At 38.9% G+C, this 121,896-nt stretch overlaps 5 protein-coding genes, 1 long non-coding RNA gene and 2 other non-coding genes across 8 annotated transcripts; 2 read left to right on the top strand and 6 right to left on the bottom strand.

Annotated features, from left to right (window-relative positions):
- Positions 1-5,284: 5,284 nt before the first annotated feature.
- On the bottom strand, positions 5,285-10,534 carry LOC110171137 (inositol hexakisphosphate kinase 2-like). Its single transcript, XM_020936826.2, has 5 exons — positions 9,930-10,534; positions 7,898-8,120; positions 7,097-7,281; positions 6,639-6,814; positions 5,285-6,560 (listed from the first exon to the last, which is right to left on the bottom strand). The coding sequence occupies exons 1-5, from the start codon at positions 10,189-10,191 to the stop codon at positions 6,012-6,014; spliced, it is 1,395 nt and encodes a 464-aa protein (XP_020792485.2). The 5' UTR covers positions 10,192-10,534; the 3' UTR covers positions 5,285-6,011.
- A 15,819-nt stretch (positions 10,535-26,353) lies between these two features.
- On the bottom strand, positions 26,354-26,426 carry trnaf-gaa (transfer RNA phenylalanine (anticodon GAA)). The gene has a single exon. It is a non-coding gene; the product is annotated as a tRNA-Phe (tRNA).
- Positions 26,427-27,217: 791 nt separating this feature from the next.
- mfsd4aa (major facilitator superfamily domain containing 4Aa) lies at positions 27,218-39,241 on the top strand. The gene is made up of 10 exons (XM_055160642.1): positions 27,218-27,571; positions 31,353-31,551; positions 31,668-31,919; positions 33,148-33,259; positions 33,800-33,924; positions 34,030-34,203; positions 35,217-35,364; positions 36,660-36,730; positions 36,847-36,976; positions 39,037-39,241. The coding sequence occupies exons 1-10, from the start codon at positions 27,339-27,341 to the stop codon at positions 39,090-39,092; spliced, it is 1,500 nt and encodes a 499-aa protein (XP_055016617.1). The 5' UTR covers positions 27,218-27,338; the 3' UTR covers positions 39,093-39,241.
- Positions 34,770-34,842, bottom strand: trnaf-gaa (transfer RNA phenylalanine (anticodon GAA)). The gene has a single exon. It is a non-coding gene; the product is annotated as a tRNA-Phe (tRNA).
- A 609-nt stretch (positions 39,242-39,850) lies between the features above and the next one.
- elk4 (ETS transcription factor ELK4) lies at positions 39,851-47,174 on the bottom strand. The gene is made up of 6 exons (XM_020936818.2): positions 46,984-47,174; positions 45,486-45,698; positions 43,820-44,596; positions 43,520-43,747; positions 42,722-42,841; positions 39,851-42,648 (listed from the first exon to the last, which is right to left on the bottom strand). The coding sequence occupies exons 2-6, from the start codon at positions 45,690-45,692 to the stop codon at positions 42,550-42,552; spliced, it is 1,431 nt and encodes a 476-aa protein (XP_020792477.1). The 5' UTR covers positions 45,693-45,698; positions 46,984-47,174; the 3' UTR covers positions 39,851-42,549.
- A 15,910-nt stretch (positions 47,175-63,084) lies between these two features.
- Positions 63,085-69,293, bottom strand: si:ch211-117k10.3 (Krueppel-like factor 15). Its single transcript, XM_020936892.2, has 4 exons — positions 69,147-69,293; positions 67,458-67,742; positions 66,058-66,883; positions 63,085-65,791 (listed from the first exon to the last, which is right to left on the bottom strand). Exons 2-4 carry the CDS (start codon positions 67,696-67,698, stop codon positions 65,623-65,625), a joined length of 1,236 nt encoding a protein of 411 aa, XP_020792551.1. The 5' UTR covers positions 67,699-67,742; positions 69,147-69,293; the 3' UTR covers positions 63,085-65,622.
- A 4,390-nt stretch (positions 69,294-73,683) lies between these two features.
- nucks1a (nuclear casein kinase and cyclin-dependent kinase substrate 1a) lies at positions 73,684-79,516 on the bottom strand. The gene is made up of 8 exons (XM_020936879.2): positions 79,256-79,516; positions 78,181-78,230; positions 77,906-77,996; positions 76,745-76,791; positions 76,511-76,669; positions 75,612-75,761; positions 75,385-75,537; positions 73,684-74,890 (listed from the first exon to the last, which is right to left on the bottom strand). Exons 1-8 carry the CDS (start codon positions 79,270-79,272, stop codon positions 74,628-74,630), a joined length of 930 nt encoding a protein of 309 aa, XP_020792538.1. The 5' UTR covers positions 79,273-79,516; the 3' UTR covers positions 73,684-74,627.
- A 214-nt stretch (positions 79,517-79,730) lies between these two features.
- Positions 79,731-96,170, top strand: LOC129410952 (uncharacterized). The gene is made up of 3 exons (XR_008633071.1): positions 79,731-79,946; positions 81,152-81,198; positions 96,102-96,170. It is a non-coding gene; the product is annotated as an uncharacterized LOC129410952 (long non-coding RNA).
- The last annotated feature ends 25,726 nt before the right edge of the window (positions 96,171-121,896 follow it).

Genomic DNA, 121,896 nt, shown 5'->3' with positions numbered 1-121,896 from the left:
TTGTTTCATTTTCGATGGCATCTACAAGTGGAAAAAAGTGATCCATGGTTTGGTATCACTTTGATCTAATTCCACCTAAAATGGTAAGCTATTTTCTTATTTACAGCAGCTATTTATGTTGCTCTTTACACATTATTTTAAATCATCCTTATTATTATTGTTGTTTGTTTACGGTGTTTGTTCTGCATTAACAGTACTTCATCTATGCTGAGACACCTGCGTGCGGTCAGTGTTTCTCCGAGGCCTCAGACACGTCGAACCATTTGAGACAATATCGCGACTAGGGATGGGCATGATTAGTCGATTAATCGATAATTGATCATTAAGAATTTCATCGATTACGTTAATTTTAATTGACAACCCAAATGTAGGTTACTGTGCGTAGCGTGACTAAACGGGTCTGTACATGTGTCTCTGCATCAGAAGGAGCGAGACACAAACAGTGGGTCAGTCTGCAACGTACCGAAGCACAAAGGTACATTTAACGATGAATTGTACAAGAAATCCTACACTTTCCGTTGCGTTCGGGACAAGTGTGAGTCCATGTGCACAGTGTACAAAGCAGCACAAATGTGTCGGTGTCCAGAGGGAAAAAGCTTTGCCAGGTGAGAGTCGCACAATGATGAGTCCCCACCTCCCACCCCCGTATTCCATTGAGTCATGTCTTTTAATCCAACAGAAGTTGAACCACATCAGCGACACAAGAGCTGTAGTTTTATCTTCGCTTAGTTTATGCAAATTAGAGATGTGGTTTTAAGTTTTGTTTCTGTGAGAGTTGCGCAAACTGAATTAAACACATTATAAGGTCAAACGGGCTGATGTGGCTCTAGAGCGGTCATAGTTTATATGTCGTAAAGTTGAATTTATTTATGCAGATTAGTAGTGCAGATAGTAATAATAATGATGATCATTTGAATATAAAAACGTTAATGATTTATCGATAATCGATCGTTAATTCTTCCGACGATCTATTAAGAAAATTTCATCGAATGCCCATCTCTAATTGCGACTGAGGTGTCAATGCTTCACGAGGCTCCATTCGCCCATCACTACTTCTTTGTTTTTTCCTGTTTTAATTAAGCAATTAGAATTCTACTTATCTACTATTTCTAACAGCGTAAACAAAAAAGCTATTTTGGCATATGAAAGTTGTATATCTATGAATACCTTTGTGCAGTGTAACAGTGGCACTGTTTCAGTTTTTTTTTTTTTTTCATTTATGTCTCCCCCTGGCATCCTATTTGTCATGTCATGTGTTCTGTATATTAACATATTAATAATATTTTTAAAAATGTAGTGTGTTGGCTACATGTTTAAAATGCCTAAACTTTTGTTGAACTATCAATTTGATTAAAACACAGTTAAAATCAGTATATTTAAGAATGTGCTGTCAGAGTAACTGTAAGTAAGTAATATAAATAAACTTAGGGGGCTATATTTCAAAAGCTGTATACTGTATTATGGTTTCAAAATAGCATTTAATATTGAATGATAAAACCATGCCGAAGCCACATGCTGAATCCAAGGACCAGTTACAGAGCTTACAGAGAGATGTGGCTCAGTGCAATCTGGGAGCACTTGTACTTTACTCAGAGCCAGGGGCAGACAGATTCAAAGCATGCTTGTTCACAAAATTGTATAACAGATAATGATTCTCAAAATACAAGAGGGCTACAAATAAAGTATTGTTCTGTTTCCAGGCCTAGACATTTATGCTGATTTGTTATCACTTAAAAGTGTACTGCTTCCACTTAAAGTTAGTAATATTTGCACAGTGAGAGTATAATCACAAGCTCATTTGTTAGAACCATTTTGAAATAAAATTGGCTCATGATTTTTTGTTACCTACCTTATTTGTCGAATGGGATTTTAATGCACACCTAAGACCATAAACATAACCATGACGATAAACAACAGAATAGATATCTGATATGAGGCATGGCATGAGCTTAAGCAGTGGTAGAACATAAAAAAGTAAAAGTAGTATAAAGTATAAACTTTAGGTGTCTGTATTTTACTTAAGTAGATTGGATAGTTTTTACTCTCACATTACATGTGGGAGCAGGTATCTGTACTTTCTACTTAACTACATTTTTGAACAGGACTGAAAAGTACAAGTATTTTTTTACTATAATTTGAGACCTGCTGAAAAGCCTGAGGGCCAGAATCAGGAAAAACTGTTTCTGTTGAATCGAATACTGTACGAATCTGTATCAGAACCACTACATTTGAATCTTTATTAGATACCAAAACCTGCACAAAATACTTTTTACTTTTGAAGAACATTTTTAAATGGGTACTTTAATACTTTTACTTTTTTGATGCGATACTTTTACTTGAGTATTTAGTATCTGTACTTTTACTTAAGTAACAAAATTGAGTACTTTTTCCACCACCTGACTTCAGCAACTCCCATTAAACACAACTGGTAGGAGCATGGAAGTTGGGCTCTAAGGGCTTTAGTTAAGATTAAAATGCATCTGGGTTATTGGCTAATATTCACTTGGGGACAGATACTCGCCAACAGTTAAGCCGTGGGATGCCAGGTGATGAGGGAATTTAAAAGAATGATTGGCCACAACAGTATATAACCATGAATATTTGGATGGTGGGGGCAAATTATGGGGGGTGGGGTATCTCAAGTGGCTCAGTACTCTACATGACATTTTAGTGCTGTTGCCATAGTGATTTGAACTGGTCTTGTGTAATGGTCCTTCATGAGGTAAAGGAGACAGCAAGGGCCCCAAAGAGCATGTTTATTTCATGTAGAACATTACATAGCCCTGCATTCATCACCTAAATTGGTGCTTTGATGGTTCTGATGATAATATAAATTTGTATTAGTTTATAATTTACAAAGTAAAAAAAATAGATGTAGGTATAAATGAGAGGCATTTGCAGAGTATCATTAAGGTTTATTGATGTTTAGTCTATGGTTCACAATTCAGTCATATGGAAACTGCACAGATTTATCATGCAAACAGAAATAAATAGACATACAAACATACAAAAAATTTGAAAGGAATCTTGATGTCCTATAAAGATAGCCATTAAAGTGCTTATGCAGAGACAGATTGCTTTGGTGACAGAATGGGATCATTGTGATGGTTAAAAGCAGACCACTGACCCTCAGGCTGTTGCGTAACATCAGTTCCCACCCCCCGCCACCTCCCAGTACAGCTTATCCTCTTCATCCTGCATCCATCCTGGTTTATATATAGGCACATCAGTAAATCTGAATATTTGACTGGCATTTCATAGATTTAGAAAGCAATGGATTACAGCCGTGCCATTCATGCTCTTATCATATATGAAAGATTTGAGAAGTCACCATTTTCACCATTACACCTTGGAAAACAGCTTTTCATATTCTACTGCATATATGGCACACTGTTCAGATCATCTTGAGAGGTCTAGGTTTTCACATACCCACACACTGACGTGTTTATGTTTGACTTGTTTAGGTAAGAATATTGTTGAAGGACTGTCTGTTTCTTTCAAATAAAGAGAGAAATAGGAACATTGTATCAAAAGAGAAAATGAAAAAAATGTTGTCAAATGTTTTTAGAGTGAAGTCATTTGTGGTGGTGAATCAGAACAGAAGAAGCCACAAGGGATTACAAAGACATATCTCAGGATATTTCCAGTTTCTTTGTACAGCTGCCAAGAAATATTCTTTCTGCCATAATCATAAATTGTATACTATGCCTCCACTACTACTGCTGGTTTGGTGTCTATGTGCTCAGTCAATGTTGGATTATGTTGACGTCAAGACATGGTTCACAGCACTCACTGGATGATGTGCTTATTGGGGCAGACTAGTGTACAGGACATAGGGAGGAGCTAATATATTGTCCCCATACCAACACTTCATAGGACTAAAACATTACAATTTGATTAAATTCTTTTTAGCATGAATTGAACGGTTTAGTGTTTTGAGCAGTGTTAGAGAAATTACTTTTAAAAAGTCGTGTTTGCTCGTTTTTCTTTAAAAAGGTAATCCCATACTTTACTTAGTTAGAAAGTAACTTTTTACGTTTCTTGTTACTTTGGTAGCTTGGTGGTAAACTCCATCTAGGCTAGGCCTAAATACCGGCAAGAGACCGATAGTCGACACCGTAAGGGAAAGTTGAAAAGAACTTTGAAGAGAGAGTTCAAGAAGAGAGGTAAACAATTCATTCAACTCGGCGGGCAAGGGATAACTGCTGGATGCGGGAGGATCTCCTCGAGGGACCTTTTCCCAGTTGTCGCCGTCAAGCGCACTTCCTCCGAGGCCGTGCAGTGCTCTAGGTTGGCCAGGAAAGGCTTGAAGTGAAGGTGGCGCGACACTCTGTGCGCCTTACACTGTTTTTACCCGAAAAAAGTAGTTACATCAGTGTAAGCCTTCACACCCAACACTGGTTTTGAGTAGTTTGGGTTGATATCAGCCAAATCTCTTAATCAGCCTAATCAGTTATGTGTATCTGATGAATCTACAGTGATTTTTGACTGGATAAGTAGGTCTAATACTTTCCTCTTGACTGAATAACAAGTACAGTTTTGTTATTGTATGTCATAGCAAACCAACTTCTACTGTTTCTTTTGGGGTTTTCAGTGTGATTTATGGCAAGATTGTTCTCAGTATTAGGAAGTCCTTGAAACTTGAGTTGTCTTTCTGGCCACAGTTTAGTTCTCATGTGACAGTCTGTCCTCATTAAAGCTCCTCTGTGTGCTGGATGGCTGACTGGGGAACACTTGATGAGATGATGTTATGTTCAGTTGTGCTGGAGAATGTAAACAGCAGGCCTTGGACTTGGCAAGTGCCCACAGCAGGTGCTCTGAGTGGGCTTCCATGCTGAGTCTTGCTTCCCCTTATATCATGTAATTCTTATTTCATCACAGGGTAATCTGTTAACTGGCACTGCACAGTCAAACCATCTGCACAAAGATCCTGAAGCTTTAAAACATCAAAATAATTGAAAATGAAAATACTATGAGTCTATGGGATGTAAGTGACAAAATAAGTCAATACTTGTACATTGTATGGTACACATTTCGCAGGAGGTACAGTTCATAGAATAAGATAAATATGTCGATAATTGGTTTTATTAATCATCTTCTGCCACATCCATATTCACCATAGAGAAACCCAGACAATGTCTGTTTGAAAGTAGCAGTTGTATTTTGTCTTTATTAGATTATCTTTATCATCATCTCATCACTTAATATTAGAAAAAATGAACACACAGGAAGTCAAAAATCATACAACCAAATCTTTATATATCCACCAACAAACTGTGGACAGCACAGATAAGATAGAGGTATCCAAACATGTCAAATAACAATATTTATTAATATCATTATTGTAACATTAATAACATGGAATGTAGTACGCTCCATTTGCTTCTTTTTCTCTTTTATTCTATTATGAATCATGTCAAATAAATAATGTATACATTTTATATTTCTATATCATTATATTCTCTATATGGACAGATGAATGAGCCACACCCAAACTTGCATCTTGTCACACAACATTGCAAATACAATTCTTGCTCCCTTAGAAAGCCCTGTTTAACACACACTCACCCTGAATGTGCTTTGTGCAAAATATGTAGGCTGCATCCACACTAATAACTTTAAAGCTGCACTGATTTTTGACAAATAAAAATCTTTCTATTAAGGCCAAGACTTGGTGCATTTCAAACCACTACAATGGGATACTCCACAGTGGATCTCGTTTTGTGAATTTCCCTTCACTATGCAGGACAATAAAGTGTATTAATGCGCACACAGCCATACCGTTTGATTAGATTCAGACACACAAAAAAGTATTTCTGCTGCATCCAGACCTTATCAGCAACAGGCATCAAACATTCTGACAACAACGAAACTGCTGCCTTATTGGCTTCATACATCCCAGAAATGCACAAATGAAAGAAATACACCAAGAACAGCTGCAAAGCTTTCCAACACCCAACCAGTCAGCTGCTTTTTAAAGTCTGGTCCTCCCTTTTGTGCCTTGGAAAGTCTCAGTCTTGGTTTGTGCTATGGTCCTCCAGTTCTGATATGATTGTTATTAGATTCTGGAGACCAAAAATGTAGCCACTATCTTGTCCCTCATGAACCACACTGTCTTCGCCGTAATGTTTACAAGTTGTGTGGGCAAAGTCTATCATCCTCACGTCTACATTGTGGCTAGTGCTGGAGGTTTCAGTAGACGCAAAGCTTAGCGCCCCGGCCTGCGCCTCTTTGTACTCCTCATTTTGAACATGCACCTCTTCGTCATCGTCCTCCTCCTCTGACAGTCTATCCTCAGTGCGTCTGTGCATCTGCTCCACGTGGGCTGCCCCATCGTAGATGATGAGCAGGGAGCTGGAGAAAAAGCGGTAGGATTCACAGTCTTCAAGAGTGGTCTTCATGTCACAGAGCCTCCGCAGCACAGGAGACAGCAGCTCATGCCTCAGACGCCGGCCACTGTAGAAGAACTGGAACAGGGCCTCTTTGAAGCTGCTCAGGGTAAGCTTGCGCCCATGGTATTTGTTCATAAACATTAGCTGACCAGTGTCAGGCTGGTATACCTGCAAACAGGGGCATATACAGTTAACCACTGAGGTGCACTGAGGATCTTAAAATATTGGGTGTCGCGTTTAGCCTACCTGCATACCACAGAGCCGGACCCCTATCAAGGCTGATGTACTTTGCTGACATTTGCGGATCTGCATAGCTTTCTTCTCCTCTGAAGCATCATCCCCGTGCTGCCTGGTGCCCATCTTCAAGTCCAACACACATGGAACTGTGTGCCTCCATGTTAGATTTTCTAACAAAATGAATTCTGAGAAACAGAGTCAAGGAAGAATGACAGAACCACACTGCATTCACACTGGTGTTTGTTTAACAGTTATTTTGACAAGTTTTCTTTTCCATAACAGAAAATTGCATGTCTTCTAAAGTGAAGTGATGATAAATTGGACATAATTGAATTCTATCTATTTCCATCTGTCTGACTTGAATTAATTCTACTCAGTTATAAAGACAAACACCGTCAAATGACAAAATAAAGTAGTAAAGAATACATGTACAAAGTGAAAGCTTTGACCCTGTGGTGAAAGGATACTGTACTGGTTGCGATGCTTGGCGTTCTCCTTCATCCTCTGCAGATGCTGCTGGTGGCACTTGAGGCTCCAGGGGTTGTGCTTTAGCTGTGGGGTCGCGTTAGTGTGGCTACACTCCAAACGATAGTGTAGCACCTCGGCCTGCTGAAGCCAGTCCCGCTCCACCTCCTCTTGTAGTTTATGGGCACTGAGGAAGACAAGGCAAACTACTATTTACTATAAGAAATATACTTTAATTATGACTCCTCAAAGAGTACTCCTTCACCATTGGTTGTGTGCTGAATGATTTAATCAACCAAATTTCCATTTTAACTGATCAAAATTAATTTAGTTTTTTCATGTCTTGCATTGAGATGGGCTGATGACTCATTTCATTTTTCCTGTAAGAGTTATATTTGTGTGTGTTTTCTGTGTATGTGTTCTACCCCCAACATGTCTTCAGTTTACTTCACTCACCCTGGGGACATAGAGATCACAAAAGATACTTCATAATACTTCATCTTCATATAGTGTACTATATATGTGCATGATTCTAGACATTACAAGGGTTTAGTGTGTGTGTGTGTGTTGTGTACAGGGTCAGTTACATAACTAAGACTGTGACCCATCCTCTGACAACCAAGCATCAGGATCAGTCTCTCGCAGTATTTAGAGTCTGTTTGCTTGAAGTTATAGGTTATATACAGATTTAGGCGTATGTGTAATCAATGTGTAGTCAACTCTTTCAAAGCATATATACGGTATTTGTTTATCAAACTAAGACAATCGACAGACACAACAGATTTTTGCTTGCTGTCTCTTACCTTTTTTCTTTATCTTTGCAAGTAGGACGGTGATCTTTGTAGTTTTCACTGTCCATAAGCAGCGAGGAAGCCATCTTTTTGCTCAGTTTAACTATTTTAGTCTTGGGCTCATTATCGGTCAAGGGGTCTTTGTTCTCTAGGTCGGTGGGGTCGCTGCGCAGGGGGTATGCAAAAAGACAGAGGTTCCCTTCATGATCCTCCTCAAAGCTCACAGACACCACACCTGAGGCACATACAAATCTCAAGTCACAACAGTGCAGCAGAGTGCAAATGAGACAAAACTATGGATTATTATTATTATTGTTGAAAAAGCTTTTTCCATCCCTTCAAAACAAACAAACACCCTAATATTGTTAAAGATGCATGATGGAACTTGGCACCACCAGACTCCATGGAGATGTTATTGTTTTGACTGGAATGTTCCACAGTTTGGCATTATCTGGCAATGTATCTATCTAGCATTTATTCAATTATGTGTTTTTGTGAAAAAACAAGTTTTCTTTAGGTGAGCAGGTTTGCTTCTATGCACATCGATAACTTGGTTGCATCAACAAGTGTCTCCATGAAGATTAAGGTATTCATTGCAATACTGTGGAACGTTTCAGGCAAAGGAATAACATCTTCATGTGTTAATAGTTTTCAACATACAAAATTCAATTTAGACACAAAAGACACAGAGCTTTAACAGTAAAGTATGTGTTTTATTACAAGCTTGGTTAATACGACATACCAAAATATTTGTAGCCTGTTTAATTATCACATAATTGTAAACAAAACTATAGAATTATCTACAGCATTATATATATATCACTTAAATAGAATGAAATGCAAAATAAAATGGCATAAGCATGTAATAAAATATGTTGATGTTTGTTTCTACAAGGTTTTAGTATTTCAGCTCAAGGGGAAGCTCTGTTTTGATGCAGACAACTTAGACATCTGTTTTAATGTAGACAACAAGTTGAGATGTGGGATATAAAACTTTAGTATCAATATTATTTTTAGAATAAACATTACAATTCACAAGTTTCTTCTACTATCATTGTCTAATACATTTATATCACTCTTACAAGTGACAAGATTTAGATAATCAAACTCACAACAACAATATCGTGATAAATAAAAATAACTTATTTTTCCTACTCTCATGATTTTGTCTCATGATTATATTGTAACCTGAATTATTGAGTTTATAAATTATCAAAACACTTCTTGTGCCTGAGGAACAAATAAAACACATTTTAAAATATCTGTAAAATCCAAATGTATTTTTTAATGGATGGTGCTATTGAAATCATTATACAGGATCAGATAAAACCTTTTGACTTTAAAGACACTACAATGAGGTATATCCACTGTCACTTCTATTTGGTTGCAATTTGGGAGAAAAGCAATCCTACTAATGCATACATTTCCACAGGTGAATATTTATTGAGAATTGATTTTTTTTAATAGTGTGTGGGCGTGCTGTTGGCTGTTGGTGTTTTTGGAACCTCCAGTAAAAAGATGGACTGTGGGTAGTGTAGCTTCATCAGGCTTCTGCTTTGTCTCACCTTTTACTTGTGATAGAGAAACAAAGGAAATGTGCCTACTGTATATAATATTATATAACTTTGTCAGAGGACATGTGGTTTGGCAGAGGAGATTTGGGAAGATATAGATGCCACCTCAAGTATTTGCCCAAATGTTTCAGTTTTTTTGATGGGTGTGGTGTGTATGCAACTTCCACTATGTGCTCAAGGCAACATTCTTTAGATTTCAAATATATCCTCAATGTACGCATCCTGGTTGATTAAAAACAAAACAAAACAATACACATTTCTACAGTAAGCTCTCTTGTAGTAACATTTGCTACAACATGCTAGTTTAAATTCCAAAAGAGAACAGTAGTGTGAAATGTGAAGAAAAAGCAAAGGAACAGAGCAATCCAAAAAAAAAAAAAAAAAAAAAAAAGGTCTCATCTCTTTGCAAAGTCACACACAACCATCCGTTTCATAGAAACACACCAAGCACACAAACACCTAGAGCTTACCTCTGTACTGTGGGGTGAACCTCCTCATGGCAGCAGGCAGGCTTTTGTAAAACTGGTGCTCACGTGGAATGAGGGGCTTGCAAATGGTCTGGTCCCCAAATCGCAGCACACAGGAGTGACCCCCCACCTGGTGTACGAAGGGCTCAAGCATCACCCCTTTCTCCATGTAGCTCTGGGCCTGTAACTGCTGCTGATGTTGCTGCTTTTTCTTCTTCTCTGCCTCTATGGCCTCCAGAGCCTGAGCCTCCCCGGCCGGACTCATCCTCCTCTGGTCCGGACCACTGTGTCACGGGCATTAGTCTAACTAGCTGCACACGACCTGCCCCAGCAATGCAGACTCACCAAGCAGTTCTGTGCACCAAGATCTCTTGAAGTCTCTTCTGGTCAAAGTGATGGTAGTCTCCTTCATGTGCTGCTCAAAAACAAAACAGGAGGGAGGAAACAATAAAACAGCCTCAGTTTGGTTTATAATACAGCTTCCTAGTCCTATGATTCACTTGGTGGCAGTAGACAAAATGCATATTTGTGCAAAGGCATTGTTAGAATGCAGTCAGGTGCAAGTGAAACAGAAACAGGTCTGACTTGTGTCTATGCCGCAGTCTGGGGCTAAGTGACAGCACAGAGCTGGCTCTCCACTGGTAAAGCGCTCTCTAAACCACAAACTTAGCCCGCCCCCTTCACAAGCGACTGGCCAATCAGCAGCTGTAAAATCAGGTTGTTGGGTGGTAACCCTCAAAGGCAAATGAGCAAGCAAACAAAGACATAGAGAGAGAGAGTGGAGAGAGTGGAGAGAGAAAACCTCGCTCAGCTGCTTTTTCAACTGACTCTTACCAAAGCAAAGGCATCACAACATTATGAGAATTTTATTACTTATTTATTTGTAGTAAGAATGACAGATTTGTAGTTTATTTGTAGTTTATTACAGTAAGTGCACTTATATTCAAGTGCACAGCTGAAGGGCACAAAAGGAGTAGGTAGAAGTTATGTATTTATACTCCATATTTCAGGATTTAGTAGTTAGCTACTTTGCGTGCTATGTCCTCAGTATTTAAACATGATTTAGAATATAGAATATTTGTACATGTGACAACAGCAATACAAGACTAGTATATAGTAAATGATTCACAAAAGCACAGAAATATACAATGCAACAATATTCAGTTCAATTAACTTGCCAATTTCTCATGATCTGCATATTTTTAACATAAATAATTTGAGTGTTCTTTTAAATTCCTTGAACTTACTGCAGGCTTTTACACTTTTGTCTGAAGCATTCGCGAGGTCAACACCACACCTTGAAATACAAATTTTCTTCATAGTTGTACGGATACACTTTAAAAAAATAAATAAATCAATACTTCTCTCAATGTATACCCTTCTCTGTTTCTAAACAAAGACTGGATGTTCTTAGGTAACATGTTTTGTCTTGCCTTGTACATGTAGGGTGTTTAATTTGGCCAAGTTCTCAAATTTGAACAATTTGGAATTTATGAAATGCGAGTTGTATGTTCTCCGTAGCCAGTATTGTTTAGGATTCTTAATGCCTTTTTTCTGTAATTTGAACAATGGCTCTATATTACTCCTGTTAAACAAAACCCCAAAACTTCCACACCATAACTAATGTATTAAATAATGAGGAAACAATATATAATGGACAGAGATTTGTTGTCTTGAAGAATGGATTTACCTGTAATTGCAATGCTGCTGGACATTTTCCATAGAACATTTGCAATGTGTTGTGCCCAGCTGATTTTGTGGTCAACTATATATATATGTTGATATATATCTCAATTTCCCCATTGTCAATTTTGTGTTGTGTTTGGGTTTCTACATCACTTATTCCAAAAATACTGCAACTTGTTTCATTTTTGTGACATTTTGTGACAATTTGTATCAAACCAATATTATATAAACCTACATATATAATTACTGTGTCATCACCAATATTTTAATTTTTTTATTAGATGTAAAGTGTTCAGTGATGTAAAATTTATCATGTGTATATATATATAGAGAGAGACCTACCACCGTGGAAGGTGAGAAACACATTTATTTATATATATATATATATATATATATATATATATATATATATATATATATATATATATATATATATATATATGTGTGTGTGTATGTTATATTTATCATGTGTATATATGTTATTAAGGCAACATGCTTTGTAAAATACCTGTAAAAGTAACAAAACACATCAAATTCAGAAAATTCAATAAATCATCATCAATCAAACAGTCAAATAACATGGATTTAAACAAAGATGCAAAAATAATGTCCAGAAAATTGTTCAGTCAACAAGAACATCAACAACACTTTGTTTTCCAGTTGCTGAGGTATGAGGTAGTTACAGTAGTTGTTGTGAATGCTGGGTGTGTGATGAGGTTTGGTGCAATAATCACTGAGGAGGATTCTGTAGCTACAGGGGATACTATAAATCTGATCTTGCACTGTCCCAGCCCTTCGTGACACGGATTAAATCTCTGTTATTGCAAATACAAACAAGCTTGATCACCAAACATGGTTTGACAGACAGCAAATTGGCCAGTGTATTATGATGACTATACAACATCATCTGCCAATAGTTCAGGAAACTTATGCCCTTAACATGTTACAAGTTAATGTTATAATATGTTGATCGAATAGTGTACAAAATTCTGTGATTTCCTTAATTTGTTTCTGACATGTAAATATATTTTTACACACAAGTAAGAATTAAGAAGCCTTGTTTTAAGCTTGCTTTGTTGGCTATGTGTATGTTGCATAATGTGAATTTTGAGATATATTTCATACACACATATTTCTCATGTGTTTCCATGTGCATGCTCACAGTTGGCAGCTAGCTATGGATAAATGCATTGAACACTGTCTGAAGCCTCACTCTAATCTCTCTAATCCTGTCTCTTGGAACACTACAGGAAAAATAGGCCATGACAAACAAGTAAAAATAGCCTTGCTTGCACTAAACCTATACCTGCATAACTTGTAAGTACCCTATGCTGCACATGCTTTGATACAAGATGGTATCATGATATATCTATATCAAATCTAATAATCACCTTTGGGCAATGACTGAAAGGACAAGAGTTTCCCTCACAAGATGGCTGGGCACTCCCTTAGAAATAGGCTGAGGACCTCAGTCACAGGGAAGAAGCTCAGAGTAGAGCTGCTGATGCTGGAACAGATGTCTCCTGGACAACTCCCTTAGGAGGGCATATCCCTATGGAGTAGGCCCAGGGAAGATCCAGGACACACTGGAAGAACGATGTCCCTTGTTTGTCTTGGCCAAAGGGAAGTCTGCAAGTCCCTGCTTAGACTGCTGCTCCAGCGACCCGGCCCCGGATAAGTGTAAGAAAATGGATGGATGGAATTTTAGTCATGTTTTGGGCCAGTGTTACCATACCAGTCTGGACCATGACTTACTATGATAATTATAGCTAATGAAAAAAGAAGAAGCAAATTTAGGACACTATTGACTGGGATGTTATAGACATCAGGAAGCCTATATGCCCCACCGTATATACCCCCAGCAGGTGAAAGAAACAAGGTGAATGTCTCTAGCTGCTAAACTAACAAGGGGAACTGATGGATCTATTATAAAATCAATGTATTAAAGCACTGTGTAACTTTTTTTTGAGGTGTCACCATCTAAAAAAATGTTTTTCACTGAATTATTTCTCTATCTTTTAATTGCAAACACACATAAAGTATCATGCTGCAAACAAAAGAGGAAGACATAGTAAAATGGAACCGAAAAGAGTAATCTCGGTATAAATAGCGTGCGGTCTTTGGCAGAGCTTTCACCTGCTGCTGGGGCCTCTGTCAGACACAAACAAACATGCTGTCATCTTAAACTTTTAAACACAACATGAGAGAGGAAGGACAAATGAGCAGCTAGCATCAGTAGCTAAGACATCAAAGCACTCCCAGCCTAGTTAAGGAACAGGCCTGATTTTAATCTACTAATAACAAGGTTCATCAAGAAAGCAGATTGACTAATTGTTTTTCTTCACCACTACTGTGAATGGTAAGTGTAGGTCAAGGTTCTTTACTTTTATAATCTCTATGCGTTTGCATTTTGCAAGCCTGTATGTTCAAATATTTGGTATTACTATTCATGGGCTACAGCTTCCTATTATAGGTTTAAATTATTTAAATTGTTAATTTCTCTTGAAACAGTATAACATTTTTCATCATTGGGAATCCCATGGATAACTACAAAATAACTATGATGAAAGTAGTATAACCTGATAATGTTTTCTCCCATGGCAAGCTCTTATCCTACAGTAATTAGTGAAGTGTCTCAACAAAGTGACAGAGATCAGAGGACGGTTCCACTGCAGGTGAAGTAAATAGACAGGGAGTTGGATGTCTCATTTAACTGTGTGCCGGCACCTCTGGAGGGCTTAGCAGCACGTTTAGCTATGCCACGCATGTGGCCAACTCATCTGACACTATTAAGAGAAACCTCCTGGAGCCTGGCCTGTGAGGGAGGGGACAGAGGGCAATAATGAGGGGCTAGCATCTCTCCTTGTGTGGGCATTTGGATTAGGGCAAGAAGATGTTTACATAGGGAGAATTTGAAGGGCAAAGAGAGGACAGACTTAGCCAAGTATAGGTGAGGTATTTAGTATACAAATTAGGTATATATTCGGGCAGGTCGATACAATATATGGCACACAATACAGACAATATCTCAATATGCCTATACCAAAATAACTGTCACATTTCACATTAAATGTATCAATATTTGTAATCAGCGTCTGTCCTGTTTAAGGCATTTCCACATCAACTTTAACAGCCCCAATACAGACCCTATTCATAAAAGTTGAAGCATGACATTATCTGGAGTGTCCCATTGCCAGTGCTGAAATTCCAGTTATTGTCCAAAGTGGGATGAGCTGGATCTTTTTGTGACTGAGAAAGCCTGGATAGAAATCATCAAACCAGTCCATTAATTGTTGAACATCCAGGTCGGCAAAAGTTCAAACACATATGAGCTCGTAAATACTGTATCCTCATTAACTCCAGATGAGATGCCCAAACGATGCCTGACTCCAGACAGACAGGTAGGAGCTCTGGCTAAACTCAGTGGAAAAACACTGGGTGCACCTGTGTACTATAGGCTTGCGTTCCACACTGATCACCTCACCTCAGACCAACCCAGAAACAAGATCCTCGTAGGTCACCCAGCTCTGACTAAAAATACCTGAGACAAGCCATTCATTCCATCAAGGAGATCATTTTAACCAAGGCTGGCTCTATGTTTAATTTGCAAGTCTAATAAAGATCATAGCAAAGACAAAAATCCATTGGCTTCTGTTGGAAAGCACCAACTCGCTGCCTGCATATGTCAAGACTTCATGAGTCATCTATACATGTGTAGCTTTTCGTGTGACCTCTTTGGTGTGTTATTGCACATTGATGCAAATTTCATTAATCCAAGTTATTGTGATATTGTGAATATGATTGGAGAATTTATCTGCAGGTTAAAAATTTAAGAAAGAACTTTCTGATCATAATTTATCTATGAAATCAACATTAAATCATGACAAGTTTTAGACACAAAACTGTATACATTAAGTCAAGTATAAAAGTCTCCATTGTGGAGCTGCTTCCTGTCTGACACTGGGGCTTACTGAACAGTGACGTACAGTACAACATTTCAGAACACAGAGGCACAGGAAACAGGGCATGACAGAGACCCATGAATGCTAGGAGTACAGAAGTGAGAGTGGATTCAGGTTAATATTAGGTATGAAAGAAAAAGAATTGTTGGGCTGAGTGGATCTTGAATGTTTCTCTACAGAGAGTTGAAAGTAATCAATCCAATCTAAAAGACTATGCCAAATAAAATACAAATGGGTGAGTTCTTTTGGCTAAATAAGGATACGTCGCTACTCCAGGTCAACACTTGTTGAGTGGAAATTGAATCACTGAATGAAGCCAGTACTAATGAGGCTTATAGTGGACAAGATCTAGAACTGTGGACGTCACACTTCTTGGCTTTTTGGCTCACCATGCACTTAAACTGTCGCTTCTCCTCACAATCAGATGGCTGCAGTCCATTAACACAAACCAGACAGGATTCACATGCTATTAGATCATAAACCCTTTATCAGATGATAGGGATCTATCGAGGCCTCTTCAGCTAATTGTGCTATTCTAGAAAACACTATTCATTAATGGATTGTTGTTTATATCATTGTTAAAACATTGAAAAAACATAGCCCAGATCTGATAATCAAGTAACCACCTTCTGTAACTAACTACCCAGCATCACATAAACATTTACAAGATGGCCAGCAGTCATATAAATGATAATGACTGAAAGGCACAGACAGGCCTTTGGCCCTGTATTATCAAACCTCTCTGATGTTTTGTCTGCATTTCTACGCTGCAGCTGAAGGGGCAAAGGGCCTTGTTTCGCACACAGAGTAGGCATGAGCTGATATTGAAATTTATATTTTGATTCTATCAATCACGATAATTTTTTTAATTGCTGACAATTTAAAAATGTTATGGATATGAATAGCTATAATTTTAATATTATCATTAATAGGTTTTATCACATCAACTTCTCAGAACAGACAAATGTGTTGGAACACTAAAAAAGCTAATGAAAAGAAACAAGTTACCAACATTTTTGGAGTTGTATTGAGGAAGCAGATGAAAACAGAAACATTTCCAGAAAAATGTATTAAGAGAAAAATGTGAATCCAACCTCTCTCTAAAACAATAAATTTAAAACATTGTATTTAGAAACTCTCTCCCATCATCTCTTAATTCTTGCTTAATCCTTGTTCTGTGGTCCATGTTGACTTATCAGTATCATGCGGTACCAGTCATACGCCTAACTATGTGATGGTGCCCAGTTCTATTAATACCATGTAGATAGGACCCTCAACATATCTGTATGTCAACAACACTCACAATCCTGGCCATGACTTTATAAGCACCACAACAGAATCTCCACTGGGACTGGGCCTCCTGTTTGTGGTTGAAAATAGAGGCATTTCTACTGTATCTGTGCAACATGTGTGTCCAGTCAAGCGGTAATGAAGGGAAACGGGCAGATTTTTGACATTCAAATGTCTCTTATTCAGAAACTAGAGGGACTAATGAAATAAGTAAAGTATCAGAATGTAGGAAAGAGTTACACTCCAACAGGGTCAAGTTAAACCTGTGATATTCTTTCAAGTTGTTGACAAAAAATTGAAAAACTCATGTCGGCAACAGAGGGAATGAAATATGCAGCACTTTTTGGGCAATAAATCCAAACAGTGATAACTCTTGGTTCTCACTTACATATCCTTAACAAACTGGTTTGAATATTTGCTTCATATAGTTTTCTACCATATGGTACAAGATTAGGTTGAAAAAAGTCTTACTTTTTGAGTAATGAGATTTTTTTATTAAGAAAGGTCATGGTAACGGAGGGAAAAGTAACGGAGCAAAAATTGTTCAAGCAAGTAGAAGGTGCATGATTTTACACAATTTGTCAGCTGTTTTCTTCCGAATACTTTAATATTACTTCAAAATGAAAGGAAAATATTTCTATAAAATATGCCAGTCCTTCCAAGCAAATTTTTATCATTTTAAATACTTTTTTTTACCTTCATCAACAGTTCAAAGATGGAATAACACAAGATATGATGAAATACATCCATTTATTGACATGATTTGCAGGTCTTTGAAATTTGGGAAATAATTTTTGTTCCATGTTTCATACATGGTCTGTTTAAAACGTATGTAACTTTAGAACCAAAAATGGTACAGAAAAAAGGTAAACAGTTTCATAAACTAGAGTACATGTATCTGTTCAATACATTTTTATATCAGATGCATTAACTTGAATTTTTGGCCTTGTTGTTTACTTCTGCTTGACCGGGCCCATGTATTTGTACTCTCACAGTGTTCAGTTTACATTCAACTCAGATGAGGAGATCTCATCTTAATAAATGGTCTGATCTAACTTCTCACTCACCTCAACCTTTCTGTTAATAAAGCATACTTACTAGTAACTTCAGCACATGCTGTGACAGTACTGTGCCCTGCATGTGTTTACACACAGATATACAGTATAAGGCTAAATATACACTCACCTCTTCATTCAACATTCTGCTTTCAGTCTTATCATATGCTATAGAGTGGTGCTCACATCAACACAACACCAGAACCTTGTATAGCTCCACTGAGACACAAGCTCTACAAGAGCATATTTCTGCCCCAGACTGACAGAAATGGGGCAAGCAATTTCATTCCCAAAAAGGACACTAAGTGGAGGGAGCATGCTTTTAGATCTTTCCTAAAGGGAAGTTCAGTACAAATACAGTCTTGTGCACGTGTTACCACTACAACTGGAACGTGTTTGTAATTTTGAGAAAAATAAGGCTCTTTGAGTTGTACTAAAACAGTATACTCTATTTGAGAGATTGGGTAAAGTTGAATGAACCACATAATAACCAGTAAATATAAAAAATATAAACAAGATTTTGTATTTCTAATCAATACTTAAAATGCACATGCATACTTATCTATATATATTTTTTAATAGTTAACTGTTAGCCTACCTTGGGCACATGTAGGCTACCAGAGTAGATCTTACAGATCCCTCTACTAGGTGAGGCACAGATGGGACCTTATAGAAGCCTTGGCATCAGATAGTGTGCCTATAGACCTAGGGAGATGCTGGCTGTTTATACAAGTATGGACTCTGCTAGAAGCCCAGTGCTTGTGTGCCACAGACAGATCTGCAGTGCAGTGCCAGTGAGTGCACGTGAGCAGGAAAGCACATGTCAGGGGATTACAGATGAGACCACCCCTCTAAAAATCTGAACCTTTTGGAGCTCTAATGCAGCCCTCGTTTTTAGTCTGTGTCAAGGCAACATTCAAGCCTCAATCTCGCCCCAAATAACAGCTCTTATCTGAAAAAACATGCACTTTATTCTGAAAATGTGCCCAGCAGCAACTGCACATATGCTGTATTAATGCTGTTCCTGCTCCACCATTTCACATATTGTATACTTTTCAATTACATTATAAAGGGATTCATTGCTAGATCATGCAAAAAGATGGATATAGTAAAAGTAATTGTTGAGTGACTCTTTTCATATTTGCTTTGTTTCTATTTACAGGGGCCATATTGTGCTATTATTTGATCTATGCTAGAATGTTTCCTCATCAAAAACATATCCAGAGTTTTTTGTTTCATTCACACATGTTTAACACACAACTCCTGGATATTTGGGCTGTGTTCTTCTCACAAACTGAAAACACTTCTCCTTATGATGCCATATGGTAATACAGGAAGTGCTCCACTCTTTTTAAACTTCATACACTAGAATCATGTAGATGATTTCAGCCCTGAAATTGCCAAGCTGTACTGAACAAAAGGTTAAAGGTGTTAGGAGTTAACTTGAAAATTACCGCTTCATGATCTCACAAAAGGAACAGGGTTGAGCTTGAAGAGACGAATAATAAAGGATTCCTCAAATATGTGTGGATGTAACAAAACAAAACTGCAGCATACAGCAGGTAACAGCATTCTAACATGGATAAGTGGTCATAAGAATCAATTCCGTCTAATATTTAAACATGCCTCCAAACAGTCTCATGCTGGAAGTGGCAGGTGTCTGTATCAGAGAGACAAAGAGGGCACTGCTGGGGTTCCAGAGTTGGACTTGATGAAGGACTTTGACAGGGTACTGATGGGTTTGGCCTGACTGTGGAACACCTGAGGCCACTGGGAGTAAGAGAGAGGGACAGAGGGATAAGTGGAAAAATACTTCAGCCTCTTGTGATGTGTTTCATAACCATATAAAAATCAAAAAATACATTTACTGCAATTTTGTGAAAGTCATTAGGATTACAACCACTCAACAAAGAGGCCATAGAGGTCAGGGTATATTAAACCTCGCTGCACTTGGAAATCTACTGAAAATATTTACTATGAATGAATTAATATTGAGTAAATAATAAAACTACTAATAAAATACCTCTTCGATACTCCTGGAAATTTTTCTAGCCAGTGAAACCACCCACTTAGTATGCACAGACACCACTTAAACAGTATACTATAGACGAGCTCATATGTCCAGTGCTTATGTAACTATGGTGACCTGGCCAAGGCACATCACACCTGCGCCAGTCAGACAGGGAGAAACGATTGCACAGGGTTAAGGAGAGAGACAGGATCATTTTCATGCAATATGGGGTATGAGATTGTGGGATTATTATGATTACTATAAATCCCTAGATCCAGATATTTAAAGTATTTGAAGGCCATACATATCACCAGTGAGCCTGAAACCAAAACAAAAACAAACACGCACAGTACTTCATTGTAAAAAGTCTTCAACTAATATCTACAAAGGGTGCACAACAAAAACATTACAATGCACATCTTTGCAAGTATTCTACCCAAAACCAGACAACTGATGGAATTTAGCACACTCGCTATAATCTTTACATGTATACTGGAACTGTTACAGGTGTTAATTAATATACACTTTCAAAATAAAATAATCAAATAATGCATCCCCATCTCTATAAAAGAAATAAAGATCCACAATGATCAAACACTACACACTATGCAAACTCCCAAAACAGACTTGGCTACCTTATTTTTATTCTGTAGCACTTTGAGATTTGGTATCAAATGTTAAGTGCAATGCCAATAAAATGATTATTATTATTTATGTCACTGACCTTTCCTCTGGCTTGTTTTCACATTAACCCAATTTGCTAAGTGCACCTCCCCAGTGGCCAAACCCCAAAAGCTGCACTCAGTCAAGCACAAATTAGAATTCCCTCAGCCTTGCACTCTTTAGGCCTATAGAAAGAGAACAGCATGTTCCTGACCATCAGTGAATGAATCAAGACACAAAATGTGTATGTACGTGCTATAAACAAGATGTGGCCAGCTATGCATGGACTGTATTCAGTAATCATTTTAAAGGTCATGTGTTGAATGCAGCAGATTTAAGCATAAAAGACATTTAATGTAAGCAAGACTGAACAAATCACACCTGTAGAGAGATGTGTTAGAAATATAGACACTGAATAAATCTGATTTGGGGAGTCAGATGGCAAACGCAGCCACTTGCAGTCCATTGATAGTGAGAGGAGTTAAATATAAACCCAGTAAGCCCCTGAACAAAGGAGTATTAGATGTGAGAAGGGAATGGGGACAAGGGCACACACTCACAGCAGGTAAACTACTCATCTATGGCTGCTCAATAACAAATGCCCCACTTACTCTGTGTCCTTTGTTTCTGGTCAGTGCCCACAGTAGCCCATAGACAGTAGTGATGTTTTGGTTTGGAGGTAACACTAGTACTTTCAAGACAACAGTTTGTCTAGGACTTTATAATAACATTTTATCATTTTTTAAATAATAATAATAATGAGAAATGTTGCTTTTGTAAGATATGTAGGCTATACAGAACTAATTATTTATTATTATTAACTAATTACTAATCATTTCACTATTTTCCATGCTTAACCTAGACACACTGTGAAAATCTCTGCAACATTGTCTCCCTCACTGTCAAATTCCACCACTTCTATGCAAGGCTAAGATACAGAAACACTCAGACATTCAGGGGAATAGATACATACCAGGCTTAGACAGCTCACCAAACCCCTCTCCTCTAAACAGGGCAACCAGCCACTCAGCCTAATAAGTAAGTGCTGAGGTGATTATTGTACGCCATCCCAGGATTAAACCTGTCACATTTTCCACGTCTGGGAGGCAGTGTGCTTCACGGGTAAACCCCTGACCCTCACAGTCCCCTCTGTTGGCTGGGACTACTACCTGAATTATTGAGAAGGTCATGGTAGAGCTTTTGGTACCAGGCCTGGATTAGCGCTTGATACTTCACACCAGACACTAGCACAGTGTAACTTTCTCTCCTCAACAGTTGCTCATTTGCATCCTCTTTACAGCCCATGTTGGCAGCCTTTCTCTTTTGGTTTTAAGAGGAAGGCCCCTGACCCTGAGTTCTGCACATAGATGAAGCATTAGAGCATTATGTACAGGGTCTGGCATTAGGTAGTTCATTCATCTTCAAAGAAAATTATTGACACCAAGCCAAGGACTTCCAGCCTGTCTAAAAGTAAATTATATGTGACAATGTCTTTGAACCAGCTGATATGTTTCTATTCTGATAAGATCCATGAAAGGAAAATAAGCAAGTGTTGAGAACATTCTAATATCCTCATACTGTTTTCAAACCATCTGAGAGTGCACCCTGCTAATAGCTCTATAATATCTCAGTATAAGGAGCAATGTGAAATTGGCAATAAACAGCATGTGCAATATGAGCTTTCAGATTAGAGGTTTAGGAGATTAGCAGGGTCTGAATGACAGATGGAAAAAAACATACCCCCTAGAGTAAGAGGCCATGGTAAAGAACATATTGATAGATAGATTTAAGATAGACAGATAAATAGATAGATATAGGACATAGATGAAATTTGTTGCATTATATTCTATTGAATGAACACAAACAATTTATTGTAAAAATCTTTTAAGGAAGAAGAAAGGGTATTTTGAAATACTGGTAGAATGCAAAACACGGGGAATAAATGTAGACTCAAGGTAAAAGTAAGCTCGAAGCTTGCGTCATACTATTGCTATGCCAGAGGGAATGTGCAACTAGAAAGAGATGAGAAACAGACACAGTGAGACCCAAATAAATCTGGAGTGAGAAGACAGGTTGTCATCATCCATGTGACAGCAAGGATTATGTTTCCAGTGGCACTATACTGGAAGCATGGGGGAAGCCAAGCAGGTCAGGAACCGGGCATGTGTGGGAATCCTCCATCTAATGTTATGTAAGAGCTAATGGCAGTGTGTGCAATGACTGTCACAAAACAACAGCAATCAGATTATTAGATATCTGTTACACTATGGCATTAACCTGAGAGTTTGAAGTATTAGCAAAAACAGACCAAAAACAAACAAAAAATTAATAAATCTCTCTGTTAGATACAAAAAAAAAAAAAAAAAAAAAAATATATATATATATATATATATATATATATATATATATATATATATATATATATATATATATATATATATATATATATCTATTTAAAACTTTGTAAAGAATATATGATTTGATGTTCCAGAATGAGAATATCTATTTGAACCATGACTGTTGTAGACATTTCTGTAACAGTCCACATAGGTGAACTTTTTGCATTAAAGGAATTCACAACTTGTTGTATAGATGTGAAAAGACTTGAGCAATTCCTGCAGCAGAAAAATGTAAAAAAACAGTGTTTAATTGACACAATGGGTATGTAGTACAAACCTGTAGAACAGTACTACATACTACTACATATAGTACTAACTTTATATTTGTTTGCAATATATTTGATATTTAGATATCATTGCATTTATGGAACAGCTTCTAATTCACTGAAACAGTAAGTCTCTAGCTATTTTAATACTGTGAAGCATTCCTATAAATACATTTTTTTATGTTATGGCCAAAGGAGTATAGAGATTATTGGATTTACATTTTACTACAGTTCAAAACATGGTGTTATATAACAAACCACATAGAGGATCCAAGTCTGAGAGCGAAAAATAAATCTTCTCTTTCACTAGTCTTGACTTTCAGACTCCACCAAACATTTTCTCACCATTTGTGACACACCAATAGAAAATTAATGATTTATACATTTACACATGAACTGTGACACTTGTTAAGAAAGGTGCAGATTCAACACCCACATGTTAGAAATATCAAACATATTTAACTACAGCTGTTTTCAGACACGTGTTGTGAGTGGTGCAGGTTAGGTAACTACTACATATACCCTCGGCCATGAGCCCAGTGACTCTGTTAGTCAGAGGAAAACCATATGATATGCAGAGCTCAACATAACTGGTGTGAGTAGTCAATGATGGGACATTTGGTAGAAGATTACGTTTCTAAATCTTTTCTTATACAAAAGCTGACACTGTTGGAAAGTATGTTCTATCTTTTTTTCAAATTTTGGTTTATTATAATCATAATTAACTGTTACGGATCCATAATCACTAACAATCTAAAAGAACATGTCTACATTCGCTTCCCGAAAATGATATACCATAACTATGTTTAAATTGTGAAGGTTCAGGTGTGGGATAGTTAGACACCTGTGTCCTGGGGAAATCTGGTTTGAGAAACAAGTAATTTTGGTCAATAGGCCAGCACAGCCCTGAAATGAAAGAGTACAGTAGTGAGAACAACTGGAGCGATGAGTTTCTTGGAAAAGAAAGAAAGGCTGATCATTTGCAAACTTTAGTCAATTCCAGCTTTGATTCTCTGACGCAGGCCAGCGCCCGGGCGTCAGCAAAGGTCAGAGCTGAACAGAGGAAGAACAACAGTAATGTAACCCTAGATTGGCCACAGCTCACACACTCACACAACATCTCCACTGTTCTGACTGTGGCCCAGGACCAGAGAGTGGGTCTACAATACACAGCCCGAGGAGCCACTGTCTTCAGTTTGTGCCATATAACAAAGGCACTTGTTTCCTCAGACAACCTCGTCTTGTCATTTAGCATCACGCTCAGTTATGTCACAACAGTGGCTTTATAAGAAAAATGCTGAGAAGCCTTTTCTGCTATTTGTGCTCCAATAAAGAATGTGTATTGGTTGTAAACATTAACAGCGTTTTAATTTTAACCACAGTTAGACACTTAACTACAGCTACTAGTGAAAATACAAGGTTATTTTGTATTGTAGTTGTAAGTACTCCAACAGCATCCACCATGGGGGTCAAAACTTTTACTCATCATTTAGATTGAACATGAAGTGAAACTGTTAAAAAAAAAGGTAATATGGACAAGTTTGCAAAAAAGGTTACTTAAGATTTCCATATGAAAAGAATGAAACCTCATACTAATGTGAGAATCTACTGAGTTTCTACTAAGGAAGTATTTTGAGCAGTTGGGTATTGGATGCAATGTAACTTCAGAGTTGTCAAAAAGTAAGTACAAACATAATAAACTAAAATGTATTCTCCAAATATATAGACTAGTTGGCAAAGGTCAGCCTGTTATACAAATACAACACAAAGTTTGCTGAATAGAAGTCATAGCTATTGTGGTGATTATATAAGTCTTTAAGCAGGACCAGCTTTAGGGCGTCTGTGGGAGCTGTTTGGAGTAGGAACTGGGCTGAAAAGGGTTTTGATTAATTAGAGGAAAACATCCTCTAGCTGCCCCTCCACCCGGGGGTCTGGACTGAAACACACCTGCAGAGCTTTGAGATTTGACTGACATCAATGAACAGTCCTGTTCAATGAACAGTCCTGTTCAACGCAGTGGGAACAAAGACACAAGGAAATCAACTATGCAGTGCATACAGAGCAGGTGATGAGATACTGTACTGAGATTCTCAATCACTGTGAATAGTTTTTATTAGAAATCCTGGCGAACTCCACACATTCCCTGCACGAGGTGTTTAAACCCCTCCCCTCAGGCAGGAGATACTCGGTGCACAGGTGTAAGACAAATAGACTCAAAAACTAATTTGTCCCCACCGTTATTGGTCTTTTACAAAAAAACTATAAAGGGAATGCCAATGTGCAATTGCACTTTTTAAACTTTTTATTTAACTTAAATGATCTTTTTTACCATGTTGTTTTTATTTCTGTGTCCTTGTCCATTATCATGAACTGTGTGGCTGTATGAATTGTTTGTTATCACTACAAAACAATTACCCCTCGGTAACCTAATAAAGTCTTGAAATTAAAATAGATCAATGCTCTCTCTCTGATACTCATACCAATATTGACACTGATGTACTTCTAAAAAACAATCAATAAACAGCCATGGCCAGTGCACCTGTGTCTATTGAAGCTAGTAGCAAACAATTACACATATTGCACTTTCTCTCCTACCACCTCCACAATTGCTTCCCTGCAACAGTATTGAACTGTGTGCAACTAATTACCACATCACTACAGAGACGGGCCATTCATGGAGCTTTCAATAGGAGTGACGCAAGTCCCTGACCTGGTGCTGGTTGTACTCCACAGTTCTACTGGCAGTAGGACAAGGTTAGCATCACAAGGCAGATCCCTGAGGTCATCTGTCTGAAGTTATCCCTGGTAGATTTGGCATCCAACCTATGAAGATGAGAGGTGTCAATTGTGATATATACTATAGCCTGCACTCGATTGTATCAGCCAATGATTTTAAACATCTATATTATATTTTAATAAATAAAACACAGAAATAACTATCTGACTAGTTTAAGGAATTGAAATGTTGTAGTCATCTTGATTCTATACTGGTCTGGGGAATATTGATTCTGCTATATAAAATATAAAATATAACAGTACTTATTGTAAGTTTTGTAACATGATACCAGTTCAGAAAAATATACTTTCACACAATCTGCCGAAACCCGGGATCGAACCAGGGACCTTTAGATCTTCAGTCTAACGCTCTCCCAACTGAGCTATTTCGGCGGATGAAACTGCAAAGGGTCAAAAAACAACTTTATATGAAAAGTTCACGGAAAGGTAAACGTATAAAAAGATGTTCTATGTTAAGTTAACCCCACCCCATGGAACTGTAATATAATCGTGGCTATGACAAACAAACCAAGCAGCGAGTCTGGCCCTGGCCTACTGAAGCGCCAATCACAAACCACTCAATAAACCATGCAGATTCTTTTCTTGACACACCGCGCCATCTAGTGCAACAGAAAAAAACTACATAGGCTATTTGTGAGAAAATAAGATAATTAATAGTACTCGCATGAAAAATGTGTCAGCCTTTACCAGGAAATGTCTCAGAATGTAAGTAAATTTACCAAAGTTGTAAACATTCAAGAAAATGCCAAGTCTTATAACATTTTGCAAATATTGGAGTTTTGCCCTCTTCATGACTGGGCCAGCCACTCACTTCCCAAGACCTATGTGGAACAGACGTAAGTACAGCCTGGATGTCTTGTACACGGACCCACCTCTGTCTGTTTTTAATCATAGTGGAAAATATAACTACTGTCTATTGGCAAGCCCATAAGAAAATGTAAAATTCTTAATTTTTATGTATGTGTGTATGTATGTGTGTATGTATGTGTGTATGTATGTATTTATTTATTTAGCCTATTCTGTAGGGTTCGCTCTGAACTGAGCCCAGATTATGTTGTTAAGAGTCTGGTGACTGTAAAAACTGGTGATGCAGATAGGGGGCGGGACTTAGTCCCAGGAACCAATCGGAGCCCAGTCCGCCAACAAGATAACTAGCAGTTAACTTGAGAGCACAATGACTGACTTCTGATGGCAAGTTTATCTCAGTTTGGCATTTACTTACCTTCTCCAGAGTAACAGAGCAGCAGTGTTGATGGAGCTCTACGGATCTCACAGAAAATCGAGATGACACTGTGGGACGACCGCGTCTGGGCTCTTTTCAGGAGTCAGTGGAAGCAGACGGTGATCTACTGGAGCGTCTTCTTTAGCTTCGGTCTGTGCATCGCCTTTCTGGGGCCCACCATTCTGGACCTGCGCTGCCAGACGCACTCCACGTTGCAGCAGATCACCTGGGTCTTCTTCTCGCAGCAGTTATTTCTACTCCTGGGCAGCAGCGTCGGGGGGATTTTCAAGAGGACGTAAGTCTCAAAAATAATACTCTCAAAAACAATAAAGAGACTAATAATGAATAGGCGCAAAAGTTCAACAGTGTTACAGCCTAAATACGTTCATGCCCTAAGTTTTATAATGGCTTATAAAGACTTTACCAAATGTGAAGTGGTAAAATATTGAAATGTACCTGTTTACAAAGGCTAATAGGTCAGATATGTTTAGGCTGACTTTTCTCTCTTGGGACCATACAGGATTTACCACACCTACAGAACTGAATGGAACCCTCTTCTAATCACTGTTTATTGTGAAAACTGAATCTAACTTGAAATACAGTATAGCGTATTCTGAGAAAATATGTCTGAGGTAATATATAAATCATATAAAAATAAAACATATATAGCCTATATGAAGCTTAGATTACAATAAAAAATCAAAAATTCCATAAAATTTATTGCAAAAAACAAAACAAAACATAGCACAATGACTTGAATGACTGAATCCAAATGAGGCAGACAATGAGGCAATTTGACTGGCAAATGATATGCAGTTAAAAGTCCATGTGTCTAAGCCCTCTAACATATTGTTTTTCACTGTCTGCATGCATAACAACACTGAGATGTATATGTTCCTGAATAAGAATATAAACCAACTCATTAGAGACAAGGTGAACATAAAGTAAATGTTACAAGTTAAGAACGATTAGATAAACATACCACTTTAAGTGGAGCATTGGATAACCTTTCTGTGACAACAAAAACGGTCTCAATAAGGTCACAACGTGCGCAGTGCCCATTCAGTAAAAATATTTACTTATACAGCTCCATTCAAATTTCTTACAATATGATACATTGAAGGGATTTTAAGAGCTCTGGAAGAAGCTGGATGGTTTTGCAATGCAAGTTTCACATATTTAATCCTCAAACGCCACACCTCAATCTAAAACCTATGTTAACATGAAATAAGCTCTGATGATTGTGACGCACGATCCTTGGCGTCATTTGGAGGAGAGGCCAAATGAACAGGCATTGTTGGGGAGTAACGAATTACATGTACCGCCGTTACGTAATCAGAGTACAAATTATGAGTAACTGTATTCAGTTACAGTTACTGTTTCAATGAGTGGTAATTGGATTACAGTTACTTTGCTGAAGTAAGTTACACGGCGGTATTTTCCTGTTTTCACATTTTGTGCTACATCCCATTTATTTATTTTTTTATTTCGGTAATTCCACTCATTGCCGGAAACCCAAACAGAACGCGCGCAGTAAGAGCGACGTAAACGTCATGGTAACGTTGGCGGCGTTGGTCACACAATGGACGAGGTCGAAGAGCCAGTAGAACAGAGGCAGCAGCGCACAGGTAAAAACACATCTGTGTCTTGGAAATTCTACTCCCGACGTGAGATATAAAAAAATAACAACTATAAAATCGCCAACAAGTTAAATGTCAAACCGGCACTGATGAAAACAACCTGCATAGGCTCATAAAATCTGCACTACTGTCCTATAGTGACCTGAGACACGAGGGGACGCACACAAACACACACACAAACACACGCAAACACACACACAAACACACACACAAACACACAAACACACACAAACACACACACAAACACACACACAAACACACAAACACACACAAACACACAAAAACACACACAAACACACACCTTCATCATCGTCATCGACCTGAGAACGCGCGGACACCGCTGTCCTCCCGTGAGCCGCGTGTGGACCGTGTTTTCTCACGTACGCTGCGTAGACGTAGACCGCGCCTCCTCCTGTGCACCTCTAAACCAGAACTAACACCAGCACTAAAACCGGGACTAACCCAGTCCAGGACTAAACTAGGACTAAACCAGGACTAAACCAGAACTAAACCAGGCCTAAAATCAGGACTAAACCAGGATTAAACCAGGTCTAAAATCAGGACTAAACCAGAACTAAACCAGGCCTAAAATCAGGACTAAACCAGGACTAAACCAGGTCTAAAATCAGGACTAAACCAGGACTAAAACCAGGACTAAACCAGGTCTAAACAATATGACACCTAACAGTAGGTTGGACATAATTTAAGGTGATCTCATATAAAAATAATTTCTTTATCAATAATATTTTTTAATATGGTTAAGGAAAGACTGAGCTTGTTATTGTCTTTTAGCTGACAACACATCTTATGTTAACATGCTAGTCCTAATCCTAACAGATCTTAGTCTTTGCTTCTCTACAGCAAACAGTTGCTTATTCATGGAGACTTTGGGTCAACAGGCAAAAAAACGTTCAAAAAAAAAGTTTTGAGTGAGGAAAAGGAAGGTTCAATTCTGGCTTTACTGGCAGAGGGATACAGTGAGCGTCAGGTTGCTTCCATCCTTAAAATTTCTAAGATGGCAGTTCATAACAACAAGGTCAAGTAGCAGACACTGGGAACAACAAAGCTACAGACCGGCAGGAAGCGGAAACGACTCTCTACTGACCGGAATGATCGTCAGCCCATTTGAATGTCACTCAGAAACCATAGGATGACATCAAGTGACCTACAAAAAGAATAGCAAATGGCAGCTGGGGTGAAGTGCATAGCAAGAACTGTTTGAAACAGGCTCCTAGGGGCAGGATTCAAGTCATGTAAAACTAGAAAAAAGCCCTTCATCAATGAGGAGCAAAGAAGAGCCAGGCTGAAGTTTGCAAAAAACCATAAGGATTGGACCATCGAGGACTGGAGTAAGGTCATCTTCTCTGATGAGTCCAATTTTCAGCTTTGACAGACACCTGGAGAGGCTTACAAGCCACAGTGTCTTGCACCTACTGTGAAATTTGGCAGAGGATCAGTGATGATCTGGGGGTGTTTCAGCAAGGCTGGAATTGTGCAGATTCGTCTTTGTGAAGAACGCATGAATCAAGCCACATACAAAGTTATCCTGGAAGAAAACTTGCTTCCTTCGGTTCTGACAATGTTCCCCAACTCTGAGGATTGTTTTTTTCCAGCAGGATAATGCTCCATGCCACACAGCTAGGTCAGTCAAGGTCTGGATGAAGGACCACCAGATCAAGACCCTGTCATGGCCAGCCCAATCTCCAGACCTGAACCCCACTGAAAACACACAAGCTATCAAACAAAGCTGGGCTACTTGAATTCTTGCTCCAGGAGTGGAATAAAGTCACTCAAGAACAATGTGAAAGACTGGTGGAGAGCATCCAAGACACATGAAAGCTGTGATTAAAAATCAGGGTTATTCAACCAAATATTGATTTTTGATCTCTTCCTAAGTTAAAACATTAGTATTGTGTTGTTTTAAAATGAATATGATCTTCTTTTCATTGCATTATTTGAGGTCTGAAAACATTGCATTTTTTTTGTTTTGTTATTTTGATCATTTGTCATTTTATTCAAATAAATGCTCTAAACAAAAATGGTCTTTATTTGGAATTTGGGAGAAATGTTGTCAGTAGTTTATAGAACAACTATATACTTTTTAAAAACTTTTTATTTTACTCAGACACATACCTATAAGTGGTAAAATCAGAGAAACTGATAATTTTGCAGTGGTCTCTTATTTTTTCCAGAGCTGTATGTATGTATCGGTATTACAGATTGACAGATGTTCAATCAATCCTCTGTTCATGGGTTTTTGCTTCCTACTGAACAGATATAATATATAGTTATAAAATAATAATTGCTGTGGCAGCAGTCTTAACTTTTCATCTTTCTGAAACCCTTGGATACTTTCTGCATTACATTTAGAAATCAGTTAATCTTGTGGGATGTTTGCTGTGTTGTTTATTATGTTCTTTTGTTTGTTGTTCTCAGGTTGCTGTTTTCCCTGGTGGCTCTCTTCACTTGTACCTTTATTATCTCACTAGTATTTCTCCTTATACCACTATGCTACAGTGTGATAATGCTGTCCATTGTGCTGGCCATTGCTGGTTTGGCCATGGGAGTGATTGACAATGTTGCCAACTTACAGCTGGTCAAACTTTACCAGAAAGACTCAGCCATTTTCCTTCAGGTAAAATCTTTAAATTTGCCTATTTGACAGATAATACAGTCAAATGAATTTAAAGGCACTTCTGACTTGTGCCTCTTGTTGTACACATTTGGGTGGTAACAGTATTTTCTTTGCAGGCATTGCACTTTTTCATTGGCTTGGGAGCACTGGTCAGTCCTCTAGTGGCTGATCCCTTCCTTTCAGATGATGCCTGCATTCTGGCAGCCAATGCTACAGTCTTCAACTCAAGCTTTAACCTTGAGCATATTCGTAACACTCTTGCAGGACCAGGCGCTGCGCTAACAAATATGTCCGAATATCCCCTGCACATACATGGCATGGCGCTCACACAGGTGTCATATGCTTTCTGGATCATGGCTCTTATCAGTGTAAGTTCCTCGAATGACATTAGCTAATAAATGAACTGCCAAACTGGAGTAGTTATGCAATGGAGCTATTTCAGTCATAGAATTATCTGTGGAAAATGTTGCACTACGCAACTTATCTGATGGTGGATGGAAGGTCCTCAAACCACTTTAATTCTTGGAGATGTATTAATTTGACTAAAATGACATGAAACTTCTCTCTCTTGCATTTATTCAAGTATAGGTGTTATTTTATTCTGGGCTGTCCTCTCTAACTCGTAACTCTCTTGTGCTAACAGAGATTCTTACAGGGAACTTTAATGCCCTACTGTGGAACATCCCAGACAAATCTTTATAGAGACAAATAGGTGCCAAACTCTCCACCAGAAAACCTACATAGTGCATCTTTAAGGGAGCACATTTGGGTGGTGTCATTATCACTTGTAATATGAGACCAAACCTGTTGCGGACTCTGTGTTTTCAAAGTTGTATTACATTCTTTTGAACATTGTATCTACATGGCTGCCTGTAATCATGTGCCTTTATTGTTTACCTATTGTTGTGGGAGGGATTAGAATCATGTTTTCTTGGCACAGGGTTGCAGAAACAAAACAAAACAATCAATCTTCCCAGGTTACACCCAAAATCCTGCCCTCTTACAGTCTCATCTAATGACTTAAATATAGCTAATATTTGCTTACTTAATTCTTCAGTTTATTACTAATGTTTTGATAAAGTTTTAATTATAGTTGCCTGAGATTGGGGTAGTCTAACATCCTTTTCCAGAAAAAAGATTTGGAAGGCACACTTTATGCCTTCTATTATGGTTTAAGCTGTATTTCTCTCACAACAATTATTACATATAACAAAGTTTTCATCTAACATTGAAGTGGGTATTTTAAAAGTCTAGTGGCATTGTAAAAGTCATTGTTATTGCAGTGCTATTGTTGATTCATTTAATCATGTGTCATCCTCACCACTCCTTTTTCTGTTTGCATACAACACTGGTATGCTTATTACGTAAATATTATGCCAGTTAAATTACCATGATGCATGACATTTCAAGTCTGAGGTGACCTGGTAGGTTTTCTTCACTTTGTGTGTCTGCAGCAGTAGCATTTCTCTGTGAAAATAAGAAGAGCAGAGATCACAAATTGAATCAGCTGACAGGATATGCTTCATGACATGAGAATGGCTTCTTTGTGTCTAAAATGACTGTTCTGTATATGTGTGTGTGTGTGTGTGTGTGCAGCTGCCTGTGCCCATAGCCGTACTTTACCTGATGTACCATGAAAGGCTGCTGCCCTGCTCCAGAACAAGCCCCCCTCTACTGGAACAGAACCCAAGTGGCGACACTGAACAAGGTATACCCCAAGTGAGAGCTGTCATGAATCATACAGAGGTTTCAAGTGTAGGACAATCCCGGATTACTCAGACATGCATAAATTCAAATACAGCTCAGAGTGAAAGATGAAGGGGTTCCGTTATAATGTGGTAAAAGCACTTAAAGGTGCACTATGTAACTTTTTGGTAGGGGTCTGTCATCTGCTTGTTTCTATAGAGATGTCATTGCTCTGCCTGGAATGATCCACAGTATGACATTAAACAGATCTACCTTACATTTATTCAATTACAAGTGGTTATTATAGCTGAAAAATAACTAGAAAAACAGGCATTCTGACTGTGATCAGGGTCGCCTCTCCACAGATTTGACATGTAATTTGGTCTGGTTTGGCCTCCATGGAGATAGGTTTAATGCCACACTGTGAAACATTCCAGACAAAGCAATAATATTTCCATAGAGAAAAGCATCTGACTGACCCTCCTCCAGAAAAGTTACACAATGGATCTTTAAAAGTAAATTTTGTGAAACTACAATTCAAATAATGATAATGTTTCTCTAGTTTCCCTAGCCCACAAGAATGTGTTCAGGTGCTGTAATCTGGATAAAGTCAGAGATCGTCCAGCCACTTTCTTTGTCCTCCAAATTGTAGGTGGAGCCATACTGTTTATCACTGATGGAATAATAGTAAGATCTCTCTTCCCAAATACAACGTACCTATGCAATTTGGTATACAGTGTAAAGTTTGATGAATTTGCTTCTTACAAATGTATTGTTCTGTTTTTGTTGTAGGGTTCGTATGCAGGCTTTGTGTACACCTATGCTGTGTCCCCTCCTTTGCTTATGGCACACAAGACTGCGGGATATCTGGACAGCATATTCTGGGCTGCCATTACTCTAAGCAGACTGGCGTTTATCTACTTGTCCTACAGATATCCTGCTCCAAAACTGCTCATCTTCAGTCTGGTAAAAACACACACATATGTAAATAGTGTTTCTAAGGTTTTCTGAGCATTGTCTTGGTCAGTCTGAGGTAGCTCTGGTTTAATTAAATCAAGCTTGTTTAATGTCAATGTAGGTTGTTTAACATTGTTTAAAGTCAAAAATCTGTGTACAAATCAATTATTGAGATGTGACACTATTATTCTTTCTAAAAGGATATGTATATTACAGTCCAATCTGTTCAAAAAGAGTATCTTTCTTTGTGCAGAACCTCTTTCAGTAAACAATGTGCAGCAAGTGCCAGCAACAAATGGGAAAGAGAAAACGAATGCCATCTGTCATGCTACTTTAACTCAAATATTTAAACAGGATATGTAGTGAGTGGAAGTTTTAAGCAATGTCTGTATGATTTGTTTTGTTGATATGAATGAAAACTATTACACATATTCCTACAAAAAACTTGTTTATTTTGTCAAAACATCCTAGAACTTATGGAGGATATATTTCATTAGTTACAGTTACAGTTATTTGTAGACCTTTCTGTGAGTACACCCATTATGAACTTCATAGTTAAAAGTTAACCCATCGTCTGCCGAAACCCGGGATCGAACCAGGGACCTTTAGATCTTCAGTCTAACGCTCTCCCAACTGAGCTATTTCGGCTCTGTGGGTTCAGCCTCCAGCAGTTCAACAACAGGAAGTGCAACTGCTGCAGGTCTAAAGTGTGGGGGAGGGATGAGGTTGAAGTTCATTATAATTCATTTTCCAAATCAGTCTTATTGTTCCTCAGATCAGACTCAAAATCACTGTGTTAGGGCTTACATTGTAACACTTCTAATATACTCTACAGGACAGTTACTTTTATTATTTATGGTAGAGCAGCACACAACGTTTGCTCTGTCTTTCACACCTGACATTTTGTATGAATTAAAGCTCCACTGTACTGTTCTTATTGTGGACTGTGACAATGACTAAATACAATACAAACAATAACCGCTTAATGTATTCATATTTACCTAACAGACTTGTGTTCTCAGATAGGGGTGGTCCTTATCCATGGGCTGCTGTTGCTTTTCTACACCAGTCAAATGTTCCTCTTCATTGGGACCACTATACTGGGCCTGTGCATAAGCAGTGTGTTCCCCTCCATGCTGGCCTTCACTGAGGATGCACTGGAGTACAAAGGCAGGCCACTCATTCATATCATACCAGATTGTTGTTTGTACTGTGTTACAGATCTTATATTACACAAAATTTACTCTTGTGAGCTTTAAGTCATGTTATAATTTAATCAGAAACATAGCTGGACTTGAGTTTTGTTCACACAGGTTGTAATCCTTTATTATTAGTCTGTCTACATCTCCAAAGCCCAAAATGTTCTGTTCCACCTTGTGATGTCACAAAGCAGTAGTTTTCAATTTAACAGCTACCTTTTACTTTTTGTTCAGTAGAGATTGGCCTTTCCATGGCTGAAAATATCTAAATTATTCTAGTGAAGGTGTATGAAATTTAAAAGTGAAGCACTTCCTGTATTAGCACATAACAGCACAAGGTGAAAGGTGAGTGTTTTCTGTTTGAGAGAAGAACTCAAAAAATTTGTGGGAATGAAACAATACGCAGCTCTTGGTGTTTGTGATGTGGAAACACTATAACAAAAGGCTTTATAAGGATCTTTTAAGTAGAGACATCAGCTCTATAATCTGTATGTGCTTTTCTTATCTAATATAAAAAAATAAAATAAAATAAAAACTTGAGTACCATAAATGTCTTTTGGAAGCTATGAACCTCCTCATGTAGAGACAGTTAATTTGAATACTACAGTTATTTAACTACAAAGCCACAATTATGGGTGAAGGTAAGCCTAGAAAGTTCCTAAAAGATTGTGCTTACAGATCTATTATTAGCACAGTGAGAACAATTGCCATGACAGGATGACTTGATTAAGTGGGTCAATAATTGTCTTTTACATAGGAGGAATAAATTGTGCCTTGCTCAAAAGCCATCCTTTAAGCTGCCAAAACCCAGGATTAAAACAAAGGACCTTTAGATCTTCAGTCTAACGCTGTCCCAACTGAGCTATTTCATCTCACTGAGACTCTACGATAGCAGTTCTACAGGTGCAACTATTGGCAGTGTTGCCAGGTTGGGAGTGTCAGTTTTGTCAGTGGGGGAGGGTAAACAACTTTGTTACATGAGTTCATGAACATGCAGTATTTTTGTTGCTCTATAGTTATTGTGGTAGTTGTTGTTATTGTAAAGTCAATATAATAGTAATAAAACACTGTAAACACACTGCGTTTTATGACGCTCAAAGACGCTTCACACAATTCAAAACAGACAAAACACAAAATATGAACATTTTAATTGTAACTAATATTCCAGCAGGAATATTAGTTTTAAGATTTTGTAGATTCTCATTGCAGATTATAGTGTTGTATTAAGCTACAATTAAAATGTTAGCTTTGATTTCTCTGCCACAGGTTGTGCAACAACTGTCCTGGTGACGAGTGCTAGCACTGGAGAAATGCTTATGCAGCTTTTAATTGGATCTGTAAGTTTAATTAACAATTTATTTCCAAACTATCAAAGAAATCTCATTGTATATTGCTTATCCTCTACAAGTTCTTTTGTATTTCCATCTGTACAAGATTGTCTAAATTCTTACAGGTGATTCAAGACTATGGCAGTTATGCCTTCATGCTGTGCTGCATGATAGCGTCCTTTCTTGGATTCTGTCTGTTTCTGCTGTTCCTCTATGTGCATCATCTCCACAAAAACAGCTACAGTCACAGCACAGGTAACTCAAAAACAAGGGGAAGGTCAAGCACATAATACTAGTGAGCAAAGGCTATGAGAGAATAAACACACAAGTCCATAGGGCTGAGACTGTTAAAGGCACAAGCAAAAGCAAAGATTAAAAGATTAAATTATCTTTAACAGACTTAAACACTAACTGCTTGTTATAAGGGAAGACAACTGGAGATTATTTGTGGCACATTGCTTGGAAAACATTAATCCTTTAAGAAAATTAAACTATTAACTTCGTACAAAATTATGAAAAAAAAAATGTTTGTTTGCATTATTCTATTTTTATTTGAGCGTAATTTGTTATCTCACAAAGAAACTGCTTTTCTTGGTATATAAGTAAAATAAAAAAAGTTAAGATAGTATTGATGGAAACTGATCAAAGACAAATAACAACTGGAATACTCATTGCCTGTTAAATCACAAAGTCTCTGATTCTATAACCATGGCTTTCAGTACCACCATATGTGTATAATTTTTGCACAAAAATATAACAAGAAGGCAGTAAAGTTAATGAGGAAAAATTAGATACTGACAAAAATGTTACCAAAATACAGTAATCTGCTCTGTTATTTGTTCAACAGCTAGAAATTACATTTTTAAAAATTCAGTGTGACAAACAACCTCAGCGGAAAATACCAACATACTGGAAAAATATGCCCATTTTGTTCCCTTTGCCACCTACATGTAGATCATCTGTGTTGGTATCTTGCACACTACGTGTTTCTAACAACTAATGAACTTCAGAAGTAATGTTTGGATCCTGTCATAATCTGCAGTGTTAAGGAGATAATTTTGTGCTCTTCTTCCCTGAATTTCTGGTACCTTAATACAACAGATTATGTGCTGAATTAGAACCCAGCATGGTTATGCCGATGTTCAGGAGGCCAGATGAGGGTTCTGTCGTCTCCATTCATGAAACTCACATAGACATCACCATGTTCATCTGAATGCTCTGAAATATTCCCAATGAACCACCTGATGTCATAATACATGCTCGGTATTGACCTGGCTGGTACAGAGAGAAATCTGACACAATCTCAGAAAAGTGTGAGATTTCTGTCAGAAATGGTCATTCTCTCAAATATTCAGGTCCAACAGTTAGCTTGCTTAGAGTAAATAGATCTTGGACCTCAAAAATTGACAAAAAAAAATTGAGTGGCAACCAAATGTGAGATTTTAGGGGCCTACAGCGCCCCCCTTAATAAAGTTACCCAATATTTGACAATAGATTCAAAATCTATGACCAAGAATCTACAATATCAGCTTCCTAGCTCTATTTTTTATGAAGTTATGGCCTCTCAAACATGCTTATAAATTAAGGCCTTCGAAAAGTGAGCATGGTTCCAAAATTTCGACAGGCCATAACTTATGAACGACTGAAGGGATTGAGCTAAAATTTTAGATTCTTTCATTTGGTCATTTTAGAAATTTTTGGAAATTTTTTCAGCCAAATCTGAGATGGCTCATAGGGGAGGGCTGCTGATTTCATATAGACTGGCCTTGTTACAATAATATACAGTAGTAGTTTGTAGAATGGATCACACATGCAGCAAAAACTGCCCCATTTAATGTTTATCTTACCTGCATATAGAAAATGAATGAAGGATTTTGGGGTCTCTTGGGGTCTTTGACTCTTGCCATGTGAATACTAATTTGATTACTATCCATTTTTAATATTCATAATAAAGCACATAGTAACTACAGCTGACAAAAAGCTCACGCCTAGATTACCTAGATGACCACAAAACAAAAGCAGTTTTTATAGTTAATTAAAAATACATATATTGCTGTGACTCTAGTGTTGACATATTTATGTAGCTACCTAAAAAGATGCCTTACACGTTATTAATGTGTAAGGCATCTACCCCTTGTGGATCAGTAAAGTTTGTCTAAGTCTAAGTCTATTAGCTGTAGATACAAATGTCAAATAAAACAAATCCTGCTTTGCCATCTCAACTTTCATGAGAAAAAAGCGATACATGCAGTGCCCTCCTCAGGTCACACAACTTATTACAGTTTTGCAATACTATTTTCTTATGTGTGTTTCAGATTGCACCAAGGACATGGATATGAAGAAAATACCGCCATCTCTAGCAGGATCTTGAATGAAGTGAATATAGCATTATGAATGCTGGACATTTATGCCTTGATCATTTACTGGATAATAATACATTGCATTTTATGAGAAATTATCTGTGTAGCTTGCCTGGCAACTCTAGAATGAGATCTCTCTTTGAGGGACAGATATCTGTATTTTATACAAATATCTGTCTGGCCCCCACCCCTACATTGTGTTTCAAGCTGTGATTGTGCAATCACATTAATTTTTTTTCAGTGGCGCAAGTGAAATGAAGGAGCTTCAAATAAAATCTAAATTGGCTCACATCATATTAACAGTTAAGTGCTGTGCTCATTGATTTTGTATTTTCCTTTATTTTTTCCAGTACGGACAGACCATGTCCTTGACTGACTACTCCCCTTGTCAATCACACCCATTTGAAATGGGTAGATTCACTGGTGACCAGATTCACATCTGTGTATGTGCATCATAAGCAACTGGCCACATTTTATTAGCCTTTCTAATGCGCAATACACTGTATGAAACACAGCAATGTCTTGTGTTTTTACATTAGTATTTTCTAGTCAACTTTTTAATGCATTATTCTGTCAGACTGACAAGACGTGAAATGTGACTACAAATCGGGAATTTAGCCCCTGCGATCATCAGTTACAGCTTGACAGCAAGTTAGTAGAATGCAAGACGGGAGCACTGTATTGCCCAAAGACACAATGGCATAATCTGGTTGTACTGCACCACAGTTGAGCCCCTGCTGCCCCATGACTCATGAAACGATGCTGTGAGTAGAGTTAGATATGTTTTATTGTTGGTCTCTTCTCCTACACCAAAATGCCACTTAAGACAAGCAGCATGTAAACATTTGGAAAAAGCATTAAACAGAGAACATTTTAAACCAAGCAACAAATAAGTTTTTACATGTCAAGATGAGGTCAAAGAGGAACAAGATACAAATGACAGAGGAAATGAGGAGCCCCTTACAAAGATTTAGTAATATTTCCCACTGTTCATATACTTGAACAAATTATGAATAAATCATGATGATTTTTAATATATATTTAACCACAACCTGTCCAACAGAAACTGTAGAAGACTGTTTGTTGCATTAAAAAGGCTATGGGTTCATTATTCCTATATTATTTCCTATAATACATTTTAAAATAATAAGAAAAAATAAGAGCTGCCAATTATATTGGACTCATCCTGAATAAACTTTGATTACTTTGCAGCATAGTGCCTGATTACAAAGTCTGTATGTTATTAAACACACACACAGGTTGAATATATATATATATATATATATATATATTTTTTTTTTTACAAAAAATACTAAGTGCTAGGCATTATCCCCCTTTGGGAAAATATACACACATTTTATCAAACATTTGAATTGCAAAAAGAGTGAATCAAATTGTTACAGGAACCCCAAAAGAGTGCAAACGTCATATCACAACATCTGCTTTTACAATATTGACACAGAATATCAAAACACATTACATACAAAACATAGATTCTGAATGTCCCATAAGGCTTTGATTTCCCACAGCGCAGCCACTCCTCAGAGAACTTGTCATAAAACAAACATGCACAACTAAAGCATGAGATCAGACAACCCAAAATAACTAACTAATCTAACTATATGTTCATTACAAAAATAGAAATTAATCTCAAAACTCTAATGGCATTACAAGAAAAGCATTACACATAAATGATTAAAAGATTATTATAGATATATTGATATTTATACACTTTATCACAAGTTATCACAAACATTTAGGAGCTGGCTGGAAAGAGACGTGGCTGCCACCTTTAAAGGTGAAACATTTTACATGCTGTGCATATTTCCCACAATGCCAAGTACAAAGTATGCAAATTGTCTGAACACCTAGGCACTAAAACATAATCAGACTTCCATCTAACAGAAATCTATTCAACGAACAGAGGAACAAAGACAGGCAACTGGCAATTATCAATCAGAACATTATGTATAGCGTTAACTATAGATGTACGATAGGTATGAGAACAAAAGATTAATGTGTCTAAGCAAATTATGTTTTAGTTCACTGGTGTTTGAAAAGACCTCCACAACTGTGGCGGTAAATGAAATATAGATTGCATCCCAAAGATGCACAGCACATACAGTGCACACTTTGAGGTTTTGCACCAAAGCATCAAAAGTGAATCAAGGATCATAGACCTTTGCAGAGATGCTGTTTACATGTAAATCACATTTTCTACTGATAGAGGTGGGCATGGCTATGGTAAGGCACAATGTACTGTGACTTTTGGCTCCAAAGGGGCAATGTCGTGGTTGATTAGCAATTGGCTGGTCATTCATCCCTGGGTAAGGACTTGGCATTACACTCCAAGTTTCATGTAAACATTAATTGGTATATTCTATAGCATAGATGCTGCAGCCTCCCTCTTATGGCTTCAAAAATCATTTCAAAAATCATCACAACTTTCCTGCTGATAGAAGGCTAATGAAAAAAACATCTGTCTATTACTTCTGTCACTAAACCGTTCTATAATTTTGTGTGCAAAACACATACATGGCTCTAAAAGGTCTATCATATTTTAAAAAGGTTGAAAGTTGACTGGCTTCTAAGGCCTGTCTCCATCAAGTGAAATTTTAAAAATAAGGTTTGATTCGTATTGGAATGTTTAAATGCATTTCTGTAAGTACTTGAGTACTGCACTAATGCAAAGTGACCTTATCATTTGAAGTTTACAGTAGTCTACTGACAGTCATGGTTACTGCATGTTTTGTTTATCTGAGGTCAATACTATTCTTCCGACTTAACCTATTACACAAGTCCACTTAGTGGAACTTGGGGTTGGATTGAAGCTTTAAATAAAGTACGTTAAACTTGACGATTCTTAGACTACATGTTGCCTGCAGATAAAAACTATGGCTTCTCTGTAATACATGCATTTACATTCCTCTGGTACAATGACAAATGCTTTCTGGTCTTTCCTACTCTTATCTAAAGATTGGGCTGAAATGATTGGCATAGGAGAAGCATGGTTCATGGCCATGTGTCACGATAAGACAGTTAAGGTTTGGTATGGCTATCGCCTTAAAGAGCAGCAGAGAAGGCTTAACGTAGGGGGCAGAAAGTAATTAAAAGGTCTATAGATAAGCATGCAGATCATAAGGGTGCATCTATACCCTTTAAATTAAAAAAGCACAAAAGTGGCTACGATTTTACAAGGTGTGTTTTTGGCAGCAACAGGAACAATATAAAAAGGAAAGATGCTTAATGTCCAGCAGTTGCCATAAAAATCCTCTCACATTGTTCTTTATTGTCTGGGTCTTCTGAAGTCCAGACATCGATCCACAGAAACTGTTCATACAGAAACTAGTAGCATCCAACTGTGAGATGTGTGCATTTGCAAAGATTCAGATAGTGTGTAGTGTGTAGAGCACCAGTGTCCCGTGGAATGAGGCGCACACAGCTCTGGTTTGGTTGGGTTAAGCTGGTTCATGTCTTCTGAGGGTCTGGAGAGATAGGGCCTGGAGTGTTGGTCCCATCCAGGCTGTGAACGGGGATCTGGAACGAAGGGGTGAGCACAGAGGGGAACTGAAAAGGTGGGGAAAATAAGAGTCAGAATCAGACATGAAAAACATTAAGTGGAAATAAGAGGAGGACTGACTTGGAATAGGTGGGCTCCTTGGCGCCGTGTGGCAGGACTCAAAGGAGCAACTGGACTGAGTGTGCTCCAGAAGTGAATGTTGGACAGAAGAGGGCTTGGGGTCAGCAGCAGGGTGGGAGTCTACAATATAGAAGATTGAGCATCAGCAGTTTCTAGAGCATTATCACATTATCACATTATCAAATGATGGCACAGTGAAATGATGACCTTTGATAATGTGAGACATACCACTTTACATCTCTAATAAGATGTTGTCTCTGTTTATCTCTGGATATGCAGAGATAAACATCACGTTAATACAATAAATGGAATTAATTTTTTAATTATTCAGCAGGATTATGTGATTATATGTTAACTGACAATCACATAAAATGTGACAGGTTCGTATCTTGTAATGGTGTAATGCCTGTAAAAACATCAATTTGAAATAACACAAGAAGAGCTTGTAAAAATGTGATCTTCAGTCTAGAGTCTTGTAATTTTATAATAAATATCAAATTGAAACATGATTCTCACACTGCATAGATAATATGATAAACAAATGTTGCTGTGTGAGAATTATAACATTTTTTGCATTGGTTTTATCTACGACCTTTACAACCTTTATCCTTCTGTATATGCAAAAAAATAATTAGATGTAATTTTAAATTTTAAGTGCTAATATTTTAGCACTGACCTGTTTCCTTTTTTTAAAAATTATTATTATTCTTGTATTGCTGGTTAATGAACAGCACTTTGGGGCAGTGCCTCTGTTTATAATAAACTTGACCTTTACCTTGACCTAATAAAGCACATTACCTGTAGCATTGCTGGTGTGAGCGATGCGGTGGGTAGAGAGGGGCTGCAGAGGTTCATAGGGGAGAAATCTGAGGCGGTAACGAGCAGAGTGGGCGGGCTTATTTGCAAGATTTTGGGTGGCTTCCGGGCCTTTCCTGAGCTCTGAGTGGCAACTGTGCTGATGCTGCTCACTGAGTCTATTTCTACTGGGATGTGCTCATCTGTGCTCTCAGCTCCGCTGTTGTCCACCTGAAAACACAATTCACACATGTAAACAACAGCTGCTTACAAATCCAGCTGACTCATATGCATATTGCTTGCCTTCTCTGCCTGGTTTATGGTGCACTCCAAGGACTGGGAGTCTGCCTGGTGGGAGGACCCTGAATCTATGTCCGTGTCGATGACCAGCTCTTGAGAGGACTCCACCACCAGGTTGGGAGAGGGGCTTGTTGTGCTCAGGTCGGGGATGTTAAACTGAGGGTCCGCTGGTCGCATCTGTTCAAATGTATAGACAGGCTGTTGGGGCATGGAGGAGTGTACGCTGATGTCCTCCTGTCTGGGCAGTGGAACCTGGAGTGGGTCCATTTGGGTGGACATCAGGGTTGTCTCTATGGCAACCTCAGGGGGTGGTCCTGGTGACTGCTTTGGTGGCGTGTTTCCAAACTTGATGACAGAGGGCAAGACAGGGGTGTGTTGCTGTGGTGGGGATAAGGCATCCTGGCAGGGGGATGCTGTGCTCTGTCCCCTCTTCTCTGACATTTTCTCGGCCGGATTCTCTATTTTGATGGACTTAAAAAGCTGGCAACGATTTTGCAGTGAGTTGAGAGTAAAGGATGTGTACAGGCCTGAGTGAATATAGTCATTACGGTTTGACTGCTTGGTGCTTGAGGCCAGAGCACTAGAGCCCACCGATGCCTTGTTTCTGTCAGTTATGTCGACCTCCTGTGCAGTGCTATCGTTCTTTTTGGAAAGTGATGTGATGCTCCCCACAGCTGTGTCCGCTCCTTCTGTTCTCATGGCACCATCACCTTTAAGGATGTCAGGATATGATACAAAGCGATAAACAAACTTCTGACCATTCACCTTCTTTATGATGTTCTGTAGAAAAATAAAGCACAAATAAAAGCATGTTACATTTTACTATCCATGCAATAAACTCAGAGTCACTGGATAAGTTTAAGCTATGTAACTTTTGTGTCTGACTTTGTATACCATACATTTAAAAAAGTTTGCACTGTTGTTCTACTCCAGTAAATTTTTTAAAATCCAATTCAGAAGAATTTACAGGAACTAGAGGAATGTCATTGCACTTTACTTCATCCCAAGATTTAAAACTAAAAATAAATCTCACAGAATGTGTGGCGAAACTGTCTGCTGAATATAGAATCAAAGTAAAAGTGAAAAGACAGTGGTGTCTTTAATAAGGAAGCTCAGAAAAGTCGAGAGTGTGGGGGACCACTCTGTTTTCCTGTCTGAGCCAAAGTAGTTGTTGATGGTGAAGCCAAACATACCAAAGCAGCGCCCACAGGGTCAGACTCAGCCCATGTCAAACCACAAGCTGAGTGGGAGACCAGACAGCTTTAACTCTCTGCTCTGTGCTACTGTGAGCAACACTATTTACTTGTCAGGATCCAGCTGCCTACAGATGTACATAATGCACAAATACCTGGCTAAAATATGTATTTTCATTATTATTTTATACAAATGTGGTCATTGTACCTTTAACAGCACTGACTGCCACCTGTGTATGATTGATTGATTATGAGAACACTACCTCACAACAACACCAAGAAGAATTAAATGAATCTCTTAGCCGAATAATTCTGCCAAAACCATGGCTTCTGCAGAATGTGGACAAGTTTGAGTAATTAAGCTCTAACATCTCAACATCACATGAATGACATCTAAGCACATCAGGCAGGAGGTTGTACTGAAATGGGTTGATTTCACAGAATGCCCCTTATATCTGAAGAATTAAGTTCTTTACCTTATCGTAATAGTATCGGAGGGCTCTGCTGAGTTTGTCATAATTCATATTTGGCTTGTTTTTACGCGCTCCCCACAGCCGGGCCACCTCCTCGGCCTGCAGCAGTTTGAACTCCCCTTCCTCATTGGTCCAGCAGATGAGTTGCTCATTGTTGGAATCCAGTAGAAGCTGAAGGAGGAACTGCCACAGAGTGACAGAGTTGTCCATGTCTCACTGGGGAACATACAGCAAGAAAAGGCATGTGAAATCATTGCTTAAAACACTTACAATTGTTTTGTTTTTATTTGGGAAAGACCTACAGTTAACCATAAAAGTGCCACTGAGATTTCAGACCCTCTTTTACAGGGGAATCCTTTTTAGTGGCAGGGGAAACTGGAGCAACATCAAGATCCTTTACAGTAAAAGTGTCATCCAGTCCAGGCAGTCCAGACTCAATGGCTTTCAGTGAGGTGAGGCCAGAGAAGATTAGGTTTAGAATCAGACAATATTGACAAACATTAGATATAATTTTTATGTCAATAATGAGACTAAAATAAAGGAATTCTATCAGAAATGTGCTAAACCATGCCTCTAAATGTCTTGGTTCAAGTATTGCAAAAATGTAAAATAGATTTAAAGAAACTATTCACAAAACACTTGTAATTAAACTTTATAATACATCTCACATCTTTCAGTTAGGGCACACAAAACAGGCACACTGTGACTAGTGGCTATGACAAATAGACACCTTAAAATACAAACCTTTAAACTTTAACATTCTGCATTTACATGTCATATGCATTAGTGTCAGCTTTCTCAGAAAATACGAACTAATGCAGAATAGAGACTTTATAAGAAACATCTCATCGTAATAATATTATTATTAGAGGTGTCATCTAATGAAAGGCAAATACAGTGAACAGTCCCAGTTCACTTGCATGTGTGTTTCTGTGTTTCTGCCTAAGCCTCTTATCTGAGGGATGAGTAAATCTGAGTTGAATCATCGTCAAATCTGCTAAAGCTGCAGACACACCCCCCACATGCAATCTGTCCCACGCTCGCTCGTTAATATCGACGCAAAAAATAGGACACTGCTAAAATGTGGCCAGTAAAAAGCGTACATTTGCGTGTTATGCAAGACGTGACATTAAGAGCAGACGACAAGGACATATCATAATAAAGCAAGCTTGGTCGTAAAGGACTCAAAGTTGTATAATGGCCTCTACCAGACCGATTCAGCAGTTGTCATTTGATCTTTTGATAGATTTCTCCTGTCAGTCAACAAGCAGCCCCAACTATAAACAAAATGTAAGACCACTTGTTGATGAAGAGCCTCATATCTGTTAAGATTTAGAAATGCCACTAGTCACGTTACAATTTTATCCACGGAAGAACATATATATCCATGCTGTGCAAAAACAACAAAGAGACCAACAAGTTCACGCGATGACGTTAGTTTGCCAAGTGAAGGTAGCTGTGGCCATAGCTCACGTTAGCTTGTTTGCTAATATTAACCTACCTCGTTCACAGAGCCCGCTGAATTTCTTCGAAATCGTCCAGCAGTTTCAGTATATTCCCCACACATTGTTGGAATGCCGTTTTACCATGCCATAGTCCATAAAAGAAGTTTGAAATTCTCATCTAAAGCCATATACCTGAGGAGGACAGATTATAAACTGTCTACTATGGCTTCTGTGGACGATAAATCCTTTCAACAGGAAACTATGCTGCGTTCACTGTACCTCGTTCATATCTCTCACATTGTTTCTTGAATGTTTTGATTTGACTTTTTATCCAACAATACTGGTGTATACAATGTACCCCAAAAGTTTGTCATTACTCATAAAGTTGCATTATCGTTTTTTACGTAGATTTCAACGGTGATTTAATTTCTGACAAAAAGTACTGTGTGTTTAACTTCGACGTGAATCAACTTTCATCCACCAGAAATCTAAATTTCTGCAGGAGCATGAATGTTGACACCCAACACTGAAAATACTGTGAAGGAGGGCAAGGCAAATCCTGCGTGAACACCAAACAAATAAGCGCTAAAAAGAAGTTCGAGAAATGGATGCCGCATTGAATTGTAACTTTCTAAAATAACCACATGACGGCAGTATAGGCCAATGGCATATGAGTTGGATAGGCTAACTTAGCAGTGCACAATATATTATATATATATATATATATATATATATATATATATATATATATATATATATATATATATATATATATATATATATATATATATATATATATATATATATATATATATATATATATATTTTTATTTTATTTTTTTATATTATTATTTTCTTTTTTAATACTATGAACCGGTTATCATGTGTTCTTAATAAAGATTGAACTGAATGCATATTAATGAACATACAATGTAAATATGTAAGAATTAACCCGATGGCTATTGTCCATCTGAAGTCCCTGGCAGGACAAGAGACAACATTTAGCGCTGTACAGACATTCAGTAACATGAATAGTGGTCGCCCGGTGTCATTGTGGGGACTGAAATCAATTAATTCAATTAGGCCTCATTGAGATTACAGTTCTACATTCTACAGTCTATGCGATCTATAGGTTTAAACCCTCAGCCACGTAACTACAGTGCAGTTGGCTTATATGCTTGGCTTGAATGCTATCCAATAATGAGAAATTGATCTTTGTCAGATTTTGTTTCGTGTGGTTTAGTACTGTACCTACAGAGAAAAAAAAATATATCTGCAAAGGGAAGTTCACTTAAACATAGAATTCTGAAGTTACCTCCACCTTAATTAAAATGAGCAGTGGGGGAATGTTGTGACCTTGAAGTAGCCTGTGAAATCGTGTAAACTGAACTTTCAGAAGACATCACACTATTTAGATCAATAACAGGCATACAGATGTGGGCAGCTAAAATTAAATTGGAAGTTCTGAGGTCTAAAGTCTATAGAAATAATCTGAGGCAACATTCATTTGTGGATTTTTTTTTTTTTTTTTTTAATTAAGAGAAGATGTTATCATTAGAGTGAACAGACTCTTGCCCTTCATCTAAGACAGTGACATGGCATCATATTCTCTAAAGCAGGGGTCTCAAACTCAAATTACCTGGGGGCCATTAGATAAAGTCTGAGTGAGGCTGGGCCACATTGAGTATTCGATAAATAGCGGTTGCACGGAAAAAAAGAGAGAGAATGAACAACACGCAACACACTTTCTTAATCTATAATAACAGTTCAGACCATGAAAATGTATTCAGAACGTAAGTTTAAACTAATACGTCTACTCTTCTTCTTTTGTCTACTTCTTGCTGGTTGAAACCTGGCTACGCTTCATCTTGCACAGCTGAGAGATATTTGGCTTGCAGGAGGAAGCATATGAGAACCTCAGGATAGATTGAAGATGCTCATCAGTGAGCCTTGACTTGTATTAGGTGCTTTAGCTACATGCTGCCATTAGGCCAGTTAATAATAACATGTCCTACCACAATTATGCAGACGACACTCAGATCTACGTCTCTCTGGCAGCAGGAGACTATGGACCAGTGGACTCACTTGGTCACTGCATCCAACAGATCAGTGTGTGGATGCAAAACAACTTTCTCCAGCTAAACTCTGACAAGACTGAAGTCATAGTGTTTGGTCCACAGAAACAAAGGGACAGTGTCAGCAGTCACCTCCAGTCTCTTTCTCTAAAACCTTCAAATCAGGCAAGAAATCTAGGGGTAATAATGGACTCAGACTTGAACTTTAACAGCCACATCAAATCAATAACATCTGCAGCCTTTTATCTAAAAAACATCAAAGTTCAAATCAAAGGTTTACTGTCTAAATCAGACTTGGAGAAACTTATCCATGCGTTTGTCTCCAGTAGGTTAGATACTGTAATGGTCTGCTCACTGGTCTCTCCAAACGAGCTGTGAGACGCTGCAGAACATCCAGAACGCTGCAGCTTGGGTCCTTACTCGAACTAGGAAGTACAAGCACATAAGTCCTGTGCTCAGGTCTCTGCACTGGCTTCCTGTGCCTCAGAGACTTTAAAGCAGCTCTGCTTGTGTACAAGTCTCTCCATGGCCGAGCACCAAAGTACATCTGTGATATGTTAGTGTCATATGAACCATCTCACACTCTGAGGAGCTCAGGGACCCACCTCCTGCTGGTGCCCAGAGTCACGACTAAACAAGGGGAGTCAGAGTTTCAGGTTCATGCAGCTAAAACCTGGAACAGTCTGAACATGTGAGACAGACTCTTCTGTGACGCTGTTTAAATCCAGGCTCAAAACATTTCTGTTTAACTGTGCAAATAACTGAAAGGTTTTCATTCCGCACTCTTCTCTCCAATTTATGTCTCTCTTTTTTCATTTTAATCTTCATGATTATTTATGTTTTGGTTTGTTTTTATTATGATTTTAATGTATTTCTTATTCTGTAAAGCACTTTGAATTATTTTGTGTACGAATTGTGCTGTACAAATAAACTTACCTTGCCTTGCCTTGCCTTTCAAGCCGACAGTATTTGTTGCACCAAACGGTCCATTCGAACCAAAAGTGGTTAGTTCGGTTTGTTTGCGTTGGTGTGAAAGCGTCAATCGGACTCTGACCCGGACCAACTCAAGCAGACCGAGACCTCAAAAAAGAAGTGGTCTCGGTTCGCTTGAATCCGCACCAAATGACCAACTTTGGTGCGGTTCTTCTGGTGTGAACGCGAACCCGGGTCCAAACCATAGACAGCAGGTCCAAACGAACTATTCGAAATGCATCATGGGAGAAACGCGTCTCCTTTGCCTGAAATAACGCGCTGTATGATTCCAGCGCAGTAACAGATTGTTGTCCAGACGCAGCCGCGATTCATTTTCGATTATTTTACCAACAATGGCCAATACAGAGAATGTAACACACGAAGATCAGACCAAGTACGTGCGAACGTGGCTCCAGAGTGAGTCAAAATTGGGGGTGTGTACGTCTGTTCAGGACCTGCACAGAGGTCCCGGTGTTCCCCATGTAGGAACCAGCATTTGTTATTTTAGGCTTTAATTAACCAAATAATTTAATGGCAATCGCCATTTCGGCGACACATATGTGGAGTTTGGTCATCGGGTTGCCAGCAAGTTACACACCAAGTGTTGAGCAGGTAAACAGACTGTCAAAGTCTTTTTATTTCTTATTAGCCCCTCCAATAATGGTCCCATACTTATGAACAGGGGAATTCTGTCAGCACCTCCTCTGTGCTCTGATACTGTTGTTGTGGGAGCATAAAGTGAAGTGTGCACACGTGTACCACCATGTGTGGTTTGTTTTGGTTCTTAGGTGACGCCGTATGTGCACTGTACTCCTATTAACAGATCCACTTAGACTCATTGCTTCACAACTGCTGTAAGTTGAGTTTTGGGATATAAACTGCGTTAATAATCTGTTGTTGTGAATCCGATTGCAGCTGCATCTGTCAGTGCAGCCCGCAGTAGGGGGGGTGGGATTGTGCGTACATCTACCGCGGGCCACACTGACATTATTCTTTGGAATTAAGTGGAGGGCCACAAAAAATCCTTCCGAGGGCCGCGAGTCTGAGACCCCTGATCTAAATCCACTGAATTCTTCACCCTCCCTGTCACTTCTGAGAGACTCTGCAACATCCAGAGGTAAATTATTTTAATAGATCCATGAGTAAACAGAGCGCCGCTTCCTCTTCTGTGTAGCTGCCATCAGACTCAGCACCAGTTCCAGTTAGAATTATTCCAGCCTTTCTGAATCCCGACAGGATGGTTTCGGTTGTCAGTGAAGTTCAGGCGTTATCGATCCATCCAATGACTTCCAGGAAAGTTGCACGGTGCATCCTCCGGGTTGCCGAGAAGCTGTGTTCTCCATCCCCGCCTTTAGCCAGTCCCTCACAAGTTTCTCTTCACTCCAAACTTTCTTTCTGCTGCTCAGTTACTGTTTTAAATGTTCAGTGGGGCAGAAGTATTGGTGCGATCTACTGACATGATCCAGACAGAAGAGCAGCTCTGCAGAGACAAGCGCAGTGACAGTGGGACAGGACGAACGGGAGCAGAGCGCCTTAGCTTAGCTTTGCTAAAGTAGCCATCTAGCTAGTGTATTTATCTATCTAGTAGTGTATTTAGTACTTTGCGCATACTGTTCTATGTGGATTCACTACATTTTTGTTAGAAGTTTTAAGTTTGGACATACACCTTGACTTCTGGTAAGTGGATCTTTTGAGTTTGTAATTGAGTAGAAGAAGAAGCACGCACTGCACAGATGTACATAAGCGTTGTACGTAAGCGTTGTGCCGTCAGCACGCACGGCGCTGCTGTTGCCAAGTGCATCTTTTGACTGATACACGCTGCTGTTGCCAAGTGCATCTTTTGACTGATGCGCGCTCTCTTGCAAACTTTGCAAACCTTGGCTGTGATCGAAAATTTGTATCTGAACTTAAATCGACGATTTCTGAAAAGAAGAGGCACAAGTCCGACAGATTTTCACCCAGACTTTGGCTGACAACCTTCTGCATCGGACTACGAGACGTTTCTGAGGAACACGTGAGGTTTGTCACTTTCCTGGTTCATAGGCCTTACGGGTTTTCATCGTGTTACTGAAAAAGCAATCATTAGCTCAGCAGATGCCCCTTTATCAATGTCTAGGTCATGTTTATGGTATATGTATTCCAAGAAATGTGAGCTCTTGTGCTTCTAATCTCCTAAATATCTGCTGTAGTGTCATGGTTTTTCTACTGACTCCACCTAGAATGAGTTAGGTTCCAGCGGTCACTTAACTGACCATTGACTCCAACTAGAGTCTAATAATAGGGTGACTATAGTGAGACGATACATGTAGAAAAGCAACCTTAGCAAATAAAACATGTATTGAGGTACTAGAGGAAGACTCCTGCTCCTTTTATTGGAACATTATAGTGAAGCATGCAGGCCTTTTCCCAAATGGTTCAGGCTAAAATTCTTTTTTAAAGATACACCTGATTTTCTTGGACTCTGACAAAATAAGATTACACATCACCTTGCAATCCCTACAGTCCACTGTATTGTTCAATTAAAATCTGCCCATACCCAGAATTTAGATCCCAAATCCTACTAAGTGTACTGACAAGTCTTGAATTTTCAATAGAATTTCCTTCACAGGTTGACAGTATAAATGGTATAACTTACATGACAAGTTCCACATGTCAAATGAAAGCATATGTTGAAGCTAAATTAAAGATGCACCATTTCTTGAATAGTCCCCAAATGAATGGGTATGTTCATAGATTGGTTTAAGTGATCTTCAATCAGTTGGGGTCTTAGAAGTTGTCTATACAACAAACAAAAAAGAGCTTAAAGTCATATTTACCTAAGTTTAATCATAATATAGTCTACTACTTTTAATACTTTATTACTAATACTTTTAATACTTTTTATTTATAACGAAGTACAGTTGTTTAAATATGTAAATATAAGTTGTTTTAACTGTCAGCAGCTTGAATAATTATCATGATATAATCATTAATCACAGTTATTTTCGCCATAATAATTGCAACACCAAATTTGAATATGGCCCCATGTCGAGTGTTAATTGAACTCTTTATGTTCTCAACTCTGGTTTTAAGAAGTGAGCTCTGGTAGCACTGGTGTTTGACACATTCTATTCCTCTCCACAGATCCGTGTGGTCCTTGGCCCGGTGATCCATCAGGCGTCCAGACGTCCTGCACAGGACCCCGGCTCTTGCTCTGAGTCCTCACACACACGCACACACACACACACACACACACACACAGACACACAAACATTACAAACTCCTGCCTCCACAATGCCTCCTCCTACTCCTCAGCTCAGCTTTTCTGTCCTGCCTTCTTCCTTTGTTTTTAGTGACCCTGTGTTACCCCCTAGGTCTGTGCCTGCTGCTCCCGCTGCTGCCGTGCGCCCTACGCCCACCGCTGCTGCCCGCCCCCCTGCGCCCGCCGCCGCTGCTGCCCGCTGCCCTGCGCCCGCCACTGCCTGCCGCCCTGCACCCGCCGCCGCTGCCCGCTGCCCTGCGCCCACCGCTGCCCGCCGCCCTGCGCCCGCCGCTGCCCGCCTCCCTGCACCCGCCGCCGCTGCCCGCCGCCCTGCGCCCGCCGCCGCTGCCCGCCGCCCTGTGCCCACCGCCGCTGCCCGCCGCCCTGTGCCCGCTGCTGCCGACCGCCCTGTGCCCGCTGCTGCCGTCAGGGGCCTTCAGATAATCCCTCGCCCTGACGCTGTGCTTTCTGGTTTCAGGCGTCCTCACTGTGCTCCTCTGCCTCGGAAGCGCCCCGATCGTGCCGAGCCCGCTCGCCCCGCGAAGGTTCCGAGGCTTTCCTCCTCTTCTCCTGCCCCTGCCCCTCTTCTCCCGCTGCTGGAGCTGGACGCTGCCCGCCTGTTCCCTGGACCTAGGCCGGACTGGGTGGTGCAGATGGAGGACTACCTGCAGGAGCGCAAGAAGGACTGGAAGGACAGGACAAGGTCAAGTGAGCCACAGGGGCCATTTACTGCTCAAAGACACAAGTACTCCTTTTATTTTAAGAACTGATCCTCTTTCTGTTTGTGTTTCAGTCACAGAAGAGGATCTGGAGTCTTGCTGTTAAGGGTGACGCATCACTTGTTAACCAGCAAATGCAAACAACAAAACAAAAAAACATTATTATTATGCTGTAAATAGTTTGGTGTGAACAATTTTTAAATAGGTTTGTGTGGTGTGATTTCTATGTTGTAAATAGTTTGCTGTGTGTTTTAATGTGAACATTTTTAGATAGGTTTTGTGTGGTGTGATTTTTATGTTGTAAATAGTTTGCTGTGTGTTTTAGTGTGAACATTTTTAGATAGGTTTTGTGTGTTGTAATTTTTATGTTGTAAATAGTTTGCTGTGTGTTTTAGTGTGAACTGTGTGTTTTAGTTTTATTGTGAACATTTTTAGATTTCATTTTAAGCTCCTTAGCTAGGCTCTTGCCCCTTCTCCATGGATAAAGGAAAAACAAACAGTGGGAAAACGTGAAAAGGGATGAGGAAAATGTTGGAGTGATAAAAACAATATACAGTACAGGTAAGTTTTTATAATGATAGTATTAAATTATTGAAGTACATTACATTTATTTTTCTGTTTTTCTTCCAGTGAGATGGGCCTTTACAGTGCAGACTGTGGAGAGGAGGAGTGGAGGAGGAGGCTTAAATCCATATTGTCATACAGAATACAGGTACACTGGAGACGACTATGAATTGTATTTGTCCCTCCTCCGACTATATTGTACGTTTGCGTTTGGTTTTCATAGGGACGGAAATGGGAGACATGTCAAAGCAAAGAAGCCAATGTGAAAAGAACACAAGATCATACAGTATGTCTGGCTCTTTTGGACATTTGAGGATTCAATGGGAAATCAAGATATGCACAGGGCCTCTTGTTCCAGAGTCCTCCCCCAGGTCCGGGCTCGGTCAGGAGGGCTGCTGAGGTCCTGAGGTGGGACTGTCGCGTGTCCAGCTCAAGAGACAAAGCACCATGGCCTGTGTTCTCTCCATGCTTCTCCGTGACGACCCGTGTGCTGTCCACCAACCTGCAGGAAACACCTCTGATGTCCCCTGTATCCCCGAGTAACAGCCCCTCAAAGTGGCAAACAAAAAATATACAGTACAGGTAAGTTTTTATATAAATTTACAGTATGAAGTTGTTGAAGTACAATACATTTATTTCTTGTTTTTTTTCTTACAGTGAGATGGAACTTTAGACTGCAGGCTGTGGAAAGGAGGAGTAGAGGAGGAGGCTTCTATCCATGTTATACAAAATACAGGTACATTGTCGACAACAATGAATTGCATTTGTCTCTCTAAGTATATTAAATATTTGTGTTTTGTTTTTTTGTTTTTTTCTGTGTTCCCAGAGTCTGCCTGAGGTCCAGGCTCAGGTCCTGAGGTGGGACGGTTGTGTGTCCAGCTCAAGAGACAAAGCACCATGGCCTATGTGCTCTATATTCTGCATGAGGACCTGTGTGCTGAACCAAAGCAACACGTCTGGCAACTGAATGACACCACACATTTTTCCTGTTGTTTGGGACTTAAATACAGGAGTATATGACAAATATATTGGACAGAATGGTGAGTATTGATTCATTATTACCACATTACTTTACAGAAAAATAATACTTATTTCTTTTCTTTTGAGCTTCCAACATCAGGCAGGTGCGATCCTGCAGAAAGAGAGGAGGAGGGGAAAACACTGAAGGTAACAAAAGCAAAGAATATATAGTACAGGTAAGTTTTTTGTTTATAGTATTGAATTACAATTACTTGTCTTTTATTTCTTACAGTGAGATGGAACTTTACAGAGAGAGCTGTGGAGAGGAGGAGTGAAGGGAGGAGGCTTATTTCCATGTTGTCATACAAAATACAGGTACACTTGAGAGTTCTATGGATTGTATTTGTCCCTCCAAGTATATTGAATATTTGTGTTTTTTGCACAAGGTCCAGGCAGGGTCAGGAGGGCTGCTGATGTCCTGAGATGGGACTGCCATGTCACTAACTCACAACAGGTAAGCTTTTTATATTTCTAGTATAAATTATTGAAGTACATTTGTTTGTGTGTTTTTCTTCTTGTGAGATAGAACTGTGGAGAGGAGGACAGAAATGGAAGGCTGCTGCCAAACGTGTCAGTGATATTCGTGCTTTATCGGTGCCTCTGTCTTGTATGCGATTCAGACCTGATAATCTCAGAGTAATCCTGCACCCCAATTCGGTCTTTATTCCAGAATTGGTTGATGCCTTTACCCAAGTGGATGTGGACACTTTTCAGCCCACACTTCTGCTGAGCAACAGCGTTCATACAGGTTGTGCCCTGTCCAAGCGGCGCATGGCATCCGTTACCAACACCGTAATGCTACACAACACAGTGAACACAAGGCCCTGGGAAACCTGAACATTTTCCTTAAACACTAAAACGTAAGCACTATAATGCACTGTTCTTACACACATTTCATTTTTAAGTGCATTCATGGTGGACAACAAATGTATTCTATTTAATTGTCTTCTGGTCTGTTGTCTTCTTAGATTCAGGAGTAGGACCACGCCTCAACCTCCGCCTGCTCCTCTCCAGTGATCCAAGCTCAGCTCAACCGTACCTTCAGTTACCCAGAAGCCCTATTTATACAGGCCTATCGCAACAACACCGTCTGTCTCTGCTCTCTCGACCCCCTCCCTCTCACCCCGTACCTCTCGTTCATCCTTCAGCCTGAAGACCTCATCATCTACAAAGGGTGGGTCCTGAATCGGTCCGGCTGACCACCTGAGACAGAGCCCCCATCCAGAGTATCCTCCCAGCCATCACATCTCTCCATCGTCAATAAATATCTTTATTGTATTCCATTGTTGTGGCATGGTCCTTGCTAATGAAATACTACTGTGTGTCTGAAGATGAAGAGTTTCTGTCCGATATTAAGACACGTGTCAACTGCCCAAGCTGCTAAGAACATTAGCAGCCAACAGCATAAGCAATGTTTACGTTTGAACGTCGTATTTGAATAGCCCCCTATTTATTCTATTTAACTTGCCTTCAAATACTCCATTTGTATTTTTTTATTTTTTTTATTTTAATTCTAGCTGAAGACAGTGTTGTGCATGAACGAGTTCAAAAGAACGCGTTCATTGAACACGTTCATTTTTCAGTGAACTTTGAACTGAACGCAACACTTTTGTAAATCAAGAACTTGAATGTGAATTTGTTCAAATTATGTGTGATGAACGACGTACGTCACTGTTGGGGTTCAGTTAAACGTCGGAATTTGACGAGTGACGATCTGCTCGCGCTTCACCTCGCGAAACCACAGCCGCGTGTCAACGCGAAGGCGACTCCACCGGCAGCTTTAACGGAACATACAGGCTCTTGTGTCTCTCAATGGAAAGTCAATCAAACTTGACTGGGCGCGTTTAGCTGCTTGTATTTACCTTCTGTACAGGCTGACCACGGCAAACGCAAGGATTTCAAAAGTAAATTTCAAAGCACTAATTAACAGTGTATGTGGATCTGGGCTCTTTCACATGATACACAACTGCCCAGGGAGCACAATGTGCTGATGGTAAATGCACAAATACAACAATAGATACATGCTCTCTGTGTATTTTGACGGGGATACGCGCCTACGCTCGTGTAGAGCGTCAAAAAATAGGATGGATCCTATTTTCTGAAATCTACACGCACAGGACGTGCTGCTCCGCGCGCGTATTATTTTACTTGGTACATATGTCAGTAACGCGCGTCACAGTGCTTTTTTAACCTGGATTGAAATGGTGGGTTTTTCGTTTTTCTTCATACAAATTTGCTAAAATCACCGCGATATCAGCAGCGGTGAAACGCCGGAGGTTCGCCCGCGTAGACCGTGATCCTGAGCGAAAGGACCGACGCAGAACTCCGAGCTCCACCGAGATAAACTGGTTTAGTCTTGGTTTAGTCCTGGTTTAGTCCTGGTTCAGTTCTGGTTCAGTCCTGGTTTAGTCCTGGTTCAGTCCTGGTTCAGTCCTGGTTTAGACCTGGTTCAATTCTGGTTCAGTCCTGGTTTAGTCTTGGTTTATTCCTGGTTTAGACCTGGTTCAGTTCTGGTTTAGACCTGGTTTAGTCCTGGTTTAGACCTGGTTCAGTTCTGGTTTAGTCCTGGTTCAGTTCTGGTTTAGTCCTGGTTCAGTTCTGGTATAGACCTGGTTTAGTCCTGGTTTAGACCTGGTTCAGTTCTGGTTCAGTCCTGGTTTAGACCTGGTTTAGTCCTGGTAGGACCTGGTTCAGTTCTGGTTCAGTCCTGGTTTAGACCTGGTTCAATTCTGGTTTAGTCCTGGTTCAGTTCTGGTATAGACCTGGTTTAGTCCTGGTTTAGACCTGGTTCAGTTCTGGTTTAGTCCTGGTTTAGACCTGGTTTAGTCCTGGTTTGGACCTGGTTCAGTTCTGGTTTAGTCCTGGTTTAGACCTGGTTTAGTCCTGGTTCAGTTCTGGTATAGACCTGGTTTAGTCCTGGTTTAGACCTGGTTTATTCCTGGTTTGGACCTGGTTCAGTTCTGGTTTAGTCCTGGTTTAGTCCTGGTTCAGTCCTGGTTTAGTCCATATACGGCGCAAAAGTTCAGCATCTTAACAGTTCTTTTGGTGAGAGTAAATTAAAAGTGCTGCAATAGTCGTGTAATGTTTTACATTTTAAATACAGTAATATTGTAATGTAACAAATGACTTTGAAATGACAGTAACAAGTCATAAATCACACATTACAGTTTTAAAGTCACTTGTCCAACAGTGGATCTTGTAAAGTTGTTGTAAACTAGAAGTCAGTTTGAAAAATAAAAGCAGCCTTTCATTTACAGATCTCATCTAAATATAAAATGAACTGAACTTTGAACTAGTTCAAAATTAAAATTGTGAACTATGAACGTGAACTATTCACTTTGAACAAGTGTGAACTGAACTTTGAACTAGTTCATGAAAAGTGTGAACTTGCACAACACTGGCTGAAGATAATAAATCTTTTTGCATGCATAATCTAGTTGTTTTTGCATTTCTACCACCAAATGCCACTAAAGATATTCAAACTCTAATAAATGTAATAGCTGCAAGATTCTGATTCTTATCAAAGGCCTACTGATCCTGAATCAAGATACTGATTTCCTCCTCCACAGCCATAATAAAGCTGTTCTCCTGAGTGCGGGGCGTCTCTCAGGTGTGCTGAAGCAAGTATAGAGCAGTGGTTTCAACACACAAACCCTACATATTTAGGCTGAGTTACTCCATTGTGTTTTTAAACTCCATACACCTTCACTTGAATCATTTGGATAATTTCAGCTCTGGGAATGCCTTTCTCCAGTGAACTAAAGGTAAAAGGTAGCCGTTAACGTGAAAACTATAACTTCATGACATCACAAGGTGGAACAGAGCAGTTTGAGCTTTGGAGATGTAGACAGACGTAATAATAAAGGATTACTCAGACATGTAAATGAAACAAAACACAATTCCAAGCATGTTTTTGAGGAGCAACATTCATTTAACATGATTTAAAGCTCACAAGAGTCAGTTTTACGCAATATAGGACCTTTAATATGTTTCAAATTATATATCCATCTTGTTATCGGTGTATGATAACTAATTTGGATGTAAAATGGTATATTCTTTGAGATATAAAGCAATGATTAGCCTAATTTAAACAATTTAAAAACATACTCTTATTACAGCAGAAAAAAAAATATAGGCTAGCAGGTATGTTGGTTAACAATGCTCAAATCACAACTGCCTTCAAATCTCTAATAACATTTTTGCCGATAAAGATGATAAAATGTTTTTTGGAGTTTATATCATTAAGTTAGTTACATCTGTAGAAATGTGTGATTATGTACAATTTGTCTTTCACTTTTCATTTGAATACATGGATTGGGTTTGCGACATTCTCTGGTTGCATAATGGGTGTGTGAAATGTACTGAAATAAAAACATAAGCTGCGTGGCTATTGTCAACATGATGTAAACAATAGATGCATTGTGGTAAAAGCAATCAGAAGAATGATTAAAGTGAGTCTGGTGAAGATGTAAGTACTTAAAGTTAACTGAGTAACTTTTCTGCTGGAGGGCACGCCATATGCTCATCTCTATGGAGATGCTATTGCTTTGCCTTGAATGTTCCACAATATGGCATAGGATATATCTATCTCTGTGGAGACAAGCAGGTGATGCACCAGAACAGGCTGCAGTTCATATCTCTGAAGAGAAAACTGCAGAAAAAAATGCATGTTTATGGAAGTATTGTTGACTAGTAAATGCCAGCTAGACACAAACATTTAATGCATTACTGTAGAACCTTCAAGGCAAAGCAATGACATCTCCATGAATAGAGTTCCTCCACCAGAAGAGTGGCACAGTGCACCTTCAAAATTGCATTAATACAACAAAAATTTACTCCAGTTATACAGTATGTTTAGCATCAAACATTGTAATTTTATAACCAAAAAAATTAATTCATGCTCATTTATTAAGGTGCACTGTGTAACTTTGGTTGATGGTCATGTATGAGTATGACATTAGTAATGACCTGTAACTTGGTCTGGTTTGGTCTCCATGAAGATAGAAAGGTTTAATACCATACTGTGAGACATTCCAGACAAAGCAATAAGATCTCCATGGAGACAAATAGTTGGTGGACCCTCCACCAGAAAAGTTACACAGTGCACCTTTCAAACGTAGAACTTGTACCTGTAAATTCTCCTAGTGTCCTTAGTCGTCTTTTCTTCTTATACAGACTAGAGAAAATGACGAGCATCACTAGAATTGTATGTGAAGCCAGAAGAGAAGGGTATATATATATATATATATATATATATATATATATATATATATATATATATATATATATATATATATATATATATAGTTCATATCCATAGCAGCTAAAAGAAAAAATACAAAATCTGTAAAAGTCATGTCTGTAGATCATTTGTAACTCAAATAGAACAAGAAAAGGTCATGAGATTTAAACAAAGTCCAAATGCACTCTGCGCTGTAAAAAAATAACATGAGTTTAAATTCAAAATAGAAAAAAATTATTCATATATTTATTTTAATAAGGTATAATGATCTATGTTATGATGTTGTTTCATCGTCATAAACATACCTGGAGTTGTTTTGTTTCATTCACACTCGGCATTTAAGAACATTTTAAAGAGATACTTTTTACTTTTACTGTACTACATTTGAGAATATGTATTTGTGCTTTCTACTCCACTACATTTTTGAACTAACTGAAAAGTTTATTATTATTATTATTATTCTTTGAAACCTGCTGAAAGGCCTGAGGGTTTTTTTTGTTTTGTTTTTTAACACATTTGTAGTGTGAACAAATACAAATATACAGAAAAAACTGCAAATGCAACAGTTTTTATTGAATTAGTCAGCACAAATCAGTATCAAATCACTACATTGGAATAGATTACAGTTTGTTTGTTTTTTGCTGTGCTTTTTGGATGTTTCTGTATCCAAAAAAAAAAAAAGCTAAATGAAGAAGAAAAAACATATAAGTCGCACCAGACTATAAGTTGCACTTTTGGGGGGAAATGTATTTTATAAAATCAGAGAGCAAGAACACACATTTTATCTTGAAAGGCAAGTTATAGTAATAACAATAGAATAGAGAATAAACAGATTATTCAGATAGCTGTAGCATAAACAACATAACATAACAAGTTTATCTAAAGAATCTAAAAACCAAAGGGAGAAATCACTATTCCTTTTCTCTTTCCTCAGTGTGTAAGCTATAAAGTGTGTGATTGTGTATGTTTTCTTGTTGGAGCATATATAACCAACATAAGTCATTGTAAAGCTATTTAATGTTAAATTGAACTGTTTCTCATTGTCATATTTGGAGAAACCAAAGGAAAAAGAACAGTGTTCACCCCAGGTATCCCCCCTGACTGTGTGAGCAAGAAACTGGTGCATCTATTTTCCCATAATGGCATAATGAAAACACAGGGGCACATAGAGCTGTGGAAAAAAAGAGCTGACCGCAGAGAAATGGGAATTAGCATGAATTGATAAAACTCACTTCCAGCTTTCAGATCAATAATATAGGGGGATAGCCATCTCCCCTCAATGGGTCTGAGTCCACTCATTTGTGATCTCTTGGTCAAGACAGCAAAGCATCTTAGTGTTTGTTCATCATTTCCAAACTGGGACTAGACCAGGACTAAACCCAAAAGTAAACGTGGACTATCAGGATTAAACAAGCACTAAAACAAACCAAGCCCACATCAGAATTAAAATCAATGTAGGACCAAATAAAGACAAGTGTGAACACATGAGCCTGTTGGTGCCCTGTTACAGGCAATATTTGAAATATGTTAATTTTGGCAAACATTTCTAAAAATTTGTCTTGTGACTAGACTCAAAGTATTTGTAGTTCATGTCAAGATCTGGTCAAATAAATGTGTTTTGTTTTAGTAAACCAAAATATTGTGCTAATCTAATTGGGTAAATCTATAAGGTATTTAGTGAACTATACTATTTCACTAAAATCTTGAATGCTTCTTGGGACATGTACAGACTATATGGGAGCTTGGCTTCTGTACTTTTAGTCACAGTCATCATGGATTCACTTTTTCTTATATTTAGTCAGAAAAAATATGACTTTGACAAAAATAGGACTAAATATAATAGCTGAACAAATGAACAATGAAGTCCTGGTCATTGTGTACTCACAGTTCTTGTGACTAGTTCTTTCCTGAAGAGGAAGTACAGAGTAGGGGGGGTTTCCTTTCACTAATAAGATATGGCCGTGGACAGTAATCTAATGAGAGTGACCCACAACAGCAGGGGTTACAATAGGACATCTCAGTTTAGTGATTTTAAACAAAACAGTGCTGCACATGCAACATTTCTCCTAGTCAGGAAGTGAAATTGAACTTGATACACTAATTTAAATAGCATAACTACTATACTTGCACACATGATTTGCAAACATGATTTGCAATATGAATATAAAGTATGCTCATGTGGCATCCTTGAATCTTTCAATTTCACTTTTCTCAGATCTTGTGCAGGGAAAAAACAAGACAAAAAAAAAACAAGCCTCCATGTGTTCTGACAAATCCCCATCAAACTTATGTAACATTGACACATAGAAACAAAATAGCAGATATCATTTTTAGTATTTTTTATTCATTTTTACAAATAGGAAAATAGCATTTATTGTATTCCAAAAGAAAAAAACAGCCTGTGTTGGGCAGACTGACAGAGGGCCAAGAGAGATGATTAGTGAATGCGGTCTGGATGTAGGTCAGTGGAAGCAGCCTGGAAGGCTCAGACAGATAAACATGTCTACTGTCTGTCTGCTGTGAGCCAACAAACTCAACAAGCACAGATGCAGTACAGTTCCAAACGTAATGCTAATAGATATAAATTCACTGTTGTATGTTGCTACATGCACGAGTCCTTTTCAAAGCACCAAAACCACCCACGAGGATACAGTTAAAATCAAGTGTCTATAGTAAGTAGCTAGTTCTATAGACACATACCAGTTCTGTGAAGCACTGAAGAATGAGCACCATAATTGTCGTTAAAACCACAAGAGCTGTAAGTGTTGCCAAACCTTCTGTTGAATTCCTTTTTTTTTTTTGGCATTTTTGTTTCTGATACATTTAGCAAGACTGTCATATGGGCACAACTGATTCTCTTTTTCACTAACACAAGTGCACTTGAGACCAGCAGACCAAGCTTAATGCATCATGAATGGGTAGAATGGGAATCTAAATCCCAGACTGTATTCTGTTTGACATTCCACACATTGATCACGCTACAATCAAACCCATGTAAGTGACCGTCGGCCTCTGGAGCAACACCACTGAATAGCTTAATGCACTGATTGAAGTTAGATAAAAACATCTATATAAAGGCTACAAGCTTTGTACATGTTATTTCTGTCCTTATTGTTCATTACATTTATATTGAGTATGTTACAATACACATGATTGAGTAGTATTTAGCTGCCTGTCCAGCTCTTGACCAAGTTAGCTTCTCTTGCTTCTAAAACCAGCAGAATGCATACAGTAGCAGCTACTGTAAAGTGTACTGAAAATGAACGGGCAGTACTTCACATCACATTTGCACCATTGAGCATAAGTTGAACACATAGGCCAAGAAGAACCAGGCCACCGATTCGTCAGCACATTAAGAGACTTTCATAGAAGAATGAGCTTATAACCCTGTCATGTAGCAAGTGTGTCCATGCTGTCTCAGATCCAAAATAGGGATATCTGTTCTGGCATCCCCACTTCAGAATCACAGTTAGATTACAAAAGTTAAATGACAACAAAAACAGGACCAAGTGATGTTTTTTGTTTTGTGAGATGGACAAAGGCATTTGCTTGAGATTAGGACTGTGAAAGGCAAACAGGTCAGGGGTGAAGGGGAGCTTGACAAGGCAATAAAGGCCAATACTGGATGCACTTTATGTTATGCATAAGAGCTTTTAAAAGAGCCAACTACAAAGCTAAATATCTGTTTGGTTGTGACTGAGTGCTTTAATCAGGATTTTACCCTACAAAACTGGTCTTGAATCATAAATCTGGCCATGTGAACAATTATCTTTGAAGCCTCATGATCATAGCACATGGCAGACATATAACACTAAATAAACAGGAATAAAGTACAAAATGTTGGAAGATTAGTTTTGTGGACCCTGAAGGCTGGCTTGGTGGAACTAAATAGGGATGCACCAATTCCTACAGTCCGCCCATCAAAATCTCATTAGCAATCTTTTCTAATCCATTGATCTATTGAGTTAGCAGCTTATAATATTTTAAAGTATATTCAAAAGAAGAAGTAAGTGATAAAAACATCAGAAACCAAGACTTCCTTTTTAGAAAAAAAAAAAGCATTAATCTGTCTTATTTTTTTAGATCAGAAAGCCATGTAACAAATAGTAGTTTTTTTTCCAGGATTCATACCATTCATACCAAGTAGCAGCAGCTCCAGGGCAGTATTGAACTACAGAGTAACCCACATAAATGTTAGCTCATTGGTTTCTATGATGATAGTCTTCTCTGAGGTACATTTGAGGAAAAACCTTCAAAATACAAAGTCAAAAATGGTCTGAAATCACTTACTTCTCATTAATCTTAATCATTTAGAATGAATCAAAATATACCAAATTTATGTTTTCATTTACTATAAAAATAGCAATAGTATAGAGCATTAGCAGCAATGTGAAACCGCATTCTGAAATATACAAAAGGAATTTGAGTGAATTGCTCTTTGAGCAAGTCCCATTCTGTGACAGATCATGGTTTTCAGTCTTTTTCTGAACCATAATATAATATTGGATTGGTGCATCCCTAGGACAGTTGGAGAGCATAGTAGTGACAACAGAGCACCGGTTGCTTCTAACAACAGAAGTACTGTGAGATAGGTCTCTGCAGAATAACTCCTGTTGTGTTTTGGGTTGAAGGCCAGGAAATCCATTTGGAAAGTTTTTTCCTGAGGTGACATAGTGCTTGTTGCACTTATATGGGCAACTCACTAGGGCCAGTTCAAAGTAAAAAGCAGTGGTAAAAAGAAAGAAAGAGAAAAAAGAAAAAGGGCAGCAGCCAGCTCTTAGAATCCACTAAAAGTTCAGGATGACGCAGCTGTGAAGACTGTGCCTCAGGCCGTGGTCGGGGCTTTAGCCTAGCAGTAAGTGTCACATGGTGGTTCGGATAATCCGACTGGGTCTGGAGCTGCGATGCACCTTGGTGTGTTTTGAAAGATGGTCACTGCGGGCAAACTTCTTCTCACACAATGAGCACTCATAGGGTTTGATGCCCGAGTGGGAGCGCCGGTGACGAGACAGCTCATCTGAACGGGAGAACCTGGGTACAACAGAGTCCATCAACAACAGGGAGTGTAAGGCATTAAAGCACCTCAGGTTACATGCTATGTATGAAAAACACTTTATAAATAACATCTGATTGATTAGTGAATTGGGTTTCAGTAGAAAGAGGAGCATCTAAACAATCTAATATAATATACAATCTAATGAAAAAAAAAAAGAACCTGCCAGTCAGTGGGCATATTGTAGTCTTAGAACATGACACGAAATTTCTAATGAGGGGGAGTAAAAGTTTACTGAACATACCTCCATCCACAGTCAGGCCAGCTACATGTGTAAGGTTTTTCTCCTGTGTGTCGACGGAAGTGCGCCTTCAGGTGGCTGCTCTTGGTATACATCTTCCCACAGCCGGGGTGGGAGCACTTATGGACCCTCTCTGTGGTGGGAACTCTGGACATGCGGGGGGCTACTGCTTTCAGGACACCGTTCCCCTGGCCCCCTACTCCAGTGACACCTGTAATCTCAACAGTCCTCATTGTGATGGGTAAAGGGGCAATCTTTACATACTTCTGGTCGGTTGTCTTGGCGTCTCCGTTGTTTAGAGATACCAGTGTGGCTGTGGATGTGGCAGCGGAGGGAACTTGAGGTGCCAGCAGAGTGACATTCTGTCCAGTAGCCCCTTGGAGGCCCATTACCAGGTGGGTGAGCCATATGCCACTGGGGGTACCAGGGGAAGTTGCTGCTGGAGTTTGGGGCTGGGCAAGAGGTACGGGCTGTATCTGCAAGACCAAAGGAGTCCCCAGGAGCATAGGGGGGCTCACGGTGGGACAGGGGGTCACTAAGGAGGCAGGTTGTGATAAACTGGTGTGCTCTTTCTTTGGGGTGAGTGAAGTGCATTGTGGGGGGCTAGTCTCAGGCTCACTGCCTGTCTCTGTGGGACTTGGAGGATCTGCAGTAGATGTGCATGGCAGAGGGGAGGCCTCCTCTTTTGGGGTAAGCAGCCCATCTTGGACAACATCCATCTTTTCCTTGAGGAACTCCTCAATGTCCTCCAGTGTAGGGGAGAAAGGGGACGGCAGATGAAAGGGGAACTCTGGAAGTGTGGATTCCTGATTTGAAGCCTCATCCTCTCCTACAATTTCCCCAAAAAATACAATTTAGGCATGTGAGTCTTTAAAGTGCCTTATTAGTTTTATGGGCTAAAGAAATATCATGAGTAAGGACCACTACTATATCACTAAATCATTATTTAACCTGCCACTAGGTCAAATACTGCTTGAGCAAAATGCATGAACAAAACAGAGACCCAAGTATTTTTGAATACAGTCTCTCGGTGCAACTAATAGCTTTATCCATTTTGTATTAAACAAAATTATAATTTTATTAACTGGAAGATCACTTCAAATATAGATTTTTTTCCCCCTAAAAACAAAACTCTAAATGTTATCTTAAGACTTAAGTCAAAATTATAGTGAATCACTAGTTTTAAGGTTTCATTAAGGTTTTAGTGAAAAATACCAGTTCCTCAACAGGTATTACAGACTGTGTTCAAGTTTGAATATCTCTTTTGATACAGTAATGTCTGCTAAATCAAAATGTTTAGGATTTGTTGAACTATATAATAATCAGTGTAGTTGAAAATTCAAACACTGTTCCTTTGATGCAGAAAAATTGAAAAACATAAACATAAAACAATTGTTCCTCACCTGGGGCACCTAAAAAAATATGCAGCTGTGCTCCCTCGTCTTCATCCTCCTCCTCCTCATCTTCATCTGGGGCGGAGCTCGAGCTGTGCATGGCACCCAGGTCCCCCACCTCAGGACTGTCACAGGATGCTGAGCTGCCCCCCTCGCTGCTGGCTCCATCTCCCACACCCAGAGAGAACAGGCTGCTGTCCCTGAACAGGTCATTCTCCAAACTCAGCGTTCTGCTGCTGAGAGACACCATTGATCCAGGCCGATCACAGCCGCTGAAACCCTATCCAAGAAATACTGTAAAGGAGAAGGGAAAGTGTTTGTTAGTCACTTTGAGCAGTGCTGAGGCAGCACTGTGAATTATACAGGATCTTTGTCCATTTTGTTGATATGAGAGATGGACATAATGGTTTAATCTGGTCTTGTGGACAGAGCCTTTTTTTTCCAGAGTATCCCATAGTTTTGGTAGCTACATCCTAATCTATTCAGACATATTCACAGAGTTCCTAGTGGAATATGTAAAGAGGAATAACTAGTGTTTGCTGTGAATCTGCCATCTTAAATTCTGTCAAAACGTTAAAGCTTTGAACTTCATTCATTAGCTTGAGTAGTATATACTATGTCATGGTAAGTGTAATTTCCCCTTTCCCCCCTGCATATTACATATTACAGTAGCATACAGTCTTCAGGTAAACAACCACCAAAATTAATCCCATGGACATAATATCAAATATCATGTAATAATATCACACTGATATTAAATCCATAGAGAATAGTCACCTTCAAGAGTAATATATCTGTAGCACTGAACTATGCACTGATGAAAATGAAATACATAATGTTGGCATATGCAAAAATGTAGTGCCAGTGTATGTAGGCACCCTATAAATTCTACAGATGTGTTCACATATTATTGTGAAGAATAACTATAAAGATTCTGCTATAAAAGGTTAAAGGTTAAAATATATAACCTATAACATATAAGATCAAAATAACTTGATTTGTATCTTGTTTTTCCACAAAGAGCTTTACAAGGCCCGAACCACGTGGTGCATGCTCAAACACTTCACTACATGTTTACATCCTTGAGTTAAGTCATTCATCCATTCAATCTTATTGTTATAACCTTATTTTGCAAAACATATGACCCTGTCACTGAGCAGGAATTTAGTTCATCTGCAAGTAACCTGATTTTAAGATATCTATGCTGTTAAATAAAAGCATAATAACGCGGCTCGCCTTCCAAACACTCGTTACGTAACGTGTTTATGAACTGGGGCAGTGTGTTAGCGTAAAGTGCTCGTGCTGGAGACGCATGGCCGATCACTGGAGCTCTATTTTCACCGACGTGGACAGTGAGCTCGTGCGTACTGCGTCTTGGTCTCCATTCTCACATCATTAGGCTATTTGCTGTCACACCTCGACTAAGCACATGTTGCAGCAGGGCCTCTCTCCACAGCTCTAGTGGGTAAACATGGGCCGCACTGACGCGCCCCTGCACGCACGCACGCACACACACACTCACTCAGACTCAAATATAGGTTATGCTTCGTGCGCTAAGAGTCACCACGGTGTTCTATAGACTTGGGCCCACGCTAAAATGGCACCCTCTGCACTGGAATGCTCCGCTCTCGAGTTCGGCCCGGACAAAACTGCTCTGCACCAAGTGCGCGACTACGATCCACAATAAACTCGACCTACCTTGCGTGAGACAAACTCCTCGATGAATATGCACGCTGCGACGTCGACTGGAGTTCGAAAGACGCTGTTTTGGGGGCTTTTCTCCGTCGTATTATTGTCGTAGCACACTCACATCCCGTCCTTGCCACGGGTCCATGTTGGCATTCCTTTTCCCAGCGTCACGTGATTGCATCGCTGCACAACTCGGAGGCACGGGTCCAATTCTGTGGCTCTGATTGGCTGCTCGTTGCGGAGGCTCGCCCTAAAAGAAGCGCTGCGATTGGTCCCTGCTCGATAAATTCTGACTGCCATGTGTTGATGAAGTGTAGCCTGAGCCTCACTCAAAAAGACACAGTAGCCTATTGATACAAGAAGAATTTTAAACCGCAGACCCAATATAGGCCTACAAAAATAACAAACGAAATATACAGTAGAACCAGATGATTCTATAAAGCACAGCCAGACTTATAATAACCCAGATTCAAATGCGCCAAGTCAAAGTAGCCAGTCTGAAGTGACTGAATAGGCACTAGAACCTGTACACTTTACAGTTCGTGTCCTTCTTCATATTGATGGGCCAAGTGACATGGAAACTATGTTTCTGAGAGTCTACTGCATAGAACACGTGGACCTGGCTAGTGTATGAGCTGCCTTGTGTGTCATGGTATTTAACAATTAAACACATTTCCTAAATTGGGGGAATTTAAAAACACAAATGGAAACATGCCATTAACATCTGTTAAACAATAGGCTATATAGGCCTAGGTCTATTTAGTGAGAAAGATACAGGGAAGTAGGTTCCTTATATTTTTAAGAAACTTTAAACCGATTTAAGATGCAGTGTTTTTGAGACAGTTCAATGTAGTCAGCTATATGTAAAAGAGTAACAACCAACTTATCCTGTGTTTTCTCGACTATTATGTCATATGTGAGAACCAACCCCATGAGAATGTGACAGCCAACTTGCTTACACATAGGCTGACTTCTACAAGCTTAGACATGAAAATGTGTCCTTGTAGCTCTAACTTCCCCTTTTTAAACGCACTGATGATTTTAAGATTTGAACTTTTATCTGGAAAAAATTCACTTGTCCCCCCAAATTCCCTTTTCATGTAATGTTTATGTCCTCTCACCATGATGCTGAACAAACTTCTACCGAAATATTAAAATATTTAGATGAATTTGTATAGTGTTTCTGAATGTTACTTTTTAAATGAAACTTTCAGTTGCAATTAATTATTAATTAATCACAGTAATAGATAAAGACATAAGATCGAGCAAAACATCTAGGCCTAATGCATGCGCATTTCTTATATTCAAGCTGCAAAATCTGAGAAAAAAATAGCAAAAAAAAAAACAAACAAAAAAAAAAAAAAAAAAAAAAAAAAAAAAAAAAAAAACTTATCTGGCCAGATCTTCATAAACAACATCTGAAAAGAGATTAACAAGATTCCCCCAAACTGTAGAATGCCCTGCCCTTGGTAAATGCTAGTACTACATCCATGGATGGCTACATCTCAATGGACTTTTACAATTAAAAATTCCAGTACCAGATTGGTATCAGATTATATATCTGCATTGATATACATTAGTCTTGCGCCGACAACTTGCCTCTTGGAGATCATTTGCTGCCCTCTGGTGTTTCAGTAGGGAAACTGTGCGCTCTTTGCAGCAAATAATTTGTCCATTATATTTTCCCATCTGGGAGCTGGTATCTAGTATCAGCTCCGATCCCAGTTAATGTATCCTCCACTACTGAATCGAATATTGGCCAAGGATTGGCCAATCAACTCAATGGCATACCGACTGTTGTTGGCTCGCTCACAGGCTCAGAACATCTCAGGGACTTAAAGCTATTATTGCCTTTGAGTGATGAGAATTGCATAGTCCTTTAATAGGTTCATCTACTGATGATTTCCACCTGCATCTCTATAGATGAACACAAGGCAGGCTGCAGCAAAGACCTATTGCTACATGCACATGGCAGATGTGGGAGCTCATGCAGGTCTCATAGCAACAGTACACAGCAGGATGTAGCCTCCCTCCAGCATACAACTCAGGACAAATAATCTGTTTTTGAGATAAAATATGAGGTTAATTCCTTAAATTTGTGGGAGTACACAAAGTACTCTTGCAAACTGAAATTATGAATAAAATGTCTCTCTGAAATTCTGTAGTTTGATTTGAAAGGCGCACTATGGAACTTTGTTGATCTGCCACTTGCATGTGTCCATAGAGATTTTATTGCTTTGCCTGAACTGTTCTGAAGTATGTCTTAATTTTATCTATAGTACATTAATTAAATTACAGGTGTTTGGCCTGAAAACATACTGTGAGTAGGCTCGCCTCCTCACAGATTTAACATGTAACTCCACATACTGGTATCATCACCTGCTTGTGGAACTTTCTAGGCAGTAAATAATAGAGGCAAACGGGTAGTTGGAAATCCATCAGAAAAGTTACATAGTACATCTTTAAAAAGTTTGTCTAAATGTTTGTCTAATGGGTGTGTGTCCAATTCTTAAAGGTATTCACATTTTCAGAGGCTGAATACAGCAACACTGTAGCTTACAACACCTAAAACTGAAAGGATGTTGATCAAGTTTACATCTTTCTCAACAAATATAATCCTAGATACTGATATTACACTTTCACTTTTGATCGCAACCTAGTTCACACATACAAAAAATCAGATTGCATCAGACTGTAATTCAGTCCATATTGGATCAGCCAATCTGCACCATAGACCCCTTGAACTTAGTTACACACCATCAAACATGACAAATTGTCTTGCCCATGAATACAACAGCAATATGCACTGCTAGACTACAGCTCCTGTTATTAATCCTAACCTACCTTGCTTCTGGGATTTCAAAAATATTTTTAATGATCCTTCCTCTTCTGAATCCCAGTCTCAATAGTCTTACAAATCATCAGTAACCAATGCAGATTTGTAGCTGCATAGTGTCTTGATTTTCCATGTAGACCTATCGCTTTCCTCATGAGATATTTGCTACTTTATTGCCAGTGGCATTTCCTATTACACAAAACATGAATTCTGGACAAATTATTTAAATTCTGTTACTGTAAAAACTTCTATGTCAATAGCATCTCTGAAATATTTTTTTGCTGAAACTCACAACTATCTTTTATATATTGTATCTTTTATACTACAAATAATCACTCTGCTCTGACCAGGAGTCAGTTTAAAAATTAGGGTGTTAGGGTAGTTTTTCAATGGGATGTCTCTGTGTTTTCCATCATATAAGTGCTATCCATTTCTAAACAGTAGGCTTATAAACCCCTCTCTTCTCATACCAATTTAATTTAATTATGTATGTATTAAGCTATTTACAGCGCAAATATTTGATTTACGGACCTGGAGGCGTTATTGGCCCACCTATGTGCAATGCCTTAAACGACTTCACTGGCAGCATCAAACTGAAAAATGTTGTTGACCTTGGTGTATTAGTTCTTTTCCAATTAAATGACCTAAAGACACGTACAAGTAGTACAATAACTGACTAGATACCACAACACCCAAATTTAAATTGTGCATTTCTTGTAGTGGTCAATGGATAAAACAAACTTATCTGTATAAAAAGTAGGTTGCCTTTATTAGAAGCTGGGAAACCAAAAACATTATCAACATCATCAATACGGTTTTGAAAGACCACAATATTGCCATTACCAGCATCATAATCATCATTGCTTCGCACCATTTCCACGACATGCAAGTGTATTCAAGAGTTCCTTATTCAAATGAATTACAGAGAACTCGGCTGTGTCTCCTGCAGGAATCACAAGGCTTACAAATACAATGCCAGTACAATGAAGGTACATAGAAAACAAAGCAAAAATCAAAATGGATGAGTGGAGATCCTTTCAGTGAATGAAGTCACCAATGCTCATCTCTATCCAGTCACTGAAGACAAAAATATAAGTACTTGGTTGTGAATTTCCAGACCATAAAATTTTGATACTAAATTGGCTGGTACCAACAAGAGGCAGAAAACAATCAAATGTGCTTGTGAACCAAGGAGTTGCCTCATGTTTGTTCTGTACATGACCCAGTCAGTTGCATCTACAGTATTGAATCTTGGGACTGCAGAGGCTATGAACATTCTTTCAAATTACTTTGCCCAAGATCACAATATCCAAGTATGTTTTTTTGCTTTGACATCAGACATCACATAGAGACCTGGTCTCCAAATCACTAGTTTTGAGATCCTTTTATGGCTTCAGGAGTTTTAAAGTGATTTGTTTAGGTTAATTATGACCAGAAACAGGACATGTGACATTCTTTAGGCCTCCACACACAATAGCAGAGCCACTACAAAAGCAAAATTATTCAAGTCATGATTAGAAAAATGCCTATAGCTGGCTTTTGGGTTGAAAGAAGATGGCCGTCAAACCCTACTCTACTATTGAATTGTGTGAACTATGCCTAAATGGAATTACTGGACATGGGCAAGAGAATAGTATTGTACAGAGAGAGGAAAGTAGAGGGGCCCAGTCCCCTCCACGCAAAGGTCATTGGAAAAGATTGGATAGGGTCTTCTTTTTCTTTAAAATCAAGATACATTTTATTTCTTTTCTTAAAAAACAAACATTACAAAAAAAATCTGAATAGAGAATTAGAACAATGAACAGGAGAAAATGACAATCATTTTGGACTAAAAAAAACAAAAAATAAAATAAAAGAAAGTCACATCTCTTACTTGCACTTACCAAAATAGGTAAAAAGAAAAAAAAAAGAAAGGAAAAAAAAAAAAAAGAAAAAAAAGGGTCACCTGGCACAACGAGTTGATTGCTAAGATGCCACATGAGATGAAGGGTGATTACAGTAGCCTGATACATCGTTTAAAAGCCCAGTATAAGCTTACGTTAGTTCAAAAGGCCAAAACTTGAACCGTTTTACAAAGAGCAGCTACATAAGTTTTAAAGAAGCACATAAACGAGTGAAGGTTAGTTGTTTAAGTATGAACACACCTTCCCAATAGAATACATCTTGAAACATTTCGTATGTGGTACACCCATGGAACAAGAACACACATGATGATTATTTAAAAGGAGGGCAAAAACACAAACTCAAATAGTTTGAAAGATAAGTTTTTCTGTTAAAACGTGATGTTAAGTTAAAAACAGAAATAGAAAAATAGCATGCAGTGCTGTGGGCTTCGCTAATCACAAATAACCAGTTTAACAAGTAAAAACTTGATTAGATGAAATAACAGGACGGATGCTCACTTATTAGACTTGGGGGAAAAATTTAAATGTAGTGTCTCCTCACCTCAGGGTATGAGCACGTTTCTGAAGGATCCTGAATGATCCCTGGCTGGGCAACTGTGGTGCACTGACAACAAGCTGACAAACAAAAAAGTAAGAAGTCCAAACCATTGCGCCAGGCCACCAGCAGAAGAAAAAAAAACAAAACAAACAAAAACAAAATAAAACTCTAAATGCAGAGCAACAGAAGAGAAAGTGGAGAAGACGCATGTTCTAGTCTTCTCCAGAGGGTGCCTCCTCCTCTGAGCCATCCTCCTCCTCCTCTCCCTCCCCTTCCTCTTCCTCCTCCTCCTCTCCTCCAGTGGTCTCCTTCGTCTTCTTGGGAGCAGGGGAGCTTTCCTTCTTCTCTGCTTCTTCCTCCTCCTCCTCCACTGGGCTTTCAGGCTCCTCCTCTTCCTCCTCTTTGGGCGAGCTCTTCTCTAGAGCCTTGGTGCTTGGACGACCCTTTCCCTTGCCTTTAGCTGGACTCGGGGTCACTGTGTGGGGGGAAAAAAATAAAATAAAAAATCATGTTTACATTGAGTCATGTCAAGGTAACTACATTAAAAACTACATTCAATATCCATAATCTGATAAAATAAGAAGCTTATGGAAAACAGTTTATGTGTCCAGACATTGTTTTCCCAAATGTGACTATGTGAAATAACTGGTTACAGTGGACGCCTATCTTTTCTGGGTGGCATCAATATACCACTGAGGGCAGATTGTGTGAGAAATGGGGATGAAGAGTGGGGATGAAGAGTGGGGATGAAGAGTGGGGATGAAGAGTGGGGATAAATTGCTGAAGTTGGGAATCAAGCTCATGACAATGATATGTGCTGCAGCCTAAAAGATCACTAGGTAAGTACAGTTTTTAGGCTTGTTATTCGATTTAAATTCATAAATGAGTATTGGTGAAAATAACAGAATGGGCTCAATTCAAACTGCATATTCCATCTGGTTTCTGGTTCTCAGTGGTGAAAATCCTTACCTGTTGCCTTTAGCCTGGGTTTGGGGGATTTCTTTTCCTTTCTGTTTGTCCGTCCCTGTCGAATGACCTTCTTGCCCTTCTTTTTTGAGTGACCATAGTCGCTGTCATCATCATCCTCCACCATAAAGTCTTCATCACTGCCCGACTCATCCTCTGCATCACAAAGCACTTGTGAGTTTAACAATAAACTGTAGACAGTGGGTCATTCTCTTTATGCTGGTACTCACGGTCCAGATAAGATTCCTCTTGTTCTTCATGCTCCTCGTCCTCACTGCCGCCATCTCCCAGGAGGATCTCCCTCTGTTTTGACACTGCCTTGGAGGCGGCCTGGCGCACTGTACGCTTTCGACTCACATCCCGGTCATCGTCACTGTCATCTGAGTACACACAGATCACACATAACATTAACAGCTACATAAAACCTCGCAATACCAATATCTGGCCTCATTCTAGCTGCCCCAACTTAATAGATGAAACTTTAAAGATGCAGCACACTTTTTCTCTGGGGGTCACTGGCTTGTTTCTATGGATGCCATCGTTTCTCCGGAATGGTTTTAATACTAGAAAAACAGGCATTTTGACAATGAGCAGGGTTGCCTGTCCACAGATCTGACCTGTAACTTGGTCTGGTCCACATAAAGGTACAAACGTACCATACTGTGAATTATTTCAGACAAAAATACCATCTCCATGGAGAAAAGTATTTGACTGACACTCCTACAGACAAGTTACACAACAAACATTTAAGTTTATAAGACAGAATTGTATATGGTGTACGCTGATACCATGGCCACTAGGAATGTGAATTTGCAAAATTCTTACACAATCCTTTATAAAAAAGATCACAGATCTTCAGTTAGGGTGTCCTGAGCAACCCTAGCTAAAGAACTATTGTGCATGTTTTTGATGGTTGAAACTGTAGTAGCTGAAGAACATCCACATGAAGAACAAGCAAAGTCCATGATAATGATGGTCACAAAGATCGTATTCATTTACATACACTTAGAACATGTTAACCTTTTTAGAGATAACAGGTACCAATATTTATCATGCAGAAGAAAGCTATGTTTCTGACATTATGTGTATGGTACATAATTCGGCAATTATAGTGCAAAAAGTAGATTACCTGCGGCGGCTCGTTTCCTCTTAGGGGTCCTCTTGCTGACTTTCTCCGGTTTTGGTTTCTTCCCCTTTTTCCCTTTTTTTTCTTCATAGTCACTTCCTCCATCCTCATCCTCCTCTTCCTCTCCAAAGTCGTTATCTTCCTCCTCGCTGCCAAAATCCTCTGTAATATAGCCAGATTTATTAAACTGTGCCAACAGGTTTGTTAGCAAACTAGATCGCTAGTTGTCATACTTACCGGCAGAATCATTTTTGTCTTTGGAAAGCTTATCGTCAGAATCCTCACTGGTAATTAGAATTCAGATTAGACTCTCCTGCAGAATTACTACAGCACTGGTGAATAACATGCACACTTTATTTAAATCTGAACTGCCCATAAACCGGGCAGATCACCTGTGACCCAATTCACATGGTGGCCAAAAAGAATGGAAGAGGGTGTAGGCAAAAAGACACTCATTCAAATAATTTAGCATAACTTGATAACTAATAAATGCTGCTAACTTAGCTGTTGCTATATTGTGGCTAAAAAATATATAAGCAACTACTAAGTTCCTCTATAAGGGTACAATTAGCATGTAACTTTCTGGGGGTGGCAATCATCATAATGTGATCACCTGCATGATTCTGTGGAAATAGAGTTAAAAGAAGATAAAATAGTTTTTATAACAGCAGCATAGAGACCATTATTTGTGACACAGGTCTAAAATTTGCGAGTCCGCTTCATTACAATGTCTAAAATACTCCTGGCTGTTTCTTGTTAATTGCTGATGAATGTTTAGCATTTGTATGCCAATAACAAACCTTGCCACTGCAGTTCCATAATAACATTTAGAAAATTCAGCATTTAATTTTCAGATTTTTACTCATATTCTACAATTTTCAACAGTCTGAATGTAAAGGATGTTCTACCACATCATTTGTCCTTGATTACACAACAAATACAGAACAGCAAAAACCTTTCCATTGTTCTAAATTCAGTTGTGTAATGTGGCCGGATCGCTGGCGATAATTGCGATAAAAATAGAATTGTGAACTCCTTCCAGTGACAATCTGCTTTTCCGGTTATATCGTCATATTGCAATATCACAATGTCTCTTAATAGAGCTCTGTTCAGACACTTCTTCCTCCCCCACTCCTCCTATTGGTTAGGCTCTGTAAGGGTCTGAGTGAGTGGCAGCTTTCAGAAGAAGCCAATGACCTTACCTGGATTTTTTTTTATTTGAAGGCAAAAAAAAAATCTAAACTGTACATGAATAACAATGTGATTGAAACACCCCAAGAAAATATTATTATATAATATATATATATATATATATTTAACTTATATATTTTTGTTGCACATCCCTAATTTGTAATCACTGTCGCATTCCCGTGTTGTGCATCAGAGTTCATGTCTCACCTTTCTTCCTGTGAGTTCTTTGAGCGCTTGTGCTTGGGCTCCCGTGGGGCTGAGCGCACCTTCTTAGGCTTGTCACCGCCATATTCCTCATCTATGGAAATAGACACAGTTCAATAGACACAATTCATCAAAAAGACTGAGGAGTCTCCCCTAAAATAAATTGAGTTAAAAGCATTAAAACCACACAAAACAGAATTACAAAGACTATACTAATTACCCTTTTTATATTTATTTATACATTTATTGTCACATATGGCACATCTCCTGACCCTTACCTTCACCGTCAGACTCATTGAATTGTGAGTAGTTCACCACTTTTCTGTTCCTGCAACAACAAAAACATTTATTTTTAGATATTGCAAGTACAAAAAAAAGAACATACAACCCTAGTGAAAAAAGCATGTAGTTACACAACCCTTTAAGTAATGTTAGTTAGTAAATAAAGGTTACATCCTAACATAAGTTACAGAAGAAACACTGCTCTTTATTGACCAACTTTTGAGTATCATGAGCATTTTGAGTATCCATGTGATGCTCAGGCGTGTTGAATGGCCACATGTAAGTTTGCTTATTAATTTGGACACAGACTGTAGTTTGTCTAATATTTGTATCTACAGGCAGCAGACGCCTCCCGTACGAATCACAGCGGGGCTTTTCGAGGGGGGTGTGGTCACTAGCGTGGCTCTCCGCCTTCCTCTGACATCAACCGCTAACGCTAATTTATTACCAGCAGTGAAAATCTACACCCGCTCGCCCCAGTTACCCGCTGGAGCGTTTTCAAACTACACTACGTTTACTAAGATGTGCTTTGCCCAAATACACGTTCAAAAGCATTCAAACCAGCGTAATATAAGCTACAAGTCTGCCATGCTCAGTCTGCGCGGCAACAAGATCAAACGCCAGGGCCGACCGCCACCTCCTCGTCTTTTTTTTGGCTGGAGCATTAGCATTTTGAGCTGGATGAATGGGTAGCCATATTCTCATTCTCAGCGAGAGGGAAACATAGTGAAGGGAACTGTTAGCGAGCCACATAAAGCAGCTGGGTAAATTCACACCAACTAATTTTCCGCTTGGCCTACATAACAGCTCACGTTGGAGAGAAAACAGAAGGCACGGAGTAGCGGCGGGCATGAGACATGGCGAACAGTCCACACCGCTGCCTGGGATCCATGTTAGAGAAATAGCTATCAGACAGGGCTCATGCACACACTTGCATTATTTTTTCATGAAATAAACACGCTCACTGGGTTCAATTTAAGCACGATCGAGTCGTGCACGCAGAGCATGAGGCTACCAGCACTGTGTCGCTGTTTAGTCGGGCACGGTGGAGCACGCGTTTAGCACACCTACCTCACTGGTCTTGACATTTTGCAGGAATACTGTAGAGGTTGGGGATGTAAGAAAGAAGAAAAAGCACGAGAAAGCAAATAAATTTCCGTTCTGCAAAACACCGAGGGGAGTGAGGGCGACGTCCTACTCCAGCGTCCGGGCTTGCGGCTGAAAACAAAACAGCGACTTGCTCTCCAATTTTTCTTATTTTTTACCTTCAGCTACTCAAAATGGTGAATAAAACAAACTGAAACTGCAGCCTGCGTGCAACCAAACCCCGCGGCCTTGAGGAGGGTGGATCCCTGCACGGAAACTCCGCCCCCTGCTGAGCCATGAGAGGAGAACCGTGTCGCTGCACGGATCCTATTCGCTGGTTTGAACGACGGAAATGAGCCTGATTGGAAAACACTTGTGCTCGTCAAAACATTTTTCATCATATCATCCTCCTCCTCCATTAGCAGGCTCGGTTGAAACATAGCTGTTAAGAAAACAAAAAGAGGCCCTCAGGTTGGATGCGAACATTCATTCAAAGGACTCCCCCGTGATCAGAACGCAACACTGCAATTGTAGGGAAGGCAAAAGCACATACACATGTGTATATTTCATAAAATAATGTCATACTGAAGACGAGGTATAAGCGGTTTGGCTAACAAGCATGCTGTTTCACCTGGCAGAGTACTGCAGCAGATGCAGGTAGCAGGCAGACTGTGAGGTAAGCCTAGTAAGATCAGTGATAAACATGCAATTAGCAAAAACGTAGGCTGAGGCGGATCAATCTATTGGCTTTTTGTTGTCCAAAATTTAAGGCATCAGGCAGTTTAGCATTGATTCAAATAACCAAATTCAAATTAATCATCCAGCTCAAATTCCACAGATTAACCCTTCATAATTTCTGTTTAGTAGTTCATGAGCAATGTAGCCTCTCTCCAGCATTCAGACAAGGGAGTATGGTGTTATTATGTTTAAGGAACAGTGTATCAGATTACTGTAAAAATATTGGTAGGTCTAATTAAATAAAAATATTAAAATACTCAGTTACTTTCAACACCAACATCAGTGCTTGGGAGGGCAACATTCCTCTCCAGGCACATGTCTTGACACCTCAAATAAATAGCCTAGTGAAAAACCTTCAGACATGACTTATGCTGTTTTCTGCTGTTAGGTGTAAGCTAAGCAGCATTTAATTCTTCAATAAAACATAAAAACACTTATTAAATTAATTTCTATTATATTATTACAAATAAAATAATCCCCAAGTAATGCAACTTTCATTCTTGAGGCAGTTGCTAAATAATGCAATAGGCCTATATTACATTTTTAACAAGTCACTAACTATGTGTGATTAATTACTCCTCAACATCCTCAACACTGGCTGTTTACATGCACACCAAAATCGATTGTTATTATCTAATTTCTTGACCTGAATAGCATTATTTATATGACATGCAAACTGAAAAATCTGATGTGAGTAATCATGATCAGAAAAAAAATATTTATGGAGATGGCGATATGACTTGACATTGCCAGAATCGATATGCATATGTTTATTTGAACTCAGAAGGCAGGACACCACATTTTTTCAGTAAAGTAGCTCTAGTCTGGGGTCATAGTTTAAAATAAAAAGTTTAAAGTTTTACTGCTATCCAGATAACAACAGCAGATATCAAAATACAGTTGTGAGTATTTTAATAGTTGATTAGTCACGATTATTATGATAAATCATTGCAGCCCTACTTTCCTTAAAAGTTAGCATACAGTCACTTAGCATTGAGGGTATGCAATGTTAAGATACAAGTGTCTTGTCCCTGTGTTCAGGACTTTTGTGAAAAGCAGCAGGTATGTTGCTATGGTAACCCAGGCAGTGACGCTCACCTTTCTTGAGCTGCAGTTGCTGATGTTCATGTATTCTGTATTCAGGTATTCAGGAGATCTTCAGACTACAGCGCTGGACATATTTCAGGAAGGTACAGAATCCAATGGCCTTAAGGTCTTCAAGTTAACTGGTTTTGGAAACATTTGACTGAATATAAAGTGCATAATTTCTAACATGAAAGCACCTTTTTGAGTTCAGACAAAACATCTCTTAAATCCAAGTTGCAGCAATAACCCTTGGTAATGGCCAGAAATTTAATGTTAAGCAATTTCTTAATACCACTAGAGGGAACCATACAACCATGAAAGAATATGGTTGGGCTCTGAACATTTTAGAATTGATTTCTCCCTTCATTATAAAAATACACCGAAACACTCAGCAACAGCCCTTCCTGTTTTTGGAAGGGAATCCATTAAGCTTTATTGCTTAATTGCTTAATTGCTTAAGCATTATTGAGGTGTGTCAGCAATGGGGTAGGTCCTAATATAACCTATAATTTTCTCCTTGAAACTTGAACCATAAAAATATAAATAGTCTTTTGTAATCTTGTTATTTATGGGAATCTATGAGAAATTGAACGTAAAGCAACTTGATTAACAAAGCTTCTGAAAGAACAGTGCCACCAGTTAGCTTCACTGCCACTTCTGATGTCACATCTGCAGCCCATGCCCAACAAAGTAAAATTATAAACATCAGCAAAATGGTCTAATATAGGAAATGATTGAAACTCTCAAATCTAATGATGGCAAAATTTCAGTCAAATCCAGAATGATACCTGTCTGCATTTTTTATAACGATCGGTTTGACCCATACCTCCTCAGGCCTTGAACCAAATCAGATTAATTTTTTTCAGTGATGCATGTGAAACAAAGGAACTCATTGGTCATCTGTCATTTACAAACAAAATTACATTTCTCTTACCTCAGATTAACAAAGTTTCAAGTTTCAAAGCCTCTTTATTATCCATGTGGGGCAATTTGTCTGCAACAGCATTAACACAAAACAGGCATACACAACAAACATAACAGATGTACAGCAAAGTGTTAGAAATAAGTATTTAGAAAATTAATTGCATTTGGGATGAGGGACTTTTTGAACGTGTTGGTTTTGCACTGTGGTTTTAGTGCATTGTTCATTGATTTTGCACAACTCCCTCATTTTTCCCTGTAAGCAGCAATATTTGTTCTGATATGGATGGACAATGTGTGCTCTTGATTGGCTAATCCACTTGTCAATCACACCCATCTAAAAACAGGGAGACTGACTGGGACCAGACTCATATCTTTGTAAAGTATTACAGAAGTGTATATTCCCAGGATCCCAAGCAAGACGGTAACTATCTTTTAGTGAAATGAGTAGTCTAACCCTATAGTTTTTATGATTTCACTGGGTTCCCAGATGATATGGAGAAAATGTCTAGTGTTAAACGTACAGCACATTATACCAAATGCAGTGGTACAATAGATACCAAAGTAGTATATTTTATGACCTAAAATAAACTAAACATTAGACAAAAGGCTACTTTATCATTTTGGTTGCCTTGTTTTTTATGTTTTGTGTTTGTGATTGGAAAGGGTTGAGAACATTCAAGGTAGAAGCTCTTCTGGAGTCTGGAAGTCCTATTGGCAAATTTTGATGTTATAGTGCCTCTTTTATAGTCTGATCTATAAAGCTTGGCATAGTAAGTAAATGCATATGTTAACTTTGGCAGGTTTGCAGACAGTAGAAGGGCCAGCAGTTTTGAACTTCAACTCAATGGACCCTGTTTAAATTGAATATTTGTAAATAATTAAATGTAAATCAAATTTAGTTTTAAATGTTTTTAGACATTTTTAGACTTACAACCAATTACTATGACTTGATTTGTAATTTAAACAGATTGACATGTGTCTGCCTACTACGATGGGGTTCATGAGATTCATAGGAACTTTTAAATAGTAATCTTCAACCCCTGTCCAGTGTTAATATTATTATTATTATTATTATTATTATTATTATTATTATTATTATTAGTAGTAGTAGTAGTAGTAGTAGTAGTAGTTATTTGTTGATGCTATCTCACATTCCCCTAATATTATGACATGACAATGCATTGGATATGTACAGAACAAGATCACTAGGCAGTCCCTTCAAAGTGTTTGGTTTTGGCTGATTACCAAAGTGCTTAATATTGGAATTCTGCTTACAACACTGTCATTCCCAGTGTGTCCTGAGGATGGCACTGCAGGACCAAATGTGGAGCTTTGCTGAAGATTATAAGTATTCACGTGGAGGTGGGTGCATGTTTTACTGAGTCTGCACTGCAGTAGTGTGAAGGGGGATTCAGATGTCTCCTGACCTGGCGGTGACACTCTCTTTGCAAACTCTTTGTGCCAAAATCCCACTGATGTTGTGAATTGTCAAACGCACAGAGAAAAAAGGCGCTGGGGTTAAGAACTTTCAGAAATGATGCTCTCTATTCAAAAGGCTTATCTCTGCCTCCTGGAGCAATGATTGTTCTTACATATCAACCTCCTCCACTTTGGACGTTCATTCCTTTCCTTTTCTGAGCGGTGTTTTCAGATGAGTAGCTGGGGGCGACGCACTAGATAAGTAGAGCAACAAATACTGCGTGTGAGGAAAAGATAGAAGGCAGTACTGCAACCCTCAACCTGGTGATTTATGTAAAATAAGAGCCTAATGCGGCCACAAACAGCCCTGCGGTGTGCCACTTAAATGTCAATCTGAGGTGGGCTCACAGCAGTCCCTCAAACCTTTAAGCTCAAATCACATACATTTTCCTGTAATCACAGAATTTTTAGGCTGCTTTTGCACTGATAGTCTCATATAAAAACTTAAAACGCTCACCTGTTGTTGTTTTTTTCCTTCTTTTTTGAAATGGGCTTAACTGGTTAGTAGTAATTTCATAAATGCAAAAATCTGAATTTAGAATTCAGTTATTCTTTATGGCCTCTAAAAGGAAAAAACTAACACTTTTAAGTTGATTGTTTTTTTATGTTTTAACCTTACCATTTCCCAAAAATGTTCACAATGACGTTACTATTAACAATATATATTCATTAACCTTATTCGGGCTATTTGAGACTGGAATTGAAATAAACCTGTGCATGTTATGGAGCGAAATATGTTAAGTGATGTATGATAGAAGGCAATACTGCAACCCTCAACCTGGTGATTTACGTAAAATAAGGACCTAATGTGGCCACAAACAGTCTTGCAGTGTGCTGCTTAAATGTGGTGGGGGCACAGCAGTCCCTCAAACATTTAAGCTCAAATCCCATACATTTTCCTGTAATCACAGCATTTTGCACTGATAGTCTCATATAAAAACTATTTTAGGCTGCTTCTGTACAGAAAAAATCTAAAACCTAAGCTAAACTCAAGCAGAATTTGTAATGAGATGAAACAAGCATCCAAAAAGTTATGAGCACTTCAGTCCCTGAGAAATATTTTGTTATTTGCATGTTACATATTCCTTTCTCTCTCTCTCTCTCTCTTTTTTTTTTTTTCCCCTTATTATAGATCCATACGATGCATCCCATAAAACACCATCTGACACAGTGATTTTTGGTAAACATGGCACTGCATGATGTAAATGTGAATGTTTTGCATTTTGATGTTAGTGCTTCTTATCATTTAAAATACATTAAGTTGCATTTATTACATACATTTATGACATATTTTACATAATCACAAATATATTTGTCCTATTTTAAACAGAAGTTTGAGTGTTCTGCTGACTGCTGATGTACTGTCTTTAGCTATAATTTAAATATATGAAATAATTATTATAAATTATTATTTATTTACTGTGGCAGCTATGGGGCTTTCCCCATAACAAATCTTCTTCCTTGACAATTAAAGAAACAAACATGTAAACTCCACACAGAAAAACTCTAAGCTGTCCAGATTAATCCATCCTTCTTTGTGTGAGGCTGAAGTGATAACTGCTGCGCCACCATGCTGCCCTTACATGTCTGATATTGCATAAAATGTCAACTCACTTCTTTACTTTTACCACAACATGTCTACCAACCCATTATTTTTTTCACATCTTATTGTTTGTGAAGATGACTTTATTTGTCTTTCTCACTTCTTCTAGGTAATTGCAAGGCCTAATTCCTAACATCAAGTCGAGCCTTGAGAGACACCTACTTGTTAAGTAAGCATCAAGTACTTGCCTTATGGCTGCCTAGTATTGGTTTTGCACTTCTTCAAGTGACAAAGCTGTATGTCCATTCTGCCGCTCCTTACTGCTAACTGTGGGCTCCAAACAAAATCAACAGAATGAAAAAAAAAATTGTTTTCATTGGAGAGAAATGCTGTGAACAGGGACTTGTAAACAAAATGAAAGATGAAATGCAGTCCCCACTTTTAACTGGCGTTTCATTAACAGTTTTTTCTTGAGATCCTAACTGTGTGTCATGGGTTGAAAGGTTGGCATAAAACTACGAGTGATTCTGTGTGTTCTTGACAATTCCCCGCTCTCCTCCCGAAATGAGATGTGCTGACAGTGGTGCGGCTTGAAATGTAAATAGGTGTAGCATTAGTATTCAGCTAGCACACCATATTCACGTTTGGTCTGGGTGGATATATGTGTATGGGTGTAGAGCAAGGTGGGGGTAGGGGGGTGCTGGGGTAACTGTGGGGAATTGCAGTATTTGATTAGGCTCCCCCTGGTTTAGTGTGAATCTCAGTAGCAAGGGTTCATCCACAGGACACCTACAATGCTGAGCACGCCAAGTTCGTTCCGCTGTTTTTGGGGCTCTGTGCGTACAGATGGTTTAGCTTGAGAGGAAAAAATTGTTAATAGCAAAAATGATATTATATTGTGTTCATGCTCTTTTCTTGACCTGAAAAGTGACTCTATTGACTAACTGTATTGGAGAACCATTAATAGATTGGTGATAGATAATTAGATAGATAATAAACTTATGAACTGACGCTACAAACCTGACATCCATTTATTTGTTGAAATTTGTAGTATAGGATGTGATATAGTGACATATATGTGTTTTAGACAAACTAGCCTATATTAACATCATGAATGTGATTTTTGTACTTTTCAATATGGTGAGGTAAAATAATCACAGTACTTGTAGATTTTGTCATTTACAAAAACACAATAAAATGTATTTTGGCACTGGTGGAGGTCAAGTCAAATTAATATAGCTATGAGGAGTATAGGAGTATTTGTGAGAGCAAGCGAGAGAAACTATTTCTGGCTCTGGCAATAATAGTTCAAACTCATCTACCTCCCATTGTTATTGATTTGAAAATCTGTAAAGGGGCTTTAACAACAAAAGTCAGATTCTCTCTAAATATGGAATTTTTACAGATGTATGCCAACATCTACTAAATTACAATTCGGGGTGGACAATTTTATAATTTTACCAGAACTTTTCAATATTTTTTCCACGATTCATAAACACAAAGTCTTACCAGCTCGGTTGACTAAGTATGGGTCAACCGGTCTCAAAAAAGTGTGTCTCAAAAATATGAAACGCAGAACATATTTATCTGAAGAAAAAAAAACTTTATGCATTCTGATCATCCTAATTATTCCCTGTGATGACTGTATAAGATATACAGAATATAGAATATATACTTGTCAGATCTTTTAGAAACGAGAGCAGAGTTTACCAACACGGTAAAGTCTGCAATAATTAGCACGGATTTTTTCTCAAATATATGGGGATAATGTGGGTACAGGCTCTGTAAGCTTTTGCACTGAATCACAATCAGTGATGATTTTACCAAAATAGTATAGTAGATTTTTATTGCCACATCTCCGAGCCCTAATTACATTGACACACTCACATTAAGCCATGCCACACCTCTGCTCCCAACTTGTCTTATCAGGAGCCCTGGCAGTCACATTCAGTTGTGAGTGAACTCTTGTCCCTGAAAAAAAAAAAAAACACACACACCTCAACACACAACACAACAAAGTGAACAAACAAGTATCTGCTTCTGTCAGCCATGAACTCAACAATTATCCACGCTCACACATACAACACAGTGCAATGCATATATGCCACAGTGCTAATCCGGCACCTTTCATGCTGATTGTTGGCAGGGACTATAGAAGATATAGAAAGAGAGGGTGGGTGGGTAAGTGATGAAACAAGTGACAGTGTATGTGATTTAGAATCATGTGAATCCTTTAAAACTCCTCAAATGAATATAACGTGCAGCAGCCCGAGCATTATTCACAGTCTTAATGCCGTATTTAAAGGCAGAGATTTTGTTCATCTTTATGCTCAAGACAGAAGTCGTGCACACTTGCAGTTTTATTAATATTTTTTATTATTTAAGTAAATGCTCCGCCAATGTAATCAACCCTTCTTGTTTGATAAATTCCAAAATACAGTGAAATACAAAAATAGGTCCATATGCTTGATTTTCTTTGGCCTTATTTATGCACAAATTGACTTTTGTGCTCGTATGCGTTTCTGACCTCTGCTTTCACTAACAGACAGAAAATGAAGAACCTCCTCATTCTTCAAAAAGTGTACAAATAATTTTAAAATGACTAAAACTGCACAGTTGTAATTATTCTTGCTAATCATAAGATGTGTTTTCTGTGTTTTCCTTTGGGAGTTTTCTCATTGTCATCTGCACACACTTGTTTTCATCATCGGTGATTCCTACAGACCTATCATGGTTATTTGTTACTTATATGTATATTTAATAATAATAATAAATTTAAATTTTAACAATTCATTTAATCCCTAAATTAATAACAAGTCACATGATAGACAAAGCTGACATATGCTGACACACATGTTTTCTTAGCAACATAAAAAACAATGTAAATAGTATATGATTTTGATATCAACTAACAAAGCATTTGGGATAATCTTATCAACAATCATTTTTAGAGTTGTAAATCACATAAATAAACCTTTACAATTCCAAAAAAGTAAATCTATAAAGTATATGTCTAGAAACCTAGAAATATTCTCTCAAACAGTGACAGAAACATACGCACATCATATATCATCAGGTAACTTCTACTGTATATTTTATGTTTTGTCTGTCAAATAGCTTCAAAAATATTTTCACTTTTACTTATCTTGGACTATTATAGTTTTAAATTGTAAAATCATTTATCAAATACCTAAAGTTTGTTGTAAGATTTATGTGGAAAGTGCAAAAAGGCCAAGGAGAGCCACCTGACTGTGTATCTGTTTGTGTATAAAGACACATCAGGATCCTCCACACTTGTTGAGAAGCTGTCACCCTCTCTCACTCTCCCGCTCCTCCAGCTCAGCGACTGCAGGGGCGGATCAAAGCCGCGTGGAGGTGGGGGTAGTGGTGGGGGTGTCGGATGAGTATTTCTGTATTTTGGGGTGAAACAGAGGACAGCCTGTCTCTGTGACACACATAGATAATCCTGTAGCTATAAGGAGCACTGAGCTGCTGCCACGGCAACCCACTCACATCAGCAGCACACAAGTTTAGGGCTCCGCTTAGACAAGGCATTTGGATGCATTTTACTGACTCTGTTTATCTGTAGTTAAGGTGGCCATAGTTCAATACACTTGCATTAAAATATTAATACATCTGAGATAGTTTAATAAGCTTACAAATGAGTAGATAGCGCTAACATACAGAATACTTCAAACTGAATTCTAATTAAGCTACACACAGACAATGAATAAAATGATGTGCACTGATTGACGATGGATTCAACACCTTGTGAGCTGTACCAGAGAGCTGCCACATCAGTTAAAGCACAACATTTTATACCTATTGTTTTTATTTATTTATTTTAAATAAACTTTTAACTGTTCTGACTCCCTCTCTCTCTCTCTGCAAAGTTTACTGACCTGGTCTCATTCCTAAGGAAAACACTTTGCATCTCTTTTTAACACAAGCTAAACAAAACATCCAACCATCTATAATTTATGGTTGCTGAATAAAACGTGTAACTTTTCTTTCAAACAAATTATTTGCATGATAAAACTACAGTTACGCCTGACAAATAATAGAACCTATTGTCTGTAGAGTGGGCCAAAAGGAGGGACTTTGTAATTTTATCTTTAAAAAATATCTTAAGTCACCTTTCGTGGGTTGTGCAACATACTGTAGGGCACCTTTGATGCAGTGCCCAGTAGTGGCCACATGAGGGCACCCTCATCTGACCTGACCACACAATCTGAACGTCCTATTTGAAAGTGAAAACTTTGCTGTATATGAGACAATGATTCGTTTTGATTGAAAATTTGCTCTGAGATATCACGTTCAGTGTATAAAGTACAGCAGAGTGGAGAGCAGACTTCATGAATAAACAGCATGTGCCTCCAATGTGTGAAATCTGCTCAGCTCTGATCTGTAACTACCCCTGTGGCATCACATACTTGTCTCCATGGAAGTAGATACATTTAATGGCATACTGTTCAACATTCCATGTAAAGTAACAACATTAAGCTGGAGGTGGACCCTCCATCTCAAAAGCTTCAAAGTGCACCTTTAATGCAGAAAGGTTGAGAATGAATGCAGTGAATATTTTACATAGTTTGACCCATAGTTTATTAACAGTGTTCTAGTCAAGACTAACATAAAATAATATGTCAAAAAAGAACTGGACAGCAAAAAATTTATTTTTAAACGCATATATGTTAGAAACCAATAGTATCACAGTCATGCTTGTATCTGCCTGGACTCCTCTCAGAACGGAAAACCAAAGTTTATGTGGAACAGAGCGGGCCATAACAGCAGAGTGGAGAGCGTTAGCCTGCAGCTAACTCCAGGCGTCCTGTGACTGCAGCCTGTCTCACATAGGCACCCTGCTATAGAACTGTCACGCTCTGACAGCCAGACTGCTGCTTGTGCGTGTCAAAAGTGCACTGCAGCAGTAAACAGTGAATCAGACCAGAGGAGGGGTAAACTGAAAAGAGGCACTAGGAAAATATTGGTTTAATGAATAAAGTCACAACTAAACCTTTTTAAAGGTTAGTCTAAAGGTTAGCCTAAAGTCTTATTCACGCTCAGTCACAAAAAAGGCAGAAATTCTGGAAACATATGAATCCATTTCAGGTTACCTTGTTGGCATGCATATGGGCACCAAATATGTCACTGGATAACTTGTTTTTATTTTTTGAGATATTGGCCAGTCCAAGGATCAATTCCCACTTGGAACGAGTTCTGTCATTGTGTCCATAGGCAAGACACTTCACCCACCTAGTATGCCTAGTATGAATGAGGTGTGTGTTGGTGGTCAGAGGGGCTGATGGTGCAGACTGGCAGCCTTGCTTTCATAGGTTTATCCCAGGGCAGCTGTGGCTACAGTATAGCTTATCACCACTGAGTGTGTAGTGAATGAATAAATCACTGTAAAGTTCTTTGGGTGTCTTGAAAGGTGCTATATAAATCTAATTGATTATTATTATTACATGCTTCTCTGAGATGTTAGCAATCCATTGTATTGATAAGTTATTAACAATATAAACATTAAAGGTGCATTGTGTAACTTTTCTGGTGGAGAGTCTGCCACCTGATTGTTTCTATGAATATGTCATTCCTCTGCTTTGATATACTGCCCACAGTATAACATTATTATTATTATTGTTTTTTATAGCTCAAAAATACCTAGAAAAACAGACATTCTGACTGTGAGTGGGGTTGCCTCTCCACAGATCTGACCTGTACCTTGGTATGGTCTGGTCTCTGTGAACAAAAAGGTTTATTGCCATATTGTGAAACATTCCAGACAAATCAATAACATTTCCATAGAGAAAAGCATCTGACGGTCCCTCCACCAGAAAAGTTTCACACTGCACCTTTAAAGTCTTCTTAGAAGCAAGACTTGTGCGCTGTCCCTGTCTCAAATAAATAAATAAATAAATGAAATAAAAGGTGTTAGGCTGAACGGTGATGACATGCACATGTTTAATATCCAAACCTCAGTATGGGATGTTACCGCTCTAACAAGGACAGTGAATGGTCTGTTTTATCCATTTGCTTCTTTTATCTCGTACACAGCTTACATGCATCTCCAGTGGCCCCCGGTGGGAAAGGCTTTATTAAAATGTGATTACGTGATTGCTTTGAATGCTGATTGTGGTTTTGCATGTCGAGGATGCACCGTAAGTTTGTTTTAGGTCGTCTATGGCAGAGGCGGACTGTGTCATGTAGGGAAGCTAATTATAAATGACCTCTTCTACGAAAAAGTAGATATTTTTACTGTCTGTGTGTGTGTGTATGTGTGTATTTGTGTGTATTTGTGTGTAACTGTGCGTTATGTGATGGGAGCACGAGAGCTAGGTCAAGGTTAAAAATGAAGAGGACATTAATGTGTGTTTGCAGTCACCATCTGCCCTTGTTTCCATAAAGACTATTATCATCTCACTAAAGGGAAGGGTTAGCCCTGCTGCCTGAGTCTTAACTCAAGCTTAATGATGGTTCTAGAGCTATCTCAAAGCCCCCACAACAGCAAGTCTGACACAACAAGGACTCCAGCTGAAACAAATGAGGGTCATTTAGGCCTAATTTAATAATGTGTTTGATTAAATAAGTGTGTGGTGTTTGTCAGCTTTATCATATGCACTGAAATGTTGTATTAAGCTAAAAACAATTAATCAGTTAGACTACATTTTCTGCTTATTTTTAATATAAGCTTGTCTGGATGGTAGACCTATTTTGGTCCTGTTCTAGCCCCTGGTTTAGTCCTGGTTTAGTACAGGTTTATTTCTTAAATTTTTTACAGTTTAGTCCCAATTTTATGTATGTCTGTGTACAAGTGTGAGTTGACTAATGGAGTGGAGTACATAGTTTGATGTCAAATGTGGTATAGCTCTACTATTAAACTATTACTAAACTACTACTAAAGTATTTGTGGTGTACTAAACACCCTTTCTTTAATTTTCTTGAGACTATTCTTACTATTGAAGTTCTGGTAAAAAAACAAAAACAAAACCAACAAACAAACAAATAAATGTACTCTTTAGGTATGCAGACTGGGTTTGAGTCACTGACCCGTGGCCCCCTCTTCAGCCATTAGGATTCTTGAGTGCAGCCAAGCAGAAGACATATACAAATAACAAAAAATATGCTAAATATTGAATAAATATTTAAGAAATTAAAGGTAACATACTTTGCATGTTGTCTGTTGAGAAAGAGGGATATTCTAGTCAGCCCAATCAGCCAGGATCACCTTTATTTCAAAATCTGTATTATAAAATCTATCATAGCAGAAGTTCCAAAAGACTGAAGCCTTTTGTCTGCAGGTCTGCAAACGTCCAGAGGAAAACATAAATAAATGAGAAACGTTACCCCGTTAGTCTATGCCAGCAGTTTGCCTGGCTAGCAAAATGATTTCCTCATCATATTCTTCAAAGAAAAAATCTGATGCAGTGCGAATTCGGAAAAACAAAATACAAATATTGCGTTTGCGATTACATTTGCACTATATGTTTAAATAGGATTTTGTTCAAAGTGCATATTGTGAACAACTCTATGATAATTAATATTTGAGAGAAAAATTAAATATGAACGGATAAACTAATGCAAGAATCCTCTGAACTATGTGTAGATATGTAGTGAGAGTGCATATTTTGTTCTCTCTGCAGAGTACACAGCCTTTGATGTTTGATAATTGCGTCAACTGAAACTTTTTCACATTGACCGGAAGTGCTGTGATGTAGGGTAAACGTCACTTATGTTAATGCTTTTCTATGGCAAAATATCTGTGAAAATGTTCCAACAAGGTCCACAAAGGACATACTCTGTCCATGAAGTATTTATCCACAACTATCAAGGTAAGAAAGACAAAAATATAAAGGCTAACAATAGCTATCATTAGTGAACTACTCCAAAGCAAAATTAATGTTATGGTCGTGAATAAAACATAAGTAATAAGTAATTCGCTAATAAATAACTTGTTAACGCTGACTGATTCTAGAATTTAATTAATTAATTAATTAAATTATTGCTACAGATGTTCACAGATTACATATCTAGCATTTAAACTGCACAAATCTCTCTGTCTATGCTAATTTATACATCATGAAATCGATTTTAAATTTTCATTGTAGAATCAGTCTGAGTTAACAAGTCACTTATGTTTTATTCATGACCATAATGTTAGTTTTGCTCACAAGTAGTTCCCTAATGCTAGTCGTTGTTAGCCTTTATGTTTTCGTCTTTCTTACCTTGATAGTTGCGAATAAATTCTTATACGTTCATTGGTATAAGAATTAGAGCCCAGCCGATTTATCGGTTGGCCGATATTATCAGCCGATATGGGCTCCTGGAGACATATCGGCTATCAGCTGATATGTTTGCTGATATGGGCCGATATTTCACGTGGGCATGTTATATCTCGTTATAAAGCTTAGACTCTACATTCTGTTCATTTAATCCAATTTACAGACAGATAAATGTCCTAATATGTGGCTCCACATCAGTATTTATCTGCGGAGTCATTTGTCTGTGTGTGTAAGTACTGTCCCTGAACACACCTCCAGAGTCACGTCATTCGTGTTTGTTTACACCCGCAGCCGTGCGCAATTTTATGGACAATCAGTTTGAGTCTGGATTAAAAGGACTTTTATTAGTGCAGACTTGTGATGTGGGAGGAGCCTGTGTGAGCGCTGAGTGTTGGAAATATGACGACTTTGAAGCTAGTTTTGGTTAGCGATTAGCTGCTGTAGCTCCCACAGATAAACAGGCTGTTTTGTATTGGCCTATTGTAAATTCATTACATTGGTCGTATATTTGTTACTGGACCTGCGTTGATATGTAAATGAGCTTTGGATAGAGGTGTGAATGATCCACATTTATGCATATAATTAATTACCGCGGTGCATTTACAGCTAAAGGCTAACAGCAGTAGTTTCTTTACTAGCTAGTAGTGATGGGCTCTTAGAGTCGGCTCTTTGAAGCGAACGACGGGAGCCTGATCCTTATTGGGAGCCGTGTTTTCTCTTTCGCTCACTTTTTTTCTCTTCACACCGCGTGGTAGTTTGACAGTGGGCAGCGGCTGAAAATGAAACTTTCAGAAATATGCGTGTGCATAGGATAGAAAAAAAACGTGCATGTTTGGCTGTAGTTCAGCATAAAATAAACAAACCAGGACTAATCTTGGGGTCGAGAGAGGGAGAGAGATAGAGACCGAGTCCTGACACTCAGTCCTGGTTCAGTTCTGTTTAGTCCTGTTTTACACATGGTTTAGATCTGTTTTAGTCCTGGTTTAGTCCTTTTTCAGTCCTGGTTTAGACCTGGTTCAGTTCTGGTTTAGTTCTGCTTACAACAAAACAATCGGAAGAATCGCTTAGGAGCTGAAAGAGCCAGCTGCTTTTAGTGAGCCGAGCCAAAAGAGCCTGTTCTCTAAAAAGAACTGGAATACCCATCACTATCACATCACATCACTGGGGCGGCAGTAGCTCAGTTGGTAGAGCATTCGCCCACTGATCTGCAGGTTGGTGGTTTGAATCCAGCTCTCGACATAAAAACATCGCAGGTTGAGTGGTCAGATCCACTGACCCGCAGGTTGGCTGGTGTGATTCCAGCTCCCACAGATGAATGCTGCCGTTGTGTCCTTGGGCAAGACACTTAACCCACCTTGCCCACAGTGTCTGCGTACACTGGTGTGTGAATGGGTGAGTGGTTCCTTGTTGTAAAGTGCCTTGAAGGTGGAAAAGCGCTATAGAAAAATGTGACCATTTACCACTAGTAGCTAGAATGTGATGCAAAAATGCATTTAGTCCAACCTACTGTCTGTAAATATGATGTAAAGAGGCAGAAGAACAATAAATGTTGCCTAAATAAACCCAATTTAAAATCCACTAGAGCCAAATCTAAGTTTTTAAACAATTTAAGATTTACAGTCATTTTATACATCACTAAATATACCGGAGATTATATCGGCTATCGGCAGCTCCAACTCCCATTTTATCGGTTTCATATCGGCCACAACAAAATCCATATCGGTTGGGCCCTAATAAGAATGCATGGCACACTGCATTCAGGTGTTGTGAACTGCCTGTAAAGCATTATATACTGCATGCCCAAATTAAACCATTATTACAAATTTCAAAGCACATAATGGACTCGATCTTGCCCCTGATCTTAGCACTATTGCAAGTGTGGGACATGGAGCTCTAAACAAGAGGTAGGGGGAGAGTGGAGCAGACTGAGGGTGTGGTGTGGCAGGTTCAGTGAATTGCCAGAATCGTAAAAATAAATATCAAACTAGTTCACTGAAACAACATGTAACATGCTCAAGACTTCTTTTATTTGGAAATATATTAGGATGATAAATGCTTAACATTCATAACATGTTCGTGTGTCGTGCAGTATGTTCGTATGCCACTCAGATGCCCTCCCGCAGCAGAGCACAGCCCTTCACCCACTTCCTTTATCAACTTAGCACTGCACTGGTTTGATCTGGATCTGTGCAAAAGCTGCTCATTCACATGCGGCTGTTTACAGCGCTGTCCTAAAGTGTGCTTTCATACCTTGTCTGTGGTCCTAATGCTGTGATGTGAGATTTCTTCACATTCTCGTGTCCTTTTTGTCATCAGCTCCATTTAATTTTATGACCAAATTATTCCCATTGTGCCGCTTTGGTTGGTTTATAAAGTTAGTCGCCAGTAGGCAGGCTACCATCAGAACCGTAGACAATTGTGCAGGGAGCCATGGAGCGGTCAGACTTTTGACAGGGATAAGTGCGCACATTTACTGACAGCTCAGGGCTGTGACAGTGGAGCAAACACACATCTCATATGTGCTTCTCTCTTGGCAGCAGCGGTCAGCAGAGCTTTGTATAGCGGCTCAAGATACGTATAATGCAAATGAACACTGCTCTGTACAGACACCTGCGCATGCTGCTTTGTGCACTCATGGTGCATATCAGTCATTTGTGCAGAGCAAATGCAGGTCGTGCTGTCACCTTCCTCATGTGTTAATGGTTTAATCCATGTCTGTGTGCAAACAGGTAACATTAGAAACATTTATATGACAATAAATGTATTCCATAATCCGCAGGCCATCCACCTATGTGGGACCAAATGCAGTGGACACGCGTGAGATAAAAATGTGAGCAGTAAGCAGTAGCAGTGGTGGACACTCGTACCTCAGGTGAGAGATGCTGAAACGGACTGCCAGGACAGGTGAGAGTGGCTGTGACCATGAGTAGAACAGTGGTCAGCGGGTCTGCTGTGGTATGGGGAGTGCATGAGCTAGATACTGGTCTGTTGCGTAATTAGAGGCAAATGAAATCAGGTGTGTAAAAGGGGCACACGAACACGCAGAGTGTTCAGAACACAAATGCAGCCAGCATTTACAGCATTTAAAATCACTGCCTGTTTAGATGCCATCACCATATATGTACTGTACCGTTCCACTTCAGCCTCCTGCAGCAAAATATGCCCCGACCTGGACACGCCCCCTCCTTAAACACTAGCTAGCACTAGTGCTAGCTAGTGCTAAGAATTTACCCAGTTTCAATTGAATGAATATCACAATGTGTAGTTGGTGAGAAGAGGACTTCAGAGGTTGGCAGATGTCAGTGCAGTGCTCTTTTCCTTGTTGACCCTGTCAGGACCCTTCTGTCCCACCCCAGACCCTCACACATTCACACACTGCTCCATCTGACATGTTTTCAGGGGCAGGGTCACGCATCAACCTCAAGGACAAAGCCAATGGGATGCCCTGACTCAATGCTCTCTATGCAGTTCTGTGATTATAGGGTTCTTTACAGCTTTCAAAATGCATGTCAAACTCCACAATTATTAAAATTGACTTAAAGGTAAAATGTGACACACAGATTAAATTTGATGGGGCTGTACCAGACATAAATGTAGCTTTTTCCCACATTAAACAAATGTATAAGCCGCACTTTGTATCAAAATCAGACCTCTGCTCTATTTTTTGTTTGCAAACAAAGAAGGAACAGCCATTAGTATAGCTAGGGTAGCTAGGCTGTCCACCCCTGTGTCATTTGACCGTCTGAAAAAGCAATTATGAAGCTTTACATGCGTCCAGATATTCACGCTAAAGGGTTTGATTAGAGATGGGAATTAGATTTAAATACCTGTTTCTCAGAACAGTGGATTCAAAACTGGAAAATACAAAAACAGAATAGATTGTGACTGTGGATGTTTCTACATAGGTCACACAAAAAGAAAACAAAAAGACAGAAAGGACTGCAAATGCGCCATCCAATCACAAAACATGGACTATCCAATTGTAAAGCACTTCAAAGCAGTTGGACATACCGACCCAAACAATCTTAAAGTCATGGTCATTGAAACAATCCCAAGGCATCCCACCATTATACCTGATCGATCACTGGTCCTTTTATCTATGATGTCACTGTCCATGTTACAATAAAGGACTTTTATTCTTACAAGGTAAAAAAGTTTCTCAGACCTATTTTTGACCGCTGTTTGCACTAGTATGTTCGCCTTTAATGGGTAATACAGCTTTAGTTATACAGTTAGTAGAGTCCGCCGGCTGATGTTTATTTATTGTTGGATGAAAATGCTTAGATTGGTGTTACCAAACCCAAAGTATTATAGTGTGAACTGTTTGTTGCAGGCTCTTATTTTCCTGTAAAATATAAAATTCTATTAGAATTCAAGATTCAATCAATGGGGTTGTCTGTATTGCATCACTTGCGGTCCATTTTAACACCTCTAGTTTGGCAAATTACACAATGCTGAAGTTTTCTACAGCAATGTGGTAGAGTCAATAGGTAGTAATAATGTGGGGAAAATGCCTGTGTTATTCTGCTGCTGTTAACCCTGTGTATTTGAGAAGTTCATGATGCCATTGTTCGCCTCGGGCTTCTCCACAGCAGACACATCAATCACAGCAGTCAGCACTATACCCACCACCTGCTTCTTCTCAGACTTCTGGTCCTAGTATAAAACATATACTTATATAAATGGTCTGATTTCAATTATGTTTATGTTGACAAACTGATAGGAAGACTCTCAGTGGCTTTGGTGGGCATTCAGACCTTTCTCATTTTGTAATTTTAGTTTGAGCTTGAAATACCAGTTTCCATCTCGAGAAAGAATATTAACAAACGTGGATATTGCATTATGTAGCATTAATGTGGTATTGGATAGTTGTGTTAGCTGGGAGGCAGAGACGATGCCAGTGTGCAGTGGGTGCATACATGCACATGTTTGGAGAGTGATATATTGAGCCAATCACAGAATGACGTCTCATACATCACATTTATTGCTGCTGTTTTGGCCCTAACCTTCTCCCTTCCTGTGTTGCTCCATCTTCCCTTCTCCATTTTGGGCACAAAAGTTGCTGAAGAAGATAAATAAAGTTTTCATGAGACTTCCCGGAGACAAAGAGGTGTTGCCAGAGCGCTGAGAGATGGTGTTTATCCATTTGACAAGATTTAGTGTGTCAAACTTAACATGCTGCCCGACTTTAGCCTCCTGACCTCCCAGATCTGTCTACAAGAGGAGCATTATTCATCCACGCTGTGTTTTTAACAAAGCTAAACAGAAGCTTTCATAAATAATAACAGAGATCAGCACCTTAGCATTAGCCTGAATACTAATATGGCTTATTTTCCAGAAGAGAAAAAATATTTACATTTTACAACAATGAGCATTTCTTTTCCTCTGTCTTTTTCAACTTTATAATCCAACCTTACACATCTCTAATATTTCATATTCCCATCACTAATAGGTTTCAATGGACTGCCTTGTCTGCCTAGCCCACAGTATTTGTCTCAAGCTCTGGCTTCATCATGCTGAATAAACAGCTTCTTTGTTATTGCTAATGTCATGGAATAAAAGCTCCATTTCACTGCTAATTGTTCTCTCTGTAATCTCTTCATCTAATTGTTTTTATCCTCAGAATCACTTTTGGTTTGCAGCGTACCAACAGTGTGCAGTGGTTACTCATTTGAATACTAAAGATTCCCTGGCGGACTACCAGTGCCTTCCTGCCTTCACTTGCATGTAGCATTAGGCCTGTCACGATAATTACTCTATCAACATATTGTTAACAATATATGAAAGCTGCAACAATATTTTTTCGGATCAATATTTATAATTTCTACATTTTCTTTGCACTACTGGGAAATTCTTGTTTTTTTGTATATTTTGTATAATAACATTTAAGCTGTAAAGGGTTGAATCAATAATTTCTCTGACTCATTACACATGTGAACAAAGTACTAGTGTTTCATCCTGCCATTTATTTATTTCAGCTCATGATTTTTCAACAATATTTCACATTAAGAATAGTTTTTGTGGTATAAATCTGGTGCATAATTATTAGGCACGTTGTATTTATGAGAATTAAATTTATAATTGAACAACTATAGTGCTCTTGGTCAAACCAAAATGTTAATGAACGTCGAACATGAATATTTAACTAGGTAAAAGTGAAGTTTTGGCTTTGTTAGGAGAAAATCTATGTGTGCACAATTATTGAGCAACTATTACTGTGCAAAATTATTACACAGCTAAATGAAAAATGAACATTTTCCATTTTCACTTGTTTATTTTCGCCTGGCATAATAGTAAACAACTCAAAATTTACAACTAACATTTTTTACATTTCAAAAATAAAAAAATCAGTGACCAATCTTCCCAAAAAGTCTGTCAAGTTTCTCGATCTGTTGATGATCAACTTTTTGTGCAGCAGCAACCAAAGCCTCCCAGACACTGTTCATAGAGGTGTACTGTTTTCTGTCAAAGTAAATCTCTCGTTTAAGAAGGACTCACATGTTCTCAATAGGGTTTAGGTCAGGTGAGGAAGGGTTGGCATGTCATTATTTTTCAACTTTAAGTCCTTTACTGGTGAGCCACGAAGTGGAATACTTCGATGAATGTGATGGAGCATTGTCCTGCATAAAAATCATGGTCCTCTTGAAAGATGCAGACTTTTTCCTGTTTTTCTCTGCTTGAAGAAAGTGTCTTGTAAAAACTGAGAGTAGGTTTTGGAGTTAGTTTTGAGTCCATCTTCCACCCAAAAAGGTCCAACAAGCTCATCTTTAATAATACCAGCCCATACCAGTACCCCACCTTCACTTTGCTGGTGTCTGAGTCAAAGTGGAGCTCTGTGCTCATTACTGATCCAGCCACAGGCCCATCCATCTGGTCCATCACGAGTCACTCTCATCTCATCAGTCCATAAAACCTTTGAAAGATCTGTCTTCAGATATTTCTTGTCTCAGCATTGATGTTTCAGCTTATGTTTCTTGTTCAATATTCAGGTTTTGAGGTTTGAGGTTTGAGGTTTATTAACATTTTGGATTGACCGAGAGCACTGTAGTTGTTCAATTACAGTATAAAATTAATCCTCATGAACACAACTTGCCTAATAATTATGCACACAGTGTATTATTATTATTTTTTTTATTATTATTTTTATTATTATTATTATTATTATTATTATTATTATTACTGTGTTTGTATTTACTTAAAAATCATCGTATATTGTAAATCATCGTATATCGTACGTTGTATATACTAATGTTGAATACTGATTTGTAGGTATGCTGCAACATAATTCTAAATGATAAATTATGTTATATCTTTTTTAAATCTTATTTTACATTTGACCTATTTCACACTAGCTGTACAAACATATGCTATTTTCCTTCACAAAGTTGCATTCATGTGAACAAGGATCCTGCTACACACACACATATGCTGGCATGCCTAGCCTATCTCTTCACAGTTGGTCTCACTTAGGTTTTGTGCTACACCAGCAATAACAAGCATTCATGCAAAACACAGTGCTGCACGAGCCAAGCTGGCAACCCTTGTTGCAGACAGACAGCACTTGAGATGTCAAACAGCCAGTCAACACACTCAGGCATGGGCTGATCTCTTTGTAGCAAATGTCTCTCTTCCTATAAGCTTTGTATGCGATTGGATAACACGAAACCATGAATTATTTGGTATGTCTAGTGTAAGCCTATGTTGTGTGTACTGATGAGTGTACTGTTGTTAGAGTTTACTGATTATTTCAGTCAAACACAACTCAATATGTAATCAAAGGAACATTGCGTAAACAATTATACAAGTCATTGTTGTTCATAATTGTTATATTGCAGAAATATTTTCATATTTGTTCACATGATGTTAAACATTTGGTGTGTGGATAGGCTAATCAGTTTGGAATGGACATTTGAATGACTATCAAGCAGACCACATGGTAATAAAGAAACTACTAATGCTTTGTGTTAAAAATGACATTCCATTGTCTAAAATATAATGTTTTTATCACTGTGTTGAAATCAGTATCGAGTACTGAGCCTTTTTCCTTGATGTTGAAATTGAGTTTGACACTATTTTGACAAGCCATGTGTTCAGGACTCTCTATAGAGCTATAACAGTTTGGCCTTAACTTAACCTTAACTTAACCTTAACTTAACCTTAACCTTAACTTCATTAGTTCTGAGTTATGGTGTCACAATACCAACATTTCATGCTTGATTCAATACTAAGAAGCAGATTTGATTTTCAGTACTGATTCTGATACTACATGATATGATATTTAAAACACTCTTTCTTTAGAATTTGATTTTTAACATTTAATAATAATTCTTTCTTTTATATTACCATGTGGCTTTATATCTGTGCAAATCCTCAATTATCCAGCTAGGTTCCATAGTGGGCCATGGGCGTATATAGTCTATATTGGTCTTTTGTTCCTTATTCAATCAGTTTGTCCGTGCCAAAATAAAAATCTGTATATAACTTTATATCTTCGATCTCTTGTTTGAAACCCCACATTGTCCATGATACACCAGGTCTTTTTTCCCTTGGAGAGAAAGAAGAGCTGCATTAAAACAGTTCATAGAGGAACTTCAGGTTAGGACAGGTCAGGAGGGTTGGGAAATAACACTAGCTATAGCAACGGGAAAAAACAAACTTGATCAAATAAAATGATGAATGAGACACAAGTTGTTGTTGAGGACTAACTCTTTGGAGATGCTGCTGTTTTTGTCCTTCTGATTTGATTTCACACTCTGCAGACCCTACGAGACGCAGCCTAGTGGTGTGTAGAAAAAACTCCTCTATTCCCGGTTCCTAAAAGGCTTAGTGTGGACACATGGAAAAAAATGCAATACAAAAACAACTGAGTGAAGCACATTCCATAAAAATAAAAAAAATATAATAACATAACATAAAATTTTAGTTTAAGTTGCTAAACAGAATAGTATAGGGTTAAATGTAGGCCTGTCATGATATATACAATAACGACTTATCGTTCAGTATCTGAAAGCTGGAACAATATATTTTGGGACAATATTTATTGTGTGTAATTTTATTTTATTTTTTTTGCAATAGTGTGAGGATTTTAGCCATTTTTATGTATTATGATAACGTATCTGTTGAATAAATAACGTGGATGGATACATATTGGTTCAGTTTATGGGATTATTCTGCTTTGTGTGAGTAGCATAAACTAGTTTCAGTATTTATCGTTTATTTATATTTCTCTGTACCAATAAATTGTGCTTCAAAATTTGTTACTGTGACAGGCCAAATGATTTGGGGAAAATATCATCTTGTGATTTTTCTGAAAAGCATTGTAATTGTGTTTGCAACTGGATTTTTAAATAATTGTTCAATCTGTTCAGAGTTCCTACTTTAAACGCATCCATTGACAAAAAAGACTGAAATAGGTCTATGAATGAAAATAATACAAACTAATACAGTAATCACATGTACTTGAGAACATGGTTATACAGATCTGAATTCCAGGGTTAGCTGTTTTAATGCAGAAAAAGCTATTCTGTTGTTTGTACAGGTAATTATGGTATTGCTGCCTTCACGATTTGCTACTTGTGTCCCTTCAAATTACAATTTCAATTATGTTACGATTAACCTTTCAACCATACTGAATAGTTTGAAATACAAGCTTAGTCATGTGATTTTATGATGTGATTTTTGATAAGATGAAACAAGTACAGAACGATATTAATTCGTTGAGGAGATGACAAATGAACACTACCCTGTGTTTTAATATTCAAATAAAATGTAAAATAAAAGCATTCGACATTCACAACATATCTTTTTGTTTGCAACACATAATGAAACTCATTAATTAAGTTTGCAGGTTCTTACGAGCTGTTTATGCCATGACAGATTTGTGTGCTTTTATTTAACAGCTTCACATTGACATTTAATTAACATCTAATCCAGGTCATGTGGAGTTGTCTAATTTCGCCCAGCAGATGTGATGGCACGCTACTCCAAATGCCTCTGTCCGGCGGTAAATATCAGAGGACATGACAAAAGAGCAATGGAAGCTTCATCATCGTGCTGTCCCCGAAAATGTCCCCTGAGTTTGTTGTTAAGCACTTAAAGCAATTAGAGTAGCGTCCACAGCCAGCTGAGCCATTGATTACTGTTATTTAGAAAAGCTGACAGCCCCCTGATGAGAAAACAAAACTCTCTCCTTTCATCTTCACAGCGTCTCACCTCTGCTCACCTGTGCATGCCCTAAATAGTGGAAGACCAACAGTTTTAAAGTCACATTTTGCTCCTATCCCAAAATACAGTGATTATTTTGTACATTGCTCAAGAAGTTCAAGACTAATACAGAGACTGCAGGCATCAAATGATTTTCTCTTTAGAAACCAGTGAGAGAAGGACTCTAGTGAAGAAACGCCACAGGAGCATTGTAGATCTCTCTGCTAACAGCTCTGGTACTGTGTGTTACTGTGGACATGTGTACTTAAACTACCAATAATATTATGAAGCAATGGATTTTCCCTTACAGAGCATTATTATCCCATGTATCCTTTTACAAATACAAATAGATGTGGGAAAATAGGCCACACAGATCCTGCTTAAAAGGAAATCAGGAGCGGTAAGCCGAGCTGCAGATTCCTTCCCGAAACAAAGAAAAATGTATTTGTGTTTGTATCCGATAAGCCAATACTCCCTCAGGTGTGGTCTTGGGCTGGCTACAGTGTGGGACAAAGCAGAGCACACAGCCCCTCACACAGGCGGGACATTCTTGAGAGATTGTCTTGCACATAAGGAAGGCTGGATGACTGGCACACACTGGGAACAGAGGCCATACTGCTGGGCTCTGGGCCTGTAGACTGCAACAACAGACCCATTATGGCCAGGTGCTGGCTCAGGGGCAATGGTGGATCTGTATCTGAGCTATGCACTGTGTATACCTTAAGCCAAGGCCAGTGGATAGCTGTGAGACGCCGCTACAAGAAAGGATGTATATAGAATTTCAGGATATGAACAAGTTACAAGGAGGAAAAGCACAACACCTGCAGTTTTACAGCTGCATTTCAACTTACTTAGATAAATACAGGTTTATTTATCATAAATCTTATCTTAACCAGCAAAGATCCTGTGAGATTCAACATTCCATTCATAACTACAGCAGAGGATGCTCAAAAAAATCCATCGCCTGGTGCACTGAGTAAATCTGGCTTAAAGCAGGAGCTGCCACAGAAAGCACCCTTTAGAGAGCTCTAAAATTCGTACTTTATGGACTTTGGAAAAGCCAAAACCATGTGTAACACTTTGCTACACATTACTCTTGATTGCTTAAACTTCAAAAAACAATTCTTCTCAAATCCTGACATGACAAACATGAATCACTCTTCATCCTAATATTTCAAAGTGAGCTGGCTTCAGAAGTGGGGTGAGACAGCAGGGCTGTACAGCGGCGCTCTCGCTCTTGTCACCATCAAAGGTCACAATGATAGATCTTACATTTGTGCAGCTCTTCTTCTCCGGTGCTGTCTTCTTTCTAGCGTGGCTCCCCTGTGTGCACCAGCAGAAAGTGTAGAAAACTTTGCTGTGTGTGTGTATAAAGATGAGAGGGGAAGTCTAGAAGCTGCTGCAGAGTGGGGAGACAGGAGGGGGCTGCGAGCTGTCATATTTGAGCTGAGATGTGGGTTCACGCCAAGGTTAGACTTTTCTCAGGGGTTTGGGAACCTGCTGAACGGGAGATCAAAAAGCTAAAGACAGGAGGTGAATGGTGAAATTAACACTGCCCATACTATTGCACCTGTACATCGAGGGCTTTATGAGGCCTGTGGGTCAGGCCAATGGTGTTGATCAATACATTTACATGCAGGTAGATACATCAAATCTACAATATGTGGTAGATGTAATTGTGAATGTTATAACTATTCACCTGTCTGTGCTCATAGTATTGTTGTTTTTCAGGCACATTTCTGGTGCATTGTTGCATCTAGGAGGGTCTAAGAACTGGAGCCGCCTGCCTGGGACAGTTATCTACTTATTTGTGTCCTGTCAGTGTTGTTTAATCTGCTTGTTTTTTATTGGCCAATGATGTTTTTATTGTTTGATTTTCCAACTTTAGGATAACTTTAGCCTTTATTGTCTCCAAATGGATACATTTGTCTTGGACATCAGGGGCACAATGAAAGGAATTTGTGGTTTGGGTATTGCATCATACATCCATCCATAGCAAAAGAAAATTGAATTCTGCCAACTGGACAAAAGGTGACAGAATTACATTTTGCTAAAAGTCTGCTATATAGTTATCATATAGTCATCATTAAATTGCACTATTCATCTAAAACAGTTTAATAATAGAAACAAATCTGCTGCCTTTTGCATTAGTAAACAACTGGGAGCTAATGTCGCCATAAACGTCACCACATAAAAGTCCCATGAAGCTTTCGGCACCTCCAGTGGATAGCAGCAGATCATGGTAGCGAGCAGCAGATTTTTTTTCCCAAAAAATTTTGGTCATTTACCAAAATGACCACTCAACACTGCCAAAGAAATTTAAATTGGAGAACGAAGTCAGTAGAGAGCAGTGGGCATATACCGGTGAAGGTGAAAATGGGTCAAAAAATTAAAAATTGCTCAGATATGTATGAATCACTCCAGATACAACTTTGAGTGGGTAAATGAAAAGGTGATACACTTGTAACAAGTTGATTTTGCATAATAGCTCTCCTTAAAGTGCTTTTACCTGCCATCTTCTGTTCTAGTTTTTCTACCTGTTGGAATTCTTTGGTGCATAATTAGTTTGTAGTTCTTCAAAGAGATGCATTAGGTCATTCTACCAAGCGCCCCTTTTCAAAATTAGACTAATAGTTTGGCTTTGTGGCAGTGGTCACCATGTTATGAGGTGACCCTTCCCTCCACATAAGTGAATTTATGTACATTTCTCATCAGACATGGTGGCTTCTGGAATAGGCAGGCGGGTTCTGTCATATTTTTTAATTTTTAAAATCCGCAGAGCTCGCCTCTCGATAAAAGATTTCCATCTGACATTTGTTGGTGTTGACAGGTGGATAACAATATCCTGTGTTTTCATCTAGGGGAAGTTTTGAGGTCTTGGTTTGTCTTTCAAATTTCTTCACACGCAGACATAGAAAGTTGACTATCCTTTTTCAAGGGGATTTCACTGTTTCACTGGTTCACTGGAAAAATCTGAACTATTGTCTTTTTTGTCTTCTTTGAGCACCTGGTAAAAAAGGGCACAAACCTCTGCCATCTCGAGAGCTTGTGTTTTCTGCTGCAACACTTTCAGAAGGTGGTAGATATGCTGTAGGAGTCTTCCGGATAATAGAGGTCATCAGGACAAAATGGAATGACCAGCTGGTTTCCTTCCTCCATTTCTAGTTCTGTGTCTATGATGTCTTCAATTACAACACAACACAGACCAATGGCATTGATGGAAGGGGCAACACTTTTTGTCTGAAGACTCTGAGTTCCAAATAATATGCTTTCTTGCCCTGGATGTGTGCTCTTTAATGTCCGTCCTTCTTCTAAAGGGGATCTGTGTGTTTGGTTGTTTGATGCGAAAGTGACAGCATCTTGCGCTGCACATGCCCTGTTGTTAAGCAGCCTCTGCAAGTTGAGATTTTCTTGATGCAGTCTCTCAATTTGCTGCTCCAGAATGGTGATTGTCTCACTAAGACTTGCATTATCTTGCTCCAGTTTTTGGGCTTGTTGTACTGTTATGTTATTCAGTTTACAGACAGTCTTGTTCAAGCCTATCTGGGTGTGATAGGCCTCGTTCAAAGCCCGATAGGCCTGGCTGTTGATTGAAGTCATTGTTTATAAGCAGATGAACTGTCACTCACTCAGTTAATGTCACTACACTAACTGAGTGAATTATATACTTTTTGCTTGCTACACAGAAATGACAACAGTGGTGATGCCACATAATCAGATGGGTGATTTCATTAACAAAACCAAGGAAAGGAAGCAAGGGAGTTTCCATGACAACAAATGTGATGACGTCATACTCCCAGCTGGGGGGCAAGAGACAGATTTTCCTATTGATTACATTGCCCTGAAATAAAGTAAACTGTTTTATTAGTGATTATGCCCAAGGACTCACTGTGTTACAACAAAAATTTAAATTTTACCAGTATTAATTTTAAATAATATTGGCCTATAAAGTGTTGTGGTGTCATCTGAAACCCAACATTATGCTGGTGGTGGTTACCATAGTGACACAAAGTGCACATTAGCAAATACTGCCAAAAAGTTTATCTGAAAATTCAATACATTTTTTTTTTATGCATTTAAACAGATTTTCAAGAGCCTGTGAACAATACTCGTGGTCCTGTTTAAGGTGTTTAAATTTTCAGCAAAAAATGTGAGAGTGACTAACTGAAAAACAGCTAGCTAATGCTAGCTAGCTTGTGGCTTTAATTTTATTTGTGAGGGACTTGTTTAACAGCACAAATCATCTCACCCAGTAGTAGTTGTCCATCCATCCATCCATCCATTTTCGTCCGCTTATCCGGGGCCGGGTCGCGGGGGGAGCAGCCTAAGCAGGGACTCCCAGACTTCCTTCACCCCAGACACGTCCTCCAGCTCCTCCGGGGGGGGACCCCGAGGCGTTCCCAGGCCAGCCGAGAGACATAGTCCCTCCAGCGTGTCCTGGGTCTTCCCCGGGACCTCCTCCCGGCGGGACATGCCCGGAACACCTCCCGAGGGAGGCGCCCAGGAGGCATCCGGAACAGATGCCCGAGCCACCTCAACTGGCTCCTCTCGACGTGGAGGAGCAGCGGCTCTACTCCGAGCTCCTCCCGTGTGACTGAGCTCCTCACCCTATCTCTAAGGGAGCGCCCAGCCACCCTACGGAGGAAACTCATTTCGAGCGCTTGTATCCGCGATCTCGTCCTTTCGGTCACTACCCAGAGCTCATGACCATAGGTGAGAGTAGGAACGAAGACTGACCGGTAAATCGAGAGCTTCGCCTTTCGACTCAGCTCCCTCTTCACCACAACGGTCCGATACAGCGACCGCATCACTGCCGAAGCTGCACCGATCCGCCTGTCAATCTCACGTTCCGTCCTTCCCTCACTCGTGAACAAGACCCCGAGATACTTGAACTCCTCCACTTGAGGCAAAGACTCCCCACCCACCCGGAGTAGTAGTTGTAGTTCCAGCAAAATCAGTTCTTTCTAGTCAGATTGTGTTAAAACAAAGCTCAGATTATCCTCTAACAAGCCTCTGACAGAGCAGTGCATAGAGTTACCGTCACACCCTTGAGAAATGTTGATTAAATCAGCTGCAAAGTATCAATATTCTTTTTAATGCAATTTCAAATTTGTGTGACAAAAAAGGTTTTCTCATCTTAATAGTACAAGAAGAGTCAGGTCTCTTGTTCCCCTGGAACCCACTTTGTTTCAAAATGCACTGTCTGTTTTTATTATTCATTATTTCAAAGCTTGTATGCCAACATTGCTGTTTCTCCCAAGTGATGAGACATTGATTGAAACAAGTGGCATGCTGGGAGATTTGCGAGACAAAGAGCTTTGAGTAAAAGTGCGGAAACAATGCTGGTGAGAGAGTTTCCATCAGGATGTAGCCAGAATAAACCCCTGGTCTAAAGAGCTTTTCTATCATACAAAAGCATACATGTTTATATTTAGCCCAAGTCTATGTTCAACAACAGTAAGACATAAAAGTCACTGCAATAGCTGCTGGGTTAAAAGAACTCATTTAGTTGTAACTTTTCTTATTTTCCCCCCCTATTTCATTGAATCTACTTTAGTTAAAATGAAAGAATAATTCATTGTGTTCTGGAAAATAGACAAAGCGAATTTCTTCATCTTTTTTGTTTCTCTGACAAAGACACAAGCCCTTGAGTGTTGAAAATGAATTTGAATGTCACACTTTGGACTGGCATTGGGCTTATCATTGGAGTGACTAAGCGCTATAAATTTTCACAAATTTTCACAAAATTGCAGTCGAAAATTGTTGGTTGGGGCATGTACAAAGAGTCACATAAACAGTTTGACCATTAAATAAGTTTAATGTCCTTGAGTTGTTTGGCACACACACATAAATAAAGTGCACACTTACTGGGGGCCATACTACCTTAGCTAATACCTTCTCCCAAAACTCTTTTAGTACTGGTCTGTACTGTTTTGACACGTTTTCTGGAAGTAGCAATGTAAAATCATATATCATGGGTTTGGCCTATCTGCGAAACTTATTAAACAGGCCAATTGCTACTTTATAAAAAACAAAACAAATAAAAAAGCCTGCTATTATATAAAAATGAGCTTCCAATTAGCAACCAACAAAACTAACACGACCTGTCACAGTGGATTATCGCACCCCACCAGGCCCCCCTCCCCTCCCATCTCCACCATATCACAAGCTGGTTTGCTCCGGCGGCCCATTTACATTTTTATTGGCCAATTATCTTGCTCTCTTACCAGTGCGTCTGGGAGTGTTCTGCTCCGTAATAGGGGGATTGTCAGCCTTTCACTAATTGAAAGACTTTCGGGGGGGATTAGGAAGAGGTCAGAAATAAAGTTGTTTTCAGAAATCATAAACATAAGCCTTTTCTTGTGCTCACTCAAGGAATATTATTTTTGCTCCAGCAGCTGTTTATCATATTTGTTTTTTTCTATCAATGCACACAGCTTATCTAACTCTTCCCCTACATACAGAGACAGACAGAAGGGCAATGGGGTGAATTAGCCTTGCATGTACTGTTTTCTATTCAATATTTTATGCATCACGTCATGTTGTAATGTAAAGCTTTGACAGGGCGGAGACACGGAAGCCAGAATCAAATATGCTCCAGTGTTATCCCACAATATCCTGCCCCATGTGAATTGAGCAGTGGACTCACAGCTTTGCTCATGGCTCTCTATTCTTAAAACTGCCATAGTAAAGTGCAGGGGGTCCCAAAGGAGTTGTAAGCTACTGTGTTGGGGTTCATGAGATGATCCCATGATATAATTGAAAAAAAATATGACATGACAATATGATAAAATATGTCATGCAGTATTTTTGCTGCATTGTCATTATTTCGAAACACTTTTAACCCTCTCCAGGCAGGCGTTGCAGATTTACAACAGCTAAATGCCAATTACCTACTTACTCCAAATCCATATTGAGCTTTTTTTACTCAGGAGCCTTTTTTCCCATTCATGCTGATAAACGTGGACGATGCAGACTGTGTAAGAATGACTACACACAAACGACCTGCCAGAAGTGCAAAGTACTTTTGTTGTTTATAAAGGATAAAAATTGTTTCTTGGAGAACCACATGAAAAAGTGATGTTGTTCTGCCACTGTAAAGCTGTTACACTCTGCTTTATGTTTTCATTGTTATGAAAAGTGGTTTACACATAAAGTTAGTGTTAATTTACCACACCGGACCAATGCTGCAAATCTGCAACATCCCAGAACACACTGGATGTGAAGGTCTCTCTCAAACAAAAGTCAGGATTGTATATTACTACCCCATATGATCATTTTCCCCAAATATCAGATTTTTTCCTGTTACTAAAATTTAATTTGAGCCTGAGAGGGTTAAAATGGCCATTCCATCAGTAAAAGGGATTTTTATTTTTTTTTCCATATCTCCACTGGTTTCATGGATGCTGCGTTCTAGTTGTCCTCCGAGGTCTTTTTGGAAAAGTGGGTAACATTTCAGAACCCTGAGCTGTACCCTGTGAATTGATATTGAAGTTTGATATCCAACAGTTAAATAATTGATCATATTTGTGTTATTTTCAATTTAGACGGTCTGTACTTTTACCTGCTTCTGTTAACCTGCTTCTCCAAACTCTGAGCTTCTGCATTATAAATCTGCTGCTATGTCTCTGTTATGATAATGATGAATACACAGAGCTAATGAGAACAAACAAAAAAGTGATTTGATTTGAAAGTAACAAATGTAATATCTATGTACTGGTCAGAAAATGTGAGAAAACGTTACTCCAGGGTCCGAGCTCCAGGCATAAATGGAACGCAGCATGAACACACGAGCATCTTTTGAAACCTTGGCAGTGACAACATTTTTGGAACAGAAAAACAAATGCCTCTGAAATTAGGAAGCAGAATGCCCATATAATTAATGGAGAAAACCTCACATACCTAAATACAGTGGACACCCAAGACACCACCATTCACAGCATTCAGGTGATTCTTCTAAAGGCTCCCAGTTTCTATGTAAACTGTATACCGATACGAGGGAAATTCATATTTTAATCCCTTTCTAATGTGAAGTCTGTGTTGTTAAGTAGCTACCAGTGAACTCTTAATCCACAAACTCTGGCTGTTTAGGTCAAAGGATGGACAGAAGCCGTACAGGTGTCCTCTCAGTTCAAATGTAGAGCATAAATCAGGCTTTGGGAGTCAGTACAAACTTGTTGAGGTAAAGTTAAACAACATTCTCCTAGTGCTCGCTATTGCAAAAAGTACATACTCAAAGATTAAAGACCTCTTAATCCTAACCTAGAAACCTCCCATTGTTGGAGATTAACAACTCTGGAATTTACTGAATTTATAGTGCGTATGACAGGCTTTGATGATTCTCTAATTTTGACTTAATTTGGTGGGATAAAACCTGTTGAAAATATAAAAGATAAGTTTTACACCAATCAAGAAGCAATTTGTAAAGAAAAATATGTTGTAAATACAGGAAGTAAAAAGTTCTATTTTGGAGAGCTCTACATTGTTGTCATAACGCTAGGGAGAATTCTGTCCAAAACTTGAAACACTTGAAACATCATTTCAACAAAATAAAGGTGTTTCTTGTAATTTTTTTATGTCAACTAATAGGCCTAATGTACTGTAATGTACAAGATGGTTGATCGGTAGCAGTTATGGAATTCCCTACCGTGATGTTATTTCCAACTAGGAAGTACAATTTGAAACCTAAAAGATGGCCAAACTGGAAAAAAGGTTTAGTAAAATCCTAAATATAATAATTAGTGATGGGCAAATGAGACGGAGTTCCGGAGCTCGTCTCGTTCTTTTTGAAACAAATCTCTCTGAAGCACTGCCTCGGAGCTCGTCTCGCAGCAGCCGCTCACGTGACCAAAGTGTGGAAGTGTCGGCCCCTCCCCCTACTGCTTCGCTCTGCGTGTCAATCGCGTCAGTGTATCGAAGCGTTTCATTGGCTCGGCGAAGGTTCCGCTCTGTGATTGGTTCAGAGTGCTTCAGAGTGTTCAGCGCACTTCCGTGGTTTGACAAGCGCTAAACTGCTACAGTATAAAAGATGCACCAATATTTGTTAAAAATGCTGGGTAGTGAGGAGGATTGTGTGACGTTAGTGGTGATTTTGGTGACTTTTAGCAACTTTTGGCATTTGTTTCATTTTCGATGGCATCTACAAGTGGAAAACGATCCATGGTTTGGGATCACTTTGATCTAATTCCACCTAACAAGGTAACACCTACTTTCTTATTTACAGCTGTTATTTATGTTGCTTTTTACATATTATTTTAAATCATCATTATTATTGTTGTTGTTGTTAGGTACGGTGTTTGCTCTGCACTAACAATACTTCATCGATGCTGAGACACCTGCATCGTGCCAATGGTTAGATTTGTCCACTAGAGGTCAGTGTTTCTCCTAGGTCTCAGACACGTCGAACCATTTGAGACAATATTGCGACTGAGGTGTCAATGCTTCACGAGGCTCCATTCGCCCATCACTAATAATAATGATCTTAACTTTGTTTTAGTAAAAGTAAACTTCCAGCCTGTCATAGGGGCTTTATGCATGAAAACAGTATGGCCAGAAGGAGGTGGAATGAACCACTGAATGTCCTACACTTTGCCTACAGCAAAAGGCAGGGAGATTCAGAGATAAATCCTAAACCCTATAATTTTCAAAACATCAAATATTTTGTTTATAAAAGCTAATGTGTTAGAGGTAGGGCTGGAAATTATTTGTTCATTAGTTATTTTGTTGATCTTTGTTATTCTCTAGCAGTTTTGGATCAGCATGTACCTATATTTATGTCTATTCAGTATGTTCAACAACTTCCAATTAAATAATTTAATTGGTTATTTCATTTCACAGAATGCTGGAAGTGATGCAGTTTGTGTCGCTTGTTTTTTATGTAAAAACTGCTAACAGCGCTAACCAGATGTTATTAAAGGGCATATGGGGAACAAACTTTAAAGTCTTTGTCACCACCCTTCTCTAGTACTTTGGAAACTCTGTAACATAGTGTCCTCAGGTGAGCCACACATTTAGAAGCACATGGGCTTAATAAATATTTGTGAGATTTAGCACTCCAAGTTCCTGGAAAGAAACAGGGGAGTTGGCTGGATCCTTTGGCCTTTAATCGGATACCTAGGCGGAATAGTTAGTCCATCTTTGCTCCATTAGTCATTGCAGATCATAGAGACAAAGACGACATGAAACGGAGAAAGGGCATGTCATGTGGAAAAGGTCATTGCCTAGATTAAAACTCATGAAGCTCCACAAGGCCCTGCTTTGTCTGTTATATTTTGACTGTCCCCTCAAAAAGTTTAAAATACATGGAAAGTATGCCTGTCACAATAATTACTGTATCCATCAGTAATTTATATTTTTGGGCTCGATATTTATTTTGTGTACATTTGCTTTGCACTCTAGTTTGAAATGATTATTATGTTTGTAGTACAATGAAATCTGAGGGTTGAATTAGTAACTTTTGGAATATAGATACTAACTGATTACTATACTGTTTCATAGAGCTTTGTATTTGTTGCTGCCTATATTTAATACATATATTGTACATTTACTAAAGATTTTTCTGTCAATAGATTCAGAATTATGTATTATTTTGATTTTTTTTGTGGCAATATGCACCCTTCAAAATGTGTTATTGTGACAGGCCTAATTTAGAGAATAGGTACAAATAATATATAAAAAAATATGGTTATGAAGTCTGCCGGAATTTGATCAGACTAAACAGTATGACCTAGTGAATACTTCATATTGAGGTCTTAAACTGGAGTGTCTGAGGAGCTTCCATGTGTTTAAACGTTTAGTCTTTTATTGATTGTTGGTTGAGGAGATAAGTAGCCGCCACTCTTTAGCTGAGCCACAGCAGAGAGGCTCTTGGGTAAAAGACGCTTGCAACACTTAGGAGCCAATTATGCACGTGTACACAAACCCTCTCTGCAGTCTGCATACTCTGACACACAATGTTCACATGTACACAAGCAGACTCTCCCTTCCGCAGCGCGCTAGGACGCATTCATCTTAGTTTAATGACCCACAGGGACCAGCAGAGCGCTTACCTTCACACACAATGTTCATATGTGCTCAAACCACAACAATTAAAAGTCTCACACAAGTCAAACACGCCACACTTGATTTGTGCCATCAGACTTGAGACCAAATGTGACTAGAATTAAATTAATAAATAATTATCAGTGAATTAAGAATTATATTTTGGCATTTGATTTATTTAGTTTTTGATAATATTGTAACCAATCATTTTATGTTTTAGTAATTTGATTAATTTCATTAGCAAAGATGCCAATGTATTTGTATCATGTTTACTTTTGCTTTCATTTGCACAAATATTTCACATGAACTAGTGCTGCTCTCCTACTGATGCATTAGAAGTAAACCAAGTTATTTAAGCCTGTTAAAACACATATTTAAAAACAAAGATATCTAAATTTTAGAACAAGTGTCAAAATATAATACAAGAGTATGTATGTGTTACATAAACCCTACATAATACACACATGTGAAAATATGCTACTGTCATAGACATAAACCAACCTGCACTTTGTCTCCAGTTTGTGTTGGCTGTGCTCTAATCTGTGGTGTTCTGCTGCAGCGCTTCCTGCGCTCCATACAGACACACACTCATCTTATTTTAATGCGTCTGAAGGGGAGGCACTCTACAGCACAGCAGGGGGCTTCCCAGCAAGTCACGAAAGCACTCAAAACATACACGGCTGCTCACGCTACCAGCATACACATACAACACACATACACGGACCTATATATGCATACATGCAAGTCGGCACGCTGCAGCCACTAAAAATAACCCTCGCCTGATGACTGTTGTGCGATGATTGCAGTAGAAAGTCCAAGTCATGTGATTTCCGTGACTGGGAGGCTGGAGACAGTCTACCAGTGCGAGACGGGGACAGGAAACTCTGCTACAGGCTGTCCTCATCTGACAAGGTCTGTGCCATCAAGTAATCATCACGATCGGTTTTGTGTCTACATGCAGTTTCAGAAATGTAGAGTTTTTTTTTTGTTTTGTTTTTTAAGAGACGATGTAAACTTTACTTTTGTAAATTTTACGTGGGAAAAATCCATAATAGTAATTTGAGAATTTTAGAACACACCCAAACTTTTTGATATGATAATGAACTATAGTTTATTTATTTATTTTTTTGATTGAATGATGAATCCTTTCAAATGCACTTCTGATTTGGCCTTTGTCTTAAAACATCTTTTAGTATAGTAAGTCTAAGATGCCTTAGACTTGGTATTGCTTGTAATCCTATGTGAACATTTACAACCTCCTTTGTTCTGATGTTTACATTAATTCATCAGTATTTTTTATTATTTGTTACTATATTATTAATAATTTTGAGTGTATCCATAAAGGGCTGCCAATGCTTTGATAATCCTTCAGCTGCTTTTCTTTCTACAAATGAATACACTTGCTGAACACCTGATTTGTAGACAAAATGGAGGCTGACACATTTATCAGCAGAACTTATGAAGCTGTTGATTTATTCAGGTCGTTCCAGTCCGTGTTCAAATGGCTGCTTGTCACTTTGACTTTTTTGCACAGCGTTTCTGTTCTGTGACTTCATTAACGGCCAACCCCTGATAAATCTGCTAGAGAGGGTATTCCCTGCTGGCAGCGCAGCTTTTTTATTAATCAATAACGGCAACTCACGGAACACAAGCAAAGAAGGGGAAACCGCTTGCTAAGACTTTGAAGTATCAAAGTTGCATTCACAGTGTCTGGCCCTTAGAAATATGTCAACATAAGCAATAAGACCCAAAATGGTCAGAATCCATAAAGATGAACAATCACGTTTGCAGAGATTTACATTGTCTACATGTACACATGTTTGACTGCTGATGGCCATGATCTTTTGCCTGACAAGTCACTCCCTTCTACATTTGCAATCTACATTCTGTTAGAATCCAGAAAGGTCTGGATCTGGGCTGTAGAGCAGGAAAAATCTCCATTCAAAAGTTGAGATGCTCCATTCACAACTGATAATTTGTATCGTGTGTCTCTCAAATGTGGAAGACATGTCCTCTTGAAATCTCTTGTAACATTCAGAACAAAATATATAGCTTCTTTTACCTGAGATAATATTTTGGTGCTTTGATTGTGGAATCTGATAAAATCCATGCTGTTTCTCAGTCCTTTATCTTTTTTCCCCTTTTTTACATGTAAACAGTCCCTCTGAAATTGTCTTTAAGTTTTTTCAAAGCCAAAACAAGTGGTTCCGGTTGACCAGATAACACGATCTTAGAAATGCAACAACTTTTGCATTGTAGTGGATTTGTATTCTCCACATTAGATCATGATTTGGGTAATAATTTCTTCAATATCTGAAAGAAGACATCCAAACACTAATACATTGCAAAGTAAAATCTTGATAAATACACAAATCAATAGCTGAGTTTTTCTGCAACTGACAAAACTGCCTGTGAGACAAATGTAAGCTTGGAAAACATCCAGAATCTCTGTTCCAGCTCCATCACAATTGAAGGCCCATTTGCCCTACACTAACTGCCCAAGTCAAACAGGGTCAAGTATTAGTGACACTAAAATTGGAAAAAGTTCCCATAGTGCAGCACTTTTGGATACTGGAGAGGAAGCTTCTCATAGCATTTGACATTAAGCCTTGATGCAGTTGTTTTGATGTTCTCTGCAGTCCTGTTGTAACGAGGGGGGCTCCGCAGCACCGTTCCAAATTACATTTCTGGGACAAAGGCTGTTTTTGTTGTGAGCTGCTCAAGGGCCAAGTCAGTGGAAGGTCCCAAGCTCCATAATCCTGATTTTGTACTATAAATAAACTCGCATTATGTACATATAATGCATGCTAAAATAATATCAGACACAGATGTAGATTATTAAAAACAAATGTTAGGCTTGCTATAGACAGCAGAGGTGAGTGATATGATCTCGATATGATTTCCCCTCCCAGTTCTTCTGTAGGTTATGAGTGAGTGACAAGAGAGTTTAATCAATCACAGTGCAGTGTGAACTTTCTTTAAAGAAAATTGTTACTTTATTTACCCCTTAAACTAAATAATAAAAATTGTACAAGAATTTTGTTGTAGCAGACAATAATCTAACTTTGTCTATTTTGTGCTGTTGGGCTGCACTATGTAGTCGGTTTAAACTCTAAACTTTTTCAAATGTGTACCCAATGTAAGGCCCATATTACTTTCATGAAGGGAAAAAAAAAAAATTTCTCATGAATTATTAAAAATGTTTGCCTCTATGTGATAAACAAAACAAGGATAAACAATTCAGTAAAGTTAACCCAGGACTTCACCAATTCAAGCTAAATCTGTGAGATAGGTTGGGGCCAAATGTATATGTTCTGAAAGGTCTGACAGGCTGAGAGCTGAGCCAGTCTCTTTGCACCAGCCGTCAGAGAGCTCCCGACAGTGCAGCAGAGGACTATATGGCCTATGTCATGCTATGTATTATGCAAAATCCTGCAGTTTCCGAAGAAAAAAGTTGGCTGAGCTTTTTAGAGCAGAACTAGAGTGAGTGGAGTGAAGCTGCTGGACTGGTGCTGCTGCTGCTGATGTGGCTCTAAAAAGTAACAGATGTTTTATGGAGGACACTCGGGCTACCTGTTGGGATGGGTCAGTGTTATTCTGTAATAAGAGGCGCGTTCCCCGGAGCTGTGCCATACTGGTTCTGTCAGCAAATAGCTCTCCTGCACTCTTCACCTGCGACTTCCTCAAGCTTTAATATGGAGATTTCATCATTTAAATAAACCAGGCCCCAGGACGTTTTTAGACTTAATGCTGAAATGTACAGAATATTGATTAAGATCATTATAACACTGTATATATTTATGACACATACAGTGCTACCAGGGAAGTGAAATTTGTAAATATGTTCTTTTTTTTTCTCTTTCTTTTTTAACAATTGACCAGCATCTTTGTGCCAGTCCCAAACCCAAATTGAAAGTTCTTGATTGTGTTTTGTAAATCACTTCTTTTAAGCTTGCTGTGTTAATTAAAAATCTAACAGGTTTACAATACTGTCAGCTAAGAGGAAAAAAAGCAGTTGCCTCCCTGAAACTTTTTTGTTGGTAGGTTAATTATTCCTCAAGTAACGGTGTCGGGTTATTTGAAGCCAGTGAATACTTAATTATGTGGATGAGACAAACAACTCCAGGTATGATTTTTGATAAAGGAATAAGATCACAGAAAGCACTTGATTTCAGTTTGCCTTTGGGTTATTTTAATAGATGACAGAAGAAGCATATAGTTAACCTTCTTTAAGCATGACATTAAAATTCCTGTGATACACAAATGTTAATAATCACAGTTTTTAAGATCCCCTTGCTTAACTGTCTGCGTCACACTCATTGATGTCCCCAAAAAGAACAAACACTTTTCGGGGAGAATCTGCAGGGTGCCCGCTCACATGAAACAGCAGACGCATACCCACTCATTTATGTCCCAAGGCGCTTATATCACACACAAAAGGAAATAATTCTGCTGTGCACTCCCAATAACCCCGGAGTCTCCAGCCATGAAATTTCAGCTTTAGCAAAGTAGCAGGCACAAAACGTTTGAGGAAAAAAAAAAAAAACACATGGATTGAGTGGGTGTTGCCAAGTTTGGATTTGGCCAGGGATCTGTCTCCACTGTTGCTGATGATGTCTGCCCAGTGGAGGGGTGCCATGCAGGGGCAGATGTTAACTCCTGGTCCGTCCCTCTCTTACACAAGTCCCCAGATCTTCATTATCTGGCAACTTCCCTGCAGTGTAATAAAGTCAGTGAAACCACAGCATTCTGGAAAGCTTTTGAAAACTGAATAAATGAACTGAACACAAGATGCGCCCGGCAACAACTCAGTTCAGTTTGTGTTTCTGTAGAGTGTAGAAAATGTATTTTTTCTCAAATGAATACTGTTTTCATTGCCATTAATGTGTTTCATTCTTCAGTAAATACAATGTTACGTTGTTGTTGATAGGCCGATGGGCCCCTTAAGGAGAGACTGTTGGAAAATGATAAAAAATAAAAAATAAAATGAAATAATCCTGGAGGATGAAGGATAAAGAAAATGCCTTGTTCTCCTCTGACCTAATCCCAATAAAACACTTTTAGGACAGATACCTCGAGTGTCATCACTCTGCAGAGAAGCACATCGGAGGAATGTTAACCAGTTTTTAAGCTTCTATAAGGAAATGTGTCTTTGAATATCAGAATTTCAGCTTGCATTTAATGTCACATTTCAAAAGACAGAACTAGAAACACTGAAATGTCTCCAAAACATGTAATGTCTTATTTCAAGGGTTTCTGAAGAGAGCGGTGTGCATATTTCTGAAGAATTCTTGATGAGCTTGCAATTTTTTTTTCCAGCCTCTGTAGTCAGAAGTCAGAGCCACTTTGTGATCAAGAGCCATGGAAATGCTTTGTGTCTGCCCAGTCTCCCTTTAATCCACTCAATACATGCATTAGTGAGCGGCCACAGTGAAGAGCGCAGTGTAAGCCTTGCACAGTGCTTTGTGCAGTGCACAAGAGGGCAGAAGGGTGAGGGACAGGGCCAACAGTGGGCAGAGGGCTGCCTGGGTGATGGTGGGACATGTCAAATAGCTGGGTGGGGGTCAGTATGGGGTGCAGTGTCAGGACTCCTCCATAGGGTTCTGACTCACCCTGTCCACTCTCTCAGCCTCTCCCAGCGTCTTGTCTAGACCTCAGCTCATTTCTTCCCTGACACGTCGACCTGCTGATGGCCATGCTTCACTGCCCTGCCTGCCTCCACTGTCGGCCTGATGTTTCTGTTTGCGGTGGGAACTCAGAGAGGAGAATTCCCACGTGTCCTGAAATCCTGAAAAGTTTACTTTTAAATAATAGTAATAACACACAACCTCACATACACAGGCTTACAGGGTGAAGCGTCTTGCCCAAGGACACAATACCGCTGGTAGTGAGGTCAAACCACTAACATCCATTTCCTTAAAATCTTTGTAAGTGTCTGCACCGAACACTTTCATCTCTTTTTAATGTCAATGCCAAAATAATCTTTTATTTTTATGGTAATTAACATGGAACTTATTCAGTTGAATTTTGTTTATGCACCAGATTTTCACAAGGTTAAATAGAGCCATGTCCCCTTTTGCTTCAGATTTGATGTCTTAACATCCTCCTCCCCTCCCTGTTCTTCTGTCTACATTCTCTCCATTCGAGAGCACAATGAGGCCTAAGATTGTATTCATCCGAGGGCAGGCTTTATCTGGGCTTTAAAAGGGGAACCGTTGGAAGGAGGAGAAGAGGAGGAGGCCAGGCGGCTAATAATTGCAGCTGGCTCGCTTTAATTGTGCCCTGAGTCCCTGGTGTTGGCCGGGACGAGGAGCTGCTCTTTTCTCTGTACAATAGCATACTTAAACGTTTGGTCACAATCACACGCTTTTGACGGCGGCCAACCTGTCAACTGTCGACAGTGCCATTATGTGGCTGCCCCAGAGTCTGCTTGTGCACAGGATGTTTTATAGTGAATGTTTCTTTTAATCTGAACAATTTATTGACCAACGACCTTTGTGCTAGCTGGATGGATGGAAGTGAAATAACACAGCAACTAAAGAGTATTCGATGGCACAGCTGAAGTCGAGTTCGGGTAACATCTTTAACAGTCAGCTCTGGCTTTGTTGTTTGTGACCATATTATGGTTCAATCATTGTCAACTGTAATCCAGCAGGTGCAGATCGCAATCATCCTAAATCATGTGGAGAAATTAGTCTTTTGTTTGATGTGAGTGATTAAAATAGTTTATCACCAGATTGCGTAGTTTCATTCTGAGGGACAATACTCGCCAGTTCACGCCTGTGGTGGTGGTCTGTATTCAGGCAGAGGGCAGCAGTATGCTCAAAGCCCGACGACGTGGAGCTGTGCTGAAGTCTTGTTAGCGTTGCAGGGAGAGACGCAGCCACCACGCCAGGCTCCGATCAAGAGCACAGCGAGTGTGGTGCATCAGGAATGTGTGTGCATCCAAAGGCTTGTTATTGTTCTCCTGTTCTGCCATGCTGAGGGTCTATTGTCAGCATGACCCGAGTGAAAACAGGAAGTGACAAATCCTGCTTTTCAGAGGAGCTCCTAATAAAGAGGTAGCTTGACAAAGAGCCATGTGTGGTATTTTTGTGACAGAGCTGGTTAGTCAGGCCTGTTTGGATGGCTCTGGGACCTGCACTGATGCTGAACTGCTGGGTACAAGCTTTGGAACAACATGTTCTCTCTTCATCCCAATGTGTTTTAGGCAGACATTGCCTTGTAGATCTCGACAACCACAGTTTTATGACACAGTATCAACTCAGACATTTCCGAAGTTTCTAAAATAGATTCATATTAACCTTCTGTATTTGCTCATTCAGACTTAG

Source organism: Boleophthalmus pectinirostris, unplaced genomic scaffold, assembly GCF_026225935.1.
Source record: "Boleophthalmus pectinirostris isolate CB_2022bp ecotype Guang Dong unplaced genomic scaffold, ASM2622593v1 HiC_scaffold_3, whole genome shotgun sequence".
Taxonomy (NCBI): Eukaryota; Metazoa; Chordata; class Actinopteri; order Gobiiformes; family Gobiidae; genus Boleophthalmus; species Boleophthalmus pectinirostris.
This window is presented reverse-complemented; position numbering and strand designations above follow the sequence as displayed.

Excerpts from the sequence above, each read along its gene's own strand:
- si:ch211-117k10.3 (XM_020936892.2), bottom strand. The coding sequence starts at position 67,698 with ATGGTGTCTCTCAGCAGCAGAACGCTGAGTTTGGAGAATGACCTGTTC. Across the intron at positions 66,884-67,457 it reads TATTTTTTTAGGTGCCCCAG|GAGAGGATGAGGCTTCAAAT; the intron begins GTGAGGAACAAT and ends GGGAAATTGTAG. Across the intron at positions 65,792-66,057 it reads TGGCCTGACTGTGGATGGAG|GTTCTCCCGTTCAGATGAGC; the intron begins GTATGTTCAGTA and ends TGTTGTACCCAG.
- LOC110171137 (XM_020936826.2), bottom strand. The coding sequence starts at position 10,191 with ATGAGTCCGGCCGGGGAGGCTCAGGCTCTGGAGGCCATAGAGGCAGAG. Across the intron at positions 8,121-9,929 it reads GTTCACCCCACAGTACAGAG|GTGTGGTGTCTGTGAGCTTT; the intron begins GTAAGCTCTAGG and ends TATGTGCCTCAG. Across the intron at positions 6,815-7,096 it reads CAAGCATCGCAACCAGTACA|AATTCATTTTGTTAGAAAAT; the intron begins GTATCCTTTCAC and ends TCTGTTTCTCAG.
- elk4 (XM_020936818.2), bottom strand. The coding sequence starts at position 45,692 with ATGGACAACTCTGTCACTCTGTGGCAGTTCCTCCTTCAGCTTCTACTG. Across the intron at positions 44,597-45,485 it reads TCCGATACTATTACGATAAG|AACATCATAAAGAAGGTGAA; the intron begins GTAAAGAACTTA and ends ATTTTTCTACAG. Across the intron at positions 42,649-42,721 it reads AAGGAGCCCACCTATTCCAA|TTCCCCTCTGTGCTCACCCC; the intron begins GTCAGTCCTCCT and ends CCACCTTTTCAG.
- nucks1a (XM_020936879.2), bottom strand. Across the intron at positions 76,670-76,744 it reads AGACAAAAATGATTCTGCCG|AGGATTTTGGCAGCGAGGAG; the intron begins GTAAGTATGACA and ends GCTATATTACAG. Across the intron at positions 74,891-75,384 it reads ACCCAGGCTAAAGGCAACAG|TGACCCCGAGTCCAGCTAAA; the intron begins GTAAGGATTTTC and ends CCCCCCACACAG.
- mfsd4aa (XM_055160642.1), top strand. The coding sequence starts at position 27,339 with ATGACACTGTGGGACGACCGCGTCTGGGCTCTTTTCAGGAGTCAGTGG. Across the intron at positions 34,204-35,216 it reads AACTGCTCATCTTCAGTCTG|ATAGGGGTGGTCCTTATCCA; the intron begins GTAAAAACACAC and ends TTGTGTTCTCAG. Across the intron at positions 36,977-39,036 it reads CAGCTACAGTCACAGCACAG|ATTGCACCAAGGACATGGAT; the intron begins GTAACTCAAAAA and ends TGTGTGTTTCAG.